The 123,195-nt window shown below is 42.3% G+C and overlaps 6 protein-coding genes, 1 long non-coding RNA gene and 1 pseudogene across 21 annotated transcripts; 5 read left to right on the top strand and 3 right to left on the bottom strand.

Annotated features, from left to right (window-relative positions):
• Positions 1–2,734: 2,734 nt before the first annotated feature.
• LOC110503909 (TLC domain-containing protein 1) lies at positions 2,735–33,031 on the top strand. Of its 2 annotated transcripts, none has more exons than XM_090218544.1 (4): positions 2,735–3,096; positions 27,358–27,440; positions 28,699–28,781; positions 29,516–33,031. In XM_090218544.1, exons 2-4 carry the CDS (start codon positions 27,377–27,379, stop codon positions 29,918–29,920), a joined length of 552 nt encoding a protein of 183 aa, XP_090074670.1. In that variant the 5' UTR covers positions 2,735–3,096; positions 27,358–27,376; the 3' UTR covers positions 29,921–33,031. The 2 variants fall into 2 exon arrangements, with proteins under 2 accessions (XP_090074670.1, XP_021438220.1); XM_021582545.3 differs by lacking the exon at positions 2,735–3,096 and adding an exon at positions 25,522–25,743.
• A 4,381-nt stretch (positions 33,032–37,412) lies between these two features.
• On the top strand, positions 37,413–44,562 carry LOC110503908 (RAB34, member RAS oncogene family a). 7 transcript variants are annotated; one of them, XM_090218543.1, is made up of 12 exons: positions 37,413–37,851; positions 37,985–38,051; positions 38,720–38,823; positions 39,798–39,889; positions 40,034–40,099; positions 40,299–40,400; positions 40,491–40,555; positions 40,690–40,741; positions 40,851–40,932; positions 41,334–41,424; positions 41,586–41,693; positions 43,512–44,562. In XM_090218543.1, exons 3-12 carry the CDS (start codon positions 38,749–38,751, stop codon positions 43,577–43,579), a joined length of 801 nt encoding a protein of 266 aa, XP_090074669.1. In that variant the 5' UTR covers positions 37,413–37,851; positions 37,985–38,051; positions 38,720–38,748; the 3' UTR covers positions 43,580–44,562. The 7 variants fall into 7 exon arrangements, with proteins under 7 accessions (XP_090074669.1, XP_036817642.1, XP_090074667.1 ...); XM_036961747.2 differs by having other exon boundaries at positions 37,424–37,746; XM_090218541.1 differs by having other exon boundaries at positions 37,427–37,851; positions 40,031–40,099.
• A 1,666-nt stretch (positions 44,563–46,228) lies between these two features.
• LOC110503360 (purine phosphoribosyltransferase family protein) lies at positions 46,229–61,981 on the bottom strand. Its single transcript, XM_021581721.3, has 4 exons — positions 61,885–61,981; positions 49,095–49,241; positions 48,378–48,473; positions 46,229–48,203 (listed from the first exon to the last, which is right to left on the bottom strand). Exons 1-4 carry the CDS (start codon positions 61,979–61,981, stop codon positions 48,109–48,111), a joined length of 435 nt encoding a protein of 144 aa, XP_021437396.3. The 3' UTR covers positions 46,229–48,108.
• Positions 61,982–63,048: 1,067 nt separating this feature from the next.
• On the top strand, positions 63,049–68,108 carry LOC110503907 (uncharacterized). The gene is made up of 4 exons (XM_021582539.3): positions 63,049–64,520; positions 64,656–64,788; positions 64,972–65,106; positions 65,941–68,108. Exons 1-4 carry the CDS (start codon positions 63,950–63,952, stop codon positions 67,847–67,849), a joined length of 2,748 nt encoding a protein of 915 aa, XP_021438214.3. The 5' UTR covers positions 63,049–63,949; the 3' UTR covers positions 67,850–68,108.
• Positions 68,109–69,389: 1,281 nt separating this feature from the next.
• LOC110503906 (transcription elongation factor SPT6) lies at positions 69,390–99,493 on the bottom strand. 4 transcript variants are annotated; one of them, XR_016491349.1, is made up of 39 exons: positions 99,337–99,493; positions 99,169–99,216; positions 97,730–97,796; positions 97,399–97,578; positions 97,102–97,172; positions 96,737–96,926; positions 96,538–96,622; positions 96,019–96,271; positions 95,011–95,112; positions 93,422–93,535; positions 93,238–93,327; positions 92,998–93,140; positions 92,646–92,791; positions 92,438–92,557; positions 92,064–92,193; positions 91,730–91,880; positions 90,704–90,858; positions 90,193–90,388; positions 89,772–89,917; positions 81,584–81,701; positions 81,257–81,333; positions 80,936–81,071; positions 78,932–79,069; positions 77,623–77,790; positions 77,277–77,414; positions 76,795–76,922; positions 76,386–76,593; positions 76,055–76,202; positions 75,723–75,865; positions 75,410–75,550; positions 75,130–75,325; positions 74,612–74,850; positions 74,306–74,419; positions 73,981–74,105; positions 71,954–72,066; positions 71,755–71,832; positions 71,095–71,273; positions 70,777–71,000; positions 69,390–70,531 (listed from the first exon to the last, which is right to left on the bottom strand). XR_016491349.1 is itself a non-coding variant. In XM_021582538.3 (38 exons), the coding sequence occupies exons 1-38, from the start codon at positions 99,394–99,396 to the stop codon at positions 70,345–70,347; spliced, it is 5,307 nt and encodes a 1,768-aa protein (XP_021438213.2). In that variant the 5' UTR covers positions 99,397–99,493; the 3' UTR covers positions 69,390–70,344. The 4 variants fall into 4 exon arrangements, 3 of the variants coding, with proteins under 3 accessions (XP_021438213.2, XP_090074663.1, XP_090074664.1); XM_021582538.3 differs by lacking the exon at positions 77,277–77,414; XM_090218537.1 differs by lacking the exons at positions 77,277–77,414; positions 99,169–99,216; positions 99,337–99,493 and adding an exon at positions 98,299–98,534.
• On the top strand, positions 97,980–104,639 carry LOC149972389 (uncharacterized). Its single transcript, XR_016491350.1, has 2 exons — positions 97,980–98,464; positions 103,841–104,639. It is a non-coding gene; the product is annotated as an uncharacterized LOC149972389 (long non-coding RNA).
• A 1,448-nt stretch (positions 104,640–106,087) lies between these two features.
• On the top strand, positions 106,088–116,214 carry ca4 (carbonic anhydrase 4). Of its 4 annotated transcripts, NM_001124487.1 has the most exon segments (9): positions 106,123–106,248; positions 111,637–111,681; positions 111,776–111,940; positions 113,519–113,664; positions 114,258–114,350; positions 114,465–114,531; positions 114,885–115,048; positions 115,248–115,375; positions 116,074–116,214. In NM_001124487.1, coding segments are annotated over 9 exon segments (879 nt in total). In that variant the 5' UTR covers positions 106,123–106,193; the 3' UTR covers positions 116,090–116,214.
• Positions 116,215–117,889: 1,675 nt separating this feature from the next.
• On the bottom strand, positions 117,890–122,628 carry LOC149972388 (RIMS-binding protein 2-like; annotated as a pseudogene). The gene is made up of 3 exons (XR_016491348.1): positions 122,340–122,628; positions 121,667–121,835; positions 117,890–121,423 (listed from the first exon to the last, which is right to left on the bottom strand). The product of XR_016491348.1 is annotated as an RIMS-binding protein 2-like (transcript).
• Between the last annotated feature and the right edge of the window lie 567 nt (positions 122,629–123,195).

Here is a 123,195-nt window from a genome sequence, read left to right as displayed (position 1 = left end):
CCTTTTGCCACATTTCAGGCTTCAAACATAAAGATATAAAACTGTATTTTTTTGTGAAGAATCAACAACAAGTGGGACACAATCATGAAGTGGAACGACATTTATTGGATATTTCAAACTTTTTTAACAAATCAAAAACTGAAAAATTGGGCGTGCAAAATTATTCAGCCCCCTTAAGTTAATACTTTGTACTGTAGCGCCACCTTTTGCTGCAATTACAGCTGTAAGTCGCTTGGGGTATGTCTCTATCAGTTTTGCACATCGAGAGACTGACATTTTTTCCCATTCCTCCTTGCAAAACAGCTCAAGCTCAGTGAGGTTGGATGGAGAGTATTTGTGAACAGCAGTTTTCAGTTCTTTCCACAGATTCTCGATTGGATTCAGGTCTGGACTTTGACTTGGCCATTCTAACACCTGGATATGTTTATTTTTGAACCATTCCATTGTAGATTTTGCTTTATGTTTTGGATCATTGTCTTGTTGGAAGACAAATCTCCGTCCCAGTCTCAGGTCTTTTGCAGACTCCATCAGGTTTTCTTCCAGAATGGTCCTGTATTTGGCTCCATCCATCTTCCCATCAATTTTAACCATCTTCCCTGTCCCTGCTGAAGAAAAGCAGGCCCAAACCATGATGCTGCCACCACCATGTTTGACAGTGGGTATGGTGTGTTCAGGGTGATGAGCTGTGTTGCTTTTACGCCAAACATAACGTTTTGCATTGTTGCCAAAAAGTTCAATTTTGGTTTCATCTGACCAGAGCACCTTCTTCCACATGTTTGGTGTGTCTCCCAGGTGGCTTGTGGCAAACTTTAAACGACACTTTTTATGGATATCTTTAAGAAATGGCTTTCTTCTTGCCACTCTTCCATAAAGGCCAGATTTGTGCAATATACGACTGATTGTTGTCCTATGGACAGAGTCTCCCACCTCAGTTGTAGATCTCTGCAGTTCATCCAGAGTGATCATGGGCCTCTTGGCTGCATCTCTGATCAGTCTTCTCCTTGTATGAGCTGAAAGTTTAGAGGGACGGCAAGGTCTTGGTAGATTTGCAGTGGTCTGATACTCCTTCCATTTCAATATTATCGCTTGCACAGTGCTCCTTGGGATGTTTAAAGCTTGGGAAATCATTTTGTATCCAAATCCGGCTTTAAACTTCTTCACAACAGTATCTCGGACCTGCCTGGTGTGTTCCTTGTTCTTCATGATGCTCTCTGCGCTTTTGACGGACCTCTGAGACTATCACAGTGCAGGTGCATTTATACGGAGACTTGATTACACACAGGTGGATTGTATTTATCATCATTAGTCATTTAGGTCAACATTGGATCATTCAGAGATCCTCACTGAACTTCTGGAGAGAGTTTGCTGCACTGAAAGTAAAGGGGCTGAATAATTTTGCACGCCCAATTTTTCAGTTTTTGATTTGTTAAAAAAGTTTGAAATATCCAATAAATGTCGTTCCACTTCATGATTGTGTCCCACTTGTTGTTGATTCTTCACAAAAAAAGTTTTAAAACTTTATGTTTGAAGCCTGAAATGTGGCAAAAGGTCGCAAAGTTCAAGGGGGCCGAATACTTTCGCAAGGCACTGTATCTCCTGAAGCTTTATAACAGGGACTGACATCTGATGAGACCTCATGGGGAACATCTGACAAGCAAAACATATGACACCCTATGTTACAGCATAGGTGTCAGACTTTCATGAGAACAGTGAGCTATGTACCTTATGTGTTATGTAACAAACAATTGTGTGTGTGTGTGGGGGGGGGGGGGGGGTAATGTGACCCATAGCGATCATCAGAGCCTTGTCCTCCAGGAAGTTCTCATAGTACTCTATGATGTTGGGGTGGTTGAGCAGCTTTAGCACCTGGCACTCGTTCTGGGCATTGAGGCGTTCATCACTGAACATCTACTCTACTGGGATCTCCTTCAGGATCACAAAGGCCCCGTCACTGCGCAGGCGACACAGGTGCACTATCCTGTCACACATGACATGGGAAGTTGGAGAATGAGTGGCGTGGTGAAGAGTTGGGAGTTGGTGTGTTCTGGTGTAGGCTATCCCCTTACAGTGGGCCTACTTGCTTGTATGCTATTGTACATTATTGCTACTGATATGGATGCTAAATCAAATCAAATTGTATTTGTCACATGTGTTTAGCAGATGTTATTGAAAATTGCTATGTAATGTGAAATCTGTGAATGTATTGTAACGTTTTTAAAATTGTATAAACTGCCTTAATTTTGCTGGACCCCAGGAAGATGGGGTAATAAATACGAATGCATTCATGCATGTGGGCATTAGAACTAGAATTTGACAATTTATATAATGGGCAAATAACATTACACATCACAGTTAGTTATGACTAAAAAGACAACACAGTAGCTTTGCACTCGTCATGTACTAGTATTGTACAATATTGATTAGGGCCGCGATAGAAATACAATGAGCGCATAATTCGAATTCTATGAGCGCCGGACATTTAATTAAAGATGGGCGCGCCTGAACCAATGTACATACTTTCCGTGATTTAAGTTTGACAGGAAGAGAAATTAAACATCACAAAGTATTGTAACGACCCTGGGTTTGGATGTAAGCGCGGAAATCGACTCTGCGCTCTAGCATGCTTTTGCGGCACAGTCGATAGCGCGCCGGACCTCGGGCTAGAAGGTCGAGGGTTCGTGACCTGCTCCCTGCCTGTTTCATTACATTGGTATCAGAAGTGATCGGACCTTGCATCCACGACAGTGAGCGCGTTCCTGTAAGACGTAGAGTCGCAAGCTAGTGCGAGGACGCGCTCTTTGAAGGGAGGGAGTAGTGACCCTGGCTTTTTAAGCGCGGAAATCGACTCTGCCGCTCGAGCATGCTTTTGCGGTACAGTCGATAGCGCACCCGACCTGGGGGTCGAGACCTGTTCCTTGCTGTTTCATTACAGTATGAATAAGAGTACTGTGCCTTAGCAATGCAGTTTCATCAAGAAGTTAAAAGTTAATTCTTTCGGATTACCCAAAAGCTCCTCTTCCGACCACTTTGATTTTCTCATACTTCTCCATCTCTGTAAAGACAAGGCTGTAAAAAAACATCCAAATTCGTCTCCAGGTAACACTTCCTCTGCTCCTATAGAGATCAACTAGGGACAAAAGGCACGCAAGTCTGAAAGCGAGCTTCTTCTGTTTTCCTTGAGCCTTGAGTCTAGGGCAATTTGTGGTTACACAAAGGCTTTTTGTTGTAGGCTATTATTGAATGCTCCTTCATATAATTTTACTAAGTTAGACATTGTCATCATAAATACTGTTGTGTGTGTGTGTGTGTGAGTGAGTGTTAGTTCCCATATTATCTCTCTCCTAGGTAGGGCTGTAGATAACAGTGTCTAGACGGCATGTAATTATGGAGCGCCTTCCCTTTGGCTGAGATAAGCAGGCAGCTGGCAAGCTTTGCTCCTGTCCCTTCTGCTTCCGTCTCTGCTCTAATGCAGGCCATAACAAACATATTGTAGTCTCTCTGACAAGGCCTTGTCAGGTCTGTAATGTGCTGGTTACACATCACAGCCCTCATTTGAAGCAGCAAATGTTCTGCTTATTCTCAGGTTCATCTTCCAACACCACATGCTGATCTAAACTATACATCACTGTACCTTGGCACTGGTGAAAATCATTGTAATCAATGTCTGTTTACACTGCTTGTTGACCTTGCTTAACTGAAATGTGCACTCTCTCTCACACTACCTGTACCTGCTGGGTGACATATTTGACCTGCTGGGTGACATATTTTGTTTTGAGTTGTGTGCTATCACTGGGGGTGTTTGTGTGTGTCACTGGATGGATGGATGTCAATGTCCAGGAATGCACTATCTGAAGGTGTAGTGTTGGGTGCACACCGAAACTACGGACGTTAAATCACTTAGTATGTGCGTATGTACGTACTTCCGGCGCCGACAGAGATGGCCGCCTCGCTTCGCGTTCCTAGGAAACTATGCAGTTTTTTGTTTTTTTACGTGTTATTTCTTACATTAGTACCCCAGGTCATCTTAGGTTTCATTACATACAGTCGAAAAGAACTACTGAATATAAGATCAGCATCAACTCACCATCAGTACGACCAAGAATATGTTTTTCGCGACACGGATCCTGTGTTCTGCCTTACAAACAGGACAACGGAGTGGATCCTATGCAGCGACCCAAAAAAACGACTCCGAAAGAGAGGGAAACGAGGCGGTCTTCTGGTCAGACTCCGGAGACGGGCACAGCGCGCACCACTCCCTAGCATTCTTCTTGCCAATGTCCAGTCTCTTGACAACAAGGTTGATGAAATCCGAGCAAGGGTAGCATTCCAGAGGGACATCAGAGACTGTAACGTCCTTTGCTTCACTGAAACATGGCTCACTGGAGAGACGCTATCCGAAGCGGTGCAGCCAACGGGTTTCTCCACACATCGCGCTGACAGAAACAAACATCTTTCTGGGAAGAAGAGGGGCGGGGGCGTATGCCTCATGGCCAACGTGACATGGTGTGATGAAAGAAACATACAGGAACTCAAATCCTTCTGTTCACCTGATTTAGAATTCCTCACAATCAAATGTAGACCGCATTATCTACCAAGAGAATTCTCTTCGATTATAATCACAGCCGTATATATCCCCCCCCAAGCAGACACATCGATGGCTCTGAACGAACTTTATTTAACTCTTTGCAAACTGGAAACAATTTATCCGGAGGCTGCATTCATTGTAGCTGGGGATTTTAACAAGGCTAATCTGAAAACAAGACTCCCCAAATTTTATCAGCATATCGATTGCGCAACCAGGGGAGGAAAGACCTTGGATCATTGTTACTCTAACTTCCGCGACGCATATAAGGCCCTGCCCCGCCCCCCTTTCGGAAAAGCTGACCACGACTCCATTTTGTTGATCCCTGCCTACAGACAGAAACTAAAACAAGAGGCTCCCACGCTGAGGTCTGTCCAACGCTGGTCCGACCAAGCTGACTCCACACTCCAAGACTGCTTCCATCACGTGGACTGGGAGATGTTTCGTATTGCGTCAGATAACAACATTGACGAATACGCAGATTCGGTGTGCGAGTTCATTAGAACTTGCGTTGAAGATGTCGTTCCCATAGCAACGATTAAAACATTCCCTAACCAGAAACCGTGGATTGATGGCAGCATTCGTGTGAAACTGAAAGCGCGAACCACTGCTTTTAATCAGGGCAAGGTGTCTGGTAACATGACCGAATACAAACAGTGCAGCTATTCCCTCCGCAAGGCTATCAAACAAGCTAAGCGCCAGTACAGAGACAAAGTAGAATCTCAATTCAACGGCTCAGACACAAGAGGCATGTGGCAGGGTCTACAGTCAATCACGGACTACAGGAAGAAATCCAGCCCAGTCACGGACCAGGATGTCTTGCTCCCAGGCAGACTAAATAACTTTTTTGCCCGCTTTGAGGACAATACAGTGCCACTGACACGGCCTGCAACGAAAACATGCGGTCTCTCCTTCACTGCAGCCGAGGTGAGTAAGACATTTAAACGTGTTAACCCTCGCAAGGCTGCAGGCCCAGACGGCATCCCCAGCCGCGCCCTCAGAGCATGCGCAGACCAGCTGGCCGGTGTGTTTACGGACATATTCAATCAATCCCTATACCAGTCTGCTGTTCCCACATGCTTCAAGAGGGCCACCATTGTTCCTGTTCCCAAGAAAGCTAAGGTAACTGAGCTAAACGACTACCGCCCCGTAGCACTCACATCCGTCATCATGAAGTGCTTTGAGAGACTAGTCAAGGACCATATCACCTCCACCCTACCTGACACCCTAGACCCACTCCAATTTGCTTACCGCCCAAATAGGTCCACAGACGATGCAATCTCAACCACACTGCACACTGCCCTAACCCATCTGGACAAGAGGAATACCTATGTGAGAATGCTGTTCATCGACTACAGCTCGGCATTCAACACCATAGTACCCTCCAAGCTCGTCATCAAGCTCGAGACCCTGGGTCTCGACCCCGCCCTGTGCAACTGGGTACTGGACTTCCTGACGGGCCGCCCCCAGGTGGTGAGGGTAGGCAACAATATCTCCTCCCCGCTGATCCTCAACACTGGGGCCCCACAAGGGTGCGTTCTGAGCCCTCTCCTGTACTCCCTGTTCACCCACGACTGCGTGGCCACGCACGCCTCCAACTCAATCATCAAGTTTGCGGACGACACAACAGTGGTAGGCTTGATTACCAACAACGATGAGACGGCCTACAGGGAGGAGGTGAGGGCCCTCGGAGTGTGGTGTCAGGAAAATAACCTCACACTCAACGTCAATAAAACTAAGGAGATGATTGTGGACTTCAGGAAACAGCAGAGGGAACACCCCCCTATCCACATCGATGGAACAGTAGTGGAGAGGGTAGCAAGTTTTAAGTTCCTCGGCATACACATCACAGACAAACTGAATTGGTCCACTCACACAGACAGCATCGTGAAGAAGGCGCAGCAGCGCCTCTTCAACCTCAGGAGGCTGAAGAAATTCGGCTTGTCACCAAAAGCACTCACAAACTTCTACAGATGCACAATCGAGAGCATCCTGGCGGGCTGTATCACCGCCTGGTATGGCAACTGCACCGCCCTCAACCGTAAGGCTCTCCAGAGGGTAGTGAGGTCTGCACAACGCATCACCGGGGGCAAACTACCTGCCCTCCAGGACACCTACACCACCCGATGTCACAGGAAGGCCATAAAGATCATCAAGGACATCAACCACCCGAGCCACTGCCTGTTCACCCCGCTATCATCCAGAAGGCGAGGTCAGTACAGGTGCATCAAAGCTGGGACCGAGAGACTGAAAAACAGCTTCTATCTCAAGGCCATCAGACTGTTAAACAGCCACCACTAACACTGACACTGACTCAACTCCAGCCACTTTAATAATGGGAATTGATGGGAAAGGACGTAAATATATCACTAGCCACTTTAAACAATGCTACCTTATATAAATGTTACTTACCCTACATTATTCATCTCATATGCATACGTATATACTGTACTCTATATCATCGACGGTATCCTTATGTAATACATGTATCACTAGCCACTTTATACTATACTATGCCACTTTGTTTACATACTCATCTCATTTGTACATACTGTACTCGATACCATCTACTGTATCTTGCCTATGCTGCTCTGTACCATCACTCATTCATATATCCTTATGTACATATTCTTTATCCCCTTACACTGTGTACAAGACAGTAGTTTTGGAATTGTTAGTTAGATTACTTGTTATTACTGCATTGTCGGAACTAGAAGCACAAGCATTTCGCTACACTCGCACTAACATCTGCTAACCATGTGTATGTGACAAATAAAATTTGATTTGATTTGATTTATGTACCTGAGTGGGAAGATAAGAACAACTGAAACTGCTTGACTGGTTGTAAATCAATCTGTAGAGATCATCACATTTATGAGATCTCATGAGATTAGAGACACCTCATAAAAGTGCCAGGAATCAGTGGGTGGAAGTCAGAATCACATCCAAAATATGTTATTACCTAACATCCACTTCCCACTGCAGATTGTTTACTAGATGTGGAAACTAGAGAGGGTAGTTACATTTCAAATGGTACATATTCCCTACATAGTGTACTACACTGCTCAAAAAAAATGGGAACACTAAAATAACACATCCTATATCTGAATGAATGAAATATTCTTATTAAATACTTTTTTCTTTACATAGTTGAATGCACTGACAACAAAATCACACAAATTATATTTGCAAATCAAATTTATCAACCCATGGAGGTCTGGATTTGGAGTCACACTCAAAATTAAAGTGGAAAACCACACTACAGGCTTTGATGTAATGTCCTTAAAACAAGTCATAATGAGGCTCAGTAGTGTGTGGCCTCCACGTGCCTGTATGATCTCCCTACAACGCCTGGGCATGCTCCTGATGAGGTGGCGGATGGTCTCCTGAGGGATCTCCTCCCAGACCTGGACTAAAGCATCCGCCAACTCCTGGACAGTCTGTGGTGCAACGTGGCATTGGTGGATGGAGCGAGACATGATTTCCCAGATGTGCTCAATTGGATTCAGGTCTGGGGAACGGGCGGGCCAGTCCATAACATCAATGCCTTCCTCTTGCAGGAACTGCTGACACACTCCAGTCTCATGAGGTCTAGCATTGTCTTGCATTAGGAGGAACCCAGGGCCAACTGCACCAGCATATGGTCTCACAAGGGGTCTGAGGATCTCATCTCGGTACCTAGTGGCAGTCAGGCTACCTCTGGCGAGCACATGGAGGGCTGTGCGGCCCCCAAAGAAATGCCACTCCACACCATGACTGACCCACCGCCAAACCGGTCATGCTGGAGGATGTTGCAGGCAGCAGAACGTTCTCCACGGTGTCTCCAGACTCTGTCACGTCTGTCATGTGCTCAGTGTGAACCTGCTTTCATCTGTGAAGAGCACAGGGCGCCAGTGGCGAATTTGCCAATCTTGGTGTTCTCTGGCAAATGCCAAACGTCCTGCACGGTGTTAGGCTGTAAGCACAACCCCCACCTGTGGACGTCGGGCCCTCATACCACCCTCATGGAGTCTGTTTCTGACCGTTTGAGCAGACACATGCACATTTGTGGCCTGCTGAAGATCATTTTGCAGGGCTCTGGCAGTGCTCCTCCTGCTCCTCCTTGCACAAAGGCGGAGGTAGCGGTCCTGCTGCTGGGTTGTTGCCCTCCTACGGCCTCCTCCACGTCTCCTGATGTACTGGCCTGTCTCCTAGTAGCGCCTCCATGCTCTGGACACTACGCTGACAGACACAGCAAACCTTCTTGCCACAGCTCGCATTGATGTGCCATCCTGGAAGAGCTGCACTACCTGAGCCACTTGTGTGGGTTGTAGACTCCGTCTCATGCTACCACTAGAGTGAAAGCACCGCCAGCATTCAAAAGTGACCAAAACATCAGCCAGGAAGCATAGGAACTGAGAAGTGGTCTGTGGTTGCCACCTGCAGAATCACTCCTTTATTGGGGGTGTCTTGCTAATTGCCTATAATTTCCACCTGTTGTCTATTCCATTTGCACAACAGCATGTGAAATTTATTGTCAATCAGTGTTGCTTCCTAAGTGGACAGTTTGATTTCACAGAAGTGTGATTGACTTGGAGTTACATTGTGTTGTTTAAGTGTTCCCTTTATTTTTTTGAGCAGTGTACTTCTAACCAGGGGCCATATCTCTGGTCAATTTACATGTATTTAATTTAACCTATATTTAACTAGGCAAGTCAGTTAAGAACAAACTCTTATTTACAATGACGGCCTACCCCGGCCAAACCTGGGCCCATTGTGCGCCGCACTATGGGACTCAAAATCACAGCCTGATGTGATACAGCCTGGATTTTAACCAGGGACTGTAGTGATAGCCTCTTGCACTAAGATGCAGTGTCTTAGACCTCTGCGCCACTCGGGAGCCCAAAGGCAGTGCAGTATGTAGGGAAAAGGGTGCCATTTAGAACTCAGCCAGTGCCTGTCTCGTTAGTGGTTCAGGTCTATAATGAGGATGACTTGCTGACCCAGACAATGTGTGGTTTACCTACAGCTTTGTCTACATGATAGAGGTGCAGTGTTCTTATCCGCTGTGTTCTTATCTGCTGTGTTCATGGTGGTATGACTCTGTTCACAGCAGTGAAGTGAGGGCTCTATTGAGGTGGTTTAGCTCTTATATGTGTGTGTTCATGGAGTGATTGGTTTCTGTTGATTTCAGTCAACAACATTGTTACAGCCTAAACACCTTTCTTTGTCAGTCTGTTAACAAAAGAAACCATCATTCATTAACAGGCAGAGAAATATGTGTCACGTTTGTTTCCGTCAGCTCACCCGTGACTTAAAGTAGAAACATAACAACCCTTTGCTCATTGGAACTCCATTTGGGAAATCAATTGACGTTCACTGAGTACCATTTATGTGGCATTCATTGATTTTAATGTTATCATTTACATTTCTTCATTGATTTTTATACAGGCCTTCTTTCTCTACATCAAGTAAAGAGAAATATGCACACACTACATTAGGCACCGACTACACATGTTTTCCGTGGTAAATCTGGCAGTGTGTAATCTAGTTTCTGTCAGCTGTGCATTCGGATGAATCTTCCCCATCCTCCACTGAAACAGGCTTATTTGTGTTTGTCTATTAAAATGCACTAACGACCCTCAGAAATAAATGAACCCTTCGATTTTTCACTTCATTGGCTGTTCAAAATCTCCATTGTACTTTTTCTCTGTGACACTAGGGTAGCGTCCCAAATTACACGCTTTTTTCTATTTTATTGCACTAATTTTGACCAGAACCCTATGGGTTAGTGCACTGTATAGGGAACAGGGTGCCATTTGGGACACACCCTAGAATCAATACAGCCAAATGAGCACTGAACCAGGCACTAAGATTCCATTCAGCCGCACCACATGATATTGGGATTGGAACACCTACTTTGGACAGACACAAAGAGGTATTTCTTCCATTAGCCTCTACAAGAAAGCCAATCACAGCGCATTTCCACTGAGGATTTACCCCAGTGTTTTTTTACCCAAAGGGCTCAGACTTTTCTGTTTCCATCTATGCGGGCATGCTCTGACTTATGCCCAAAGTCAGGCCACTGGTACTTTTCAGCTGGTATTTACAGAACAATAGCTAACTGAACTTAAACACCTCACAAAGCAACATTCTTGTGATGCAAATGTTGTTGATTCTGTTCGCCAAGTCTTTAGTGTCACACTCCTAATGGAAACACATTTACACAGTAGCTGACATTAACATAAAACACTGGTGACCCACTAGTGTGGGGGTAAGTCTACATGGAAAAGCACCAACATGAATTAGGGCCTTTTCTTTGCGTGTCAACAAAGGTAACCTATCTGCTTATTTTAAGAATTCAGATTCATAAGATGGTATGCAAAATAGGTGTTATGTCACATCCCATGACAGAAACAGCCCTAGAGGAGGGTGATAGACCTATCATGGGTGATGGACAGACATGCTGCCTTTCGACTGTAACACTAGTGTATACAACCGGATGTTATACTAGGGAAATTGTGTTTCCATACCTAGAGCTGACAGTGAGGACTTGTAAAGAGCAGAATCAAAAACCTATGCATAAGCAAAACAGCTGCTTTGTGAGAAGGTGTTAAAGTTTATTTTTTATGTTACCTTTATTTAACTAGGCAAGTCAGTTAAGAACAAATTCTTATTTACAATTTTAATTTTATTTTAATTTCACCTTTATTTAACAAGTTCTCATTTACACCTGCGATCTGGCCAAGATAAAGCAAAGCAGTGTGACAAAAATAACAACACAGAGTTACACGTCAACAAACGTACAGTCAATAACACAATAGAAAAATCTATGTACAGTGTGTGCAAATGTAGAAGAGTAGGGAGATAGGCCAGAGGCGAAATAATAACCATTTAGCATTAACACTGGAGTGATAGATGTGCAGATGATGATGTACAAGTAGAGATACTGGTGTGCAAAAGGGCAAGAGGGTAAGTAATAATATGGGGATGAGGTAGTTGGGTGTGCTATTTACAGATTTGCTGTACCTGTACACAGCAGTAAGCAGTAAGCTGCTCTGACAGCTGATGCTTAAAGTTAGAGAGGGAGATATAAGTCTCCAGCTTCAGTGATTTTTGCAATTCGTTCCAGTCATTGGCAGCAGAGAACTGGAAGGAAAGGCTGCCCAAGGAAGTGTTGGCTTTGGGGATGACCAGTGAAATATACCTGCTGGAGCGCGTTCTACGGGTGGGTGTTGCTATGGTGATCAGTGACCTGAGATAAGGTGGGGCTTTACCTAGCAAAGACTTATAGATGACCTGGAGCCAGTGGGTTTGGCGGCGAATATGTAGTGAGGGCCAGTCAACGAGAGAATACAGGTCGCAGTGGTGGGTAGTATATGGGGCTTTGGTGACAAAACAGATGGCACTGTGATAGACTGCATCCAATTTGTTGAGTAGAGTGTTGGAGGCTATTTTGCAAATGACATCGAAGCAAGGATTGGTAGGATAGTCAGTTTTACAAGGGTATGTTTGGCAGCATGAGTGAAGGAGGCTTTGTTACGAAATAGGAAGACAATTCTATATTTAATTTTGGATCGGAGATGCTTGATGTGAGTCTGGAAGGAGAGTTTACAGTCTAACCAGACACCTAGGTATTTGTAGTTGTCCACATATTCTAGGTCAGAACCCTCCAGAGTAGTGATGCTAGTCGGGCGGGAGGGTGCGGGCAGCAATCGGTTGAAGAGCATGCACTTAGTTTTACTAGCATTTAAAAGCAGTTGGAGGCCACGGAAGGAATGTTGTATGGCGTTGAAGCTTGTTTGGAGGTTTGTTAACACAGTGTCCAAAGAAGGGCCAGATGTATACAGAATGGTGTCGTCTGCTTAGATTTGAATCAGAGAATCACCAGCAGCAAGAGCAACATCATTGATATATACAGAGAAAAGAGTCATCCCGAGAATTGAACCCTATGGCACCCCCATAGAGACTGCCAGAGACTGCCAATTTTGCTGCAAGGGGCGTGAGATGTTGTCCCGGGGTAGTGGTAGCCAGGTGGAAAGCATGGCCAGCCGTAGAAAAATGCTTATTGAAATTCTCGATTATCGTAGATTTATCAGTGGTGACAGTGTTTCCTATCCTCATTGCAGTGGGCAGCTGGGAGGGGGTGCTCTTATTCTCCATGGACTTTAGTGTCCCAAAACTTTTTAGAATTAGTACTACAGGAAATACATTTCTGTCTGTAGCCTTATCTTTCCTAACTGGCTGAGTATATCGGTTCCTGACTTCCCTGAAAAGTTACATATCGCGGGGGCTCTTCGATGCTAATGTAGAATGCCACTGGATGTTTTTGTGTTCGTCAAGGGCAGTCAAGTCTGGGGTGAACCAAGGGCTATATCTGTTCTTAGTTCTACATTTTTTTTTAAAATGGGGCATGCTTATTTAAGATGGTGAGGAAAGCACTTTTGAAGAGCAACCAGGCATCCTCTACTGACGGGATTAGGTCAATATCCTTCCAGGATATGCGGGCCAGGTCGATTAGAAAGGCCTGCTCACTGAAGTGTTTTAGGGAGCGTTATACAGTGATGAGGGGTGGTTGTTTGACTGTGGACCCATTACGTTACGCAGGCAATAAGCAAGTGACCGCTGAGATCCTATTTGAAGACAGCAGAGGTGTATTTAGAGGGCAAGTTGGTCAGGATGATATCTAAGAGTGTGCCCATGGTTACGGATTTAGGGTTGTACCTGGTAGGTTCCTTGATAATTTGTGTGAGATTGAGGGCATCTAGCTTAGATTGGAGGACGGCCGGGATGTTAAGCATGTCCCAGTTTAGGTCACCTAACAGTACGAACTCTGAATATAGATGGGGGGCGATCAATTCACATATGGTGTCCAGGGCACAGCTGGGGGTTGAGGGGGGTCTATAGCAAGAGGCAACAGTGAGAGACTCATTTCTGGAAAGGTGGATTTTTAAAAGTAGAAGCTCGAATTGTTTGGGCACAGACCTGGATAGCCTGCAGAGTTCTGTCATACTATCTCTGCAGTAGATTGCAACTCCGCCCCCTTTGGCAGTTCTATCTTGTTGGGAAATGTTATAGTTAGGGATGGACATTTCAAGATTTTTGGTGGCCCTCCTAAGCCAGGATTCAGACACTGCTAGGACATCCGGGTTGACGGAGTGTGCTAAAGCAGTGAATAAAACAACCTTAGGAAGGAAGCTTCTAATGTTAACATGCATGAAACCAAGGCTTTTACAGTTACAGAAGTTAACAAATGAGAGCACCTGGGGAATGGGAGTGATGCTGGGGGCTGCAGGGCCTGGGTTAAACTCTACATCATCGGAGGAACAGAGGAGGAGTAGGATAAGGGTATGACTAAAGACTATAAGAACTGGTTGTCTAGTGCGTTCGGAACAGAGAGTAAAATTGCCCATATTTCTTGGCGTGGAAGAATAGATTCAAGGCACAGACAAGGGTACAGACAAGGGTATGGTAGGATATGAGTACAGTGGAGGTAAACCTAGGCATTGAGTGACTATGAGAGGTTTTGTCTCTAGAGGCACCATTTACGCCAGGTGAAGTCACTGCATGAGTGAGGGGTGGAACAAAAGGGCTAGCTAAGGAATTTTGAGCAGGGCAGGAGGCTCTACAGTGAAATAAGACAATCACTAACCAAAACAGCAATAGACAAGGCATTAGGGAGAGGCATGTGTAGCCGAGTGATCATAGGGTCCAGTGAGTAGGTAGGCGAGCTGGAGACATGGTGATTCAGACAGCTAGCAGGCCTGGGCTAGCAGGCCTCAGGGTGACATCGCAACTGGAGAGCCTGTTGAAACCCCCTCGAATGGCTACGTCGGCAGACCAGTCGTGATGGATCGGTGGGCTCCGTGTCGGCAGCAAAGGGTCCAGGCCAATTGATAAAAGAGGTATTGAAACCCAGGAATTGTCTGATGGATATTTTCGGCTAGCCGGGAGATGGGCCTAGCTCCAGGCTTAACTGGTGCTTGCTTCGTGACAAAAGGCTGGCTGATGTCCCAGTTAACGGTGATGACCACTAGCAGTGGCTAACTGACTACTAGCTAGTAGCTAGTTAGCTGGCTAGCTGCTGATTGGGGTTCCGGTTCTAAAGTATAAAAAATAGCAGATCCATACCACATTGGTTGAGGCAGGTTGCAGGAGAGTATGTTGAGACTTTTAATATTTGTATATTCGATTTTTAATATATAAGAAATATATATGAAGAAAACGATTATCCATGGGACGGGACAAGACAGCACAAAGACATCTGACTGCTACACCATCTTGGATGTTCAGTGACTGCCTACCCTGGCCAAACTCTAACCCGGACGAAGCTGGGCCAATTGTGCACCGCCCTATGGGACTCCCAATCACAGATGGTTGTGATACAGGCTAGAATCAAACCAGGGTCTGTAATGACACCTCTAGAACTGAGATGCAGTGCCTTAGACTGCTGCACCACTCAGGAGCCCCTGTTAAGTAAATTAAAGCTGAAAAGTACCAGTGGCCTGGCTTTGGCTTCAAGTCAGAGCAGGTCTCACTGGCCCAGTGAGACACGAGTGCTGGCCTGCGTAGATGGAAAAAGAAAAGTGTTGAGCCTTTTGGGTTTCTTGTATTCTTAATTCTATTTCTTGTATGTTTATGTTCTACTTTACTTCATAGCACTACTCTTATTGATTACTGCATTGCTGTAAAATAGCATGCAATAAAGGCATTTCACTCTACATGTGCATGTGACATTAAAATGTTAAACATAAGCCGATTTAAATAAAAAAAAATGAATAAAATGTTATTCATCACATACTTTGTGACTGACAGTGAAATGCTTACTTGCAGCCACTTCCCTTCCCAAAAATGCTGAGAGAAAGAAAATGGAGAAATAATAGAAAAGTACACATTGAGTAACGATAACAGGGTAAATCCTGTATGGAAATGCGCCGACAGACAGACAGACAGCCAGCACCGGTAGGTTTCGGTGATACTATCAGTGTGAGATCTGCCCTGAGCAATACTGCAGTTCTCGCTGTGTGAAGGCTGATGACAAAGGGAGTGTCCTGAAGCAGGAAACTCAAGCATCAGGTTACACGGCTGCTCACACTTGAAAAGGCACCTTATATTTATTGTTTTAAGAACAAATTCTTATTTACAATGACGGCCTAGCCCAGCCAAACCCTGACGACACTGGGCCAATTGTGCACCACCCTATGGGACTCCAAATCACAGCTGGTTGTGATACAGCCTGGAATTAAACCATAGTGACACCTCTAGCACTGAGATGCAGTGCCTTAGACCACTGCGCCACTCGGGAACCCAAGTACGGGGAACACAATCACTATAATGAAATATGTGGACCAATAGGCATTAAGACACTCAAAAATCACACCCACAGCATGTCATAGCCAACATAACATACACATACATAGGTTATGCTAATACATTGTATGCCTCAGGCCTATATACAGTATATAGATATCAAAGAAAAATCTCAAATGAATATGCAACCATTTAAACAACTGCATTAGCATGAGAAGCAAGAACATATTTTACTTACTAATCTAAAAGTGTATATTTTCCTTCCAAAAACATTTCTTCCCCGCTGGAATCAAAACTGTGTTCACTCAGAGTCCTCATCCATTCATTCATGGGTCACTCTCCCAGTGAATATCTGCAATAATCTCCTCCAAATTTGTATACTTGGACTTCGATTTAGCTTTTCCACTCTTAGTAGCCATGTTTTACTTTATCAGTTTTGAGAAAAGTTTGTAGAAGAGAAGGAACTGCTGTGTAACGTAAACTGCCGTGCTTCCTGTTTCCTTTCACCTGAGAATGTACACTGTTGAGCACAGCTCTAGCATGATGGCTGTTTGTCGTTCACATACTGCTGGAAAGCCCAGCTCATTGGTTATCTAGCTAGCTATGTTTCAAAACGATAGGTGCTCATTGGACCAAGACACTGTCAATCAAGTGAACACCGCTCGTCTCAGTGGTGCGTAATGATGGCTGACCTTCATGGGCTAATTGACGTGTTGCCAATCCATAATGTAGAATGATGAAACACGTTTGGTTACCATCTAGAGTGTCTGAGGAGTGCAGTTTAAAAAATACAAATAAGAAATAAAAGTAACAAGTAATTAAAGAGCAGCAGTAAAATAACAATAGCGAGACTATATACAGAGGGGTACCAGAGTCAATGTGCGGGGGCACTGGTTAGTTGAGGTAATATGTACTAATAATATGTACTAAGGTAGAGTTACTAAAGTAACTATGCATAGATGATAACAACAGAGAGTAGCAGCGGTGTAAAGGGGGGGTGGGGGCAATGCAAATAGTCTGGGTGGCCATTTGATTAGATGTTCAGGAGTCTTATGGCTTGGGGGTAGAAGTTGTTTAAAAGCCTCTTGGACCTAGACTTGTATCTCCGGTACCGCTTGCCGTGCGGTAGGAGAGAGAACAGTCTATGACTAGGGTGGCTGGAGTCTTTAACAATTTTTAGGGCCTTCCTCTAACACCGCCTGGTATAGAGGTCCTGGATGGCAGTAAGCTTGTCCCCAGTGGTGTACTGGGCCGTACGCACTACCCTCTGTAATGCCTTGCGGTCGGAGGCCGAGCAGTTGCCATACCAGGCAGTGATGCAACCAGTCACGATGCTCTCGATGGTGCAGCTGTAGAACCTTTTGAGGATCTGAGGACGCATGCCAAATCTTTTCATTCTCCTGAGGGGGAATAGGTTTTGTCCTGCCCTCTTCATGACTCTCTTGGTGTGCTTGGACCATGTTAGTTTGTTGGAGATGTGGACACCAAGGAACTTGAAACTCTCAACCTGCTCCACTACATCCCCGTCAATGAGAATGGGGGCGTGCTCGGTCCTCTCTTTCCTGTAGTCCACAATCATCTCCTTTGTCTTGATCCCGTTGAGTGAGAGGTTGTTATCCTGGCATCACACGGCCAGGTATCTGACCTCCTCCCTATACGCTGTCTCATCGTTGTTGGTGATCAGGCCTACCACTGTTGTGTCGTCTGCAAATTTAATGATGGTGTTGGAGTCGTGCCTGGCTGTGCACTCATGAGTGAACAGCAAGTACAGGAAGGGACTGAGCACACACCCGAGGGGCCCCTGTGTTGAGGATCAGCATGGCGGATGTGTTGTTACCTACCCTTATCACCTGGGGGCGGCCCGTCAGGAAGTCCAGGATCCAGTTGCAGAGGGAGGTGTTTAGTCCCAAGGTCCTTAGCTTATTGATGAGCTTTGATGGCACTATGGTGTTGAACGCTGAGCTGTAGTCAATGAATAACATTCTCACATATATACAGCCAGATAATCTGTAATACGTTTCCTGACTGCTATCTCACATTCCTTCACTACGAATACTGACCCAGTACATGTCCTTAGATCTTTTGAATCATCTTTGTAAATGGCCACAAAATCCTGATGCACAGTATTCAGGTGTCTATTAAACAAATCAGATGGATCAACACCCTCCCTATCTTTCTGTAGTCTTTACAACACTTCTAGATCAACTACTGGAGGCAGGAGTAGCCATGGTGGTTTTACAGGAATATCTACTGTTGAACTAAACTCCATTCCATACAGTCCCCTCGCCTGAGTATTACCCACCCACCCAAAGCTTGTGGTCTGTCCTCGCTCATGTTCCCAGCATGTCTGTAAAATCCTTTTCGCAGGAAGAGACACCGCATGTCACTGTAGTTTGACCCAATAATTAATTGCCAGCTGATGTTTCCTAATCAGCAATGGCATATCCTCCATCTCCACCTGTAGTGCAGCCACTGGGGAGGCCTGAAACACCCCACTACATATTCTGAGTCCCTGCCCCTGTATGACATCTAGCCTTTCCAATGAGGTGTGGGCTGCAGAACCATACGCTATACTGCCATAGTCTACTAAAGATCAGATCAATACAACATACATGGTCTTCAATTAGGAACGCCCAGCCCCCCTCTCCTTCCCCGTCAGACATCACATTTAGCACCTTCTTACACCACTCTCTCGATGTGTTCTGCCCAGAACGTCTAGTGTCAAAATATACCTCAAAAAACCTGAAGGTCCCCACCCTCTCCAAGTTTCTCCCATTTAATCTCAAGCATACCTCACCTTCCTCCTGGTAAACAACACTGTCTGAGTTCTCTTGAGAACATGAAATCGCCACAACTCGACTTAATCAATTGCTTCCTGTACCATCCTGACTATGAGCATGTTGTGGGCACCACATTACCTTACTTCTATCCTGGCCCTGCGCTACATTACTGGAGCCTGTATTAAGTATGGTGGGGGTCGATTAATCCAGTCCGGGCGCCCGTGTAGGCTTGTTATGCATTGTCTGAAAGGTCATTTGCATGCGATTTGGAACTGCCAAACCGGGCTGACTCCCGGGTGTGAGCCAGATGCCCATTTCAAAACCCACTGGGAAGTCGTCTCAAAACAAAAGTGATGTAATTAAGCAGTTGTAGAAATCACTATTGTTTTGTTCCCATGCAAAATGGATTCCTTTTGATAAAAACGCATTGACTTCTCAATTAAAACTTGCAAGAAAATTCGAACATTTATTTGTCCTTGTTGACAAAATTACAGAGAGGCGCAGATTAGGCCTACTGTTCGATTGGAGAAGGGCACGCTCATCCATGAAGTTGACTGAGGACAGGTGTGGGGTTGCCTCATCAGACAGACACACAGTAGACCTTGATCAAACAAGATGAATAAAAACATAACTGCATTGTTTTATTACATGCCCTCTTTTTGATGTAAAAATGGATAACAACACTTAATTATACCTGTCAAAAGGATTCCTCTAAGCCTAAAAGCTCTAAAAGTGAGTTTTAAAAATATTTGTCCTGTAGACATAAGCATGAAGTGCCCCCAAGTGGTTCATTTCCGAATTTATCCATGTTCAGCGGCATCCTCTTCACAATGCAACAACTTCCCTTCAAACTTTGCGTCACTTGTGGGTTTGCTGTCACCTGGGCCCGTATAACGCTTATCAATGTAATGACCTAATACACTCGTTCAAATTGAACAATAAAGTATTAGTGTCAATATTTACATTTTCTGTTCCATTCTGCCCATAATGTTTTGGATTTCATAGCATTCCCAGAAAGCATAGATTATTGAGTCATTGTTAGTTTGGCAGTTAAGGAATGACTGCCGTTGTGCTGTAGAATTTGTAAGTTTTGTCTCTTGTGTAATAAATTCTATACATTAGTTTACACTGGATTAAGCGTACATGTATGTTAACTGTACTTTCTTTAGTCATGCTCCAACATTCCCTCCATTTTATGCCAATATCAGTTCTTTTTAGGTCTGGGTTCCAATCATTTTTTTTTCTAAGAGATTGTCTGTTGGATAGGTTTTGTATATACAGCGTATCTGACCTATCACATGATTATCCTTATCTGACTCAAATAAGATAACCTCAGATTGTTCTGATGTCTTGATATGAAACTTTTTTAGGTTGCGTGTATTTTGAAATATCTACATTGGTCAGTCCTAGTTAGATAAAATAAAGGTAAAATAAAAAAAATGCTTTTTAATTCTGTCATGGAAATAAATGTATTTCATATTACCAAGTCATTTATGGTTTCTATGCCTTTAGTTTTCCATGCAGACCAATTTATCTGTGAATTCTGAAAAGCTTTCCAAGGATTGTTCCATAGGATTGTGTTTTTAGGGAGTGATATTGGTTCTTGTAGAATACATTTAATTTTCATCCATATTATTTACACTGTTCTTAACTATGAAGTTGTTAATGTTCTGAGCTTTATCCTTTGAAAATAGACACTTGAAAAGATTCTGGGGATGAGCATGAGCAACTTCAATATGTACCCATTGCTCCTCTTTAGTGCATTTAACTAAATGTCGCAAATAAAAGCCTTGGGTAGGGAGTTGATACAATTCCATGTCTGGAAGGTTGAAAACACCCTCAGACTTAGGAAGATGTACAACTTTCCTTTTTATTCTATGGGTTTTATTTTATTTGCCCTTATAAAATCTGTTATGAATGCACATCTGTTGCCCTGTAAGCAGCAGGTGTGTGCAATTGTAATTAAGGGTGGGGCTTCTAAGTAGGCCTACCTTGTGCACACAATCTTGGCCATTCAGGAGGCCCCCGTTCACCTTGTGAAGGTTATTCTGTGAAAGGAGGATGAGAGTAGGGGCAGTGTACTTTAGTCCAAATTCTATGGATCAAGATTTGCTCATCCAGAAGCGGCGCTCCTAGTGGCCGGGGACTTTAATGCAGGCAAAATAAATCAGTTTTACCTCATTTCTACCAGCATGCCACATGTGCAACCAAAGGAATAAATACTCTAGACCACCTTTACTCCACACACAGAGATGCATACAAAGTTCTCCCCCGCCCTCCATTTGGCAAATATGACCATAATTATATCCTCCTGATTCCTGCTTACAAGCAAAAACTAAAGCAGGATGTACCAGTGAATCGCTTGATACGGAAATGGTCAGATGATGCGGATGCTACACTACAGGGCTGTTTTGCTAGCACAGACTGGAATATGTTCCGGGATTCATCCAATGGCCATGAGGAGTATACCACCTCAGTCATCGGCTTCATCAATAAGTGCATCGACGTCGTCCCCACAGTGACCTTATGTACATATCCCAACCAGAAGCCATGGATTACAGGCAACATCCGCATCGAGCTAAAGACTAGAGCTGACACTTTCAAGGAGCAGGACACTAATCCAGACCTTTATAAGAAATTCTGCTATGCCCTCAAACGAACCATCAAACAAGCAAAGCGTCAATAAAGGATTAAGATTGAATCCTACTACATCGGCTCTGACGCTGTTGGATGTGGTATGGCTTGAAAACTATTACGGATTACAAAGGGAAAACCAGACGCGAGCTGCCCAGTGACGCGAGCCTACCAGATGAGATAAAAGCCTTTTATGCTCACTTCGAGGCAAGCAACACTCCTTCATTGCAGCCGACGTGAGTAAAACATTTAAACGTGTTAACCCTCGCAAGACTGCAGGCCCAGACGGCATCCCCAGCTGCGTCCTCAGAGCATGTGCAGACCAGCTGGCTGGTGGGTTCACGGACATATTCAAACAATCCTTATCCCAGTCTGCTGTTCCCACATGCTTCAAGAGGGCCACCATGGTTCCTGTTCCCAATAAAGCTAAGGTAACTGAGCTAAACGACTACCGCCCCATAGCACTCACTTCTGTCATCATGAAGTGCTTTGAGAGACTGGTCAAGGAACATATCACCTCCACCCTACCTGACACCCTAGACCCACTCCAATTTGCTTACCTCCCCAATAGGTCCACAGACAACGCAATCGCAACCACACTGCACACTGCCCTAACCCATCTTGACAAGAGGAATACCTATGTGAGAATGCTGTTCATCGACTACAGCTCAGCATTTAACACCATAGTACCCCCCAAACTCGTCATCAAGCTCGAGACCCTGGGTCTCGACCCTGCCCTGTGCAACTGGGTACTGGACTTCCTGACGGGCCACCCCCAGGTGGAGAGGGTAGGTAACAACATCTCCACCCCGCTGATCCTCAACACTGGGGCCCCACACGGGTGCGTTTTGAGCACTCTCCTGTACTCCCTGTTCACCCACGACTGCGTGGCCATGCACGCCTCCAACTCAATCATCAAGTTTGCGGACGACACTACAGTGGTAGGCTTGATTACCAACAACGACGAGATGGACTACAGGGAGGAGGTGAGGACCATCGGAGTGTGGTGTCAGGAAAATAACCTCACTCTCAACGTCAACAAAACAAAACAAAGGAGATGATTGTGGACTTCAGGAAACAGCAGAAGGAGCACCCCCCTATCCACATCGAAGGAACAGTAGTGGAAAGGGTAGTAGGTTTTAAGTTCCTCGGCGTACATATCACGGACAAACTGAATAGGTCCACCCACACAGACAGCGTTGTGAAGAAGGCGCAGCAGCGCCTCTTCAACCTCAGGAGGCTGAAGAAATTTGGCTTGTCAACAAAAGCACTCACAAACGTCTACAGATGGACAATCGAGAGCGTCCTGTCGGGCTGTTTCACCGCCTGGTACGGCAACTGCTCCGGCCACAACCGTAAGGCTCTCCAGAGGGTAGCGAGGTCTGCACAACGCATCACCGGGGGCAAACTACCTGCCCTCCAGGTCACCTACACCACCCGATGTCACAGGAAGGCCATAAAGATCATCAAGGACAACAACCTCCCGAGCCACTGCCTGTTCACCCCGCTATCATCCAGAAGGCGAGGTCAGTACAGGTGCATCAAAGCAGGGACCGAGAGACTGAAAAACAGCTTCTATCTCAAAGCCATCAGACGTTTAAACAGCCACCACTAACATTGAGTGGCTGCTGCAACATACTGACTCAACTCCAGCCACTTTAATACTGGAAATGGATGGAAATTGATGTAAAAAATGTATCTCTAGCCACTTTAAGCAATGCCACTTAATATAATGTTTACATACCCTAGATTACTCATCTCATATGTACATGTATATACTGTACTCTATATCATCTACTGCATCTTGCCATCTTTATGTAATACATGTATCCCTAGCCACTTTAAACTATGCCACTTTTATGTTTACATTCCCTACATTACTCATCTCATATGTATAGTGGGGCAAAAAAGTATTTAGTCAGCCACCAATTGTGCAAGTTCTCCCACTTAAAAAGATGAGAGAGGCCTGTAATTCGCATACCGCCCTAACTGATCCACAGATGACGCAATCTCAAATGCACTCCACACTGCCCTTTCCCACCTGGACAAAAGGAACACCTATGTGAGAATACTGTTCATTGACTACAGCTCAGCGTTCAACACCATAGTGCCCACGAAGGTCATTACTAAGCTAAGGACCCTGGGACCAAACCCTCTGCAACTGGATCCTGGACTTCCTGACAGGCCACCCCCAGGTGGTAAGGGTAGGCAACAACATGTCTGTCACGCTGATCCTCAACACCAGGGTCCCTCAGGGGTGTGTACTTAGTCCCCTCCTGTACTCCCTGTTCATCCATGACTACGTGTCCAAACACGGCTCCAACACCATCATGAAGTTTGCTGATGACACAACAGGGGTAGGCCTGATCACAGACAATGATGAGACCACCTATAGGGAGGAGGTCAGAGACCTTGCAGTGTGGTGCCAGGACAACAACCTCTCCCTCAATGTGAGCAAGACAAAGGAGCTGATCATGGACTACAGGAAAAGGTGGGCCTAACAGGCCTCCATTAACATCGACGGGGCTGTAGTGGAGCGGGTCGAGAGTTTCAAGTTCCTTGGTGTCCACATCACCAATGAACTATCATGGTCCAAGCACACCAAGACAGTCGTGAAGAGAGCTCAAAAGGTTATACAGCTACACCACCGAGAGCATCCTGACCAGTTGCATCACTGCCTGGTATGGCAACTGCTCGGCATCTGACCATAAGTCGCTATAGAGGGTAGTGCGTGCAGCCCAGTACATCACTGGGGCCAAGCTTCCTGCCATCCCAGGTCCTAAATACTTGTCGGTGTCAGATGAAAGCCCAAAAAATTGTCGGAGACTCCAGTCACCCAAGTCATAGACTTTTTTTCTCTGCTACCGCATCGCAAAAGTTACATCGCCAAGTCTAGGACCAAAAGGCTCATTAACAGCTTCTACCCCGAAGCCATACAATTGCTGAACAATTAATGTGCCACTGGACTATTTACATTGACCCTTCCCCCTTCATTTGTCTTGTACACTGCTGCTACTCGCTGTTTATTATCTATGTATAGTCACTTCACCCCTAACTACATGTACAAATTACCTCGACTAACCTGTACCCCCGCACATGGACTCTGTACCGGTAACCCCAGTATATAGCCTCGTTATTGGTATTTTATTGTTACATTTTATTATCTTTAACTTTAGTTTATTTGGTAAATATTTTCTAAACTCTTTCTTGAACTGCACTGTTGGTTAAGGGCTTGTAAGTAAGCATTTCACGGGAAGGTCTACACTTGTTGAATTCGGTGCATGTGACAAATAACGTTTGATTTGATTTGAGTGTGCATGCCCTGGGATGTTGCCACTGTTCTACCCTCCTCCTCACTTCCATTTCCCCTTCCCCCATAGGGGCCAGAGAGGCCAGCTGTGGGGAGTGTGTGCTCTGTTTATAGAAAAAGTGGTGGGAGAACAAGACAGTGGTTTATGGAGCAGCACAGTTTCTCACTAATCGAGTTTCAGTCTTTTCAAAGTTATCTGTTAGTCTAAACAAATTAGTTGCTGGATTTGTATTTACATTTTAGTGAGAAATTATTTTGTTTCAGATCTGTGCTCTCATTGGCTAACAAATTAAATTGAAGTTGAGAAATTCCTTCTTTGTATCAAACCTCATAAATTGACATTTTATACAGCCTGATCTGTGATGGTGATAATTTTCCATAGAAACAAAGAACATTGTTTCATAGTAAGTTAACAATATATACCCTGATAATGTTTTTAGCCCTGTCATATAGTTCAATCTTCTTGTTTGTGTTTTGTGAAGTAAGATGAGTGGCCCCTCCCTTGATTCTCTGGTTTTCTGGAAGTAGGCCACCACCCACACCACTCCCCCTTCCCTCTAGTCACAGTCAGACACGAACAGACTGGTTGAGTGGCAACACACTACGAGAGGGGGAACAAATCTGTGGAATTGGAATGAGCTGTTTAAGGGAGCCCTAGCTTGCCTCCCTCTGAGCCTAGTAAGTGTGAAACGTGAGACAAGCTGCACCTATTCTCTGTGAGTAGTTCTGAAAGCACAAGGGGGAAATACCATATCTAGAACATTGACTCCCTTCAAACACCTGGAGCTGTGACTGTCCTGAGGAGAAATCTCCCCTCACACGTACTCGCCAACGGACGACCGTGGAGGTGTTAGAAGAGCCGTGGCGATAAGCAGCTGACGTGAAACAAACGAAGAACAAGGAAGAAGAGAGTAAAAAGAGAGAGAGGGATAGGAGAAGAAAATGGAGGCCTTGCTTCCTGTGTTGCAGCGGCACCCTGGACTGTCTGTGTTGGTGTGCGCTCTGATGTTCCGGGTGGCCCACCGACTACTACAGAACCTGCCTGTTCCCAAAGTGGTGGCAGTGGATGACTTCCGCTCCTGGAAGTGGAGGAACCTCTCGGTCTCTATGGTTCACTCTCTCCTGACAGGGACTTGGGCTGTGACCTGGTGAGTCACTCTCTGCACTGGGACACCATTGTTCATTCACAGTGCATCCACATGATGTTGTGTTATTTAAGGGTGTGTGGTGCAGAGCAGTAACACTCACTGGCGGGGGAGATGGGGGAGACAGGGGAAGGGGTGGGGAGACTAAGGCATTCTCAAGTGGGGAGTTAAATACCACAGTACAGTTTACAAAATGGCATCCTCGGGAAATAAATACTTGTTGAGCTCTGCAATACCACAGATAGAACAATGAGACAGATATATAAATGTGAAGCATCCGCTTGGTGTTTTCACTCACTACCAAATATGGAAGATGGAATGAGATGGATTTTGTCCGACATTGTGCAAATTTTCTCAACGACGAAACATTTGATCTCTACAGTTTTCTTTTCACAAAACTAGAATCTGTTACGAACAGAGTGGACTGAGTTTTGTAGACTTTACCAAAGGTTTTAGAAATTGTGCTAGTTATGAGTGCAAAGGCTAATTGAGTTATTGCACACACGCACTTCACAGAGAAAGCATTCCCTAATGGAAATATGCAAATGTATGCTAGAACACACCAGTAGGATCTCGCTAGCTCGTGCTTGGCTCTGCCCACCTCCTTGCTTATTCTGCCCACTATCACTAATTTGTTACCATTTGAAAACGACAGGCTGTGGTCTAGATGAGCATGGTGATGTGTTAATGTCATGCTTGTAGTTTGGAGTAGCTGATTAGGGCAGTAAATGTTCCCCTTTGTAGTTAATAACTATCAATATGTGTCAGAGGTTAGCCAAATATTGAGTCAGCAACAATGGCGCCTTAATCAGATTCAGATTGTGGCAGTTTAGAAAGCACATCTGTTTTGACATTAGAAAAATAGCCTAATTCTTGAGAATCCACCGAAGTCAATTAGCCTACCTTAGTGTCACGCCATAGACATTTTTTTTTATTTTTACGATTCAATCATAAGCTTGTGAAGTAGCCTATTTCAAAGAGAGCAAGTAGGTGAACTGGAAATACCTGCTGGCTAGACTGTAGTAAAAGCTGTTATTTAATTGTTACACACATTGTTTTTGTAGTACAAGTATACATTCTTTTTTAAATATTTTTTTTATAGCTATGCTACTTGTATAGCTAGCTGACTACAACACATACATACATTGGCAGGCTATACAATATAGTGTACTAACAGATGTATCAACAGTTGTTTCATAAGAAAGTGAAAGCAGCTATATTCAACAAGCTGCTTGGACAAGCTGTTCATGTAGTTGACTGATTATTGCCATACACATGTTTACCCTGACCTGCTAGAAAGCACCAGGTTACTCAATAACAAGGGAATGTTGTGTCTTACCATAGACTTTGCTATAGACCTTGTTAAGGCATGTATCATCTCATAAAGAAGCAGGAGAATATGTTACCAGATAGTGATACTAAGTGTGTGCTTCATCGGGAGGGTTTCCCAAACTTGGTCCTGGGGCCTCCCCTGGATGCACGTTTTGGTTTTTACACTCAGGGGAGGCCCCAGGACTGAGTTTGGGAAACCATTTGCTACAGGAGTGAGCCATGTGCGTCTGAATGAGAAGAACTCAGACCTAACTGTCCATAACCATGTATCCCTGTCCTCTCTAGTGTATTCATCTGGCCTGAGATGGCAACCAACATTCACTCCTTCTACACGGCCCCAGCCTACATACTCATCTGCATCTCATCAGGTCAGTCACTACCCCTTTAAGATGGCTGCTAAAAGAGCTGTGTGTGAAATAGTTCATTCATTCCCAGTTCACCTTTATTGAACTATGAACATTGACCACCACTGGCATGGGAGAGTAGGGTTCATCGTGGAGAATCTGTAAACATGCTATTTTGAGACTCTCACTCCAATGTTGAACTTTGTTAAAAGGCTTCAGTCTGGCTTGATCAAATAAAAAAAATAAGTTAAAAGGCATGGAATGAATTCGGAGCACTTGCTCACACAGAACATACTATACTATCTCCCTCCCTCCCTTTTTTTCTAGTAAAAGCTGGTATATCCTGGGAAACTAGATACTCTCCCACATTTAAGTGGCAGCCAGGTTGAGAGAATGAACAATGCAGATCCACCCATCTCACCGGGCTCAAATAGGGGATGGGCCACACCCTCAGATCGCTCTGGGCACCAAAACTAATCCCCTAAAGACCCAGCAGTCAAGAGCACTGCTGAAAGATGCGATGACAAGATGTGACTAGTGTTGGGTGTTATTATTCTGTGTGTCTCGCATGCATGCAGGTCTAAGGAGAGCCAGCCTGACAACCACAAACCTTCCGTTCCATTGAGACAGTTTGGCATGTATAGAGGTTCACACAACACTCATTTTGAAATCCAGTCTAAAGCGGTTTCTCTGTGTTTGCCTATCAAGTGTAATACATATGATAACTAGGATGGACTATGCCAGTACAGTTCAATATATTTCTCTACACTGATGTACATAGGACAGGGAAGTCCTGACCATTTCTTTCTGGTACCACTGTTATCAACCATTTAGATGGCCTTCATCCGTTGTTTGGACCTTGATAAGTAATCCATAGAAATAGAATCTCAGGCTCTGTTCCAATATCTACACTGCATAGAATTTGGATTGAAGCAATGTATTGGGCATGCACTCAAATGGGTATGCTGGTATGCACATTGGAACGTGGCCTAAGATTAGATACTGTATCTAAGAGCTATGTAATATATCTGCACGTTGACTTGGTACTGATACTCCATGTACAGTATATAGCCAAGTTATCGTTACTCATTGTGTATTTATTATTACACGTTTTACTTTTCTATTGTTTCTCCATTTTCTTTCTCAGAATTTTTTTGAAGGGCCCATAATGAAGCATTTCACTGTTAGTCTACACCTGTTTATGTGATGAATAAAATTTGATTTAGGGCACTCCAAAAGGCCTAGAGAGACTGAAGCATTGATTTTTTCTCTCCTTTGACAGGATACTTTGTTCAGGATGCAGGTGACATCATCCTAACTGGACACGCAAGAGGATCCTGGGAGTTCTTAATTCATCATGTCCTGGTAAGATAATTTACTTTTTATTGTTTCAGTTTGTACCTACTACCTGGTAAGATAATTTTAAAAAAGAGACAATAGGTAAATTGTTATAGCAGCTACTGGTAGATTGTGTATGAAGGTTAGAAAAACAGTATTTAAATGTTGTTTTATGGCCTTGTGAAACCAGACTGATCGCTGCGCTCACACTTTGTTTCAATTCACTCCTATGGAAGTGAAACAATGTGAGCTGTGAAGGAATTTTAATATTGTATGGTGCTAAGAGATATCACACTCCTCCTTGGGGGATTTTAATATGTCAGTAGTGGAATTTTAAAGGTGCCACAGCGAGGGCCTATTCTAAATGAATGCTCCTGTGTGCCTGTCCCCTGCAGGGGAACAACACCCACCATTGTGTGGGGGGGATCTGTGTTGTGTTCAACACAGTGTATCTTGCCACTGATCAGAGGCACACACTGAGCTGCGCTTCCCTGTGTCTCTGATCAGTCAGTGGGCATGTATGTCCCAACTTCTCTAACATGGCACATACTGGAACACCTAAAGACCACTAGTTGGTTGATAGTGTTTTCTGGCGATCCATTAAACATACAATATATTCAATAAATTCAATATAAATAGTTTTCCCCCCAGTTTTACTATTGCAAAGATTACGGTATCCCAATAGCCTTACTGCTGTAAGGTGGCAGAGTGCCATTGGTATATATTTTTACCCCCTTTCTCTCTGTCCTTCCCTTCCTCAGGTGCTCTGGTGCTTCCTGTATTCTCTGTACTCGCACCTCTACGTGGCCGGTGCTGTGGTGGCTCTCTTTGTGGAGGTTAACAGTGTCACCTTGCATTTGAGGCTAATGCTGAAGCTAGCATCGCAGCAGTCGTCCCCTCTGTACCAAATCAACAAGTTCCTCAACGTCTTCACATATGTCGTCTTCCGCCTCAGCGCACAGTTCTACCTCACGTATTACATCGTCCAGAACTACTCCTGGATGGACAAAGGAGGCTACTTCCTCATTACCATGACCCTCATGAACACCATGATCCTGATCTACTTTTATCGTCTTCTCCGTGCCGACTTCTTCCCCCGGAGCAGGCCTAGCATGGCGCTAAATGGCACCCATTACAACAACGTCAAAAAGTTCCTCACTGACTGACACCGAGAGCGAGATGGCTGTAAACTGACGGTTGTGTTTGCCTTTTGTTTTGTTCGCTTACTGATATCATTCCTCATCAAGACGTCTCATCTGGTTGCATTGTCAAGCTGTGTCTTCACAACAACAACCATAACAGAGCTCTGTCTCTCAACAGCTCGTGTTGTAGTGAGAGGCAGCCAGGAAAGGATGGGGACAGTGGTACATTCACTATAGTGATGCTTCTCTACTGATGATTATGCCCACTGTGGCTGAAGATCTCTCACAGACACCCAAACAGGGCAGCATAGAGTTAGAGACTGGTCCATTCACACTGGCTGGGAGAATCCTACTAACTTACCTCCAGGATACTGTGCCACTTTTGCTTCTGATCATGGCTAATACATTCTTATATTTTAAATAACTGTATGTGATTCATGTGGAATGCTCTTTAACAGAAAAAATACTTATACATTTTAAACATAATTTTGTGAATATATACAGTAGAGAAACAAACTGCCAAAGATATATCAGGCATCACCTTGGTGTTGTACATCCCACCCCACAAACTCTGTCAGCTGTAGCTTAGCAACATAGTTTTATTGAAATTTCCACTAATAGGATTTAGTTATATATACTATTCATAACTATAGTACAGTCAATATTCTTGACATTGTAACAAACTTTCATTCTTCCCTGCTTGGTCTCAACAGGTCAACACCAATACGTGGGTGACCAGCATTCTTACAACAGCGACCATTCATTCCATAAATCCAACATAGTGAAATGCATGTATCCCATTGAAAGTAGCTGAATGTACGACCAGGTCTACATTTTCTTGAGGTTACAAGAATCACTTATATTTATCTTTGAATTATTTATCAAAGTGAACCAAACCAAAACAGACAGGTCCAGAGGATGGGTTAGCAATGGGTTTTGGTAAGTTATAGTAGTGCCTATACCACAGTTCCTTCTCAACAACCTTCCCTAGATAGCCCTTACAGTATGTTTATAGATGCAGTGTTGGAGAAGACACCAATTACTTCACATTAGAAGAAGTTAAGGTAGACTAAAGCTACCCTTAAGTACATTTTTCATGAAGTAGTTTAGATGAAGTTATGTAAATTTGAAATGCCATAGACTCTACAAATTGCAAGAACAGATTATCACTTTGGGGTCATATGGTAACAAAGAGTAATTTAACATTAAACGCAACCATGTTTCAAGTGTGAATGAGGCAGGTCTGATTCTGAAAAAGAAAGTAAATGATTGGTGAAGTAGGCAATCTTATATTTTTGCAAATAAAAGTAGTATATAGTTCCAGTAGAAGTCGGAAGTTTACACCTTAGCCAAATACATTTAAACTCGGTTTTTCACCATTTCTGACATTTAATCGTAGTAAAACTTCCCTGTCTTAGGTCAGTTAGATTCACCACTTTATTTTAAGAATGTGAAATGTCAGAATAATAGTAGAGAGAATGATTGATTTCAGCTTTTATTTCTTTCATCACATCCCCAGTGGGTCAGAAGTTTACATACACTCAATTAGTATTTGGTAGCATTGCCTTTAAATTGTTTAAATAGGGTCAAACGTTTCGGGTAGCTTTCCACAAGCTTCCCACAATAAGTTGGGTGAATATTGACCAATTACTCCTGACAGAGCTGGTGTAACTGAGTCAGGTTTGTAGGCCTCCTTGCTCGCACACGCTTTTTCAGTTCTGCCCACAAATTGTCTATAGGATTGAGGTCAGGGCTTTGAGATGGCCACTCCAAAACCTTGACTTTGTTGTCCTTAAGGCATTTTCCCACAACTTTGGAAGTATGCTTGGTGTCATTGTCCATTTGGAAGACCCATTTGCGACCAAGCTTTAACTTTCTGACTGATGTCTTGATGTTGCTTCTATATATTCACATAATTTCCCTTTCTCATGATGCCATCTATTTTGTGAAGTGCACCAGTCCCCCCTGCAGCAAAGCACCCCCACAACATGATGCTGCCACCCCGTGTTCTTCGGCTTGTAAGCCTCCCCCTTTTTCCTCCAAACATAACGATGGTCATTATGGCCAAACAGTTCTATTTTTGTTTCATCAGACCAGAGGACATTTCTCCAAAAAGTATGATCTTTGTCCCTGTGTGCAGTTGCAAACCGTAGTCTGGCTTTTGTATGGCGGTTTTGGAGCAGTGGCTTCTTCCTGGCTGAGCAGCCTTTCAGGTTATGTCGATATAGGACTCGTTTTACTGTGGATATAGATACTTTTGTACCGGTTTCCTCCAGCATCTTCACAAGGTCCTTTGCTGTTGTTCTTTCATTGATTTCCACTTTTCGCACCAAAGTACGTTCATCTCTAGGAGACAGAACGCGTTTCCTTCCTGAGCGGTATGAAGGCTGCGTGGTCCCATGGTGTTTATACTTGCGTACTATTCTTTGTACAGATGAACGTGGTACCTTCAGGTGTTTGGAAATTGCTCACAAGGATGAACAAGAATTATGGAGGTCTACAATTTTTTTTTCTAAGGTCTTTGCTGATTTCTTTTGATTTTCCTATGATGTCAAGCAAAGAGGCAGTGAGTTTGAAGGTAGACCTTGAAATACATCCACAGGTACACATCCAATTGACCCAAATTGTCAATTAGCCAATCAGAAGCTTCTAAAGCCATGACATAATTTTCTGGAATTTTCCAAGCTGTTTAAAGGCACAGTCAACTTAGTGTATGTAAACTTCTGACCCACTGGAATTGTGATACAGTGAATTATAAGTGAAATAATCTGTCTGTAAACAATTGATGAAAAATGACTTGTCATGCACAAAGGAGATGTCTTAACCGACTTGCCAAAACTATAGTTTGTTATTAACAAGACATTTGTGGCGTGGTTGAAAAACAAGTTTTAATGACTCCAACCTAAGTATGTAAACTTCCGACTTCAACTGTAGCTGCACCGCTACATGGCAAAAAAGTTATAAACTACTGAAAACACTACATAGATTTGACTGCCACCAAGTTGCTGCAAAATGTAGTTAAATTACAAGTTGAACTACATGTACACTAAACAAAAATGTAAACGCAACATGCGTTGCTCCCATGTTTCATGAGCTGAAATAAAAGATCCCAGAAATGTTCCATACAAACAAAAAGCTTATTTCTCTCATTTTGTGCACAAATTTGTTTACATCCCTGTTAACAAGCATTTCTCCTTTGCTAAGATAATCCATCCAGCTGACAGGTGTGGCCTATCAAGAAGCTGATTAAACAGCTTGATCATTACCCTTGTGCTGGGGACAATAAAAGGCCACTCTAAAATGTGCAGTTTTGTCACAAAAAACAATGCCACAGATGTCTCAAGTTTTCAGGGAGCGTGCAATTGGCATGCTGACTGCAGGAATGTCCACCAGGGCTGTTGCCAGAGAATATAATGTGCATTTCTCTACCATAAGCCACCTCCAACTTTGTTTGAGAATTTGGCAGTATGTCCATGTGGGCAAGCGGTTTGCTAATGTCAATGTGGTGAACAGAGTGCCCCAAGGTGCCGGTGGGGTTAAGGTATGGGCAGGCATAAGCTACAGACAACGAACACAATTACATTTTATCAATTGCAATTTGAATGCACAGAAATACTGTGACGAGATCCAGAGTACCATTGACGTGCCTTTTTTAAAGGTATGCATTGAACGGATGTGGGTGGAGCAATGTCTACATAAGAGTGCAAATTAAAAACACTCACAAAAGCTCTGATGAAGCTGATACGTAAGGCTTAATAAAGAGCAGTGGTACAAGCAAGAGCAGTGTGCAGGTTTCTTCTTTTTTCTCTCATGTTATTCAATTGTTATCATGCACCTGCAACAAAGATAACTCAAATGTGCGAGTGCCTTTTTAATTTTAAAGGTATCTGTAATTTATTTATTTATTTTGACTGACTTCTTTATATGAACTGTAACTCAGTAAAATCTTTGAAATTGTTACATCTTGCATTTATACTTTTATTCAGTATAGTTAGTTCACTACTCCCAAACACTGTATAGATGTGACTCTGGGCTGGCTGGACTGAATGATGTGGACAGAAATATATGTAGAACAACTGTGTACAATAAATGGTCAGTGCCTGTTTTTTTGGGGGGGGGGGGGCTCATGAGTGGCACAGCGGTCTAAGGAACTGCATCTCAGTGCTAGAGGTGTCACTACAGACCCTGGTTCGATTCCAGGCTGTATCACAACCGGACGTGATTGGGGGTCCCATAGGGTGGCGCACATTTGGCCCAGCTTCGTCCGGGTTAGGGTTTGGCCAGGGTAGGCCGTCTATGTAAATAAGAATTTGTTCTTAACTGACTCGCCTAGTTAAATAAAGGTTAAATAAATACCTTTTTATTTTTTTATTTGAAGAGCTATATGGGCTTTTTCCAAATAGTAAAAAAAATAAAAACATTGCAGAATACAACCAAACAGATGTTGAAATGTAATGGTATGCCGTGAACATTTACAGAACATGCCTTACGGTTACTTACTGTAAAAAGTCTAATGTAGCTTAAGAAAAAATAAATTATAAAGTAATTGAGTGACTCGAAGATTACATATCTGATTTTAATTGTTTATTTTATGTACCTTATTAAAGCTTTGTAAAAGCCATTTGTTTGTTGAATGCAACTTTATGATCTGTTAAACAAATAAAGACAATTTGTTAAGGAAGGAATACTTTGCCTAACTGTTTTGAATTATAGTCCCATTCATAAAGATAAAATACTTCATGGATCTATGCTGCCCTCTAGAGCTGTTTTGTATGAACTAAAGCAGGGGTTCTTAAACTTCAGCCTGGGACCCAAGTGAGAAATTCAGTGTTTTCCTGGGACCCAAGTTTAAGAAAATATGCAACTATACATAAATATTGGTACATTTCATTGCCCGTATGCCTAAAACAAATGCAATATAGTCAAAAACGAACAACAATGAAATTAAATATCCATATAAATATCTATAAATGTTTATTTTCCTCCATTAAAAACACTCTTACATATCGGTCTAGGTTGGAACTGTTGCTGTTAAAATACAATAAATCATTTTCAATCTGTACTGGAATAAACGGATTGATCACATCACACAGATGAAAAACAGAACACACACACAGGCTCAGTTTTTGATAGTGCAACCCTAAGTAACAGTACAACACTGAGGTTATGCTCAGCCTTGAAACTGTTTGTGTACTTGTTTTTTTAAAAGTATGTTAGAGTTGAGAACCATGACTCGCATATGTACAGTTGAAGTCGGATGTTTACATCTTAGCCAAATACATTTAAACTCAGTTTTTCACAATTCCTGACATTTAATCCTAGTAACAATTCCCTGTCTTTGGTCAGTTAGGATCACCACTTTATTTTAAGAATGTGAAATGTCAGAATAATAGGATAGAGAATGATTTATTTCAGCTTTTATTTATTTCATCACATTCCCAGAAGTTTACATACACTCAATTAGTATTTGGTAGCATTTCCTTTAAATTGTTTCATTTGGGTCAAAGGTTTTGGGTCGCCTTCCACAAGCTTCCCACAATAAGTTCGGTGAAGTTTGGCCCATTCCTCCTGACAGAGCTGGTGTAACTGAGTCAGGTTTGTAGGCCTCCTTGCTCACACATGCTTTTTCAGTTCCGCCTACACATCTTCTGTGGGATTGAGGTCAGGACTTTGAGATGGTCCATACAAATACCTAGACTCTGTTGTCCTTAAGCCACTTTTCCACGACTTTGGATGTATGCTTGGGGTCATTGTCCATTTGGAAGACCCATTTGCGATCAAGCTTTAACTAAAACAAGTTTTAATGACTCCAACCTAAGTGTATGTAAACTTCCGACTTCAACTATATGTGGTGACAAACTGGCCCAGAACATATACATATACTGCTTTCTCAGTCAGTCAGGAGACCGCTTCCTGCTGTAGATGAGCAACCCAGAACTGTGTTTGCCTCAAAAGCATTTTGCTTCAATCAGTTAATTCCAGTTAAGAATAACAATTATTATTGTATTTTAACAGCAACAGTTCCAACCTAGAGTACTTTTCAACAATAATTTATACAGTAAGATGTACTGGCCTTATCATCTTTCATCTTCATCTGTACCGTTACTAGGGTTACACTATCAGTAGCTAGCTTGCTTTGGTGAATGTTGGCTATTAGCTGTGTACAAGGCCAGCGGATTGTTTGAAAGAGAAACTCACATCTACTACTATGAGAGTTAGTTAGTACTCCCTTATTTCTGCTTATCATTCACCACCTGTTATAAAATGACAGCAATAGCTTACTAGCTAACTTACTTTTCCACTGTCGAAGCACTGTTTCCTGAAGCATTAATGTAAACTCACCCCATTCAGTACAAATGTGCGCAACCGCAACATTCAAATGAGGCTACAAAGAAAACTAATGGGACTGTAGCGACTGTGTTGACGTCAAAATCGGGGGTGTGAACTAGGTTTCCATTCAAGCGTTGATCGAAATGGTAATGGCTCTATAGTATTGGAGAAAAGTTGAAAAAACTGACCCTTCGTTACATCTTGATGTCTCATGTCGTAACATACAGCACGCATTAGGCAACTAATTCTGTCTTACAGCCTCTCTCCACCAGGTGTAGCACTTATATCACCCTTTAAAAACAAGAAATGGACAGTGAAGGGGGTAAGGGGGGGATAGCTAGTAATTTTTTTCGTCATCATTGCATGCGATCATCATTCTCAAAGCCGCTGTTTACTTTCGAAGATCACTTTAGCACCGCCCTAAAAACCCGTTTCAAATTTGACACAAACATTCAAATAGGTATGTAATGACACATTATATAAACTCTTTATAGTGTTATATTTACATTTCAGAGGCGATAAGGTGATAAGTTGGACAGCTCAGTGGAAAAAAAGCAATTTTCCCACACATCATCTCTCTTTCTCACTATCACACATTAGTTTCGCTTCCCCACCCGCCATTTAAAAAAAGACCCAACGGGCTCATTGCCTGTTTGAATTATGCAGAAACGGGCAGCGTTTAGGTCATGTAATTGATTCTGTTGGAAAGGGGAGAAATTGTGCTTTACAATGGTATTGACATTACAGTTGATCTGGAAGTATTACGTTTTTGGGGCGCTAAAATAAGGGCAATTGTACGGACCAAGGCTTACGTGAATTTACGTTATGCCGTTTTGAAATAACTCCCAGTTTACCATCATGCTGTGAATGTATGGTCAAGACGTGTCATTTTATTAATTTGTTCGTGAAGAGACTCATTACTAAGCCCTTCCACACACAAAACACAATGTAGGCGCTCTTCGTTATACGTTTGTATGAAAGAGAAAGAAATTAATCGCTGTATATGCGTTTCATGACAATTGAGCTCAGTAAGTCAGAACTTGTAGCTAGCATGAGTCCATTTGATGACATCGGCGAGTGATGGCGAGTGGGAATGACAAGTCGATGGCAGACAGCGCATCATCTGCTGTTGACCCACAGCGCTGCATCGTGTGTGTCGCGGAGTGATCTTCAAGAATACAGCAGAAAAAAAGATCCGGTAAACCGCGAAGCACACTCGCGCAGCTGCCAAACTGAGCAAAGACCTCCTGTTTAAGATTAAGCAGAGAGCGCACCGAACAGAGAGCGCAGATGCACTTGGCTAAATCAATTCTAATAATTTATGAAATAATTATACATTTACTCTCACTCGTCGCGACCCACTTTAAGAAAGTCTGAACTAAATAGTTTATGAATGCTGGTGCAAATGCAAGACGAATAGACCACCTCCAGAAATGAAGCTTCAAAACTAAATGTACTGTGTTTTGCAAGATTTTGAGTTAAAATCCTGCCTAATTGTAATTTTCCATTGGCTACTACTGGTAAGACAACAGTCACCTCCCTGTATCCACGAGACAGGAAGTGTCGATGAGCATAGCATATAGAAAAAGTGGCAAAGCAACGTAGGTCTACAGTAATTATCAAAGGTCAGAAAACCCAGCGTTCTATCATCGGAGTAGGGTGCCAATGACTTTAATGTTGGTTTGTAGCCTACATGATTCTGTATAATAAACAATATTGCAAATAAAATTGCCTGTTTGTGCTACACTGTGTCCAAAGATATCTGCCGCCAGGGGGACTCGACCCGCGCTGAACATACTTCCCAAATTCCAACTCGAACCTGGAGGTGAGTCAGAGTCAGTGGTCCGCCTAAAAAACGAAATCATTTGCAGACTACGTTTTTCCCCACTCACTTCCGTAGATCGAGTCTATTTGGTGTAAGCAAATACGTTGAGTGTTTTGGAAAGATTGGGGTTAATTTATGTGAAATCCTCAAATCTAGAAACCAGACTAAAAGTCAAAGCATTGTTTTTATTGACTGAAAAACGGTTTCTGCTCCGTGACGAAAGAACTCCGTCCCGTCCCGTTACAAGGTATGTAAGTCCAGTGACATCCCCGCTTGGACTCTGTTGCAGTTAGCAGCTTTTTTATTTAGCCTTTGTAGACAACTTCGGTTTGGTTTAACCATCTTGGGGGGTCATGTTTCAATGTGTCCCCGTGTTTTGGTTCTTGGAGAGCATGATTACAATTATAAAAAAGCAGCAAGACTATTTTTTGCAATCTATTCTCGGTTCAATATGAACTAGCTATATTGTTGTAAATAGCTTCCAGTAAATATTTGTCTTTGTGCACAGAACAATAGGATTAAAACAGAGATTAGTGGATCATCTCCAGAATGTAGGAGTTACATGTAGTGGCTTGTCATACCACGTGGCATAGGCTACTCTTGCTCATAATTTTCATGTTAATAAAACCTAAATCTCTCTCTCCCCTTATTTGTTTTTTACCCTGTAGGTCTCTCTGATCACTGTTATCTTGGCCTAATGTCTGTCCGGGTGCCATCCATGAGTGTGCTGCCTCCTGTTCGAAGGGACCGCATCATTGCCCAGCTTCCTCAGGTAAGCATCTTACATGCTAGCAGTAAAACAATCATTTGAATGTGTTAACCTTGTCTGAGCTTGCAAAGCCACCGGTAACAGTTTACTTGACACTCAGCGACATAATACGTTATGACATGGTCATAACCATGTAATAACATGTCATAAGAGCTGACATAACTTGTCATAACCTGTAACAATATGGTCATAACACTATCATGACAATATTTAGACCTGTTGTGACATATTGTGTTATTTTAGGGCTGGTTATGACACCTACATAAGAGTGTCAAAACCCACAAAACCTACCACACAAGGCAAACATTATATTACACCATAGCCTATGTGTCAACAGTATGTTTATGTTATATACGTTTTTTTGCAATTGACCATATTAAATTGTCATTGTAATTGCGCACACGTTGATGTCAGACATTCACCTACCCCAATGTTCTGTTGCTGATGAGTGGGATGAATGCAGGAGGTGATTTCAGGAGCAAGACCCGACACCCACTTTTAGACTAATAACTGACATAAGGGCATGTACAGTACGTGATAGGCCTATCTGGCTTATATGATTATGATGGTCATAATGCTTCTTGACAGTGTCATAAAGTGCATTTTCTACAAGTTATTAAAAATATTATGAAAAAAACATGACTGAAGAATTCATTACAACATCAACGAAACTAAGGATTTAAGAAACAAACTTTCAAACGAAAGGAAATGTCTTGGCATGGCAAAACTAATTTGAATAAATGTGAGTTTTGACACTCTTATGTAGGTGTCATAACCAGCCATAAAATAATGCAACATATGTCACAACAGGTGTAAATATATGGGTCATGACAGTGTTATGACAGGTTATGTCAGCTGTTATGACACATTATGACATGGTTATGGCCATGTCATAATGTGCTATGACACTGGGTGTCAAGTAAAGTGTTACCAAGCCACCAATCTCATAAAGCTGTGTTCATTATGTTCTAATCTAGTTTTACAGTAAGAAGGCTGCTGTGCACACTAAAGATGAGTTCAACTCCAAAGTGAAGACTGCCTGCCAGGAGCAACGCACTGGCACAGTAGGGTGGGTAGGCCACAAAACCTTTTCATGTTCAAGCTATACAGGTTAGATATATACCTTATGGCATTATGGGGATGAGGGTGGTATGTTGTGTCTCATTGGAATCTTTGATTGTCTCTCTGTAAAAGTCTCCTTCTCCTCCAGTAGGTTTAAAATTGCTAAGGTCATAGTGGTTGGTGACCTGGCTGTGGGAAAAACATGTCTGATTAATAGGTAAGCAAAGCTTGGATACTGCTGATGCGTAGTACTTGATTGCAGTATGAGTCAACTGGGCAGTTTTGGTGAATTAATAACCAGATGGAATGCACAGCGTACAGCAAACTTGAATACCGTAGGTTGTATTTTTTCTAGGTTGTTTGTAAAGTACAGATTGTCAGCCAATTTTCCTAATATTTCACGCTTTTATCATTAGGTTTTGCAAGGATGCATTTGACAAGAACTACAAGGCGACCATTGGCGTCGACTTTGAGATGGAGCGGTTTGAAGTGTTGGGGGTGCCTTTCAGCTTACAGTTGTGAGTCTCTTTCTACTGGTGTGTTCTACAGTATTAATCCCCAGAGCTAACCTGTGTCCCTTCCCTCACCAATATCTCTCTCCTCTACAGGTGGGACACTGCGGGGCAGGAGAGGTTCAAGTGTATTGCTTCCACATACTACAGGGGAGCTCAGAGTAAGGGGTGTTTCTCTTTTGAACAGTTTTTATGTTTCCACATCATTCATTATGACCTATAACGTGTTGCCATGTTCTTAGGGACAGATGTGATGAGGATTGAGTTTACTAATGAAGGTCATTTTGTTTTCCAGCTATCGTTATTGTGTTCGATGTAAATGATGTGGCATCTTTGGGCCATGCAAGGTAAAATACATTAGAATCACCTGACATGACTATGGATGTGCATTTCAGCTGCACGTGTGCTCTGTAAACTCTATTTAACATATTTGAATGTCACTGTGTTTATCCACAGGCAGTGGCTTGAAGATGCCTTGAAGGAGAATGATCCTACCAATGTCCAGCTTTTCCTGGTGGGCACAAAGAAAGACCTAAGTGTATGTGTTTACTCTTTTGATATACATTCTTCAGAGGCCCAATTGATCCGTTTTAGTCTCTCCATTTCAAGATCATACTTCACGATGAGGATCCAACTTAGCCACTTCTTAACCACTGTTCCAGTATTCACCTCTGTTCCAGTGGTATGTTGTTGCTTTAGGGGAAGGTCAAATGTGGATTTTTTTGGATAAAGGCCAACGGCATAAAGTATCCATGTCTTATTAAACACCGTACCACAGGAATGCATTTTTCCAGAAGTCAAAGTTCAGACTATATACTGGATACTAAGATATTGAAAACGATTCTGTATAAAATGCATGGAATACTGTATATTATTATTATACATGATGTTTTTTTCTATTGGGTTTGTATTTTCCTCTTCTCTATGCTATTTCCTCAGTCTCCTGCTCAGTACTCTCAGATTGAACAGGATGCCATCGAACTGGCTGAGGAAATCAAAGCAGAATATTGGGCCTTGTCATCATTGACCGGTGGGTGGGCTAATACATCAAATCAATGTTGAGATTGGTAGCAATATGATAGGATGCAGCCTACTTGTTTGTAAAGCGGTATTATCAATTATCATAAACTAATTGTTTAAACATCTAAGGAACAAATGTGACTTCATGTTTTTCACCTATTTTTGTTGTAGGGGAAAATGTGAGGGAATTTTTCTTCCGTATTGCATCATTGGCATTTGAGGCCAACGTTCTGGCAGAGCTAGAGAAGAGTGGATCAAGGCACATTGGGGACGTTATCAGTGAGTATACAGCTATACACTGTTAAAATATAGAAACAAGCGTTACAGTGCCTTGCAAAAGTATTCATCCCCTTGGTGTTTATCCTATTTTGTTGCATTACAACCTGTAATTTAAATACATTTTTATTTGGATTTCATGTAATGGACATACACAAAACAGTCAAAATTGTTGAAGTGAAATAAAAATACTTAAAATAAGAAACGGAAAAGTGGTGCTAGCATATGTATTCACACCCTTTGCTATGAAGCCTCTAAATAAGATCTGGTGCAACCAATTACCTTCAGAAGTCACATAATTAGTTAAATAAAGTCCACCCGTGTGCAATCTAAGTGTCACATGATCTCAGTATATATACATACACCTGTTCTGAAAGGCCAAAGAGTCTGCAACACCACTAAGCAAGGGGTACCACCAAGAAAGCGGCACTATGAAGACCATGGAGCTCTCCAAACAGGTCAGGGACAAAGTTGTAGAGAAGTACAGATCAGGGTTGGGTAATAAAAAAATATCAGAAACTTTGAACATCCCACGGAGCACCATTAAATCCATTATTTAAAAATGGAAAGAATATGACACCACAACAAACCTGCCAAGAGAGAGCCGCCCACCAAAACTCACGGACCAAAACTCACGGCAAGGAGGGCATTAATCAGAGAGGCAACAAAGAGACCAAAGATAACCCTGAAGGAGCTGCAAAGCTCCACAGCGGAGATTGGAGCATCTGTCCATAGGATCACTTTAAGCCGTACACTCCACAGAGCTGGGCTTTACTAAAGAGTGGCCAGAAAAAAAGCCATTGCTTAAAGAAAAAAAATAAGCAAACACGTTTGATGTTCGCCAAAAGGCATGTGGGAGACTCCCAAATCATATGGGGAAAGGTACTCTGGTCAGATGAGACTAAAATTGAGCTTTTTGGCCGTCAAGGAAAACGCTATGTCTGGCTCAAACCCAACACCTCTCATCACCCGTGAACATCATTCCCACAGTGAAGCATGGTGGTGGCAGCATCATGCTGTGGGGGATGTTTTTCTTCGGCAGGGACTGGGAAACTGTTCAGAATTAAAGGAATGATGGAGGGCGCTAAATACAGGGAAATTCTTGAGGGAAACCTGTTTCAGTCATCCAGAGATTTGAGACTGGGACGGAGGTTCACCTTTCAGCAGGACAATGAGCCTAAACATACTGCTAAAGCAACACTCAAGTGGTTTAAGGGAAAACATTTAAATGTCTTGGAATGGCCTCGTCAAAGCCCAGACCTCAATCCAATTGAGAATCTGTGGTATGACTTAAAGATTGCTGTACACCAGCGAAACCCATCCAACTTGAAGGAGCAGGAGCAGTTTTGCCTTGAAGAATGGGCAAAAATCCCAGTGGGTAGAGGTGCCAAGCTTGTAGAGACATACCCAAGAGACTTGCAGCTGTAATTGCTGCAAAAGGTGGCTCTACAAAGTATTGACTTTGGTGAGGTGAATAGTTATGCACCTCAAGTTTTCTGTTTTTTTTGTCTTATTTCTTGTTTGTATCACAATAAAAAATATTTAGTATCTTCAAAGTGGTAAGAATGTTGTGTAAATCAAATGATACAACCCCCCCCCCCCCCCCCCCCAAAAAAAAAAATTGTAATTCCAGGTTGTAAAGCAACAAAATAGGAAAAATGCCAAGGGGGTGAATACTTTCGCAAGCCACTGTATGTAACATTAATAACATCACTTCTCTCACCATGTTAACCCTGACTAGGTTACAGACAGGCCCTTGTATGAGTAACATAAGAAACACATAAGAGCCTTTTTTCATGCAAGTTTATTTGTTTGTTTCAGAAATTAACAGTAATTCAAACAACGTGTATGCAACATCAAAGAAGAAACAGTCAAACTGTTGTCAATGAAGACAAGCACGTGAATACTACAGTTAAAAGGTACCAAAGCAAAAAGCATCATTTACTCAGAAGAGAAACTGAGGACCACGGACCACTCCCAGACACATGGAATTTGCAGTGAGAGCTAGCAGACGGGACAGAGACTTTTGCTTCCACATGCATTTGATTTTCATTTCTGCTGGCCCAGAAAGAACAGCTCCTTGGTTGGATGTAGATTCCTGTGGTGTTTGGCTTATTTTTGCCTATCTATTGTTTCGGAATAGAATTTCCTCTATGTCATTGCACTCCATACTGTACAATTCCAGTTTTTGAGTGTTGACAGATTATCGCGTCACTGCTTAAATGGCTATAGAGTATGGACAATCATGGATGTCTTCAAATACCTAATATGGATATTTGTAAGACACCACCATTAGGCCTATTAGAGTTTTTACAGTGTTTTGTCTAGTGTTGTTTGCATGCTATATGTTTTTTGCACAATTTGTAACTATAGCATAGATGGAAACTCATGACTCCACCCTGGGAGGTTATATTATGCTAGCTAAGGAGTATGATTTCATTGTTTGGATAGTCCTATTTTTAGCAGCACAGAGGCGTTCATACAGTATGAGAGATGTGTTTTAGTCAGATGTACCTCATCTACGTTATAGACAATAATATAACTGAGATTTATTCATTTTCAATTATATGCGATATTTGAATGACTGATCTTATATTATCCCTCTAGTTGAATATCATAATCAGAGTGAAATGTGCATACATATGTCTAGTTGTCCTTTATAGACAATAAAGATTATTTACGTTTTTTTTCTAATATGTTTAATTGCAGATGTAAGTTTTGACTCTATAAAGATATACTGTGTATGAAAAACTGCTACACTTAGCTCTATAAGATATAAGCTTTAAAATCACTGCTCTGTATCAAATCAAACTGCTGTTTACCTTTAATTAGACTAATTCAAAGTTATTATTAAAAGTCCTATATAGGATGAGTCACTAGTCTGTTATTCAAGTTTTATAACTGTTTGTCATATTAGCCAGGGACTCTTAATATGAAACAATAATACATAAGGTTGCTAGTGAAAGTCTACACACCCTTTGCACAATCTTCACATTTTGCTTCCTTAAAATACAAATACAAAAACATTTATTCAATTAAATATTTTTTCCTGTCAATCTACACGACCTACTCCACATTTTCAAAGTTATTTTTGTTGTTGTTTCTAAATGACTAAGAAATACAACATTAGGATTGTTGTTGTATTTAACCTTTATTTAACTAGGCTAGTCAGTTCAGAACGGCAGGGTAGCCTAGTGGTTAGAGCGGTGGACTAGTAACCGTTCTGCCCCTGAACATGCAGTTAACCCACTGTTCCTGGGCTGTCATTGAAAATAAGAATTTGTTCTTAAATGACTTGCATAGTTATATAAAGGTTAAATAAAAATAACACATTCTTATTACAGGGGCTGGGATTAAAAAAATATATGAAATAATAGGTAAACAGTATATATAGGACAAAACACACAACACCACATATAGAGAGACCTAAGACAACAACATAGCTAGGCAGCAACACATGACAACACAACATGGCAGCAGCACAACATGGTAGCAGCACAAAACATGATACAAACATTATTGGGCACAGACAACAGCACAAGGGGCAAGAAGGTAGAGAGAACAATTCATCACGTAAAGCAGCTACAACTGTCAGTAAGAGTGTCCATGATTGAGTCTTTAAATAACGAGATTGAGATAAAACTGTCCAGTTTGAGTGTTTGCAGCTCGTTCCAGTCACTAGCTGCAGTGAACTGAAAAGAGGAGCGACCCAGGGATGCGTGTTCTTTTATAATGTCTGCTTCCATCTCACACTCTCAAACACATAGATCCTATGAACACAGCTCACTTTTCAGCTCACACTCTCAAACACATAGATCCCCTGAACGCAGCTCACTATCCAGATCCCAATCACCTGAATTCTGATCACCTGTTCACACACCTGTATGTCATTTACACACACTATTTAGTTTAGTTCATTGCACCCCATCATTGTGAGATATTGTTTGATTTTGTCCACAGTCTAGTCGGAGTGCTGTTTATGGACATATTAGTCCTCCCGTGTGTTGTAGTTTTTGGCTGTCCTCACTAACAACGTTTTTGCCTATTCTCTGCCTATACTTTTGCCTATCATATTTCCTGTCATCAACCTCTTGCCTGATCTCCCGGACTATGTTATTAGCCTTTCCCCTGCCTGTACTGTTACCTTTTTGGATTCCCTGTGTTTGACCTTCCCTGGATCATGGTACCTGCCTTCTCCTGTCGTCCTTTATTAAACAAGCACCTGCTGTGCCCTGCGCTTGAAACCAGCACTCTGTCTCCCATCATACTCATTACACCTGTAACAGAATGTGACTGACAGAATGGTTGTTGTATGTGGAGGAAGAGGGCTGCAGTAGATGTCACAGATAGGGGGGAGCGAGGCCTAAGAGGGTTTTATAAATAAGCATCAACCAGTGGTCTTGCGACGGGAATGCAGAGATGACCAGTTTACAGGAGTTTAGAGTGCAGTGATGTGTCCTATAAGGAGCATTGGTGTCAAATCTGCATTGATTGCATACTGTATGTTAATAAACTCAGCAAAAAAAGGAAACGTCCTCTCACTGTCAACTGCATTTATTTTCAGCAAACGTAACATGTGTAAATATTTGTTTGAACGTAAGATTCAACAACTGAGACATAAACTGAACAAGTTCCACAGACATGTGGCTAACAGAAATTTAATAATGTGTCCCTGAAAAAAGGGGGGGGTCAAACTCAAAGTAACAGTCAGTATCTGGTGTGGCCACCAGCTGCATTAAGTACTGCAGTGCATTTCCTCCTAATGGACTGCACCAGATTTGCCAGTTCTTGCTGTGAGATGTTACCATACTCTTCTACCAAGGCACCTGCAAGTTCCTGGACATTTCTTGGGGGAAGGGCCCTAGCCCTCACCCTCCGATCCAACAGATCCCAGACGTGCTCAATGGGATTGAGATCTGGGCTCTTTGCTGGCCATAGCAGAACACTGACATTCCTGTCTTGCAGGAAATGACACGCAGAATGAGCAGTATGGCTGATGGCATTGTCATGCTGACAACAAGCTCAGTCCGATGATGCTGTGACACACTGCCCCAGACCATGACGGACCCTCCACCTCCAAATCGATCCCGCTCCAGAGTACAGGCCTCGGTGTAACGCTCATTCCTTCGACGATAAATGTGAATCCGACCATCAGTGAAGAGCACTTTTTGCCAGTCCTGTCTGGTCCAGCGATGGTGGGTTCGTGCCTATAGGTGACGTTGTTGCCGCTGATGTCTGGTGAGGACCTGCCTTACAACAGGCCTACAAGCCCTCAGTCTTAGCGACCGTTCCACAGGTGCATGTTCATTAATTGTTTATGATTCATTGAACATGGGAAACAGTGTTTAAACCGTTTACAATGAAGATCTGTGAAGTTATTTGGATTTTTACGAAAGACATGCTCCTGAAAAGGGACGTTTTTTTTGTTGTTGCTGAGTGTACTTGATGGAAGCACCTTTGGCAGCTATTACAGATGTAAATCATTTTTAATAAGATTCTACCAACCTTACACAACTATTAGGGTAACATACTGTATATCCATTGTTTTTGTCAAAATTGCTCAAGCTCAGTACATTTGGTTGGGAATCATTGATGGACAGCAATATTCAAACATTGCCTTGTTTTTCTTTAAACAGATTTAAGTCAGGACTGAGACTGGACTATTTAGAAACAGTCAACACTTCCTGGAAGGCCATTCTGTACATATTTGGCATTACATTTTGGGTAATTTTTTTAATCCCAGGGTTAGGTTTTCAGAAGACTGAGGTAATGTAATGGGCTATGCTTACATTACATTTAAAAAAAAAATCCTAACAAACTATCACGCCCTGACCTTAGAGATCCTTTTTATGTCTCTATTTTGGTTTGGTCAGGGCGTGAGTTGGGGTGGGAATTCTATGTTCTTTTTCTATGTGTTTCTATTTATGTGTGTTTGGCCGGGTGTGGATCTCAATCAGAGGCAGCTGTCTATCGTTGTCTCTGATTGAGAACCATAGTTAGGTAGCTTTTTCCCACTGGGTTTTTGTGGGTAGTTGCTTTCTGTTTTTGTTTCTGCACCAGACAGAATTGTTTCGGTTGTGTTCAGTGTTCAGTTCAACTAATAAAAGATGAACATGTACCACGCTGCACCTTGGTCCTCACCTTCTTCCACCAACGGCCGTTACAGAACTACCCACCACCAAAGGACCAAGCAGCGTGGAAAAGAGGACTGGACATGGGAGGACATTCTAGACGGTAAGGGATCATACACATGGGAGGAGATCCAGGCTGGAAGGGATCGCCTCCCATGGGAACAGCCAGGAGAGCGGAGGCAGCAGGAAAAGGGAACCGGCGATACGAGGGAACACTGCTGGCAAGGAAGCCCGAGAGGCAGCTGCCCCCCAAAAAATGTTGGGGGCACACAGGAAGTGTGGCAGAGTCAGGTTGGAGACCTGAGCCATCTCCCCGTGCTTACCGTGGCGATCATGGGACTGGTCACTCCCTCGCTCTTCTCAATGGCCACAGCAGCAACACCTGCAAATATGCATTACTTTTACTTGATAATAATTAAGGTAGAAGAAAACTTTGAAGTATACCGTTGTGATTAAAGTATGTATTTTTTGCACTTCTCAGTGGTACAACAAGTTACATCAAGTCTAGCCTACCTACAATGAGACACATTGTCTGGCACTGTGATTACACACTGACCTACAACAGTCGCTCCCTGCGGCTCCACCAGTTTTATAGCAGCCTTCATGGTTCCTCCGGTCTCTATCCACTGGTCCACTATCAGCACCTGGAGCCCTGAAGCACAGAGACAGACCAACTAGTGGTTGTGGTTGTGTCCCAAATGGCACCCTATTCCCTACATAGTGCATTACTAGCTCTATGGGCACTGGTCAAAATAAGGGAATAGTGTGCCATTTGGGATCTACACCGCATTTCTATTCAAACTCCTAACTCACAGTATGCACACTGGCAGTCCTACTGAGATACAGTACAAAACACATTCAGATAATCACCTTGAAGGGCAAATGTTTCCTTAAATATTTGCTATACAGAGTAGGGCCCTTGGTTCCTGCACCAACACTAGAGGGCATTATGTCACAGGAAATAAGAGTGGTTATGTCTGGAGGGAATGAGGCCATGGTTGCATTCATTGAAACAAATACAAAGTCAGAGCCAAAACAGGCCATACTGCCTCTTTTCTTGTGGGTTCATTGAGCTTGTCTATCACACTGTATGTTGTCCATTGCTACATTCATGTTAATGAGTATGTCTCTTTAGCCTTCACCTCAAGATTCTACAAACAAGGCAGGACTCTTGAAACCTTAGACGAGTAGTGTCCGTTCATTGGCCATAGACTCAAAATTGTGACTTATTCACCAAGGAAAGCTATCCTGTCAGACTGTGATGGTGACTCACCTGGCCTTAACACATCCAGGCGAACCTCCACCATCTTCTCTCTGTCTGAGTAGTCACTGTACTCTTGGCTCTGGGTTTGTATGCGCAGGTGTCCTGCTTTGCAGATAGCCAGAAAGCCCTTTCCAAGGGTGGTGGCCACAGCCGATCCTGAAAACCACCAAGATAAAAATGACATCTTAGAAACAGCACAGATACACTGTTATTGTATTGATGAGATTGTGAGTTCATTTCACCAATCAATTTTCTCTCAGAAGAAATTGAAGTGATTGAAGTGACAGCAGCATTCCACATAGATCAATGCATACAGATCCATTTCACACATACTGTGATTGATTTAGCAAGGCTTTTATTTTGAATTGCATGGTGTGATATCGTACTCTTAAAGTGTGTCCTTGGTGACGCAATTCTCCAAGCAGGACCTATGTGTACTACCCCTAAATTAAGTGTCATTGCCAAGGGGGTTAGGTTTCCTGCCCTTTCAGTGGAGCTTGCTGGATATGAAATAAAATGAGTATCAAGTAAGTAGCATAGAGCCACACTTCAGCAACAACACATGAGCAGATTGGTTGAGATTGCGTGTTTTCCTAAAACAAGAAGAAGTGGCTCCAGTGGGTACACGATCACCAACACTGGACAATTTGAGGAGTGGAAAAACATTACCTGGTCTGACAAATCACGGTTCCTGTTGCACCATGCTGATGACAGTCAGCATTTAGCATAAGCAGCATGAATCCATGGACCCATCCTGGCTGGTACAAGCTGGTGGCGGTGGTGTAATGGTGTGGGGAATGTTTCCCTGGTACACGTTAGATCCCTTGATACCAATTGAGCAAAAAACGTTTCCGACACCTTGTAGCATCCACGCCCTGAAGAGGGGGGGGGGGGGGGGGGGGGGGGTACTGTATGATACAATATGATTTTTCTGTTATATCTTACATTTGTACCCCAGGTAATCTTAGGTTTCATTACATACAGTCGGGAGGAACTACTGAATATAAGAGCAACGTCAACTCACCATCATTACGACCAGGAATATGACTTTCCCGAAGCAGATTCTGTGTTCTGCCTTTCACCCAGGACAACGGATCGGATCCCAGCCGGCGACCCAAAACAACGACGTCGTAAAAGGGGCAAACGAAGCGGCCTTCTGGTCAGGCTCTGGAGACGGGCACATCGTGCACCACTCCCTAGCATACTACTCGCCAATGTCCAGTCTCTTGAGAACAAGGTAGACGAAATCCGAGCAAGGGTTGCCTTCCAGAGAGACATCAGAGACTGTAACGTTCTTTGCTTCACAGAAACATAGCTCACTCGAGAGACTCTATCGGAGTCGGTGCGGCCAGCTGGTTTCTTCACGCATTGCGCCGACAGAAATAAGCATCTATCTGGTAAGAAGAGGGGCGGGGGGGTATGCCTTATGATTAACGAGACGTGGTGTGATCATAAAAAGCATACAGGAACTCAAGTCCTTCTGTTCACCTGACTTAGAATTCCTCACAATCAAATGTCGACCGCATTATCTACCAAGGGAATTCTCTTCGATTATAATCACAGCCGTATATATTACCCCCCAAGCAGACACATCGATGGCCCTGAAAAAACTTTATTTGACTGTATGTAAACTGGAAACCACATATCCTAAGGCTGCATTCATTGTAGCTGGGGATTTTAACAAGGCTAATCTGAAAACAAGACTCCCTAAATTCTATCAGCATATCGATTGCGCAACCAGGGCTGGTAAAACCCTGGATCATTGTTATTCTAACTTCCGCAACGCATATAAGGCCCTCCCCCGCCCTCCCTTTGGAAAAGCTGACCACGACTCCATTTGGTTGCTTCCAGCCTACAGACAGAGACTAAAACAAGAAGCTCCCACGCTCAGGTCTGTTCAACGCTGGTCCAACCAATCTGATTCCACGCTTCAAGACTGCTTCGATCACGTGGATTGGGATATGTTCCGCATTGCGTCCAACAACAACATTGACAAATACGCTGATTCGGTGAGGGAGTTCATTAGAAAGTGCATTGACAATGTTATACCCACAGCAACGATTAAAACATTCCCAAACCAGAAACCGTGGATTGATGGCAGCATTCGCGAAAAACTGAAAGCGCGAACCACTGCTTTTAACCAGGGCAAGCTGACCGGAAACATGACCAAATACAAACAATGTACCTTTTTTCTCCGCAAGGCAATCAAACAAGCTAAGCGTCAGTATAGAGACCAAGTAGAGTCGCAATTCAACGGCTCAGACACAAAAGGTACAGTGCATTGCGAAAGTTTTCGGCCCCCTTGAACTTTGCAACCTTTTGCCACATTTCAGGCTTCAAACATAAAGATATAAAACTGTATTTTTTTGTGAAGAATCAACAACAAGTGCGACACGATCATGAAGTGGAACGACATTTATTGGATATTTCAAACTTTTTTAACAAATCAAAAACTGAAAAATTGGGCGTGCAAAATTATTCAGCCCCTTTACTTTCAGTGCAGCAAACTCTCTCCAGAAGTTCAGTGAGGATCTCTGAATGATCCAATGTTGACCTAAATGACTAATGATGATGAATACAATCCACCTGTGTGTAATCAAGTCTCCGTATAAATGCACCTGCACCTGTGCAAGCGATAATATTGAAATGGAAGGAGTATCAGACCACTGAAAATCTACCAAGACCTGGCCGTCCCTCTAAATGTTCAGCTCATTCAAGGAGAAGACTGATCAGAGATGCAGCCAAGAGGCCCATGATCACTCTGGATGAACTGTAGAGATCTACAGCTGAGGTGGGAGACTCTGTCCATAGGACAACAATCAGTCGTATATTGCACAAATCTGGCCTTTATGGAAGAGTGGCAAGAAGAAAGCCATTTCTTAAAGATATCCATAAAAAGTGTTGTTTAAAGTTTGCCACAAGCCACCTGGGAGACACACCAAACATGTGGAAGAAGGTGCTCTGGTCAGATGAAACCAAAATTGAACTTTTTGGCAACAATGCAAAACGTTATGTTTGGCGTAAAAGCAACACAGCTGAACTCACCATCCCCACTGTCAAACATGGTGGTGGCAGCATCATGGTTTGGGCCTGCTTTTCTTCAGCAGGGACAGGGAAGATGGTTAAAATTGATGGGAAGATGGATGGAGCCAAATACAGGACCATTCTGGAAGAAAACCTGATGGAGTCTGCAAAAGACCTGAGACTGGGACGGAGATTTGTCTTCCAACAAGACAATGATCCAAAACATAAAGCAAAATCTACAATGGAATGGTTCAAAAATAAACATATCCAGGTGTTAGAATGGCCAAGTCAAAGTCCAGACCTGAATCCAATCGAGAATCTGTGGAAAGAACTGAAAACTGCTGTTCACAAATGCTCTCCATCCAACCTCACTGAGCTCGAGCTGTTTTGCAAGGAGGAATGGGAAAAAATTTCAGTCTCTCGATGTGCAAAACTGATAGAGACATACCCCAAGCGACTTACAGCTGTAATCGCAGCAAAAGGTGGCGCTACAAAGTATTAACTTAAGGGGGCTGAATAATTTTGCACGCCCAATTTGTCAGTTTTTGATTTGTTAAAAAAGTTTGAAATATCCAATAAATGTCGTTCCACTTCATGATTGTGTCCCACTTGTTGTTGATTCTTCACAAAAAAATACAGTTTTATATCTTTATGTTTGAAGCCTGAAATGTGGCAAAAGGTTGCAAAGTTCAAGGGGGCCGAATACTTTCGCAAGGCACTGTATATGGCAGGATCTACAGTCAATCACGGATTACAAAAAGAAAATCAGCCCCGTCGCGGACCAGGACGTCTTGCTCCCAGACAGACTAAATAACTTTTTTGCTCGCTTTGAGGACAATACAGTGCCACTGACACAGCCGCTACCAAAACCTGCGGACTCTCCTTCACTGCAGCCGACGTGAGTAAAACATTTAAACGTGTTAACCCTCACAAGGCTGCAGGCCCAGACGGCATCACCAGGCGCGTCCTCAGAGCATGCGCAGACCAGCTGGCTGGTGTGTTTACGGACATATTCAATCAATACTTATCCCAGTCTGCTGTTTCTACATGCTTCAAGAGGGCCACCATTAATCCTGTTCCCAAGAAAGCTAAGGTAACTGAGCTAAACGACTATCGCCCCGTAGCACTCACTTCAGTCATCATGAAGTGCTTTGAGAGACTGGTCAAGGAACATATCACCTCCACCCTACCTGACACCCTAGACCCACTCCAACTTGCTGACCGCCCCAATAGGTCCACAGACGACGCAATCGCAATCGCAACCACACTGCACACTGCCCTAACCCATCTGGACCAGAGGAATAACTATGTGAGAATGCTGTTCATCGACTACAGCTCAGCATTTAACACCATAGTATACCCTCCAAACTCGTCATCAAGCTCGAGGCCCTGGGTCTCGACCCCGCCCTGTACAACTGGGGGGTACTGGACTTCCTGACGGGCCGCCCCCAGGTGGTGAAGGTAGGTAACAACATCTCCACCCCGCTGATCCTCAACGCTGGGGCCCCACAAGGGTGCTTTCTGAGCCCTCTCCTGTACTCCCTGTTCACCCACGACTGCGTGGCTTGTCACCAAAAGCACTCACAAACTTCTACAGATGCACAATCGAGAGCGTCCTGTCGGGCTGTATCACTGCCTGGTACGGCAACTGCTCCGCCCACAACCGTAAGGCTCTCCAGAGGGTAGTGAGGTCTGCACAACGCATCACCGAGGGCAAACTACCTGCCCTCCAGGACACCTACACCACCCGATGTCACAGGAAGGCCATAAAGATCATCAAGGACAACAACCACCCGAGCCAATGCCTGTTTACCCCGCTATCATCCAGAAGGCGAGGTCAGTACAGGTGCATCAAAGCAGGGACCTAGAGACTGAAAAACAGCTTCTATCTCAAGGCCATCAGACTGTTAAACAGACACCACTAACATTGAGTGGCTGCTGCCAACATACTGACTCAACTCCAGCCACTTTAATAATGGAAATTGATGGAAATTGATGGAAAAAAATGTATCACTAGCCACTTTAAACAATGCCACATAATATAATGTTTACATACCCTACATTACTCATCTCAAATGTATATGCATATATTGTACTCTATATCATCTACTGCATCTTTATGTAATACATGTATCACTAGCCACTTTAAACTATGCCACTTTGTTTACATACCCTACATTACTCATCTCGTATGAAAATACTGTACTCGATACCATCTACTGCATTTTGCCTATGCCGTTCTGTACCATCACTCATTCATATATCTTTATGTACATATTCTTTATCCCTTTACACTTGTGTGTATAAGGTAGTAGTTGTGGAATTGTTAGGTTAGATTACTCGTTGGTTATTACTGCATTGTCAGAACTAGAAGCACAAGCATTTCGCTACACTCGCATTAACATCTGCTAACCATGTGTATGTGACAAATAAAATGTGATTTGATTTGATACTCTATGGGTGTCCCTAATAAACTGGCTGATGAGTGTATAGTTGTTGCATAAGTATTCACCCCTTTGTTTAGGCAAATCTAAATTAGTTCAGGAGTAACATTTGGCTTGACAAATCACATAATAAGTTACAGGGACTCACTCTGTGTGAAATAATATAGACATATATATAACAAAACATAAAAAAAATGTTTACCCCTTTTGCTCCTCAATTTTATGATATCCAATTGGTTGTTACCATCTTGTCCCATCGCTGCAACACCACTATGGACTCCGGAGAGGCGAAGGTCGAGGGCCATGTGTCCTCTGAAACATGACCCTACAGTAGCAAGCCACACTGCCTCTTGACACAATGCTTGCTTAACCCAGACGCCAGCCGGACCAATGTCTCAGAGGAAACACCTTCCAACTGGTGACCGAAATCAGCTTGCAGGCTCCTGGCCCGCCACAAGGAGTAGCTAGAGTTGGATGGGACAAGGAAAATCTCAGCCGGCCAAACCCTCCCCTAACCCGGATGATGCTGGGCCAATTATGCGCCGCCTCATGGGTTTCCCGGTCATGGTCGGCTATGACACAGCCTGGGATCAAACCCGGGTCTGTAGTGATGCCTCACGCACGGTGCCTTAGACCGCTGCGCTACTCGGGATGTGAAATAATAGGGGTTGACATGATTTATGAATGGCTACCCCTTCCTATGCCCCCCATACATTTTATCTGTAAGGTTCCTCAGTGAAGTATTGCATTTCAAACACAGATTAAACTACAAAGACCAGGGAGCTTTTCTAAAGCCTCATAAAGAAGGGCAGTGATTGGTGGATGGTTATCAATAACAAATCATACATTGAATATATCTTTAAGCGTGGTCAAGTTAATAATTATGCTGTTGATTTATGTATTAAACCACCCAGACATCAAAAAGACAGTCGTCATTCTGAACTAAGCTGCAGGACAGGAAAGAAAAATGCTCAGGGATGTCACTCTGAGGTCATTGGTAATTTTAAAACAGTTATAGAGTTCAATGGCTGTGATGTGAGAAAACTGAGGATAGATCAACAACAACATTGTAGTGACTCCACAATAATGACCTAAATTACAGAGTTAAAAATAAGAATACAATTTTACAGAATAAAAATATTCAACAATCCTGTGCATATACAACAAGGCACTAAAGTAATACTTCAAAAAACACCGAAAAGGAATACACTTTTTGGCCTAAATGCAAAGCCTTGTGTTTGTGGCAAACGCAACACATGACTAAGTAACTGCCTCCTTATGTTAAAGCATGGCAGGGGCTGCATCATGGTATGGGTATGCTTGAAATCAGCAAGGACTGGCTAGTTGTTCAGGGTAAAAAGAAACAGGATGGAGCTAAGCACAGGCAAAATCCTAGAGGAAAACCTGCTTCAGTCTGCTTTATACCAGACTCTGGGAGAGGAATTTACCTTTCAGCAGGACAATAAATTACAACACAAGGCCAAATCAACAATGGAGTTGCTTACCAAGAAGACAGTGTTTCTGAGTGTCCAAGTTACAGTTGTGATTTAAATCTAATTGAAAATCTATGGCAGGATTTGACAATTGCTGTCTAGCCATGATCCGCAACACCTTGACTGAGCTAGAATTTTAAAAATAATAATGAGTTGCACAATGCAGGTGTGCAAAGAAGACTTGCATCTGTAATCACTACCAACGGGGTTTCTAACATGTATTGACTCAGGGGGGTTAATACTTATCTAATCAAGGTATACAGTATTAGTGTTATATTTTTCATTAATCTTTAGAAAATGTTCAAATATTTCTTCCACTTTGATATGACAGAATGTTTTGGCTAGATCATTGACAAAAAATGGACAAATCCATCTTAAATCCCACTTTGTAACACAATGAAATGTAAAGAAATCCAAGGAGGGTGAATACTTAGGATACCCACTGTATTGTTCAGTTACCACATCATCTTTTAATCCCTCTTGAAAGGCAAAAGTACTCTCCTGGGGAATACATCCCAAGAATTTGTTGACCCAGAAATGAGAAATACAACTGCTAAAAGCCACTCAACACTCACTCTCACCTTCTTTGGACAAATGGACCAGGAAATTAAAGGTATATCACTAGTACCTGGGAATTACAGTAGAGTCTTGATGGGTCCAACCAGGCAAAAGTTGGTCCTTTGGTGTTTGGTGCCATTAGGGAAAGGTACCAGCCTTTCCCCCTGTCTGTTGGAACAGCCAACGCGTCCATTTGTAGTAACAGTCCACACAGTTAAAGAGGCAGAGGAGCCTGGGCTGTGAATCTGTCTGCTGACCTGGCCACCCATATCAGGTTCCAGGGAGTGTGCCAATGTGTAGACCATGCCACAGAGTACATACTAACATGGAGGCCTTACAGAGCTCTACTCATTATCATTAGCGCTAGACCCTGATATTGTTAATGCAACCTGAATGAAAAGTCCTAATCCAGTTTAAATCAATGTCAAGACACATTTTAGATTGCAGAATCAATATTCACATGTAGTCTCCTTAGTTAAATGAAATACACAATTGGAGCAAAAGTTAACAAGATTGGTTAAAATGAAAATATAATCTTTATTGCAATAATATGGTGTATTCCGCTCAATTAGCACAGAAGACTACTCTAAAATATGGCTAAGATATTTGAAAGTTAGCTTTTTTGTAATGATAAAACAAAAAACAAAAATTATTCAATAGTTCTAATGCTATAATGTTGTTAAAAGTTAACAAATGTTTCAAACAGCTTTAATCATTAATATTTAAATAGACTTACAACGCTGTCTTGTGGTGGATATGTGAAGATACTGTGCGTACAAATAACTTTGGTGAATCCCAAACATAGATAAGGATAGAAGCCTTTAGTGGCCAAAAGGCAGTTTTGGCATGGGAAGCGCCATTGGCTTCCACCATACTTCCACCATTTTAATGTAATCAAAGTAGTCAACTGGGTGGGGATTCCTATGGGTTGTGGCTCTGCCCATGCTGTCACATATGCTATAATAGCACAGATATAAAGATGAGTCTTCTATCTATCTCTATGATCCCAAACCAGCCCCTCTCCCTTACCAACTCGCTTGGAGGGTCCTACGTTGTCATGTGTTGCTGTCAAAACTCAGAGGGTGACGCCTCGATCAGACCGACAACGTCATTGTGTTTTGGTACACCTGAAGTACAATTATTTCCAATGGAATGCTGTGTTTATCTTGCACACAGATTGTCTGTTATATTGACCAGATACTCATGTGTACGCTCTAACAACGGAAATACATTTCTTTAAAAATGGAAGGCATTCGAGACTAGGCCAAATCAGGTGGGTCCATTCTAGCCAATGAGATGGCTGATATGCATGTGAACGACAGACACAACTCTGATATAAAGTGTTTTTTCTCAAAGTTGTCAGGATGTCACGCATCCTAATTATATCAGTACACTCGTAACAACCTAAGCATTAGGAAACGTATAAGTCGAATAAGTCACACCAAGCAAATAAACCATTACATGTTTATTAACCAAATTCAACATTCTCATTGACCAACAAGGAAAACAACATTGAATCCCCAGATACTTATGATGACTTTGTGCAATTGCACCGTCCGCAATCGCAGGGCTCTCCAGAGGGTGATGCGGTCAGCCTAACGAATCACCGGGGGCACACTGCCTCCCCTCCAGGACATCTACAGCACCCGGTGTCAAAGGAATGCCAAGAAGATCATCATTTACTAGACCCATTCCATAGGACACAACGCAAATCACTGCATATAAAATATATTTTGGCTTATAGTGAAAAAAACATGATTTGTGCCCATGTAAAAGTGGGATTGGATGTACTCAGTAGGGTCTGTATAATCTATATATGGTGTTATTTCATGGGGCACTGAATAATAAGCCAGTACGAAAGAGAATTTGAGAATAAATAACTTCCAATTCAGAAATACCTGTCATTACAGTATCTGGCAATGCATGGGGGTTGTTGTGGTGGATGTGACACTATACTATGAATTTTCTCATCAATGCCCCCATTTTAGGAAACAGTCAGATGGTAGTAATTGTGGTGTTTATGTGTGCTTGTTTTCTAAAGCAGTCAATGTGAATACGCTTTGTCACAATGGCATACAAGACTATGTTTTACATTAGTTATCAGACGGGAAATGTCTTTATTCATAGAAGTTAAGGTTTTAAGCTTTAAGAATATAACAGACTCATGTTATGCATTTTAAACTGTACATAAAATACCTTTGCTGACCTTGATAGATAATCATCACAATATAACATGAAAATAATATTGTCTTTGTTATTGTTTTTGAAATATAGTTAATAGGCGTATGCCTGTACTCTACACAATAGCTTTGAACATACCAGTATTGGTGTAAACTTTCTAAAGAAATGCTGGTATAAATGATTGGTTGCAATGCTGTATAAAACAGTTATACTACACTAGAGTGAGATTTTTTTTTCGATTTTCCCAAAGTTCCAATGTCTTTGGAGGGGAACCTTACAAGATATACATCTCAGTAACAGTTAAACATCTTAGGCTTGTGTGTGGCTGCTCGGCCATAGAAATCCATTTAATGAAGCTCCTGACCAACAGTTACTGTGCTGACCTTGCTTCAAGAGGCAGCTAGGAACTCTGTAGTGAGTGTTGCAACCGAGGACAGATGATTTTTACGCACTACGCGCTTCAGCACTCGGGTGGTCCAGTTCTGTGAGCTTGTGTGGCCTACCACTTTGCGGCTGAGTCGTTGTTGCTCCTAGATGTTTCCACTTCACAATAACAGCACTTACAATTGACTAGGGCAGCTCTAGCAGGGCAGAAATGTGACAAACTGACTTGTTGGAAAGTTGGCATCCTATGACGGTGCCACATTAAAAGTCACTGAGCTCTTCAGTAAGGCCATTCTAATTCCAATGTTTGTCTATGGAGATTGCATGGCGGTGTGCTGGATTTTATACACCTGTCAGCAACAGATGTGGCTGAAATAGCCAAATCCACCAAATTGAAGGGGTGTATTTCTGTGTTTTTTATTTAGCTAGGCAAGTCAGTTAAGAACAAATTCTGATTTTCAATGACAGCCTAGGACCAGTGGGTTAACTGCCTTGTTCAGGGGCAGAACAACAGATTTTTATCTTGTCAACTCGGAGATTCGATCTTGCAACCTTTCAGTTATAAGTCCAACACTCTAACCACTACTAACCACTAACCACTATCCCTGCCGTTGGGATAGCATTTTGCTTTGGAGCCTGCAGCCTTGCTGGCTTGGTCAGAGGCTATCGAAGGGCCTAATTAGCCCATACACATGCAATAATTTTCACTCCCTCAGCTTTGGGACATTTGTGCAAATGGTGGGGGCATGTGAACAAGCAAATGGAGACCCGAAGTGCCTGAGGAAGGAGAATGGGGTAATTTGGGTCTCAGCCTAAATTCTCTTACTTATACTTTGGTTTAAGAATGTTTCATTTTCATTAACTCGAAAGTTATTAAGACTGCAAAACCACTTTTGGTGAGTGAACCAACCCTCTTTTGCGTTTTTTTATATAACAGCAACCCCTTTAACTTTATCACACACATCATAAATTGATTATGGATGGGGGAAAGAGCAATCATATAAACTGTGGGGCAATAAGGTCAAACATATACTGACAGAAGTAACATTTCAAAGAAATGTATAAAAAAAATGCATTAACTGTCAAGCAACACTCATCTTCTCTCCGTTGTGTCAAGCAGGGTTGTATTAGTGATGTCTCTGAGCTTTGATGAGGAGGCGCATCTGACTCCTCCTTGACACATCATGTCTTCATCTGGATGCTCAGGAATAGTCTGGACTTTTGGTACCTGCAATACCATGTGTAAATATACTGTAGGTCAAAACCATTGGTAGAAACGTGAAAATATGAATTAATGAAAATTGTAATGCCATAGAGATTCTATTAATCTACTAGAGCGGCTTTGTCATACACCCTCAAAGTTCTAGAATGGAGTGAAACTGGCAGCCGTATTGGTCAGGGAGATATCCAAACCAGTCTAATTGGAATGAATGGCAGTGGAGGCATAATCAAGATTTTACTAATGCAGGGAGGAAACAAGTAAGGCGTGCGATATATCAGAAAGTATGTCATATAATTATTGACACCCTAAAATATTGTCATATAATTATAAATACAGTTCATACAGGTTTTATACCAATGTTCTGTATAAATAGCCTTTATAATATACGTAAACAGGCCATAAATGTTGTTTTTTCATTCTTGGAACACTGAGTGCTACTATACATTATATTTCCAAAAGTATGTGGACACCCCTACAAATTAGTGGATTAAGCTATTTAAGCCGTTGCTGACAGGTGTATAAAATCGAGCACACAGCCATGAAATCTCCATAGACAAACATTGGCAGTAGAATGGCCTCACTGAAGAGCTCAGTGACTTTAAACTTGGCACTGTCATAGGATGTCACTTTCCAACAAGTTAGTTCGTAAAATTTCTGCCCTGCTAGAGCTGCCCCAGTCAACTGTAAGTGCTGTTATTGTGAAGTGGAAACGTCTAGGAGCAACACAAGTAGGACACACAAGCTCACAGAACAGGATCGCCGAGTGCTGAAGCGCGTAGTGCGTAAAAACCGTCTGCAACACTCACTACGGAGTTCCAAACTGCCTCTGGAAGCAACGTCAGCACAAGAACTGTTCGTCAGGAGCTTCATGAAATGGGTTTCCACGGCCGAGCAGCCTCACACAAGCCTAAGATCACCATGTGCAATGCCAAACATCGTCTGGAGTGATGTAAAGCTCGCCGCCATTGGACCCTGGAGCAGTGGAAACGCGTTCTCTGGAGGGATGAATCACGCTTCACCATCTGGCAGTCCGATGGACGAATCTGAGTTTGGCAGATGCCAGGAGAACGCTATCTGCCCCAATCGATAGTGCCAATACTCTTTTTTTGGTCATGTGGTGTGGGATACAATATCAGTACTTGTTGCATTTACAACTTGTCTAAGTCCTATCATCAACTGATTCCAGCCAGTGTATGACTGGGGGTTGACTGATTTTTGTAAATGGAATGTTGGCATATGGGCAGTTAATTTGAAAGATTTATTGAATCTTCCCTCTAAAACTGACTGGCTAGCTAGCTAACAAACGTACAGTGCAGATAAATTCTTTAAATTCATTATTTTACACAATATCACAGCACTAGCAAACCATGGTTAACTAACTCTCTGACCAAAATGGCTGGCCTTTATGGCATCATAAGGTTCATGTCCGTTCTAGTATTTTAGTAATTCCTAATTCTGTGCCTAATGCCATCTTGTCAATAATGTTCCCTCACCTGAGAAAATATCCTTTTGCATCTCCATGGACAGTCCCTTATCAATCTCAACTCCTCCTCTCTGCTCACAGCCAAAGAGTGTCCTGAAGGTACACATCCCAGTAGACTATCAGAGTATGAGAAGAAGCTGGAATTCATTAACTCATTCATAAGGGGGTTTAGGTAGGCAGGCTGCACCTGTGCTATGCGTGTCTAGGTGAGTATACACAGCCAAAGGGTGAGTGTCTCTAGGCCTACTCAGTTGTTTGCCTACTCTGTGACGCCATAGTAAGAATGGAGAAATCGACAGAACCTTCCATTTAATACAATTCAATTTAATAGAAAGATAAATAAATGTTTGTTGTAGGCAGATTGTATTACCGTGTCTCATTTGTTTGTGCGTAACAGTGTGAACGTTTTGTAATACAACGTGTGCGTATTAGTGTGAATAATTTCGTTTTATCAATAATTTATTATTGTCACTTTCTATTAAAACTCTTATTCTGATAATACCAACTGTAACTATTTGCCTATTAAAAATGGATTATAAAGGCTTTGTTATATAGTCAATGGAAAGGTCCCAAGGCTATCCAAACGGATTACCAGCATATAGGCAGACTTTTATCAATGTCAAAATGTAATACAAATGGAAACAAGCTATTTGATTTATAATATCTGGAGCACAGAAGAATTATTGTTTTCCACCAACTTAATCTTTACAGTAATGAGCATTCAATTAACCCAAGGGCTTTTCCAAGGTTTAGTCGAATGTTGCCTCAGGTGATTTTGCATCATTTCTCTCCACCTTCTAATAACAATCCGATTCCAGTGCATTTGCGGAGAATACAAAAGGCCTACGACTCTCCTGGAAGCTCATGGTAAATTCTGCCTTGTGACATAACAGTGGGCTGATTAGAACTCACCGCGGATTTTTGTCTTGACTACTGACTGCACATGCAGACTCAGCTAATTGGGTGAAATATTTAATAGTTCATAAAATCTAATAAAATGTTGCCAAAGAATATGTTGCAATATTTAAAATGCATAGTCCGTTTTTGTCAAAAGAGTTCCATTACATAGTTAGCTACTTTAATAGATGAATTACCTGCCCGTACCACCATGCAGTGCCAGTCCAAGTAAATTACCCCATTCGACACTAGGGCAACATTTACGCTTGGCCCGGATACAGTAGTGCACCCTCTGACATGACCTCAACCTCAGCTCTCCATCCTCCATCGTTAGTAGGTTTCAACCCCCGAAAGAACATTAATTAAACCCAGCTTGCTCATACATGCTGCTGAGAGAGCGCGGATTGCGTGCACGATTTGCAAACCTTTCCATTCTAGAAAAAGAAAGACGTTTGTTTCGACATTCTAATTTAGGTCACCACCAATGCCTTTTGTGGAATCTAAAAGATGTCAAATCTCTTGGGTTGCAAGAATCACGCCATCCCTTTTACCATGGAAAGCGCGATAATAACCTCCTCCTTGCTTGCAGCGTCACCAAAGTTAAATCCCGATTATTTTTTTAATGAAAAGGGGGACGGGAAGGTAACTTGCGGTCAACGCACCGCAGAGTAGCCTGGGCTGGCAGCAGTAGTTCACCCCATCCTATTAACCCTATAGGTTCTGCTTTCTTTGATTATTCGCCTATAAATAAATTGAATGCGTATAAGAGACAAAGACGCAAGCAAAAATGTGCCTTGTTAATATACGTTCCTGTAGTTATTGTCTCATTTGGATGTAACACAATTCAGGCACAAGTAGACTGATTATTTTCGTGTTGAACTTCTAGTAATTGTAGATTAGCCTTGTTTTTATGTTTAAATTACTAAACATCAATCTACGCACATTCTGAAATTAGACTGACCACACAGTCTCAATGAATTCTGTTGAAATAATGGAAAGTGTTTAATCGTCCACTCAAGGGGTACATTTTATGTGTCAGACCCCTCCCATTATTGTCAGTCATCGTATTAATAATCGCGCCACTAGAAGTGTCATTATAAAGCCGGTTTTGGCGAGAGCACGGGAACAGTAGTGGTGCTCTCTCAGTGCGCGTGGTGCTGAAAGTGCCATCTGAAGTAATGTGGTCGGTATTTTTTTTCTTTCTGTCTTATCTGGACAGAAACTTTGTCAAAGGAGAATTCCCCAATTATTCCCTAGATGCAGAGAAACAGAGTAAAGATGTGTTTTTCATGCTCAACAGCACATTCTGTGCCAAAATGTCAGGCATGGGGGGAAATTGCTTTTACCAAGTGTCAGACGGAATTGAGGAGGTGCGCTCCGTGCATGACCCGGCAGGTAAACTGGTGGATTGCTCAGTAACCATCAACCAGATGCAGGTGAAGTCGTTCATGCATGTGTGCAGATTAGGACTGAAGCACCAGAGAAATAACCCAGGAGATATGGAGTTTAGTTTTACAGACATGGCAGAAGCCAAATACAACTGTCAAGCGTTCCAAAGGAGATCAAAGCGCACGACGGTCACCACGGAGAGGAAAGCCGCGCCAACAGCACATACACCGAAGGAGACGAGAGAGAATTCTGTCCAGGAGGATGGCAAGCAGGTGATACGGAGATCCAAGCGAGGATTCACTTATCCTGGAACCCTGTGGTGTGGAGCTGGCAACATGGCTGATAATTACGACCATTTGGGTAGGTTGCGTGAAGTTTGATATTATTCTGTATTCTAGATGCATGATTAACTATTCTGAACTCATTTAGCCATTCAACTGTTTCTCTGATGTTGGTTTGTTGTGTTTTTTTTTAATATACACTCTCTATTTGTAGGAGAGTTCACAGCGACTGACAGTTGTTGCCGCGTTCATGACTACTGCCCCTACGTCATCCATGCGTTTTCCTCAAAGTATGGCTATACCAATTTCAAGTGGCATCCCCTTAGTCACTGTGACTGCGATAATGCGTGAGTTGCCTACACTATAGTTGGAACGCCTTTTTTTTGTTTATGAGCTTCATACACTTGAGTAATTATGTTAGACAGTTAAAGGCTGAAACCAATTCTATGATGTACTGACTGTCAAACCATCCAAACAGGTTATAGTAAGCTGGAGTGGCACATTTTCTCTTTGTCACACTGTCTGTGCAGGTTGAAGGAGTGTCTGAGGAAAGTCAATGACACCTCCTCCAGGGTGGTTGGTCAGGCTTTCTTCAATGTCATTGAGGTGCCCTGTTTCCAGTTCATATATGAAGAGCAATGTGTGGAGCGCCACTGGTATGGCGTGTAAGTACAGTATTTACTGTAGATTCCAATAATGCACTTACAAATCAAATAAAAGTTTATTGGTCAGATACACAGATTTGCCGGTGTTATGGCAGGTGCAGTGAAATGCTTATGTTACTAGCGCTAATATGCTGACCCGACCGGGCACGTCGCGTGCGCGAGCGTTGCAAAATACATTTAGAAATCCATATTATTTCATTATTGCACCCACACTGCTCTGCGATGCCAAGGGCTAAAATAGAACTCCTTTCTATTTCTATTTCTGAAAGTCCTGCCTCTCCCATCTCCTCATTGGTTTATAGAAGCAGGTACCCACGTGCCATCTCCTCATTGGTTATACCCACGTGGGCGATTGAAAGTCGAAATGTTTTGCCGGTAATCGTGGTAAAAGGGTAAGTTAGATGTCAATCACCATGTAAGTTCAAAGATAAAAAAGCTTGGAGGAGCGATGACTAGAAACGATTCGGCTAGCTAATTAACGTTAGCTAGCAAGTGTAAGCTAACAAGCTAAATTGCCATACATGTTTAATGCTTTTCGACCTGTTCCCAAATTAATGTCATTGGTTCAGAGTTTGTTTTGATATTTTAACCTGCTTGTCATGATCGCGTTTGGTGTGGGGGGGCAGAATACATTTATGCACGATAGAGCACGACCGCGCACGCGCGCAGCCAGTTTGGGTTCCGTGTAACAGTGAACTAGAATGTCTTGCAAATACAATTCAAATAATACAAAAAATCAAACAAGAACTAACAATCCAAGCATTTTTAAGTGGCTTTGTAGTACACTACAGGGAGCACATCTTAAACCTCTCTCCATCTCTGTTATCCACACAGGTGTAAAAAGTATGACAAGCTCCTGGTTGCAGTGCCCAGAGAGTCCATCCTGTATGATTTCGGCGGCATTGACGTTATTGATGTGCTGACTGTGGCTCCTCTGGTACAGAAAGAGACAAAGAAAACAGGCATAGAGCAGGACAATCCTGAAAGCACAACACAGTCCACTGTGTCCGGCTCCCAGACCACTGGCCCCGAGGAGCCCTCTCTCAGCAACATGGTCACCGCAGCTGAAGACTTCATCAAATTTCTGGCCACCGTCTCCACCTCTCAGGGCTCGGCTACAGACACCACCAAAGGAGAGACACAGACCTCAGAGAAGAAGAAGAGGAAGAACACTGCAGGGAAAAATAAGAAAAATAACAAGAAGAGGAAAGGGAAAGGAAAAGGGAGAAAGAGGAAGCAGAAAATCAACTCAGTCTCAAAAGGAGCAGAGGAAGGGACAATGGTTAGTCCTACCAAAGCAGCGGAAGCTGTCGACAAGAGTAACTTTGTGAATGGGCCTGAGGATGTTGACCAGTTGAACAGAAATGTCAACCGTTTCAGTGATGGTGAAGTAGATCGTGGAGGGAAAGAGGAGCTTTCTAATGATGTCATGAGAGATGAACCACATGTAGATGGAAAAAGTGCTGCAGATGCCTCTGTCACCTCAGTCACTGCTGTCAAGAAGGAGCAGACAATGCTGGAAATCCCGGCTCTGATGGATCCCACAGAAGCAGCGTCTCTCTCTGCAACCACTGGCACACCCATTGTGACCACACAGAAAACCAAAAGGAAGAGGTCAAGAAAGGGGGAAGGGAGGAAAAAACAGAGCAACGTAACGCCAACTGTCACCCCTAAAGGAGTTGCACACCATACCGCCATTAAACAGGTCCTCCCAACTTCCACAACAGAGAGCTCTGGCACCCAGACCGTCCCTACCAGCACTGCCATAATCTCTGCAGATCAGTCTGTGCAACAAAGGTTAGAGAACCACAGTGAAAAGGGCCCTGTTACGACTACTGCCGGCACCCCCATTGTGACTTTTATCAAAAGCAAAAGGCACAGGTCAAAGGAGAGAAAGGAAAGAAATAAAAGGAGGAAAATCACTTCCACTCTTCCCATGGTGGCTGTTACTTTCAGAAACCTCACTGAAGAGGATTTTGCAGTGATCACTACTGAGAGCACAAGTGCTCCAGCCTTCACCACCATCACTACTGTTAGCACTGCAGGGCAGCCAGTGTCACACAGACCAGAAAGTCACAATGAGAAGAGGTCCAATACCACTACGACTGTAAGCTCGACTTTGAGTGAGACCAAAAGGCACAGGCCGAAAGAGAGAGAGGGAAGAAAGTTGAGGGGGAAAATCATACCACCTTTTTTGGCTGCGGGAACATCTCTGCAGAATCCCACTGAAGATGCCCTTCGTACAGTCACTACTGACAGCACTGGTGTACTGAACATCCCCACAACCACCACTGTAGTCGCTGCAGAGCAGGCAGAGACACTAGCGCCGCAGAGCATAGGGAGTCACAGTGAAAAGGGACTTCTCACCACAACAGCCAGCGTCCCCGTTGTGACTGGGAGAAGACAACGCTCAAAAGAGAGGGAGGGTAGAAATAAAAGTAAAAAAGAGGCCATAACCACTGTTGTCAAGGATGAGGTTCCTATCCATAATGAGAATGAAACTAAACTTGAAGAAATAATGACAAGTATAAGTCTGACACCCTCAGCGTCAGCAATTTCATCCAAAGTTGACGAAGTACGAGAGTTCAATCTACAGGAATCTGAGAACTACAGAGAACAGGCCCCCTTCCCTGTGCAGACCAGCACACCCACTGTAAGTCCAATAAATTCCACTGTCCAGAAAATAGGAGAGAGACTAGGTAGAAAGAAAAGGAGAAAACCACCACAAGGAGACTCATACTAACAATATTTCTAGTATAGATAAAAAAAAATGCAATGATGTCCTAGATGACTAGCCTAGCTCTTGACTATCAGAAAAACCTGCTATGCAGACTCAGACGTAGGTGTATTATGTGTTATTCGTCATCTTGTGTGTTTTGTCAAATCAACATTTGTGCCACTATTCAACAGGAATTGTAATAAGTGCATGAAAGATCAGGATAATGTTTTGTAATAATGTATATGCATTTAAACACAAATGATTAATAAAATATTGGAAAGAAGCATATATTGAGTGCAATGAATTCTAAAAGTGATGATTTCATTAATAACACATTCCCTTTTGTACATGTATACTGTATACTGCATATACTGTACTGTACTCCCAAGACAGCAGGGAATATTTAATAAGGAAGAAATGAAAGAATTCCAAGTTCAGGGAGTTTGCCATTTCATCTGCTTACCCGTAAACTGCTTACTTGTACTTTTCTGCAAACAATGCTTGCCATACTGTATACACAGACAGGCTCCAAGCCAAGAAAGCTGAGCCTTCTTCCAGGTTTAAATACTATTTCCTTTGTTCTGTGTGGGACTTTGGACCTCTAGTCTCTTCCAATGCGATATAAGGCATTTTGATGAAAGGGGTAACATTCTTCAAAAAGGATTACGTGCTCACTGTGAACTCTATTCTCCCCACCTAAATTAGGGTTGTAAAGAGCCTGTAACACTGAGGCTCAAATCCCTCAGCTGATTCTCACATGCTACTCTGAGGAGTTTTACAGAATGAGATTGACATATTATACTGTAGCTTACTTTAGAGAGTACAGACACATATGTTTAGAATAACTTCTGTAATTATGTCCAGCAGTTTATGGAAGGGGCACATCCTTTTTTGGTATTTCCCACTTAAAGAAAATGAACATAAACAGCGTTAGGCTTTCAAACATGCCATTTCTGTTTCTGTTGTTTGTTTCTTGTCTGTTGTTTCTTGATTTAATTGAGCTAATTTACAATAAATTGCCAGGATATGTTACAGACTGAAAACACCAGCTAGGGTAATAGTAAAACTGTTGGAGACTTCAGGAAGCAGTGACTGGTTTTCAAAGTTTAATAACAAAGGGCACTTTGATGCTACTGATGGTGTTCCAGACTGGGACTAGACCCAAGCATTCAGACCAGCTTGGTTTGGGGGGGGGGGCAGAATGTTTAAGCAGTACTGGCAATGTAGTAGGCTAGTTGGATCTGAGACAGTATAATCATTTCTCACCTCATACCACATCATATTAAATCATCTGCATTGTCTGTTTTTTTCAATGGTCTTTTGAATGGAATCATACTGTATTTTGTATGGTCTGACTACTTGTGAGTAACAATTGTTCTCAGTTGGCAAAGAAACAAGAGGGTCTTCTGTATTAAACATTTTTTTTTATGAAGGAAAGGCATTCAACAATGCTAACATACAGCTTTAATTCGTACTGCAGGCTGGCACTGATAGATCTCTTCTTTGTTATGGCCTCATTTTGTTAATGGGATTACATGAGAACATGATGAATACTGAAACTGACTGACACTTACATGACTTTAATTCAACTACAGGAAGTGAATTTGATAGGTGTAAAATACATTCATATGGATTAAATGTTGATAGAGGATAACATTTAAGTGTACTGTATATTACAGGACAGTAGCTGTAATGCGAATATGCTGATGTAGCACAGTAAGCACAGACCACAGTCGGCAATGCATTTAAAAATACTAAAAACATTCAAAGTAAAAAAAACAAAACAATTAGTAAAAGTGCTTGAGGTCCTATACCTATTTTGTTCAACACTTCCAAGTAAATACTGTCAATGTTCTTCATTGTGTTACACAGACTAGACATGAAGCTTGTATAGCTACTGTAGGCTAAAACCTATAACCAGTCGAGCTCTCATGCAATACACTAAGCAGCAACTTCATATGAATCCAGAAACTAACAAGATAGCTATTAAAATGGCCTAAGACCCATGTGACAAAGATAAAATAGTATACAGTAGATATAATATACATGGTACTAGAAATTGCCTTTTAAAACCCCTACTGAGAGATGGTTAATATTCATATAGCATGTTACAGTAACCTCGGGTGATTCAGAAATACATCGTTTTCATTGGTTTTTGTTGCATCACATGCATTTGAAGTTAATACGCTTAAAACCTGGTTTAAAGAAGTCATGCAGTTGTCATTGTTCCCAGTACATTCCACAAAAATTGCAAGTGAGGAACAGTGTTACCAAAGAAGTGATAGTCAACATTTACAACCATCTTCTTTAGGTGAATTTGAAACAAACCACTGTTATCAAATACATTTTCCATGTGCAATTCAGTCATCCATGTTGGTCACCATCATCTTATCCTTCAATCTGACCAACTGAAGCAGTGAAGTGTATGCAGTATTATACAGTATAATGAGTCCAGTTCATATACAGTACAGTAGGGGTGAGTAACAGTGGGATCGGGAGAAGGAAAGTCTCCTCTGGACCTAGCGATCCATCTCATCCAGCAGCGGTGTGGCGTCTCCAGCGAGGGACATGGGCGTGCTCTCAATCATGGGGCTGGGAGAAGGTCGTGGGGTCATTCTGGGCCTCGTCTTCTTGCGCTCTGCCTCTTTCTCCTGGAGCCACTGCTCGGCCATCTTGCCCCAGTCCACTGCTGTGTGGGAAGTTGCCCTGAGGGTTGGGAGCATGGAGAGAAGATAACTCACTATTTACTTACTCACTCGCAATCTAGCAGTTGTATGCTTCCTGAATAATTAGAGCTAAGTTATCTGCGGTTGGAAACTTCCGTAAGAAATCCTCTCTAAGTGCCCAGCTACATACATGAACCATAGTCTCTCCATTTGAATTACCCAAATTGAAATAGTTTCTCTATTTGGATAATTCTGTCTAAGAGTTAGTTTTGAGAAGTGACTTACTTTGGTGTTGGTGTCCTGTGGTGGCGGGAAGAGGATGATGATGTTGGTGTGGAGGAGGAAGGGCGGTGTCCATGTCCTTGTGACCCGTGTGAGGACTGGGGAGTGCTGCTGGGGTATTGGGGTGTGGTGATAGTCTGCTGCTGGCTAGGGGTGGGGGTGGTGTATGAATAGCTTGGCGTCAGAAGGGGAGTAGCAATGGGCTGCTGAGCTGGTGTGGCAAACACCTAGGACAGAAAAAAGAAGGGATCATGTTGAACAGAAACATGATTTGTGATGACATTCAGATATACAGTAAGCGTCTGTGTATTCCAAACGTACGTGATAGGCGCTGCTGCTGCCCCCCCCACCGCTGCTGTCCCCAGTGTAGCCGTACTGGCTGGATGCCCAACCGGCAGGTGTGGTGTTGGGGTTCTGGCCCTGGCCCGTTACAGCGGCAATGGCACTGAACATCTGAGAGGTCATGTTCTGAGGGAGGGCGTTCACTGCACGAGTCAGATCTGAGTGACAGAGACATAGGGCATACACAACACATGCAACTTTATACATTAGCAGAAGATTAAACAGAGAAACTGCTTCTTAAAGTTCTTAAAATGTTGATGATTCCAACCTTAGGATGCATGAAATGATAAAAACCAATTGAGGTAACATATAGTATATTATAGCCATAGAGATCCTGGTGAGTAAGTATACACAGTAACTGACCTAGGGCCTGGACGATACCACTATCACGATACTCGTTAGTATCGTGGCAAGAAACAAAACACAAAGCTTAAGTTCTTTAGGAAAACAGCCCTGATGTTAGAAACAACATCATGTTGTCATCCAGAGTCACATGTATTTATTTTTCTAGCTATATCACACAATATTTTACATACAGCATGTTTTTAAAGGACCAAAGAGTAAGATCTGCTTTGTGTTTTCATTTTTGCCATGGAAAAAATATGGAGATACTAGGTATCATCCCGGCTCTAAACTGACCTGCAATGTTAATATTGGCTGGTGTGGCATTGACAGAGGCTGGGGTTCGTGTTCTACTGCTGCTGCTGGGAGTAATCCCTGTTGGAGAAATACCAGAAATCAGATAACAGAAGTGAATCTGTCATTAGAGCACGATTACCCTGGACTGTGTGTTTAATTGTGAGGCATTTCAAAGGCAGCATTCTGTATATGCTCTGACCTGCCACTGGATCCTGGAAATGGTCTTTGAACCATCGGAAAAGTCCATTGACTGTGGGAAAAATCTGTCCTCTGTATCTGAACCCCTCAGGCGTGACAGTCACAAACTCAACCCTGCATGCCAGAGAAAAGTCATGACATTTTGATTATGACATTCTAACAATATCACTATAGTGCATTCAGAAAGTATTAAGAACCCTTGACCTTTTCCACATTTCGTTCCATTACAGCCTTATTCTAAAATGTATTAAATAGTTTTTTCCCTCCCCCTCGTCAATCTTCACATAATACCCCATAATAAAACATTATTGCAAATGTAGAAATCCCCCTCCTTTACTCCATACTTTGTTGAAGCACCTTTGGCAGCGATTACAGCCTTGAGTCTTCTTGGGTATGACGCTACAAGCTTGGCACACCTGTATTTGGGGAGTTTCTCCCATTCTTCATGCAGATCCTCTCCAGCTCTGTCAGGTTGGATGGGGTGCGTTGCTGCACAGCTATTTTCAGGTCTCTCCAGAGATGTTCCATTGGGTTCAAGTCCGGGCTCTGGCCACTCAAGGACATTTAGAGACCCGAAGCCACTCCTGCGTTGTCTTGGATGTGTGCTTAGGGTCATTGTCCTGTTAGAAGGTGAACCTTTGCCCCAGTCTGAGGTCCTTTTAATCAAGGATCTCTCTGTACTTTGCTCCGTTCATCTTTCCATCGATCCTGACTATTCTCCCAGTCCCTGCCGCTGAAAAACAACCCCACAGCATGATGCTGCCACCACCATGTTTCACCGTAAGGATGGTGCCAGGTTTCCTCCAGACGTTACAAGTTAAATCTTGTTTTCATCAGGCCAGAGAATCTTGATTTTCATGGTCTGAGAGCCCTTTAGGTGCCTTTTGGCAAACTCCAAGCAGGCTGTCATGTGCCTTTACTGAGGAGTGGCTACGTCTGGCCACTCTACCATAAAGGCCTGATTGGTGGAGTGTTGCAGAGATGGTTGTCCATCTGGAAAGTTCTCCCATCTCCACAGAGGACCTCTGGAGCTCTGTCAGAGTGACCATCGGGTTCTTAGTCACCTCCCTGATCAAGGCCCTTCTCCCCCTATTGTTCAGTTTGACTGGGCGGTCAGCTCTACACTCTTGGTGGTCCAAACTTCTTCCATTTAAGAATGATGGAGGCCACTGTTTTCTTGGGGACCTTCGGTGCTGCAGACATTTTTTGGTACCCTTCCCCAGATCTGTGCCTTGACACAATCCTGTCTCTGAGCTCTATGGATAATTCCTTCCACCTCATGGCTTGGTTTTTGCTCTGACACGCACTGTCAACTGTGGGACCTTATATACTCCAATCAAGTTGAAGAAACATCTCAAGGATGATCAATGGAAACAGGATGCACCTGAGCTCAATTTTGAGTCTTTTGAGGGTCATGAATACTTATGTAAATAAGGTATTTCTGTTTTCACTTTGTCATTATGGGGTATTGTGTGTAGATTGATGAAGGAAAAAATATATTTTATCCATTTTAGAATAGGGCTGTAATGTAACAAAATGTGGGAAAAGTCAAGGTGTCTGAATACTTTCCTATTGAACTGTACATTATGTGACATTACAACACCACATTACTGTATTTATGAAGGTTCACTGAACAGTGATGATTACTGTGGATAATGTGACAAACCCTCCTGAGCGAGTGAGAGAGAGGTAAGTAAGAGTTAATGTTTATGTTCATGTTGTGTCATGTCTCTAAGCAAGCACCAATAATCACTCTTTCTCTTGGCAGGCAACAGCGGCAGAGACAAACAGGCGCTTCATGCTTCCCCAACTGTCCTGGCACACATTCTGTGTTTGGGTTTGGGTGGGGCAGTTCCATTTCAAACACAAGAGCTTTTCTATTTAGGGTGTCAATTGCACATGGAAAAAAAATGAAGCCAAGCGCATCTCCAGCATTTGTATTTCTATGCAAATTCATGCATCCTATGAATGGGTGTTGATTTAAATGACAAAAGCAGTGGGAGGTGTGGTTGGCAGTCCTGAGGTAACCTTGGCTTTGCGCGGGGCTGGTAACCGAGCAGAAACTTCCCTGGCAGCTCTCTACAGGCAGACACATAGTAGGGGATGAATGTAGGCTTCTCCTTCTTGCTTTTCACCAATACCTCCTCCATTTTCTGCAATTCAAAAAACAGGGACGGCAGCTGATGATCAATTGAAGAAAATTGAAAAGGTTTCTATCCCATCTGTCTCTTTGTAGCTCTTATTCCCCCACTCTTTCAAACACACAAACTGGCAGATAGACTGATGCACACATAAAAACATATCCATATACAATGATACTGTGAATTGAAAGAAAGTATATCCTTGTTCCTACCTTTCGGTCTCCACCATTGCATTCTTGAAAATACTTGTGACCGAGCAGATCGCGAGCAAACGCAGCCATTGGTTGAACGTATCTGGCTGTGATTTCATCCAGATCTTCAAATTCCTGAGAAAAAGGTCACACAACCTACTAAAAAAGTGAAACACATTGGTATCGTGCCAAATGGCGCCCTATTCCCTACATCGTGCACTACTTCTGTGGATTAAACAGGGAAAGGGTGCCATTTTGGATGCACATATTTTTATTCATACAGGCATATACTGCTTCATAATGAAGAAGCCTGTGAATGGAGCTGACCTCAGTGTTGATCCACAGGGTATGTCCCAGGCTGAAGGCGTTCTCCTTGCCCTCCTCTCGTACGTCAATGTGCTGGTAGATGTTATCAGCAACCTTCCAAGTAACAGTCAGGTGGTTCTCTCCCTTACTACTGGGCCTGATGATCACATCTCCCTGGTCCATGGACTCCATCATCTTCTCTGCCTGCTTGAAGTTGATGTTATGGAACGATGGGTGGGCTATCACCCTCTTAATGTAGGCTATAGGGAGTTGAAATCTGTATTTTAGAGTTTGGTATTATATTATTAGGGTTGGTTTCCCGGACACATAGCCTTGGACTAAAAAACACTTTAAATGGAGAATCTCCAAAGAACATGCATCTTATTCTAGGACAAGGCTTAATCTGTGTCCTGGAAACCGGCCCAAAAACTACTCTTACTACCATTACCACAATCAACCAATAATAAAAGATGAATCCAAAATGCCATTTATCAACTCCAGCTATGTTCTCCATCTAGAGATCTCAGACAGGTACACACTTGTTCTCTGCTGTTTCTTCTTGGCCTCCTCCTCCTGCTTCACATCCTCTGTCTCAGTGTCAAAGTCGTAGTAGGTGTCCTTGGGAAGCTTCCAGTCGTTGTTCTTATCCGACAGGTCTGACGTCCGACAGGTCAGATCCACACTGAGCTTCTCAATGTCAATCTTCATGATCCTGCAGTGCACTGTCATGCCCACCTACAGCAGGTTCAAGTTAAAGTGTTATATGACTGTTAGTTATACTGAAATTGAGAGATATTTTGGGGGAAACTACCGTGATACCTTAACCCTTTCTTCAGGATGCTTGACCACTTTGTCACTGAGGAACTTGGTAGGGATAAAGCCGGTGACTCCATTGTCCATGCGACAGCGGACCCCAATAGCTTGGCCAGGGCAGGAGCCACTGTCAAAATGATTCCACACCTGCCAGAGAGACCAGAGGCTATGTCAGACTTTGTTGATCAAAAAGACAGTGTGGCCAATATAAATATAGCCACAAATAATAATCTAGGAATTTAAAACCCATAACACACCACTCTTCAGAGTAACTGTCAGTATAGATTGCAGCAGAATATGGAACATATATGATTCTCACCTCACTGAGCTCAGGAAAGTTGTCCTGCTGACAGAAAGGACACTGCCACAGACCTGTCTCATCATTCCTTATGGCCTGGTCATAACTCTCCCCCTGGGGGCGCCGGTGAGCAATGCCTGTCACCACACTGGTAATAAGTTTACCTAAAGAGGCAGGACAGGACAGGGCAGACAGTGTTGAGATTCCAGTAAAGGATTTATACATGTTTTCTACTATGTCAACTTTGGGGCTGTGACTCCCTGCACCAAAATAAACCCTGGCAGTGTGCGTATTAACACATCACTTTGAAAGAGATATCAATAATGCCCTGGTTGAGAAGGAACAGTATGGACCGATGTAGAAGGTCTCTGGTGTCTCCTTGGTGAGCAGGTTGAAGATCTCCTCTGTGTTAGGTCCTCTGTAGGTGGACCTCAGGTCTTTGTACCTGCAGCTCAGCTCAGCACGGATGTCATACAGGGTGATGCCCTTGTTACCATAACCCTGTGGACACAGAGAGTCTCAAACAGTGATCACTACAATGTCCTCAGATCAGGAGGAGTATGCAAGAGTATGCAAGCTCTTCATAACCAAACCAGAGTAGGACAACGGGTGTGTTCAAAATGGCACTCTATTCCCTATATAGTGCACTACTTCAGAGACGCAGCCTACATCTCCCACACTGACCTGTCTTTCCAGCTCCTCAGCGAAGGCATCCAAGTCCAGGTCTTTGAGCCGCTCTGGGTTTTCCAGGATCTCCTCCAGTGCTCCGGCCGGGTTGGCGTCCTCCGCTGACTCATCGTACTCCAGAGCGTCCACGGCCATCTTCCTGGCCCACTCATAGGTCTCTGGGTGCACCCGTGACCCGTCCAGAACCTCAATATAGGAGTCAGTACTGCAGGTAGGGAGAGACACTTGATTTCAATGATTCAGTTATTTAGTGAATTGGCTGTGTGATGATGTCAACAAAAGTACTTTTGTCAAGTTATTCACTGTTACTATTATGAGTTGAATTTCGAATAGAAATATGTTTTTTAGTCTCAGGTATTTTCTGCACTATTGGATGAATGACCATGCCCAATGTTCTGAGACTGACCTATCGCCCAGAGAAGCTGTGTCAATCTTTATGAAACCAGCACAGTTGATGAAGACCTTGGGGCCCATGTGACACATGGTGACCAGCTGAGTGCGGTTCTCCAGACGAGTGTTATTTTGCTTCAGGATCTGGAAACAGAGAGGGATAAATGTACATGCAAAGGTATCTGTTCAGAAGTCAGTACAGTAGAGCAGTGGTTCCCAAACTATAGGGTTGTAATAGTAGAAGCACAAGGTGCAATTAAAAAAATTGGGAAGTGCATCATCAGTCTCTCTTGTCATGTCTGTCATTGCATACCTTAGAGAGCTATTTATAACTTGTTAGAAATGTCCAGTTCATCAACTAGCCCATGTCAGCTAACGTTTTTAGCTAATTTCTTTAGCTCATAGACTTTGTTGTAATGTTCGAGTCACTCAGATATCACATGAATACACATTAGGCATGGCAAAATGTATAGATTTGCATGAAAATGAGCTTTAAACCTGAAATGTTCTCTCCGCCAACAAGAGGGGTGTGAACTGTTTGTGTCATGAACAGTGCTTGCACCCATAGAAATAGACGTGGTGCGCGCGTGTGTGCAGAGGGGGGGCACGGGATGTTCCACAATGCTGGAAGGGGGCCTGAGTGAAAAAGTTTGCAGTAGAGTACTGAATTATTCTAAGATACTGTAATAATAAAAACATATAGGTACATACTGCTACTGTATATCGATAAATTCTATCTGGTAACACTTGGTATATTGTTTCTCTTATATATGTGTAGTAACACTGTAATTACATTGTATTAACATGTTGGCAATCTAGATGCCTCAAGTGATCTATGTCTCACCCTGAGCAGGTGGGATCCCTTCCTGGGCCCCAGGCCACAGACGTACTGCAACAGGCTCTGGGTGTAGGGGTGGGCCATGGCCCGGTTCACATCTACACCCACTTCATTCACCCGGTTGATGAACTCACAGTACAGAGCATTCAGCAGGTCCTCCTTCACTACATGCTCCTGTGTGGGAAGCGAACAGAGAGCAGTCAGACTCACTCTTTACAGACACATTGATTCACAGACTTTGATTCAAACCAGACTATGGTTATCATGTACCATCAACTACACTTCTGCATTTGGGAGATTCCACGCCAGCATTGCCCGAAAATATTTATTTTATCACAGATTTTTGGGTGAATTCTCACATAAAAACTTAATTGGGTGGAAAGATGTTTAACACACTTTTTACATTTGTATCACAAATATTTGTTTAGAACCATTTTAAGAGCTATACCTGCCACCTGTAAGACACTATGGTCAGTGAACCATTCATGTTACAGACAACATCTTGGTGTTTGGAACAATATCCTCGTCAAACACATAACATTTTAAAAGTGGGCTCTCTGCTACTTTTGAAGAAATTATCCATTTTATACATTGACATTCTAGGTCATTAACCAATCACAGCCATCCTGTAGGATTGCACATTCAGCAAGTCACCAGCAGAGGAAGTTCCCTTTCAATCCATTTTCCCATTTACTGTGTTGGCGGTGCTCATAAAATGTATCATAATTGTAACTCACTCTGGAAATGTGATGCACTTGTAGAGTATATTGTTTAAAACAATCAAATCAAAAAGGGTACTTTTGAGACATAAATATGAATAAGTTATGTGTAATAAATTCACATGTAAAATTGTATTTCAGAATGTAGCAATAGTCCATATTTTAGAGCACAATGTTAGGAGTATAATGACACCAAGATGTTGTCTGTATCATGTATGGTTCACGGATACAGTAGGTCTAAAATGGGCCTAAAATGGCCACTTTCATGATTTTATAAAAAATGGTTTGTTACAAATCAAATCAAATTGTATTTGTCACAACAGGTGTCACAACAGGTGTAGTAGACCTTACCGTGAAATGCTTACTTACAAGCCCTCAACCAACAATGCAGTTCAAGAAAGGGGTTTCTAAAGGATCTCTGTAAACCACCTGTGTGTTTTCATCAGAGCCGCTGCTCGGTGATGATGATCTCCCACCCATGCCTGGCCAAATGGAGACAGGGGTTGCGTCCTGAATGGCACCCTAGTCACTATATAGTGCGCTACTTTTGATCAGAGTCCTATTAGGAACTGATTCTGGATGATAGTCATTAGTACCTGCAAAGGGTGCAACTTGAGGCAGAGGATGTCATCGTCACTGCTGCACACCTGAGCATACTCCACCAGGGGGTCCTGGATCTTCCTGGCCACAGACACAGCCTGTCTCAGGAGAGGGGGGTAGTCCCGGAAATCTGCCTGTGGATTGGAGAAATAGAAAAATACATAGAGTTAAGAGAAAATGTATTTACAGTGCCTTGCGAAAGTATTCGGCCCCCTTGAACTTTGCGACCTTTTGCCACATTTCAGGCTTCAAACATAAAGATATAAAACTGTATTTTTTTGTGAAGAATCAACAACAAGTGGGACACAATCATGAAGTGGAACGACATTTATTGGATATTTCAAACTTTTTTAACAAATCAAAAACTGAAAAATTGGGCGTGCAAAATTATTCAGCCCCCTTAAGTTAATACTTTTTAGTGCCACCTTTTGCTGCGATTACAGCTGTAAGTCGCTTGGGGTATGTCTCTATCAGTTTTGCACATCGAGAGACTGAATTTTTTTTCCATTCCTCCTTGCAAAACAGCTCGAGCTCAGTGAGGTTGGATGGAGAGCATTTGTGAACAGCAGTTTTCAGTTCTTTCCACAGATTCTCGATTGGATTCAGGTCTGGACTTTGACTTGGCCATTCTAACACCTGGATATGTTTATTTTTGAACCATTCCATTGTAGATTTTGCTTTATGTTTTGGATCATTGTCTTGTTGGAAGACAAATCTCCGTCCCAGTCTCAGGTCTTTTGCAGACTCCATCAGGTTTTCTTCCAGAATGGTCCTGTATTTGGCTCCATCCATCTTCCCATCAATTTTAACCATCTTCCCTGTCCCTGCTGAAGAAAAGCAGGCCCAAACCATGATGCTGCCACCACCATGTTTGACAGTGGGGATGGTGTGTTCAGCTGTGTTGCTTTTACGCCAAACATAACGTTTTGCATTGTTGCCAAAAAGTTCAATTTTGGTTTCATCTGACCAGAGCACCTTCGTCCACATGTTTGGTGTGTCTCCCAGGTGGCTTGGGGCAAACTTTAAACGACACTTTTTATGGATATCTTTAAGAAATGGCTTTCTTCTTGCCACTCTTCCATAAAGGCCAGATTTGTGCAATATACGACTGATTGTTGTCCTATGGACAGAGTCTCCCACCTCAGCTGTAGATCTCTGCAGTTCATCCAGAGTGATCATGGGCCTCTTGGCTGCATCTCTGATCAGTCTTCTCCTTGTATGAGCTGAAAGTTTAGAGGGACGGCCAGGTCTTGGTAGATTTGCAGTGGTCTGATACTCCTTCCATTTCAATATTATCGCTTGCACAGTGCTCCTTGGGATGTTTAAAGCTTGGGAAATCTTTTTGTATCCAAATCCGGCTTTAAACTTCTTCACAACAGTATCTCGGACCTGCCTGGTGTGTTCCTTGTTCTTCATGATGCTCTCTACGCTTTTAACGGACCTCTGAGACTATCACAGTGCAGGTGCATTTATACGGAGACTTGATTACACACAGGTGGATTGTATTTATCATCATTAGTCATTTAGGTCAACATTGGATCATTCAGAGATCCTCACTGAACTTCTGGAGAGAGTTTGCTGCACTAAAAGTAAAGGGGCTGAATAATTTTGCACGCCCAATTTTTCAGTTTTTGATTTGTTAAAAAAGTTTGAAATATCCAATAAATGTCGTTCCACTTCATGATTGTGTCCCACTTGTTGTTGATTCTTCACAAAAAAATACAGTTTTATATCTTTATGTTTGAAGCCTGAAATGTGGCAAAAGGTCGCAAAGTTCAAGGGGGCCGAATACTTTCGCAAGGCACTGTAAGTGTCACTCACTCCACAATATTAAAGTCATTGGCAATACATATTACAGATTTAAAATCGCATTATGGACCACTCAGAGAGTTATGGGAGGTATGTAGAATACATCCAATGTAGAACAAATTGAGATGAGGAAATGTTTGTCTTGTGAGAATAAAAAATACATGTTTAGGGAAAAGAGGGCAAGACTTGACCTCTGACTTCTTGCTGTTCATGTAGAGCATGGCCAGTTCATTGTCAACCAGCTCCACCCCAATGGTGGGGAAAGAGGACTCCTGCTCCAGCTCACTGGCAGTGCGTTTAATGTCCTCAATCACCATCTGGGCATCCCTGCACAAGGAGTGGAGGAAGGAACGTTAGAAATATTCAGGATAAGTCTTAAATGGCACTCAAGTAGTACACTATATAGGGAATAGGATGCAGTTTGGAATACATCCTCAGTCATGTTAGTAACCTTCTTCAAACAGCAGTCTAAGAAGGCCACAGGTGAAAGCAAGCAGGAGAGTGTTGCAAACCTGTTCTCCCCAGCTATAGCGATGATGTGAGGCTTCTTGCTGTTCAGAAACTTCTTCAGGGTTTCAATATCGTGGATCTAAAGGTATGGTAGGACAAATATTAGAACATGGACAAATATTAGTCAACGTTGGATGGTATGGTTATCTGAGCTTTGTCAAAACTCTTGCCCTGTGTCCCAAATGGACACTATTCCCTACATAGCGCACAACATTTTACCAGTATGCACTCACTACTGGAAGTCGCTTTGGATAAGAGCGTCTGCTAAATGACTAAAATGTAAATAGGGTGCCATTTAGGACGCGCCCTTGGTTTGGTTTCATAAATACCTTTTTCTCTCGTTCATCCTCCCTCCATGCGTTCCTCCTCTTCAGGAAGTAAGGAAGCCTGAGGAAATCCCCCACTTCTCCGTCACCATTCACCAGGGCGCAGAACACTGGGGTGTCTCTGCGGACAAAGAGGTTTGCAGTGAATAATAACTAAGTCATAAACACAGAAATCATATTAAATTACTAGAAACCCTCAAAGTTCCAGAATGGGGTGCAAATTACAGCCATATTGGCCAGGGAGAAATACAAACAGTGCCCAGTCTAATTCGATTGAATGGCAGTAGATTATACTTTTTTTTGTTATTAAAAAATGTAATGTAAAAAAATGTCCTCCCCAATTTCATGGTATCCAATTGTTAGTAGCTACTATCTTGATACATCGCTACAACTCCCGTAGGGGCTCGGGAGAGACGAAGGTCATGCGTCCTCCGATACACAACCCAACCAAGCCGCACTGCTTCTTAACACAGCACGCATCCAACCCGGAAGCCAGCCGCACCAATGTGTCGGAGGAAACACCGTGCACCTGGCAACCTTGGATAGAGTGCACTGCGCCCGGCCCGCCACAGGGGTCACTTGTGCGTGATGAGGCAAGGATATCCCTACCGGCCAAGCCCTCCCTAACCCGGGCAACGCTATGCCAATTGTGCATCGCCCCATGGACCTCCCTACTTATGCAGTAAAATTAAAGAAATGTGATATATAAAAAATTGTGTAATAGAATTATTGTCAACCTAAAATATTGTCATATACAGTATTTAGTCAGCCACCAATTGTGCAAGTTCTCCCACTTCAACTATAACAGACAAAATGAGAAAAAAATACAGAAAATCACTTTGTAGGATTTTTAATGAATTTATTTGCAAATTACAGTTTAATACCAATTGTCTGTATAAATAGCCTCTAAAATATATGTACAGTGTCTTGCAAAAGTATTCACCCCCCTTGGTGTTTTTCTATTTTGTTGCATTACAACCAGTGAAACAATGCAAAGTACAATTGACTTAATATTGGTGTGTGATAAATCAAAAATATCGCAGAGTGAAGTAATAGTCTATGGAATCAGTGATAATTTTATTACATTTTGGACAAGGAGGATTTTTAAAGACATTTAAGTGTCACAAAACCGTTAGAATCAGAGGACTCAAAAAATACTGTGTAGAAAAGTTGAGGAGGGAGTGGGTAAAATTGACTGGTCACCTGTACTAGATAGTGTAGAGGTAGACAATGCCTGGGAAGCCTTTAAATGTAAATGTCCTTGATGTGGTGAATGTGACGGCTCCCATTAGACGGGCCAGGGTAAAGCAGAGATCTAGCCCTTGGTTTAATCATGAGATTCTAGAATCTATCCAAGCCAGGAATAAGGCCTTTAAGAAATGTAAGAACTCTCAAGAGCAGCATGATTTTGTCCTATATAAACGTCACAGAAATGAAGCACAGAGCAGGATGGATGAAGCACAGAGCAGGATGGATGAAGCACAGAGCAGGATGGATGAAGCTAAGAGGGGTTACTTTGCTGGGAAAATAATTGAAAACAAAAATGACCCTAAAAAGCTTTGGAAATCATTTAAGGAACTAGGCTGTAGTAGTACTACCAAAAACAAACTAAACAGTATTGGACTGAACATCAAAGGGGAGATGGTATATGAAAAAGCAGGGGTTGCCAATGAATTCAACTATTTTTTTTACTTCTGTTGCCAGCAAGCTGGTTAGCAAGCTGCCCACCAGTTCTGGTTTGTATGGAAGCAACCAAGTCAAGAAGTATTATGTAGAGTTATGGGTTCAGCCAAACTCTTTTTATTTTGCAAAGGTAGCAACAGCCAAAATAGTCAGTATGCTGGCAGAGTTTAAATGCTCCAAAGCCACAGGCCTGGATAATATTCCTGCAAGGTTTCTAATAGATTCTGCATACTTAGAGAGAGCATACTTAGCACAGAGCTTACTAACATTAGCAAATGGCTTGGAGATAATAAGCTATCTTTGCACTTAGGAAAAACTGAAGCAATTATTTTTGGATCCAGACCTAAATTGTATAGGTTTTCTGAAATCAGAGTGGAGTTAGGTTTTAGTAGTCAGCACCTCACCCCCTATGTTAGCTACTTGGGATGTATCCTTGATGGAAGCTTGGGAGGTGTGAGCATGGCCAATAACGTGCTAGGGAAGGTTAATACCAGGACTAAGTTTTTGGCTAGAAAGTCCAAGCTGCTTGATAAGGACTCCATGAAAGTGCTAGCTACTGCCCTCATTCAATGTCATTTTGACTATGCTAGTACTTCCTGGTTTGGTGGCTTATCTAAATTTATGAAGGGGAAGCTCCAGATTAGAGGTTGACAGATTAATCGGAATGGCCGATTAATTAGGGCCGATTTCAGGTTTTCATAACAATCGGAAATCGGTATTTTTGGGTGCCGATTATAATTTTTTTTTAACCTTTATTTAACTAGGCAAGTCAGTTAAGAACACATTCTTATTTTCAATGATGGCCTAGGAACGGTGGGTTAACTGCCTTGTTCAGGGGCAGAACGACAGGTTTTCACCTTGTCAGCTCGGGGGATCCAATCTTGCAACCTTACAGTTAACAAGTCCAACGCTCTAACCACCTGCCTCTCATTGCACTCCACAAGGAGCCTGCCTGTTACGCGAAGCAGTAGAAGCCAAGGTAAGTTGCTAGCTAGCATTAAACGTATCTTATAAAAAACAATCAATCAATCATAATCACTAGTTATAACTACACATGGTTGATGATATTACTAGTTTATCTAGCATGTCCTGTGTTGCATATAATCGATGCAATGCTGGGGTTGATTTAACAAAAGCGCATTTGCGAAAAAAGCACAATCGTTGGACGACTGTACCTAACCATAAACACCAATGCCTTTCTTAAAACCAATACACAGAAGTATATATTTTTAAACCTGCATATTTAGCTAAAAGAAATCCAGGTTAGCAGGCAATATTGACCAGGTGAAATTGTGTCACTTGTCTTGCGTTCATTCCACGCAGAGTCAGGGTATATGCAGCAGTTTGGGCAGCCTGGCTCATTGCAAACTAATTTGCCAGAATTGTACATAATTATGACATAACATTGAAGGTTGTGCAATGTAACAAGAATATTTAGACTTAGGGATGCCACCCGTTAGATAAAATACCGAATGGTTCCGTATTTCACTGAAATAATAAACATTTGTTTTCGAAATTATAGTTTCCGGATTCTACCATATTAATGACCAAAGGCTCGTATTTCTGTGTGTTATGTTATAATTAAGTCTATGATTTGATAGAGCAGTCTGACTGAGGCAGACTAGGTAGGCAGCAGCAGGCTCGTAAGCATTCATTCAAACAGCACTTTAGTGCGTTTTGCCAGCAGCTCTTCGCAAGCACAGCGCTGTTTATGACTTCAAGCCTATCAGCCTAATGGCTGGTGTAACCGATGTGAAATGGCTAGCTAGTTAGCTGGGTGCGCGCTAATAGAGTTTCAAACGTCACTCGCTCTGAAACTTGGAGTAGTTGTTCCCCTTGCTCTGCAAGGGCCGCGGCTTTTGTGGAGCGATGGGTAACGTTGCTTCGAGTGTGGCTGTTGTCGATGTGTTCCTGATTCGAGCCCAGGCAGGGGCGAGGAGAGGGACAGAAGCTATACTGTAACACTGGCAATACTATAGTGCCTATAAGAACATCCAATAGTCAAAGGTATATGAAATACAAATGGTAGAGAGAAATAATCCTATAAATACTATATGAACTACAACCTAAAACCTCTTACCTTAGAATATTGAAGTCTCATGTTAAAAGGAACCACCAACTTTCATATGTTCTCATGTTCTGAGCAAGGAACTCAAACGTTAGCTCTTTTACATGGCACATATTGCACTTTTACTTCTCCAACACTTTGTTTTTGCATTATTTAAACCAAATTGAACATGTTTCATTATTTATTTGAGGCTAAATAGATTTGTATTGATGTATTATATTAAGTTAAAATAAGTGTTCATTCAGTATTGTTGTAATTGTCATTATTACAAATAAATAAATAAAAAATCGTCCGATTAATCTGTGTCGGCTTTTTTTGGGGTCCTCCAATAATCGGTATCGGTGTTGAAAAATCACAGTCGGTCGACCTCTACTCCAGATAGCCCAGAATAAGTTGATCAGAGTAGTATTGAAGGTGAGTCCACATACTCACATAGGCAGGAGCTGCTTTCAGGAACTAAACTGGCTGCCTGTTGAGGCTAGGGTGTCCCAGATTAGACTAGGTTTGGTTTACAGGAGTATTTATGGTGCGTGCATATGTATTCACCCCCTCAGCGCCTAAATAAGATCTGGTGCAACCAATTACCTTCAGAAGTCACCCGTGTGCAATCTAAGTGTCACATGATCTGTCACATGATCTCAGTATATATACACCTGTTCTGAAAGGCCCCAGAGTCTGCAACACCACTAAGCATGGGGCACCACCAAGTAAGCAGCACCATGAAGACCAAGGAGGGACAAAGTTGTGGAGAAGTACAGATCAGGGTTGAGTTATAAGAAAATATCAGAAACTTTGAACATCCCACAGAGCACCATTAAATCCATTATTAAAAAATGGAAAGAATATGACACCACAACAAACCTGCCAAAACTCACGGACCAGGCAAGGAGGGCATTAATCAGAGAGGAAACAAAGAGACCAAAGATAACCCTGAAGGAGTTGCAAAGCTCCACAGCGGAGATTGGAGCATCTGTCCACAATGACTACTTTAAGCCGTACACCTCACAGAGCTGGGTTTTAGGGAAGAGTGGCCAGAAAAAAAGCTATTGCTTAAAGAAAAAAATAAGAAAACAAGTTTGGCGTTACCTAATAGGCATGTGGGTGACGCCCCCCACATATGGAAGAAGGTACTCTGGTCAGATGAGATTAAAATTGAGCTTTTTGGCCATCAAGGAAAACGCACCTCTCATCACCCAGAGAACACCATCATCACAGTGAAGCATGGTGGTAGCAGCATCATGCTGTGGGGATGTTTTTAATCGGCAAGGACTGGGAAAATGGTCAGAATTGAAGGAATGATGGATGGCGCTAAATACAGGGAAATTCTTGAGGGAAACCTGTTTCAGTCTTCCAGAGATGTGAGACTGGGACGGAGGTTCACCTTCCAGCAGGAAAATGACCCTAAACATACTTCTAAAGCAGCACTCGAGTGGTTAAAGGGAAACATTTAAATGTATTGGAATGGCCTAGTCAAAGCCCAGACCTCAATCCAATTGAGAATCTGTGGTATGACTTAAAGATTGCTGTACTCCAGCAGAACCCATCCAACTTGAAGGAGCTGGAGCAGTTTTGCCTTGAAGAATGGGCAAAAATCCCATTGGCTAGATGTGCCAAGCTTATAAAGACATAACCCAAGAGACTTGCAGCTGTAATTGCAGCAAAAAGTGGCTCTACAAAAGTATTGACTTTGGAAAACTTTGAGTGATATTATATGATACTTGCTGCATTTAAAAGTCCTATCATCAACTGATTTCCGCCAGTGTATGGCTGTGGATTGACTGCATACATGAGGTAAAGAGGTCATTGTAACTACCAAAATAATGAAAATGCCATGGAAACACGTAGGGTGAAAGATGCCGTGGGGGTAACGGGAGTTAGCATAGCAGTCACTCAACTCTTATAAACCTGAGAAGGAACTACTTCTAAATGTTAATGCACTATATACTGTATACAAAAGCATGTGGACATCCCTTTAGTAGATTCGGCTATTTCAGCCACACTCGTTGATGACAGGTGTATAAAATTGAGCACACAGCCATGCAACCTCCATAGACAAACATTGGAAGTAGATTTCCCTATATTGAACAGCTCTGTGACTTTCAATGTGGCACCATCATAGGATGCCACCCTTCCAACAAGTCAGTTTGTAAAATTTCAGCCCTGCTAGAGCTGCCCGGGTCAACTGTAAGTCAAATCAAATCAAATCAATTGTTATTTGTCACATGCTCTAAATATAACAAACCTTATCATGAAATGCTTACTAACATGCCCTTAACCAACAATGCAGTTTTAAGAAAAATACTTAAAAAAATAAGAAATAAAAGTAACAAATAATTAAAGAGCAGCAATAAAATAGCAATAGCGAGGTTATAAACAGGGGGTACCGGTACAGAGTCAATGTGCGAGGGCACCGGTTAGTCGGGGTAATTGAGATAATATGTACATGTAGGTAGAGTTATTAAAGTGATAATAAACAGAGAGTAGTAGCAGAACTAAGGGGGGGGGGGGGGGGGGGGTGCAGGCAATGCAAATAGTCTGGGTGGCCATTTGATTAGATTTTCAGGAGTCTTATGGCTTGGGAGTAGAAGCTGTTTAGAAGCCTCTTGGACCTAGACTTGGCTTTCTGGTACAGCTTGCCATGCGGTAGCAGAGAGAACAGTCTATGACTAGGGTAACTAGGGTGGCAAAAGTCTTTGAAAACCGCCTTTGACAACCGCTGGTGTCTTTGACATAGATAGAGGTCCTGGATGGCAGGAAGCTTGGCCCCAGTGATGTACTGGTCGGGTACGCACTACCCTTTGTAGTGCCTTGTGGTCGGAGGCCGAGCAGTTGTCATACCAGGCAGTGATGCAACCAGTAAGGATGCTCTCAATGTGCAGCTGTAGAACCTTTTGAGGATCTGAGGACCCATGCCAAATCTTTTCAGTCTCCTGAGGGGGAATAGGTGTTGTTGTGTTCTCTTCACGACTGTCTTGGTGTGCTTGGATCATGTTAGTTTGTTGGTGATGTGGACACCAAGGAACTTGACGCTCTCAACCTGCTCCACTACAGCCCTGTCGATGAAAATGGGGGAGTGCTCAGTCCTCCTTTCCTGCAGTCCACAATCATCTCCTTTGTCTTGATCACGTTGAGGGAGAGGTTGTTGCCCTGGTACCACACGGTCAGGTCTCTGACCTACTCTCTATAGGCTGTCTCGTCGTTGTTGGTGATCAGGCCTACCACTGTTGTGTCATCGGCAAACTTAATGATGGTGTTGGAGTCATGCCTGGCCATGCAGTCATGAGTGAACAGGGAGTACAGGAGGGGTCTGAGCACGCACCCGAGGGGCCCCTGTGCTGAGGATCAGCGTGGCGGATGTGTTGTTACCTACCCTTACCACCTGGGGGCGGCCAGTCAGGAAGTCCAGGATCCAGTTGCAGAGGGAGGTGTTTAGTCCCAGGATCTTTAGCTTAGTGATGAGCTTTGAGGGCACTGTTATTGTGAAGTGGCAACAATAGCTCAGCCGCAAAGTGGTAGCTCACAGAACGGTACCGCCGAGTGCTGAAGTGAGTAAAAATCGTCTGTCCTCAGTTGCAACACTCACTACCGAGTTCCAAACTGCCTCTGGAAGCAACGTTAGCACAATAACTGTTCGTCGGGAGAGTCATGAAATGGGTTTTCATGGCCAAGCAGCTGCACATAAGCCTACGATCACCATGAGCAATGCCAAGCGTTGGCTGGAGTGGTGTAAAGCTCTCCGCCATTAGACTCTGGAGCAGTGGAAACGTGTTCTCTGGAGTGATGAATCACGCTTCACCATCTGGCAGTCCAACGGACTAATCTGGGTTTGGCGAATGCTAGGAGAACGCTACCTGCCCAAATGCATAGTGCCAACTAAAGTTTGGTGGAGGAGGAATTGTGGGCTGGATTTTACAATTATGTCCTTTGTTTGATCAGATTTGTTGAATGTGTGCCAATCCGTTGTCCTTCGATCCACCACGGTCTGTGTTCCATTGACCTCTTTACCACATCTATTGATTGAATGCAATGTTGGTATATTGGCAGTTCATTTGAAAAATGTATGGAATAATTCCTCTAAAACTTGCTGGCTAGCTTGCTAACAAACATACATTTTATCACAGCACTGGCAAACCATGGTTGAACAACTCCCTAACCAAAATGGCTGACCTTTATCCCACCATAATTAGATCCAGTCCTATCTTGTATTATAATTCCTAATTCTATGGTCACAAACACATTAAATAAATAGGTCATTCAATTTAGCTGACTGTAAAAGTGGTAAAGACAATTTACTGAAGTTAAACCCTTTATTCCCTATATGGTGAACTATTTTTGCCAAGAGCCCAAAGAGTCTAGTTAAAAGTAGTGCACTACATAGGGAATAGGGTGCCATTTGGGACACGTACAAAGTGAAGTCAGAGACAGTGTGCAGTAGTCTACCTGCTGGATGAGAAGGCCACTCCCAGCACGCGGATCCCTTTGCCCTGGGCCTCAGACATGAGCTCCTCGTCCTCCTCCTCCTCCACTTGTTGGTCGGGCCGATAGGGCGCCACCTTCAGCCAGTTATACAGCTTCCTGCTGCAGGCCTGAGGGGCAGGCAACCACTATCACAACACTGTAGCAGGCTCAACATACATCAGTGCTCTGTGCCACCTGCTTTGGAAAGTCGATACCGGAATAAGAAAATAAGTAATCAATACCACAGTAGCAACGACGTCACATCAACGTAATGAAAAGAAGATCTAATGAAATGTTGAGATAATAATGGAAGTTGCTGCAGAAGATTTATCCTCCTCCTTGGGTGTGTGTGTGTGTGTGTGTGTGTGTGTGTGTGTGTGTGTGGAGGGGGGGGGTGGGGTACCTTGATGATGTTCTCCTTTGCTTCTGCAATAAGTTTGTTCTTCAGCTCTTTCGCCATCTGCGGGTAAAGGAACTGTTTGAGGGAGCGCTCGATGGCCAGAGTGCGCTGTCTGTTCCACTCCTGAACCTGGTGGCTGAACTCATCTCTGTAGTAAAACTGCTTGATCTCTTCATAGTATGCCTGGTCACCTCCGTACCTGCTCAACAAACATAGTGATAGCATGGATACTTGACTGACTCAGGACAGTATACACGTAAACAGAGCACATTTTGGAACGTGTTATTACGTGTTATTAATATGTTATTACATGTTATTAATGTTATTACACATCATTAATATGTTATTACACAAAACTCAGCGGCATCGTCGCAAATGGCACCATATTCCCTACATAATGCACTACATTCGACCAGAGCGTAGTGCACTATTTAGTGAATATGCTGCCATTTGGGATGCAGACTATAATGATATTAATATGTTATTACACAATGTTATAATAACAAGACCTCACCCCTTCACTCCAATCAGGTCAATACAGACGTTAATGGTGAGCAGGCCCTCTTCCTCTGCCTGCAACATCTTGAGGAACTGGTCTCCATTCAGCTCCTTTACAGGCTTGTTTTTCAGGTATTTAAAGGAGAAGCCATAATGGGCCTCATCCACATCCTACAGGAGAGATTAGACCACATACATGTATGGTAGAGTAGTCTAATCTAGATAATGACACACTAATCTGCTAAATAACTCAAATGTAAAAATATGAATCAATGAAAAGACATTAACTTGTTAAATGTGTTTTTTCTATACAATATAAACTCATCTCTTCAGAAAGTATTCATACCCCTTGACTTATTCCACATTTGGATGTGTTACAGCCTGAATTCAAAATTGATTCAATTGATTTTGTTTCTAGACTGGGCTTTGGCTGGGCCACTCAAGGACTTTCACATTCCTGTTCTGAAGCCATTCCAGCATTGTGTTGTCAATTTTGAATTCAGAATGTAACAACAAAATGTGGAATAAGTCAAGGGGTATGAATGAGGAAAGGGGATACCTAGTCAGTTGCACAACTGAATACATTCAACCAAAATGTGTCTTCCACATTTAACCCAACCCCTCTGAATCAGAGGAGCAGTTGTGTTGGGGGTTAACGGCCTTGCTCAAGGGCAGAACGGCAGATTTTTCCACCTTGCCAGATCAGGAATTCGAACAAACAACCTTGCAGTTACAGTCCAAAGTTCAAACCGCTAAGCTACCTGTCACCTCTGAAAGTACTGTATATTCCATGAAAGACCTAAATACACCACTAATACAACCAACAAAGAAGTGGTGGTAATTGCTGAATAGGGTTGCAGAATTGCAGTAGTTTTCCCCAAATTCCCAGGTTTTCCAGGAATTGCTGGTAGAAAGATAAAGGACTTCTTGCTTATTCACTCCTGATTGCAGGAATCTTCCAACCAAGATTTCTGGAAAACCTGGGAATTCTTAGAAAGTTACCGTGATTTTTTTAACCCTATTGCAAATAGGTGGTGTATACCTTCTTTCCCTTCTTGGTGGGTTTGATGTTGATCTTGGCTCTCTCCTGGAATGTCTGTCGGAGCACATGTCTGACTAGAGGCTCCCGAGCGATCTGCATGGCGACCATGTAGCGAGTTCCCTCCAGTACTGCCTCCGCTGTGCTAAACTGGCTGCACAGGCAGAGAGAACACACTATTAGTAGTATTGTGGAAGGTATAGGTTTGCATCTCAAATGGTGCCACAAGTTTGCATATTCACCTCTCAACACCACCCCTGTTACTGCTAAAATGGTTGGGTTATCTTTATATGAAAATGTATTCTGTATACAGTGCAAAAATGTGTTGCTGGTTAACCTGCAGATGTAGTCCTTAGCCAGCTCCATTGGCTCAGCAGGAAACTGCTCCGTCTCGTGACGCTGGTAACTGTCACGTAGGTTCTCTCCAAACTGCTCTGGAGTCAGACCAAACTTCTTGGCTAGGCCATCTGATGAGAGAACCCTTTAAACGGTGGACTCAAAAACTGTTGCAAATATAGTCGGCTCATGATACAGCAAGTGCACTTCGATTGGAAAACTCTGTTTAAGTACACTAGTCACTAGTCACATTACTTAGCAAGTTTTGTATTATAACGAGCTAACTGTACAGACCTGAAGGTGTATGGCACACACATCTGTTTGTAAAAGGTGCTGATAGTGACACCTACTGGACACACATGATAAAGAACTCACCCAGTCCTGCACCCTGGCAGATGCTGTACATATCCCTGCGAGATGCAAGCTTCAGGTCCGGCCCCTTCGGGTGCTCCTCTTCTTCCTCTTCCTCCTCCTCTACTACTTCCTGCTCATTACCTGCAAACAGAATACATGATAATTATTCTGATGAGGGCAAAGATCCACTGTGCTTTCACAATCTTACAATATATAATCTAAATCGTACCATCTTCATCCACTTCTTTGATCTTCTTCAGCTTCTTCTTGCTGGACCTGGCTGCATTCTGCATCTTTGGGATATCCCGGCCATAGTACAGCAGGAAATGGTTGTAGACGTCGCCCAGTTCATCACTAGACTGGACATCCTTCAGCCTTGTCAGACAAACATAATCAGGTCAGCACTCTGATACAACAAAGATAATAAAGGTGTCATAACATGACTAGGGTCCTGTCCAGGGGGTGTACTTGTACATCAAGGTGCATCATACTACAGAAACAGGAGATAGGCTACTGCCCTATGGGCCATTCTGGCTCAGACAAGGCTTACTTACAAACATGTTGGACATGACAAGCCTTACCGCTCTAAATCTGAAGTGTCTAATGGTCGAATGCCATCAGCCAGTGGCTTATCTGGGTCTGCTGAGATCTGTTCAAACTGGTATCCCTGCATCTTCTGGAACAGGCGTCTCAGGTTCTGTTTGCGGGTTTTCAGCTGGGTCCACTGAGGAGGAAAGACAGTCCCAGATTAAACAGTAATTAAACAGAGAGAATAAATTAAGGGAGGAAGTTAACAAAAATCCAATGCTACAGTATATTACCTTCTCATCCCACTGCCAAACTTTCCACAGATCATTGATATTGAGTTCAGGTTCCACATACTCTTTCCTGTAGAACGCTATGAACGGAACCTTGAGGTAAAATAACAAGTACAGTTGTATTAACTAACTAAAATGATATGGAAGAACTCACATTACCTACAGTGATAGAGGAACTGTGTAATACCTCAAAGTGTTGGTTTCTCATGAAATTCAAAGCCTCTTTAATCTTCTGGATGGTGCTGGGGCCTTTTCTGCTGAATGTAGTGGCTGGACCTCTGTCCAAATAGTCTGCGTTCTCCTGAAAACACAGAATATTTTATTTCAAAAACACAAGCATTTTAAAAACAGACCTACAGCCTTATTCTAAAATGGAATAAATAATTGTTTTCCCTCATCTATTTACACACAATGCCCCATAATGACAAAGCGAAAACAGGTTTTTAGAGAAATCTGAAATACCTTATTTACATAAGTATTCAGACCATTTGCTATTACACTCTATATTGGGCTCAGGTACATCCTGCTTCCAATGATCATCCTTGAAATGTTTCTACAATTCAATAGATTGGACATGATTTGGATAGGCACACACCTGTCCGTATAAGGTCCCACAGTTGACAGTGCATGTCAGAGCAAAACCAAGCCATGGTCTAAGGAATTATCCATAGAGCTCTGAGACAGGATTGTGCCTAGGCACAGATCTGGGGAGGGGTACCAGAGCATTCCTGCAGCATTGAAGGTCATCAAGAAAACAGTGGCCTCCATCATTCTTAAATGGAAGACGTTTGGAACATCCAAGGCTCTTCTTAATGCTGGCTGCCCGGCTAAACTCAGCAATCGGGGGAGAAGAGCCCTGAGCTCTGACAGAGCTCTAGTTCCTCTGTGGAGATGGGAGAACCTGCCAGAAGGTTAACCATCTCTGCAGCACTCCACTAATCAGGCCTTTATCGTAGAATGTCCAGACGGAAGCCACTCCTCAGTAAAAGGCACATGACAGCCCGCTTGGAGTTTGCCAAAAGGCATCTAAAGGACTCAGACCATGAAAAACAAGATGCTCTGGTCTGATGAAACCAAGATTGAACTCTTTGGCCTGAATTCAAAGTGTCAAATCTGGAGGAAACCAGGCACTGCTCATCACCTGTCCAATACCATCCTCACGGTGAAGCATGATGGTGGCATCATCATGCTATGGGGATGTTTTTCAGCGGCAGGGGACTGGGAGACTAGTCAGGATCGAGGGTAAGATGAATGGAGCAAAGTACAGAGACATCCTTGATGAAAACCTGCTCCAGAGCGCTCAGGACCTCAGACTGGGGTTAAGATGCACTTTCCAACAGGACAATGCAGTAGTGGCTTCGGGACAAGTCTCTGAATGTCCTTGAGTGGCCCAGCCAGAGCCCGGACTTGAACCTGATTTAACATCTCTGGAGAGACCTGAATATTGCTGTGCAGCAACGCTCCACATCCAGCCTGACAGAGATTGAGAGGATCTGCAGAGAAGAATGGGAGAAACTCCCCAAATACGGGTGTGCCAAGCTTGTGGCGTCATACCCAAGAAGAGTCGAGCCTGCAATCGATGCCAAAGGTGATTCAACAAAGTACTGAGTACCAATTTAAACCAATTTAATCAATTTTAGAAAAAGGTATGTAAAAGTAATAAAAATGTGAAAAAAGTTAAGGGTTCTGAATACTTTCCGAATGCACTGTAGACTGTAGCATCAGCTTGAACTAATTGTCTTATGAGACCCAGCTAAAATATCCTCACTCCAGTACCTGCATGGAGATGGTGAGAGTAGAGAAGGCATTCCTATAGATCCACTCAGCCTCCTGTTCCAACTCATCATCCTCTGCAGGCTTCACACAAGTGGAGCGCAACTAAAAACAACAAGACCACACACATAGAAAAGGGTATGGGCTACAGCAGTGGTATTCAAAGTCAATGTTATTCAAAGTAAGTGGTATTCAAAGTCAGGGTCGTGGGGGAACTAGAGTGAGGTCAACCCAAAAAATGAAATAAGTACAGCACCAGTCAAAAGTTTGGACACACCTACTTAGTCAAGGATTTTTCTTTATTTTTACTATTTTCTACATTGTAGAATAACAGTGAAGACATCTAAACTATGAAATAACACAAATGGAATCATGTAGTAAACATAAAAGTGTTAAACAAATCAAAATATACTGTATAGTTGATTCTTCAAAGTAGCCACCCTTTGCCTTGATTACAGCTTTGCACACTCTTAGTAAACATTTAAATAAACCCTTGAATGAGTAAGTGTCCAAACTTTTGACTGGTACTTATATAATATATATATATATATATATATATATATATATATATATATATATATATATATATATATATATATATATATATATATATATATATATTATTTTATATTTTTAAAATGTTTAAATGTTTTTAAATTTTGATTATAGATTAAAATGTTTTGAATTGAAGGTTATTTGTTGATGTGAACATCAAAGTGTGCTGATTTTAAGGTTGTGTCATTATATTTGGGGTGGTGTGGGGTCACACAAAATTATTGTGAAAAGAATGTGGTCCCCATAAATACTGACTGAAGAAATAGTTTGAATACCAATGGGTTATAGAGTCAAGCCCATAACAGTTATAGGTGAATTTCAGGTGCTCACATGTCCCTATGACTATGATGGCTGTGTTCCAAATGGCACCCTATTCCCTATATAGTGCCCTACATTTGACCAGAGCTCTATGGGTTCGAGTGCCATTTGGGACGCATCCTATAGAAGTATACACACCTGGAACCTCTCTGGCATGTCAGTGGAACGGATCTCATTGTCCTGGTCCGTCATGTGACTGCTCTCCAGCTCACTGGGCTCATAGATCTCAAAGATACTGCGTCGGCCCACCCTCTTCTTGGTCTGCTTCTTGGGCCGGTCCCATGACTCTTCATCTGCATCCTCCTCCTCCTCTGCATCTTCATAGGCTTCAGTGTCAAACTCGGCAAAGTCAAAGTCCCCTCCGAATATCTCCTGGGCCTCCTGAAGTGCTCTGTAAAAAAAGGAGTGGTGCTCAATACTAAATACTGCAGGTGAGTAAAGGTAAACATGATTGCATCCCAAATGGCATCCTATTCCCTTTATAGTGCACTACTTTTGACCAGGGCCTATAGGGGAATAGGATGCCATTTGGGACACACTTAACATATCAAATTCTATTGCACAGATAGGACTTCATACTTTCGGTTGAGCTTCCAGGTGGAGAGGCTACTGCAAATTGAGATCTAAGTGATTCAATTAAATGTCAGAATCACTTACGCATCTGTATATCCTGGCAGCTTCTTCCTCCACTTGGGTTTCTTCAAGGGCTGTCCGTCATCATCCACAATAAAGTCATCGATATCTGAGAAAAAAATACAAATACCTATGACTCAAACATATTGAAATGGCTTTTAAAAATCTGCTAACTCAAAACAATTCCACTGTTTATAGATGAAGTATCTCAAATGCTTCATACCAGACTCTTCATCGTCCTCCTGCTCATCCTCCCCGGGATGCAAAGGCACATCCAATGCCTCGCCCTCATCCGCTCCCGTCCCCATGAAGATCTCATCCGCTATCATGTCCTTCTCATGGGCCTCCCTGACGTCATCATCTCCCTCTTCATCCTCATCGTCCGACATGTCTCGCAAACGACGGAACTTTTGCTGTTTATGGGGATAAGGAAGGAGCAGAGGTATCAGGAAAACATTTGAGTCTATCTCCTTTTACATACTATTTTTAGAGAGTGGGACTATGGTACATGACATGAGACCTCAGCTGTGTGCTATACAATGTCCATGATGCCAATGCATTTTGCTTGTCATAATGGCATCAAAATACCCTTTTCACTTTCACTCCCAAATTCTCCTCAATGAGATCAATATCATCATCATCCAAGCGGTCGTCAAAGCCTGTAGACAGAAAACACAAGATACTCAAACACCAAAGGTGATTATTGTTGTATGCATGGTTCTGCTGCACACTGTTAGGTGTCACAAATCAAAATAGAATCAAAGAGTTTACACCATTATAGTTTATTCAAAGACCGAAGAAACAGCCTACAACGTGGCTAGGAAGCAATCACAGTGCAGCCCTGACAGGAATAAATATTGGAACAATTTATGAATGACCACTTACTTCTCTTCCTCTTATGGTGTCCAATTTCCTCCCCAGAGTCACTATCTCCTTCTTTATCTTTCTTCCCTTCCTTCTCCTCCTCTTCCTCTCCTTCCCCTTCATCCACACCATCATCAATCAGACCACTGAGGTTTCCATCCTCATCTTGGTCCTCGGTATTCTCCTGTTCCTCTTCCTCATCTAAGTCACAAATCAAGAAGTTGTACATCAAGTAAGATTACACATGACATTGTGTGCAGCCTGCACATTGTTACCATGGTTCTTATTTAGAGTAGTTGTGAGGATAAACTCTGTCAAGGGACATCTTTGAAATAAAATCAAAATTATTCACATGCTGTACTCCCAAATTCCTCCTCAGACTCCTCTGCTTCGCTCTCGATGAAATCCATGTTTAGGGGCTGTTGAAGAGATAATAAACAACAGGATTTTCATTAGCTTTTGTGTCAAAGAACAGTCTTTGGAAATAATGTTATGGGACATGATTATACAAATTATTCCATAATTTTACATGTTTAAAGTATGTAAACAGTAAACAATTAAATATTAGTCTACAATAAACTATGATTATAAAACGCTTCTGTCTGCCATGGCTGACTGGGAAAGATGCAGCACATTACTATAGCCAGGGGGCGAGGACATTGCTAGACATCAAAGGTTTAGCTAGCTAGCGAAGATAAAAATGCATATGACTTTGAAAATAATCAAAGGTAGCCTTAGCTATCCAACGGATATCAGGCTGGATATGCAGGTAGCAATCTTCTTAGCTAGAACAAGATAGCTAGCTAGCATAACAACAATGGAAGGAGATGGCTACCGAGCTAGCCACATCTATTGTTGCAATCATACAGCTGTATTGTCAGAAACAGCTGGCTGACTCCCATTGCCCATAACGGTACATACCTATGTGATGGGAGTCAGGACTGGCTCCTTTTTAAGTTGACTGATTAGCAAAGCGGGATATGAAAAATATATTCATTTCACAACGTCCAGAATGTGTTAGCTAGCAAGGCGCAAGTACATTTACAAAACTGGAACAGAAAAATCCCTCAAACTCTACGAAAGCGAGGTACGTCACAGATTTACATAGCTCTCCTTGGATTGTAAGAGTGCAATCCTTGCATTATACTTCGTGTATTATTTTTCTAGTGTTATGGTATGCAACATAAGACATTTTGTTTTTTCATTACTTTTCAATGCCTTCTTTTTGTAATATTTTTCCTAGAACATGTTATTCAGTTTAATTGGACCTTATTATATAATTAACTTCCGAACCCAAAATTCACTTCAAATATAACCTTTTTTATTTTTTTTAACACATTCATTAAAAAAATATCTAATTACTGATGGAAAATTGTAATAGTGTTGTTCCACAATGTCACAGAAAATGTACTTTATTTAAACTCATAATCTCAAGTATCAGATTGTAAAGGGGCTGCAGTGTAGCCTACAATAATTTTCATGGCAAATATTTATTTTCAGATCAGACCCCAAATCACAATTCAAAACCTCCACAATGCTTCAGCTTTAAAACAACTTTCAATCCTCTTTGAGATGATCAAAGTGCATCAGATCCTCCTGCAGGACTGCTTTATGACACTTGCTCCACAGGTCGCATTTGAACATCTACAATCAAGATGTGCAAAGACGGGAGAACAGTAGTTATAATTTGTTAAATTATGGTAAACTTTTCCCACGTTTATTCAAACATTGATGGAAGTGATGTGCAGAGAATACTGAGACAGACATAAGTTAGACAAGTGTCCTACTTACGTGAACATGTGGCGGGATGTGCCTGGCAATGTCCACTACTTCCAAAAACTGTAGGAAGGCAGTAGAATTATAACGTACACATTCAAAAACAATCGTATGCACAGATATCATGATTATATATATATATATATATATATATATATATATATATATATATTTTTTTTTTACCCCTTTTTCTCCCCAATTTCGTGGTATCCAATTGTTGTAGTATCTACTATCTTGTCTCATCGCTACAACTCCCGTACGTGCTCAGGAGAGACGAAGGTTGAAAGTCATGCGTCCTCCGATACACAACCCAACCAGCCGCACTACTAGCTATGATATTTCACAGATTTTACTGAAGAATTTATTCATCACCAGGCTAAGCTACTCTTTAGAAGTAACATGTCATATGTAGCCTATGGGCCCCAAAATGAATAATTGACAAGGTCACCTGAATTCTGTCAAAAGGTTTGCATCACACAACATTTTACTGCACTTAGGCGTATTATAGCTTACTACAGTCTAATGGCATTGACACCTCTTGACCTTGGGACTGACTATAAGGTTCTATCTGACTTTTTCCTCAAAAATAAGTCATTCACATAGGGGCCGATTCAGACCAAAGTTATACGCACATAAATGGAACTTAATTCCCTTTAATGCACTTTTGTGTGGAAGATGTGTGTCTACAGATATGTTGTATTCTGACCTTGACTTAATTCCCTCATAAATCCAAGACCTTAACGGGCCATGAAACAATGAATAAAGTCAAGCAACCTGTCGGTTCCAAGTGGAACAGCGTCTGCTTTCTTTCCCCCGATAGAAATAACACCATTCTCCATGCACTGTAATTTACAACTTGATAGGAGCTATTGATAAGATCTAGGTAAAAGAGTAAGCCATTTGGATAAACTGATTGCAAATATAAATTACAATTGTTTTAGATAAATGTTATGTTATGATCGCTGGAGACAAATGTGAAACCAGTCATATAGCAACAAACTGAAGCCTATCAGCATTAAGCATACCTCTGTAAAGTTTATGAAATGCTGGCCTTAAAACTTGCAGGAATGACATTTCGGAGAGATAAAAGCTATAGGCTTCGTAGCCATGCACAAATGACAGTATAGTGTCCAAACCTACAAACAACTGAGTGCACTTATGTTTTCTATAATGTTTTAATTAAATTCCCAGACTTTTCACTGTATTTATTATTTTTTTTATTGATGTTACACATTAGCCAGTATCGGTAGCCACTGTCAGTTATACCCACACACATTTATAACTGTCCCTTTACTTATATTTTGCCTCAGTCAGTTTACCTTTCTTCCCTTTGTCACGTTGATCTGGTTATTCCTGAGGATCACTACAGTAGCATTAGTGGATCATAGTATTACAACTTGTGCAATCATTTGGAATATGTAGCCTATCTGAATCATTATGGAACGCAGACCAAATGAGTGAGGATTGTTAGGGTAGATTTATAGGACTACTGTTCAACCCCTATTGTTGACTTTTCTAACTTTCTAATTGAACAATTGAATATGACAACTTTAAGGATGAATAAAACCACCGTATTTTTGTTTCACCAATATATTTTGTGTGTAAAGGCTCTATTTTTGAAAAAACCTATTTTTGTATTATTATTCATGAATACTTTCCTAACCCTAAATAACATACAAATCTATTGGTGCGGAAAAGGAGACAAATATGTGTGTATTTATTTACATGGCTTTTTTTAAATTGATCCTTAATATTCTGAACCGTTCTCTCAATATATTATAGTGAGTCTGTTGAGAAAATGTAAATTAAAGGTACACCACATCTAAAGGGATGGCTTTAGATAAATGTACTGAAAACCCTATTGAATGAAAACTTGACACAAAAATATTGGCCAGCAAGTGGGAGGGTTTTCAGCAGTTTAATTAAATCTATTCAGGGCACGTAAGTGAACCACACCTGCAAAGTCTGTTACGGACCTGCAAAAGGTAAGTCTGAATGCCAACTAATGAGAAGTGCGTAGGAAAGGCCTACATAGGAAAGGCCAACCAGGTAGCTAGGTCCAGCTGGCAAGATGGCTAGGTCCGGCCGACCGACCAGCCAGATAGCTAGGTCCGGCCGACCGACCAGCCAGATAGCTAGGTCCGGCCGACCGACCAGCCAGATAGCTAGGTCCAGCCGGCAGGATAGTTAGGTCCGGCCGGCCAGCAAGATAGCTAGGTCCGTCCAGCCAGCTAGGTCCGTCCAGCCAGACAGCTAGATAGCCGAGTTTTTCTTTAGTTGGTCATTTACGTGTGAGATGTGTCAGATTTTTTTTAAAGGAAAGTAAAACTCAGAATGTTCTCTCTCTGCGTGAACACCAATTAACTTGGTGGTATCAGATTCTATCTGCAATCCAATCACACAATCCTGGGTTGTCAATAAAAAATGATTGAATGTAAGGTGATTTACTGTACTTATTGATTCATGAAAAAGGCACTCCACCACTGCTGCTTCATCATCCTGTTTTTCCAACTTAATTGAGGAGAATAAGAACAATCCCCCCCCCAAAAAATGTATACTGTCACATAGCTAACTAATAAGCAGCATTCCTCAAGAGAGGATGGCTTTCACTTCAGCAATGATAAATTCATGAACTTCTTTGACGAAAAGATCATGATCATTAGAAAGCAAATTCTCTTTAAATCTGCGTGTTTCTCCAAAACGCAGTTGTCCTGAGTCTGCACAACACTGACAGGACCTAGGATCAAGGGAGACACTTAATCCTATATCTCTTGACACATTCATGAAAATAGTCATGGCCTCTAAACCTTCAAGCTGCATACTGGACCCTATTCCAACTAAACTACTGAAAGAGTTGCTTCCTGTGCTTGGCCCTCCTATGTAGAACATAATAAATGGCTACCTATCCACCAGATGTGTACCTAACTCACTAAAAGTGGCAGTAATAAAGCCTCTCTTGAAAAAGACAAAAAAAATATAAAAAACTATCGGCCTATATCGTATCTCCCATTCCACTCAAACATTTTTGAAAAAGCTGTTGCAACTCACTGCCTTCCTAAAGACAAATAATGTATATGACACGCTTCAGTCTGGTTTCAGACCCCATCATAGCACTGAGACTGCAATCGTGAAGATGGTAAATGTTGATGGTTTGTCCAAATCAACTGTAAGTTTCGGTGTTCCTCAAGGTTCCGTTTTAGGACCACTATTGTTTTCACTATATATTTTACCTCTTGGTGATGTCGTTCAGAAAACATAATGTTAACTTTCACTGCTATGCGGATGATACACAGCTGTACATTTCGATGAAACACGGTGAATACTCAATATTGCCCTCCTGGAAGCCTGTTTTTCAGACATAAGGAAGCAAATGTTTCACCTTTAAACTCGAACAAAACAGAGATGCTAGTTCTAGGTCCCAAGAAACAAGGAGATCTTCTGTTGGATCTGACAATTCATCTTGACGGTTGTACAGTTGTCTCAAATAAAACTGTGAAGGACATTGGTGTTACTCTGGACCCTGATCTCTCTTTTGACAAACATATCAAGACTATTTCAAGGACAGCTTTTTTCCATCTACATAACATTGCAAAAATCTGAAATGTTCTGTCCAAAAATTATGCAGAAATTCATCCATGCTTTTGTCACTTCTAGATTAGACTACTGCAATTCTCTACTTTCCGGCTACCCGGTTAAATCACTAAATAAACTTCAGTTAGTGCTAAACATGGCTGCTAGAATCTTGACTAGAACCCCAAAATTTGATCATATTACTCCAGTGCAAGCCTCTCTATGCTGGCTTCCTGTTAAGTCTAGGGATGATTTCAAGGTTTTACTGCTAACCTACAAAGCATTACATGGGCTTGCTCATACATATGTCTCCGATTTGGTCCTGCCGTACATACCTACATGTATGCTTCGGTCACAAGATAAAGGCCTCCTTATTGTCCTTAGAATTTCTAAGCAAACAGCTGGAGGCAGGGCTTTAGCCCATAGAACTCAATTTTTATGGAATGGTCTGCCTATCCATGTGAGAGACGCAGACTCGGTCTTGACCTTTAAGTCTTTATTGAAGGCTCATCTGTTCAGTAGGTCCTATGATTGAGTGTTGTCTGGCCCAGGGGTGTGAAGGTGAACGGAAAGGCACTGGAGCGACAAACCGCCCTTGCTGTTTCTGCCTGGTCGGTTCCCTTCTCTCCGCCTCTAACCATATTACGGGGGCTGAGTCACTGGCTTACTGGTGCTCTTTCATTCTGTCCCTAGGAGGGGTGCGTCACTTGAGTGGGTTGAGTCACTGACGTGATCTTCCTGTCCGGGTTGGCGCCCCCCTCAGGCATGTGCCGTGAGGGAGATCTTTGTGGGCTACAGTATACTCAGCCTTGTCTCAGGGTAGTAAGTTGGTGGTTTGAAGATATCCCTCTAGTAGTGTGGGGGCTGTAATTTGGCAAAGTGGGTGGGGTTATAGCCTGCCTGGTTGGCCCTGTCTGGGGGTATCGTCGGACGGGGTCACAGTGTCTCCCGACCCCTCCTGTCTCAGCCTCCAGTATTTATGCTGCAATAGTTTATGTGTTGGGGGACTAGGATCAGTCTGTTATATCTGGAGTATTTCTCCTGTCTTATCTGGTGTCCTGTGTGAATTTAAGTATGCTTCCTCTAATTCTCTCTCTCCCTCTCCCTCCCCTCCCAGAGGACCTGAGCCCTAGGACCTTGCCTCAGGACTACCTGGCCTGATGACTCCTTGCTGCCCCCAGTCCACCTGGTCTTGCTGCTGCTCCAGTTTCAACCGTTCTGCCTGCGGCTATGTAACCCTGACCTGTTCACTGGATGTGCTACCTTGTCTTGGACCCGCTGTTTTTGACTCTTTCTTGCTCTACCACACCTGCTGTCTCTTTATGCTCGGCTATGAAAAGTTAACTGACAGTTACTCCTGAGGTGCTGACCTGTTGCACCTTCTACAACCACTGTGATTATTATTATTCTTTGACCCTGCTGGTCATCTAGGAACGTTTGAACATCTTGGCCATGTACTGTTATAATCTCAACCCGGCACAGCCAGAAGAGGACTGCCAACCCTTCAGAGCCTGGTTCCTCTCTAGGTTTTTTCTTAGGTTCCTGCCTTTCTAGGGAGTTTTTCCTAGCCACCATGCTTCAACATCTGCATTGCTTGCTGTTTGGGGTTTTAGGCTGAGTTTCTGTATAGCACTTTATAAAAATGGCTTTATAAATATTTTATTGATTGATTGATTGAAGGCATCACAAAATAGCTCTGAGATCTGGGAAAAATTCTCAAAACTATACTTTGGCAGATATAACCTTATAGTCCCAAGTCCTTGACTATTCATATCATAGGTTCTGGTACTCTTTTTAAATTACTTACATTTTTTTCACCACTTTTTCAGAAGAATGGCCATAACGTAAACTTTTTTATGGTATAAACAAATAAAAACAAGTGCCTTAGATAATGTTTATGGCCCTTAGCAGAGGCATTGCTGTTTTTGTCTTGTTCTATATCCACACGAAAACTTGCATGGAAGGGGTATTTCACTAAAAATACAAACTTACCACATTTCATTGATAAGTTGCAAGTAGTTTACTGACTTTGAGTGTCAGAGAACAGACAAACATATTAGCTTAGTCATCCAGAGCTAAGCTTTAGCAATGTTGCTAGTTATCCATAGGATATACAGTAGAGTCATTTTAGGGAACTATCAGTTTAACAAATGTGTAATGAATATGAATTCATATATTTGATGATGTGATTAGAAAGAAGGAAGAGTATTCTCTATATTTAATATTTAAATGGCTGCACTTTTCTATTGAAATTGAAATAATTAACATTTTGTGGCAGATAGAACCTTATTTAAATAGATTGACATTTCAGAGGCATAAGGTTCAATCTGTGATTGCAACCCCCTAAGAAAACAGATTTACAAATGTCTTAGGATTTTGATAATCGCACTTTAGTTACCTTTATGGTGAGGACCTTAATGGGTTATGAAAGAAGAATTGAGATGTGAAAATCTGGGATGTGAAAACGTAAATGCTGAATATCTCAGAACTATGTATTGCGCAGATAGAACCTTACAATCCCAAAGTCTCGACTTCTTCTCTGTTTTCATCTCAACATTTTTAGATAGTATCAACATTTGAAAAATGTATTGGGTGGCGGGAATGGGCTTCCATATATAAACATGGACAGTGACGCCTACATCAATCACGTCCTCCAGCCATCGGTTTTGCCATTCTGCAGTGACTGAGGATGGGCCAGGCCAGCTTTGTTCATGCACACATCCATCCCTGTGCCCAGAAGCTCTGACACTGCTGACAGTTTCTAAAATCAAGAGATAAGAGGACTTCATGCACAATGTTCCATAGGTTAAAACACCATGGTGAAGCCATTTGAGAGTAATTGACAAATGTGCTTCATTTGACACAGAATGTTTTCTACAAGATCATATTCTATTGTGAGGAATGTGGAGCACATCATAAAAGTAATTAATCAGTTTGCAAAGAATACCTCACAAATGGCATAGAACGGGTTTCATTAACTACAGTCATTAGACTGTAGTTAGTTATAATAGGCCTAAGGGCAGTAAAACATCCTGTGATGCAAACCTTGTGACAGAATGCAGGTGAAAGTCAATAATTAATTTTTTGGCCCGTAGGCTACATATGACATGTTACTTCTAAAGAGTAGCTTGGTCTGGTGATGAATCAATCCTTTAGTAAATCGGTGAGATATCATAGCTAGTTGTATTCATCACAGTTGAAATAGTTAATATTTACTCATCATGTGAGAGTACACCAAATCTCAAATCATCATATGATATGCCAACTCTCTGTTAAGAGTAGTGCTGAGGAAATAGCCTACAAGGAGATCTCACTAATATTTAATATTAACAGGTATGGATACAACCTAGTGGGAGGGGTTGCCTTTTCTAGAGAACCTTGCCACCTAACAGTTATTTACCAGATGCTCTGCGTGTGGCATCATTTAGAAAATAACTGATTGAATTTGACATAAGCAAACATAAATCACAATGCATTTACTTATTTCCTTTTTCTTCGCCATCATTGTGAAGATTCAAGGGGCAGGTGAGTTTTTTTAATTGTTTGATTTATTCAATCTTAGTACCTAAAAGGGGTTGAAACTTGATGTATTTGTGTAATTGGCATTGGGTATACAATGTTTGGGAAGCTTCAGTGAAAATGTAGTTAGCTAAACCTTGAGTTATTCCTTACTAAAATAAATTAAACTACAGCAAAGCTATGCTTGAGTGGAAAATAACTAGTTAAATATCCTACAAACCAAACGCTTGGTACTTTGCAGCTTCACAATAAATACCATGGAAATGCATGAATAAATACGAAAAACATAAAATATCTTAGCTCAACAGAAATAGGGAACTAACAAATAAGCCACGGCAACCAGAACGAAACAGGTGGGGTTTTAGGAGGGGTTCTCAAAGACACTCATGGGGGTGTCCACTAAAAATTCACTAGCAACAATAGTCTGGGTCTTAAAAGAAACCCACCATAAGTTCCCACTAAATCCCCCCCCCCCCCCCCCCCCCCAAAAAAAAAAAACAACACACCAATTTATAGTATTGAGCTAAAAATAAATGTTTTTTAAATTTGACCTTTATTTAACTAGGCAAGTCAGTTAAGAACAAATTCTTATTTTCAATGACGGCCTAACAGTGGGTTAACTGCCTGTTCAGGGGCAGAACGTCAGCTCAGGGGTTTGAACTTGCAACTTTCCGGCTACTAGTCCAACACTCTAACCACTAGGTTACCCTGCCGCCCAAGTGGATCAAACCAGCACAGGTGAAACTAACAACTGACTAACTAGGTGACAGGTGCAACACATCCTGACCAATGGCCAATCAGAGCAAGCCCACACCTAAACAGAACCAACCTTGAAATCAAAAACTACATTGTGCAAGACCCCAAAGCCTATAACACCTTTCCAGGTAAGACAGCAAATATATCCCATATTTTTACCAACAGAAAACAACATCCATTTTATAAAATAAACTTAAATGTATCACTTTCTCCAATAAAAACATGGTGATAACTGGCGGTCTCTCATACATGACAAAACAGATCTCTTCTTTTTTATAAAATTTTCTATAACTTTTTTCACTTATTTATTTTTATATAGCTGCCTAAAAATCTGACATTTTGAAAAACAGGTACATTTTGATGTTTGTAACTTTCTGTAACTCTCATCCCCTTGTGATGAGCCCAACCGAAACAAAACTTGTCTCCAGTACGCCAAAACGTGCAGCCAAAACAAAATGTGTGCCAGAGCTACACACTGGCTAAACACAAAACACTAAACTTATTGACTGCCCACCCTTGAAATACAATCAGCAACCAAGTTGTCCTTATCACGGACATGTCTGATTTCAAGGGGAAACTCCTGAAATATGAGACTCTTGCAAAGGAGTCGGGTATTCGTGGAGCGTGTCTTTCGCAGGAAAATAAAAGGGTTATGATTGGTATAGACCACAAGAGGGGTAGAGACCAATACATAAACCTCGATGTGCTGAAGAGCCAGTGCCAAAGCGAGTGTCTCCTTCTCGATAGTCAAGTAGTTTTTCTGATATGAGGCCCATTTCTTTGAAAATTACCCCACAGGGTGCTCGATATTGTTGTACTCTTTCTGTGGAAGCACCACACCTGCTCCTACATTGCTGCCATTTGGCGTTCAAAGCAAATAGACAATGGAAATCCAGAGCAGCTAGCACTGATACAGAGACCAAAAGAGTCTTTGTCTTCTTAAAAGTCTCCCGACAGTCTGGGCTCCAACGGAAAACAACGTTCGGATTTGTCAAAACTGTAATTGGAGCAACATGCTGGGCAAGTTCTTGCAAAATGCCCGGTAGTAGCCAGCCATTCCCAAGAATCTGTGCACTGGAAGGTTATTATTAAGGGCCTCCACTTTTGCAAGACCGGTTGGACCGTCCCTTGCCCGACCACCTTCACAAGATACTTCTCTGATGCTTGGGCGAATTCACTCTGACAGGTTCACTGTCAAGTTGGCAGGGAAAAATTGATTCGAACAGACTCAATGTTCTGAAGGTGTTCTGGCCAGGTGACATTAAATACAACCACATCGTCAAAATACGCCTCTGCATTTTCCAGACCACGTAGCACTATGTGCATGAGCCTTTGAAACATGGCTCCGGCATTTCTCAAACCAAATGGAAGATGAAGGTAAGAAAATTAACCATCAGGAGTGACAAAAGCAGACAGCTCTTTGGTACGCTCAGTTAGAGGGTCCTGCCAATATCCCTTCAATAGGTCGAACTAACTAACGTACTTGGCAGTGCCAACACGGCCCACACAATCGTCGGCCCGGGGCAAAGGGTACGAGTCTGACTTAGTAATTGCATTGAGTTTGCAAAAAATCTGAACAAAACTACAGAGGCCCATCTGCCTTAGTTACTAATTTATAGGGTGAACTCCATGGACTGTTGCCATGTTGGGCAATGCCGTGCTCAAGCATGAACTCCACTTCACTGCAGATTTTTTCTATCTTTTCAGGAATCACTCGATAGACATGTTGTTTGATTGGCAGAGTCCCCAACGTCAATGTAATGCTCTAGTACATTTATCTGAGAACATCCTGTTTCAGACCAGGCCAAAAGAAGTTACCCAAGATATGGTCATGGTCATGGTTAATCAGGATATGATCTTATTGACCAGCCATACTACCATCATCAGCCAACCTCAGTATCTCTTGTCAAAGTGTAACTGGATTGACAATTTTGAGATACTGGGCTAATCGTCTTACCCAGAAGTGGTGCAAGAACGCCATTTCCTCATCAGAACATGTCTGTCAAAGTAACCCATCAAACTCTTCATCAAACCCCTCCTCTGGACATATCAACTTAATAAAAAGAGAGGCGAGGAAAAACATCTTTACTCTGTTCAGCAATGAGCTGCTTATTAGACATCGTGTCTATTGTAGGGACCCTCTCTTCTGTCAGAGGTCATACAAATTTGCTCACCTTTGGGGTTTTCAAAGAAGAGGCCAACTCAGGAGGTTTACCAAAATTAGGACCACACATAAACGTCTTAGACAGATCAAACATGGTGGAATTACTGACATCCTCCTCAATACTAGATTGGCTTTCGGCTTTCTTCTTAGACATAACACATGTAACGGTATATGCTGGGAACACTCTAGGGTACTTTTCCGATAACCCGTCAGGTTCCTCCACTCTGGGTTCCCTACAAATGACAGGATTTGACACAACGTTCCTGCCAGCCAAATTGTTGCCCAAAATTAACGAGACCCTTTTCACCAGAGGCTAGGCCTCACTCCTACAACAAAATAACAAGAAACAAGTTGCAGAAGTGTCAGACAAAGGCAAAACACCCTAAAAAATAAAGGACTGAGCTGCCCCACTGTCTCGCAGTATTTTCACAGGCTGCTTAACAGCATCATCACTCATCAGAGACACTAACCCGTCTGAAACAAAGGGTTCATACACATCTGATCCAAAACCTTGTTTAGGAGATACACTAGTCCCAACCAGAGCCTTAATGGTCTGGAGTGCTCCCACAAGAAGAAACTGCTTTCTTCTCTCATTTTTCTGTTTCAACTTAGGACACTGAGAGGCAATGTGTCCTTTCTCACGACAGTAATGACAAACTGGAGAATACGAAGAATCAGTTTTCTGACGATCCTTATCTTTGGCACTGGGGAAAAAACTGAAACCTCGCAGTAGGAGGTGAATCCTCTAGATTGCTTTTTGGGTAGGGATAATTACTGGCGGCTTTGTTTGTGAAGGTAGTTTTATGTGTCAACCCAAACTCATATGCAAGGACTGCAGCTTTCTCAAGAGTGAGATCCTTGTGGTCATAAATGCAGGTAGCAACCCTTTCGTAAAGGCAATTCTTGAACTGTTCGAGGAGTATGTGTCTTTAAATCCTCAAGGTCTTTGACCTCTTGTGAACCACATCACCGATCAAAAATACATGCTTGTTCCCTTGCAAATTCAACATGACTTTGTAATTGTGTCTTTCACAATTTACAGAACTGTTGTCTATATGCCTCTGGAACCAACTCATAAGCCCTAAGGATAGCAGCTTTAACAGTGTCATAATCTGAACTCTGATCAAGAGATAAAGCAGCATACATATTCTGAGCTTTTCTCACAAGAACACTTTGGAGGAGCAGTGACCAGATATCGTGCGGCCATGTTAGGGATGTGGCAATCTTCTCAAACAGAGTAAAATATACAGTACCAGTCAAAAGTTTGAACACACCTTCTCATTCAAGGGGTTTTCTTAATTTTTTAATATTTTCTACATTGTAGAAAAATTGTGAATACATCAAAGCCATGAATTAACATATATGGAACATCGACTGATGGACGTCCACCTCGTTGCTGCTGCTCCTCTCCGATATCCACCTGCTTTGGGTAAAAGACACAAATCACAACGACATCAATAGCACTACTAAAGTAAAGAGCTTATTTCCAGCATGTAAGCGTGACTCCAATTATTGGCCAGAACATGCTGACACGCCTGACGCTACAACCCAGCAGGCCTGTCGTAGAGCAAGAGACAGTCCAGCAAGCAGCAACGACAACCAAATCTGCCATTGATGACCAAACCAGCCATCGACTAATGAACCCTGTTCGGGTAGAGTTGAACGAATGAACCCTGCTCGGAAAGAACCGGACGAACAAGCATTGGTCACTGCTCCGTGAGTGAATACACTGTTGTGTTAGTTTGCGCCGGTTCTCATAGTTAGCCCTAAATCCTAGCGCCTTATACGTTTCTAATCGGACCGTAGTGATACTGTGTATTGTCATTGTTGTAAAAGCTGGATTTATAATCAAGAACGTTTAATTGTACTTTGGCCTACCTCTGTGGTTGTTTGCCTTGGAGTAATGGTCTCTGTCAAAAGCCACTAAAATTGTGTTCCTTTACAGCTGCCTATCTGATTGACTAATAACATTGGACTTTACAACACATCTTATGTCATTTATTTTTTATTTAGGAAGTGAAATACTCAAGCAACATTTATTTATGCCATTAGATAATTAATGATGTCCCAACATGATATCATAGGAAAACGTCATCAAATCAAATCAAATCAAATTTATTTATATAGCCCTTCGTACATCAGCTGATATCTCAAAGTGCTGTACAGAAACCCAGCCTAAAACCCCAAACAGCAAGCAATGCAGGTGTAGAAGCACGGTGGCTAGGAAAAACTCCCTAGAAAGGCCAAAACCTAGGAAGAAACCTAGAGAGGAACCAGGCTATGTGGGGTGGCCAGTCCTCTTCTGGCTGTGCCGGGTGGAGATTATAACAGAACATGGCCAAGATGTTCAAATGTTCATAAATGTTCATCCTGTCACATTTTTTCAAAAAGGAAAACTTCACAATATATGACATTGTCAATACATTGCATTCAATGGGAAAAAATGGTTAATGTCCAAAAAATCCCTTCTCCAGATTGGTGCTACCAGTCCCAGGTTACATGTGGTGGCAACTGCATAGGTAAACCATATACATTCAGTACATATGCTAAAATACCCATTGGGATCAAAGTTCTTAAACATAACCAATGTTCTGTCTCGTTGCTCATGTGAAGGACCTGATGGTTGGCCAACGGTTGCTGGGGCTTGTGGCGGAAAAGCCCAGTCCCCCATTAACATTGTGACAAGAAGAACTCTACCAGATGAACGCCTTACACCATTCACATTCGCTGGGTACCAAGAGGCCTTCCACAGTCTCATCACAAACAATGGTCGCACTGGTGAGTTTCTAATGTATCTCCCGAGCATGGAACGGTACAGGGGATGTTCAGTGTGCTATGTGGCTATATTCTTGAAAAACAGATTCCTTGGGATTGAATGGTGGGCTTTTGCACAGATGGGGCACCATCTATGGCAGGACGACGGGCAGGCCTCTGCACTCTAGTTATGAATGTGTCTCCCTCTGTCATATGGACACATTGTATAATACACCGAGAGCAACTGGATGCAAAAAAGTTGGGCACAGAACTCTGAGATATACTGCAGCAGGTAACTTCGACTGTAAACTACATCAAACCACATCCATTGCACACATGCCTGTTCACAACACAATGTGGACAAGTAGGATCAGAGCAGGACAATGTTTTATTTCCCACCAGGCTTAGTGGTTACCAAGGGGGAGTGTTGGAAAGATTTTTTTTGTATTGAGATAGGAACTGTTGTCATTCACAATGGATGTAAAAAAAAACAGACTTGGTTGACTTTCTGTTTAATGAAAAGAAAATGTGTCTCCTTGCCTATGTAACAGACATATTTGGGAAACTGAACGACGCAAGCATGCAGGGGAAATACAAAAACATTCTACAGATGAGTGAGTGACCGAATCAGTGGATTCAGAGGAAATTATTATTATTGTAGAGTCAAAAGCAAACCATGCCCCCTTCCCTCAGCTGTGCATGTTTCTAACAGACAACAGCATCAGTAAGTGTCCCACACGAGTGATGACTGCTCACCTCCAACGCTTGGAAGAGCACCTTGTGACCTACTTCCCAATCCATCACTGTGTGATCCTGTCTCTGTTGACATGTCGGTAACTGAAATTGAACAGCTGATCAAGATGTCATGTGACCGAATGCTGCAGACAACGCATTCACGGGTCACTACAAAGGAACACCCTGCCGTCTCCCTCTGAGCATTAAAACTCATGGTACTCTTTACCAGCTCATATTTGTGAAGCTGGATTCATTGCTCTCGTCTGCATTAAAACCAAATATCGATCCAGGTTGGATGTGACAGCAGAGATGAGGTGCGTACTGTCAACCATGCCTCCTGACTTTGAGGAGCTCCAGCATGACATGCATCAAGCCACACCCATCTCATTAGTGGTGGTGAGATAAGCAACATTATGTCAGACTAATTTGCAATTGACTGTCATAGCCTCACGTTAAAAGTATGTGATGGTAAGTTGAGAAGCCAATCAGAAATATTGTTACAATGTTTTTCAATTGACTGCCATAGCCCCAAATAAAAAGTAAACATTGACTGTTATTTACATAATTCTTTTCACATGGTTAGGGTGGGGCGAATTTTCAGATTTCAAAATGATATAGATGCTACATTTACATTTACAGTACAGAACCACCCTACAAATGATACACTATTATCAGCATGGTGTATTGTAGTTGAATTGAACACAAATAGCAAGGCTTATTCACTCAATGCCTTGGTATTTCACAGATCTGATTTAAGCTCAAAGCTCCATAACATTGGCTTAACATTACAATAGTACAGTACATGCAAAGGTCCTTGGACTCTACATATCTCATTTTACATGGACTAAAGCTTTCATCTCTCTGCAGTTCAAGTGGACCTGCCTGCCACAGCAAAAGTACATGGTGGAGATCTGGCTGTGCCATACAAGGCAATACAGCTCCACCTGCACTTGGGCAAGGATGGTGGCCCTGGATCCGAACACACCATCGATGGAGAACGATATCCCATGGAGGTTTGATTACCAAAATAAAGGAAACATTCCCATAATACACCATGTATTTTAAAACTCCTGATATTTATTTATGATTATCACATAGTTTTAGGTCTTTTAGATACAGTTCTATCGAGTACAGGCTTAACTGAATGGAAAACAGAATGCAATATGGAATTTTGAATAGTTTGGGTAGGCCTTGTCTCGGAGGAATGTTCCTCAGAGCCAGATGCTGATGACATATATCCCTATGCTAGGCAGCTGGCATCAAACCCCCCATGCTGGGGGAAAGGAGTTATAATGACGGGCCTTAAGGTTATTATTATCCCACACATGGCTAATAGGAAAGAAAAGAAGAAGCAAGACGCTATGCTGATGATGATAAGTTTGTGTTCATTCGCACTATGCCTGTAGAATAGGAAACCAAGTGAATTTTGTACTACTTACTTGATGAATTTAAATGAGCATTCAGATCAGCCATTCTAATTTAACTTTTGTGAACTACATTATGTGTACAGTAATTATACATAAATCACATTAATGTACACTTTTGCAAATTCACATTTATTGCAATCTTTGACATATTTGTCAATGATATCTCTTGATGTCAACAGCTGCATATAGTAAATATAAAAGAGGAGTACAACTCTTTGGATGAAGCTCTGAAAGACCTTGCAGGGGTTGGAGTTCTGGGATTCTTTTACGAGGTATTTTTCAGCTTAATCTTATAAAATGTTCTACAACATGACAAAATGGGATTTATATGACCTTTGATAAATGATACTCTCTGATAATCCTGATAATATCTCTTATATTTTCAGCAATCAGGAAGCTCCAACAAAAAATACGAATCCATCATAAATGCTCTGAACTCAATCAATATGCCCAGTAAGTCAGCTTATAGACAACAATCATTGTTATGTGTCTTTTATAGCATGGATCCAGGTACTAAATGATGCATGTTCCAGATCATACAGGGATAGGCCTATGTGATAGTGTGCTGATAGTTTAGATACAAAGTAATAAAACCCTTGTTTTTTAACCACAGTGTCTTCGATAAAGCTATTAGCAATCACTAGCAATATGAACAGTAGCCTATTTTGTAGACCATTTACAGGTCTCAACATCAACTGTATTGGGCAACACTTCACCTTAAATTATTACTGTGTAGTTCCATAGGGGCCACTTAAGATAGTTTGACCCTGTATTTGTTCCATTGTCTTTATTGTGTCCACCTCTAGGCTCCAACACTACCCTGAGTGATGTGTCCCTGGACATGTTCATCCCCTCTCAGAGTAATATGACCAGCTACTTCCGCTACCAGGGCTCTCTTACCACACCTCCCTGTGAAGAAGCTGTAGTTTGGACCGTGTTCAAAAATACCATTCCTCTCAGCAGGCAACAGGTGTATAATGCTTGACATTACACCTCACCTTACCTAGGTCACTTTTATACCTGACATTATACCTATACCTGTTGTCAGTGAATGTATAGTACATGTATTGCAAAATAGTCCATAAAGTTGTTATTTGTATGTCTTTATTGAGTTGTATTTTTTTTACTGTATTTCTAACATGTTTTAAAAAAATCTTTGTGTCCTACAGCTTGATGCATTTTCTCGGCTTCAGTTTGCTGATGGAAAGCCTATGGTGGGAACCTATCGCCCAGTCCAGCCGTTGAATGGTCGCCCGGTGTATCGCTCTGGAAGTCAAGTTATCTTAGTCAGCACTTTGCTACTCATCACCTCTGTGATATCAGCCATTGGACTCCCACTGCCCAAATAAATACTAGCATCTTTGGATATGTGTATCAGTGAATTAGAGAGAGCCCAATATTATCCTAATCTCAAATGCAACACTCTAAAAAATGCTGGGTTTAAAACAATCCAAATCGGGTTCTTTGGTTACCCAGCACTGGGTAAATATTGGACAGAACACAAGCTGATTTATTTTGACCCAGACAGTGGGGTTGTATGAATAACCCAACATGTTGGGTGGTTGGAATTACCCAAACATGGTTTTATTTAACCTTCAGTTTGGTATTTTTTACTTTCATGCTGGGTTGACCTATCAACTGGGTCTTTTTGAATGTAATCCTTAGGTTATTTTCAGGAGACGTGGCTTATTAGGGAATGGCTTTCAGATAGATCTTATTGGACACCCGTGAGAGTAAATGTCATTCCTGTTCATCATGTTAAGTTTACATACTGAACATTTCATCTTAATTTTTTGCATGTTACACATTCTTCTATTAGATATTATAATAAGGTGGTATCCATCCCAACAATGGGATTTGCAGAGGCTTTTAAGGAACTCATACACTTATGTAAGCCTCAATGAAGTCAGTGTTCAACCTTAACATGTGATTAACAGAACAGATTGACAGGAATGATATTTACTCTCACGGGTGTCTAAAATGAACTATCTGAAAGCCACTCTCTTACTAAACTATGCCTTCAGTCTCAATTACCCAGAATAAATAACCCAGCATCAACAACCCAAACAACCCAGAATATGTTTGTGTATGACGGCAATGCAGTTGTTTTCAATAAAGTTCACTTTGCTTGCCAAATTATAGTTGTTACAGTTTATTCAACAATTAAGGAGACAGCATTAATGATGCACATAGAGATTTCCTTTTATCTTATTTTGTATGTATTAAAATAATAGTTGAGGGCATTACACCAAGCATTGTTATTACACTCTTATTAGATCTCCTAATCATTAAAAACAATATATTTCATTCACATCAACTTCCTGTTATTGAACAGTCTGTGTCATTATTTGACCTGTGCTTTTCCACAGAACCAACAACACAACTGTTGAGAATCAGTATCAAAGCACTGGAATTCTGATCTATTTTGTCCGGAAACAAAGCACATCCATGTCCTTTTTATATTAGGTGTACCCAATCAGTTAAAGCTGTAAACATATCATTTTTACTTAACTTTATTCACTCTAACTAAGCAGAGGGCAGTACAAAGGCTATATGTGATTTAATCTTCTATGTCATTTCTTCTACAATCCAGCAAGTGTCAGTAATGGGGAACAGCACACACTCCGTTCCTTTCTTCATCCTTTTTGACCAACTTCACACTGCACAAAGCAGGTAGTGGTCATATAACCATGTGTTTTGACTGAAAATATAATTTCCTCTCTGTGGACTTTATCCTTCCCATATCCAGGTCAGGTTACTCAGGATACCCCACACTTAACAATTTCATACTTGTCTAATCCTAATTCAATCAATCCTTTGTCAACAACCTGTGGATAATAGCCACTGATTTAATTTAGGTACAGGTAGGCTACACTATCCATTTCACCTTAAGTAGTCCCATGTTGCACAGAAATAGCACTACAGTGCGTTGAGCCACGGGAATAATCTCCTAGCTGCAAAGTCATGTTTGGCTATTGCTATAGGACTCCTTCAAGGAGGCTAAAGTCGCACACAACACCCTGAACCAGAGCTACTCAAGGATCATGACTTTACCATGTGTCTGTAATATCTATGTTATTACATGGTAGTTACATAGGCAAGTAAAGTGTAATTACAGTGTAGGGATGTTGAAATACTAGTAAGATGGCCATTGAAATCATTCAATGTGAGAGAACTGGTAGGTCTTCAACTGTCTTCAACTAAACAAAGAAAAGGTAGAGTGTAGGTTTGGAACAGCGGTGTGTTGTCAACGTTTCACAAAAATATCTTGCACAGTTGCACACACAGTTTCCACCCATCACCCACTTCCTCCTCTCTCACTTGACTTGACTCTGAGGTTTAGGTTGTCTTGACCACATCGGGCATATCTCACTTAAACGTCATCTCACGTGTTTCAGTTGTGCCTATTGCAGATGGCACTTCTTCTGTTGCTGTAAACTGGGTAGAGGTATGGGTTCCTGTCTGTTAGCAAAGTGCATTAGAAGACAAGAGAACAAGCAACAGTGTAACCTATCCTATCAAGTCTTTTAATGCAATGAAGCTGATATCTGCACAAAACAGGTTATGAATCAATTAGTTATAGCATGTCTGAGAAACCCTCACGAGACTGTTCTTTTACCTATACTTCACCCCTTTAATAGTGGATATATTCTATTATAAGCCGAAAACATCCTAAGCTGTTGATCTCTCCTCTAGACTATAGTCAACATGGACACCACGTAAGTACGTTAAATCAATTTGAAAAGTGATCAATAAAATATGTATCAATTTCACAATATCTAAGTAGCTCATTTTTAATAGTTGATGTATCGTCTGTTTGCATGTCCTTGAAAGGGGGGGGGGGGGCACTGTCACTGCCTGTATCCCAAATGGTACCCTATTCCCTATATAGTGTACTACTTTTGGCCAGAGCACGATGGTATCTGTTCAAAAGTATTGCAATATAAAGGGAAAAGGGTGACATTTGGGACACATTCTCTGTCAGTAGTGAAGATGTCTGTCTATGTGGGCCGTATGGGCGTAAATTGGTTGGTGTATCTCAGAGACAGAAGGAGGTATCGCTGTAGAGAGACTGTTGAACCTCTTCCTGTGGTTTACACCACGTGACTACGAGGCTTAATAAGAACACCTCTGTTTCTGCTGGGATAGAGGAGAGAAAGACGGTAAGACCGTGTGATATACTGATTGATGTAGCTTAATAGATTCATTGAATATAATTTTGTATAAAACAGAGGAGAGTTTTACTGTATGGTGGCAGTAAAGACAATGTATTACAAAAATATTGTAACATTTTACTGGTTCTACTGGTTGAGATGATTTTAGTACACTTTTATAAATGATTAGATCATTTTGTTACACATCCGCAATGTATTACAAAAAACATGACTGTTTTTGTGACGATTTAGTTAGTTTCTTACCTTGAATTTGCTCTACGGATTGGACTGAGGAGGGGTTCTGAGCAGCACCAAACATGAAGCTGCCACAGCAACGAGAAGATACTGATGTACAGTGCAGTCATCCATAAAGTAGAGAGTACTACTAAACTCCTCTGCACAGTGTAGTGTTTCCTACTTTATGGATGAGTGTACTGTTGGCTACGGAGAAAAACACATCAGGGACTCCAGTGACATCAATGAAAGATTCTGAAAAGATTGGAGACCTTGGTCTATGTTTAAGTTGTATTTAATTTATGTACTAGATATGCAGTCCCCTGAATAAATCTTCCCGTTAAGTATTCAATCATGTTTCTCAAATAAAAGTAGATTTGATTGCAATATTGTACTTATGAAAATAAATAAATAGTGTTTCTTCATGGTTTGCTTTCCATGGTTTATGGTCATTCAACAATTGTAGATTTTTGTATAACAATCTGTCACGCCCTGACCTTAGTATTCTTTGTTTTCTTTATTATTTTGGTTAGGTCAGGGTGTGACATGGGTGACGTATGTGTTTTTGTACTGTCTAGGGGTTTTGTATGTTTATGGGGGTGCATACTATCTAGGTGTTTAAATATGTCTATGGTTGCCTAGATTGGTTCTCAATTAGAGGCAGCTGTTTATAGTTGTCTCTGATTGGGAAACATATTTAGGCAGCCATCTTCTTTGGGTATTTCGTGGGTTATTGTCTATGTCTAGTTGCCTGTGTATGCACATTTATAGTATAGCTTCACGGTCGTTTTGTTATTTTGTATAGTTTGTTTATGTGTTCTTCGTCTTATTAAAGAAGATGTATTCATATCACGCTACGCCTTGGTCTCCTCTTTACGACGAACGTGACAGAATAACCCACCATAAAAGGACCAAGCAGCGTGATAAGGAGGAACAGCGCTTTGTGGAATCTAGGACTCGGGACGAAAGACTGGACGGTAAAACATCCTGGACCTGGGAGGCGGTAATGGCAGGGGACAAGACCCTGCCATGGAAGCAGGTGGAGAGAGCACAGGAGGAACGACGATGATATCTGGGTACAAGGCTAGCACGGAAGCCCGAGAGGCAGCCCCAATAAATTTTTTTGGGGAGGCACACGAGGAGTTTGGCTAAGTCAGGTAGGAGACCTCATGCTTACCGTGGCAGGCTTCGTACTGGTCAGGCCCGGTACCCCAGCCCGGTACCACCAGTGCCGGCACCACGCACCAGGCCTATAGTGTGCCTCGGCAGTCCAGTACGCCCTGTTCCTCCTCCCCGCACTCGCCCTGAGGTGCGTGTCCTCTGCCCAGTACCACCAGTACCGGCACCATGCACCAAGCCTACAGTGCGCCTCGCAAGTCCAGCAACAGTACCCAGTCCAGAGCGTCTGGCGACAGTACCCAGTCCAGAGCGTCCAGCAACAGTACCCAGTCCAGAGTGTCTGGCGACAGTACCCAGTCCAGAGCGTCCGGCGACAGTACCCAGTCCAGAGCGTCCGGCGACAGTACCCAGTCCAGAGCGTCCGGCGACAGTACCCAGTCCAGAGCGTCCGGCGACAGTACCCAGTCCAGAGCGTCCGGCAACAGTACCCAGTCCAGAGCGTCCGGCGACAGTACCCAGTCCAGAGCGTCCGGCAACAGTACCCAGTCCAGAGTGTCCGCCGACAGTACCCAGTCCAGAGCGTACGGCAACAGTACCCAGTCCAGAGCGCCCGGCAACAGTCTACAGACCAGAACCTCCTACGACGGGCCGCAGTCCGGAACCTACCACGACGGGTCGCAGTCCGGAACCTACCAGTCCGGCTCCGCCAGAGTCTCCCTCCAGTCCGGCTCTGCCAGAGTCTCCCTCCAATCCAGAGGCGCCACTCACTCCAGACTCGACCATCAGTCCAGTGGCGTCCTCTAATCCGTGGTCGGGGGGGGGGGGGTTCACTATCTAGGTGTTTATGTAAGTCTATGGTTGTCTAGATTGGTTCACAATTAGAGGCAGCTGTTTATCGTTGTCTCTGATTGGGAACCATATTTAGGCGGCCATCTTCTTTGGGTATTTCGTGGGTTATTGTCTATGTCTAGTTGCCTGTGCTTGCACTTTTGTATCATAGCGTCATGTTCGTTTTGTTATTTTGTATAGTTTTTTTATGTGTTCTTCGTCTTATTAAAGAAGATGGAGGTTTGTAGTTCATAGGATTTCTTTGGACAGAGCAAAATCTGTCTACTACGTTACTGTGCATGATGACCTGCAAACGGCAACAACAAAAAAACGATCCAATGATCATTACAAATTATGGAGGAGATTTATGTGGTCACAAGTATTTATGCAGAAGAAAAAATATGACAATCTGGATATTTGACACAGTGAAACATAATATCTCTTCAGATACATTTTTTCATTTTATCTAATTCCAATTCTTGGCATAATTTCACGTATCCGATGTTCCTTGTTAATCCTATTTCCATGGTAGTGGTTCCAGGTAGTTGGATGGCACCAGACCTCTCAGCCCATGAAGGTCCCCCTGGATGGAGATTAGACATTGGCAAAGCAGTCGTCATCATTTAGATATACAACCAATGGCAAACAAGGTTTAATTTCTCCAAAGACTACTTAATCAGCACTCACATAATATAATCCATCTTCATCCATATCACATAACACACACGACTCAGCCTACAAGAAAATGTTTTTGGGGAAAAGTTACTGTTCATTTGGTGTAGCTGTAATATGCACAGTAAGGCCCTGTAACTGTGATTACCTAATAACTAGAGTTCACTAAATTCAAAATACCAAAATAAGAAAGTTATAGTGGATTTGGACATCCATGTGGAGGTTCCACACTCATGTCGCTGTCCATGTTGGGGGAACTTTCCCAAGGGTCATACTCAGAGATGGCCACCATCCTGCGGACGACCAGGTCATTAGCACGCTTGACTCTTCACTTGGATATGATGGGAAACACAGAGGTCAAGAGCTGAATGATTAGATCATAATCTAGGAATGCATCCCAAATGGCACCCTATTCCCTATATAGTCTACTACTTATCACCAGGGCCCTGGTGTATAAAGGGTGCATTTGGGATGCACGCCAATGTCATTTGTCATCATTAAGAAATCTCAGATTGTTTCTCATGTAAATTATTTCAGAGAGTGCGAAAGAGAGTGAAAGAGCTAGTGAGAGAAAGAGATACCTGTACAGGTGTGGTCGATAGGCAGGAAACCCTACTGTATGAGCTGATGTTTAAGGTAGTCATCATCCACTGGGATCACAGATACCATGTTACTAGGCATGGCACCAGACAGACCACCAGACTCCCAGTGGTAGAAACCATCATCATCATCATCTTCATCTCCAAACACCTGGCAGTGACAGAGACAGGAGTCAGCCATTTTGTTTTCCTGAGATTTGTTTGGTAATGATACAGCTCTACTGTGCATGTGTAAAAGAAAGGAACATGAGTGGAAAGTTATCAGTTCAACATCAACCAGTTGCAAAGGTTGACAGGAAATGAGGAAACCACAGCTTTTGCACATCAAGTAGGCCTACGCATTAACAGAGAACAAACAGGAAACACCAGCATCTAGGACTGATAAAAAAGAAAATCCAATATACTATATAACTGCTTAGAATCTGCCTACCTCATATTAACCCAGCCGTGTTCAAACTTGGTTTGATCATATCTACCCCTTTAAAATAGGAGGTACAGTAACTCTATAAGGCATACAAGGTATAAGGTATACAAAAGGAGTTTATAAGTTGTTTATAAACTGTCAATAATTTTTTATAGACAGTTTAGACACCTGGTATAAACAGCTATAACACAACGGTTGATATTCTACACTACAGTATTCTCAGTACATTACCTTAAGGATCTGTCCTGGCACAAAAGGGAGCTCCTCGGCGGTGGTCTCAGGGCTCCTGAGACACCTGACTTGACACCTGGTTGGTGGTCACCAGCTCCCATTGCCTAATATCCTCTGGTGTAGCAATTCTCAGTCCATCAGTGTACAGAAACACATCCACTCCTAGCATCCCTCCATCAGCCCTTATGTGAGTCAGCGCAACCCTGATGAAGGTTAAGGGCCAGAATGTGTTAGTTTTAACCTTAAAGAAGCATTTTTATTAACTTCCACTCTCTTCCAAGAGTTGCTGAATTCCCGCTTCACTTCAGTGAGAGCAACCCCCTCTCAGCTCTACTTGTTCTCCCCACTGTATAAGGTCAGAGTCAAGTTTACCATTGAAGCTGCTTCACACAACTCTACCTCACGCCCCACCACTACAGACTTTAGTTATTGTCTTAGAAGCTGTAAAAAGTGTTAGTGTTTTAAGCCTTAGCCTATTTAGCTAGATCAAACCAGCTAATCTGCCACTGCCACGATGGATATCAGAAATTGGCCTTGTCAAAGTACCCAAACAAAGCCAAAAGGAGAAGGAGAGTGATGAGCAGCAGCATCAAACCACCGAGCCCACCGCCAAGCCCAGCAGCGAAGATGCTGCCAAGCTCCAGATAGCTCCACATACAGAGCCTACCCACCCTTCCACAGGTGCCGCCAGGATAATGGCTTCACAGTCCCCTCCACCTCCTACTGTTCCTGACGATCTTGGAACTACTCGCCAATGTTCAGTCTCTTGACAACAAGGTAAACGAAATCCGAGCAAGGGTTGCCTTCCAGAGAGACATCAGAGATTGTAACGTTCTTTGTTTCACAGAAACATGGC

Source organism: Oncorhynchus mykiss, chromosome 24 (assembly GCF_057628025.1).
Source record: "Oncorhynchus mykiss isolate SJ-2025 chromosome 24, ASM5762802v1, whole genome shotgun sequence".
In the NCBI taxonomy this organism is placed as follows: Eukaryota; Metazoa; Chordata; class Actinopteri; order Salmoniformes; family Salmonidae; genus Oncorhynchus; species Oncorhynchus mykiss.
This window is presented reverse-complemented; position numbering and strand designations above follow the sequence as displayed.

Bases quoted from the DNA above. Each gene is read 5' to 3' on its own strand.
- LOC110503909 (XM_021582545.3), top strand. From the start codon at position 25,538: ATGGAGGCCTTGCTTCCTGTGTTGCAGCGGCACCCTGGACTGTCTGTG. The intron at 25,744-27,357 runs GTGAGTCACTCT...TGTCCTCTCTAG, and splicing joins GGGACTTGGGCTGTGACCTG to TGTATTCATCTGGCCTGAGA. The intron at 27,441-28,698 runs GTCAGTCACTAC...CTCCTTTGACAG, and splicing joins ACTCATCTGCATCTCATCAG to GATACTTTGTTCAGGATGCA.
- LOC110503908 (XM_036961746.2), top strand. From the start codon at position 37,678: ATGTACTGTGTTTTGCAAGATTTTGAGTTAAAATCCTGCCTAATTGTA. The intron at 40,556-40,689 runs GTAAGGGGTGTT...TTTGTTTTCCAG, and splicing joins ATACTACAGGGGAGCTCAGA to CTATCGTTATTGTGTTCGAT. The intron at 40,742-40,850 runs GTAAAATACATT...GTTTATCCACAG, and splicing joins GCATCTTTGGGCCATGCAAG to GCAGTGGCTTGAAGATGCCT.
- LOC110503360 (XM_021581721.3), bottom strand. From the start codon at position 61,981: ATGTGTACCTTCAGGACACTCTTTGGCTGTGAGCAGAGAGGAGGAGTT. The intron at 49,242-61,884 runs GTGAGGGAACAT...GGTGGTTTTCAG, and splicing joins GCAAAAGGATATTTTCTCAG to GATCGGCTGTGGCCACCACC. The intron at 48,474-49,094 runs GTGAGTCACCAT...TCTGTGCTTCAG, and splicing joins CCTGGATGTGTTAAGGCCAG to GGCTCCAGGTGCTGATAGTG.
- LOC110503907 (XM_021582539.3), top strand. From the start codon at position 63,950: ATGTGGTCGGTATTTTTTTTCTTTCTGTCTTATCTGGACAGAAACTTT. The intron at 64,789-64,971 runs GTGAGTTGCCTA...CTGTCTGTGCAG, and splicing joins CACTGTGACTGCGATAATGC to GTTGAAGGAGTGTCTGAGGA. The intron at 65,107-65,940 runs GTAAGTACAGTA...TTATCCACACAG, and splicing joins GAGCGCCACTGGTATGGCGT to GTGTAAAAAGTATGACAAGC.
- LOC110503906 (XM_021582538.3), bottom strand. From the start codon at position 99,396: ATGAGACAAGATAGTAGATACTACAACAATTGGATACCACGAAATTGG. The intron at 74,106-74,305 runs GTAGGAACAAGG...TTTGAATTGCAG, and splicing joins GCAATGGTGGAGACCGAAAG to AAAATGGAGGAGGTATTGGT. The intron at 71,274-71,754 runs GTCAGTTTAGAG...TCTGTCACTCAG, and splicing joins AGCCAATATTAACATTGCAG to ATCTGACTCGTGCAGTGAAC.
- ca4 (XM_021581481.3), top strand. From the start codon at position 106,194: ATGCATTTACTTATTTCCTTTTTCTTCGCCATCATTGTGAAGATTCAA. The intron at 111,682-111,775 runs GTAAACCATATA...GCTCATGTGAAG, and splicing joins ATGTGGTGGCAACTGCATAG to GACCTGATGGTTGGCCAACG. The intron at 115,049-115,247 runs GTGTATAATGCT...TGTGTCCTACAG, and splicing joins TTCCTCTCAGCAGGCAACAG to CTTGATGCATTTTCTCGGCT.